At 39.4% G+C, this 119,835-nt stretch overlaps 2 protein-coding genes across 2 annotated transcripts; both read left to right on the forward strand.

Annotated features, from left to right (window-relative positions):
• The first annotated feature begins 36,250 nt into the window (after positions 1 to 36,250).
• Positions 36,251 to 40,270, forward strand: LOC119799030 (uncharacterized protein K02A2.6-like). The gene has a single exon (XM_038308712.1). It carries the CDS (start codon positions 36,251 to 36,253, stop codon positions 40,268 to 40,270), a length of 4,020 nt encoding a protein of 1,339 aa, XP_038164640.1.
• Positions 40,271 to 41,429: 1,159 nt separating this feature from the next.
• syt9b (synaptotagmin IXb) lies at positions 41,430 to 117,858 on the forward strand. The gene is made up of 8 exons (XM_038308702.1): positions 41,430 to 42,066; positions 79,126 to 79,301; positions 80,997 to 81,202; positions 81,936 to 82,476; positions 102,518 to 102,638; positions 108,738 to 108,909; positions 109,003 to 109,132; positions 116,996 to 117,858. Exons 1-8 carry the CDS (start codon positions 41,919 to 41,921, stop codon positions 117,077 to 117,079), a joined length of 1,578 nt encoding a protein of 525 aa, XP_038164630.1. The 5' UTR covers positions 41,430 to 41,918; the 3' UTR covers positions 117,080 to 117,858.
• Positions 117,859 to 119,835: the final 1,977 nt, after the last annotated feature.

A 119,835-nucleotide genomic window follows, 5' to 3' on the forward strand; every position in this document is an offset into this window, starting at 1 on the left:
CCCAACTCCACCAATTCCAGAATTTCAGCCAGCTCTTTTGTTTCCTGTTTTCCATTACTGGAAAAACTGATTAATCCAGGTGTGTCTGGCTAATGTTGTCATGGTTACTGAGGTCAAACACACCTGGATTAATCAGTTGGTCCAGTAATGAAAGACGGGTAACAAAGAAGCTGGCATATAGTCCATTAAAATGTCAATTCAATTTGGATATTCCAAATTAGAGTATTGTTTTACGTTCACATAGGAACAACAAAGCAAATGTAGAAGTGGCCACAGGTGTAGCCAACGAGTGGCTTAGGGAGGCCATGGCAGCACCTGTGCCCCCATCTAGCCATGCCCCTGATTAGCATTGGTTCAGAGCCCTCGTCATTATTTTTACCTCCAAGAGATTCCGTGTCCTAATGGATAAAACCAACATCATCTGCGGGTTTGCACAGACTTCAACCATCTTAACTGGCTTTTATTTGGTGTTGTTTAATAATTTAATGCTGCATGGCAGGCCAATAGCATTAATGCTCTATTAAACGTCAAGCAACTGAAGGGGGAGGGTGGCACATAACATCAGTGCATATGCACCACACAGCCAATGCTCTTATTGTGTTTCTACAAGAGGGGTCATATTCCTAATGAGTTCTGGTCTGGGAAATGTGTTTGTCAGCTCCAACGAGGAAGAGCTGAAGGATAATCTGCTTTTGTAACGTCTGCAAGGAATAAAAAAAAGTCAAAACAAGTCTGATAGAAGAAATGAGACAGACAGAAGGTTCATTTTTCTGTTGCGTTAGTGATTAAAAAGGAAGCTGAACTGGATAACACATGTCTGGTTAACAAGTTTTACAGTCAGACTCTTGTTTCTGAAGATGGGGAGCACATATGGAAAAAAACACTCCTTTACATACACTTGAGCAAATTTCACACTGGAAGCATCAAATTTATCTTTGTCAATAAAGTTTGTTTCATATTCAATACAAAAGTAAAAAGGAAAAAGTAAAATGAAGGGCAAACGTGTAAAACAATTTCAATTTAAATTGATTTGAAACAGGAACCACATCGATGTTCAGGGTCAGCATTTGAATGTTTGAAAAATTTCCCATATACATTCCAGCATGACAATTTGAGTACAGAGATCGAAAGCGAGAACCAGAAACACAAACAGGCAATTTAACTGTGACTGAAAAAAGGGGGTTTGTAGAACTTCATATCTTTTCAAATATATAATTAATTTAAACTTGACTGTGACATATGGAGCCTAGGCAGAAGTTCAACTGAAGAAACTTTCCTACATCCACCTGTGACACAGCCAATCAGCATCCAAAGTTCATCTCAAAAGACCTCCGATCCGCAGCTTGTCTGCTCCTAGTGCGCAAGTGGTGGTTGCGCCGTGTGACTTCTATTCAGATGACCCCGTTTTAACCCACCTCCGTCCCCTCCTCCACAATCATAGCTAGAGCTTCATCAGGGTTTCATTTCTCCCGGACTCTTACTGCATTTCGCTACTCATTTCAACCGGTCCAGCAGAAGACCAAATGATCCTGGTTCTGCCAGAGGTTTCTTCCCAACAGGGAGTTTTTCCTCTCCACTGTCACTTTATTCTTGCTCATCATGGACAGGTTCTCTCAACCTGTGTTATGCAAACTGGACTTCCCTCTTCCAGGACTCTGAGTGAAGCTCTAGTATCAGCTCACGCAGTTCACTGAATCTCCCCATAAAGCTCAGCAGACCGTCTCGCTAACCAGCAGTCTACAGACTGACCAACTTCATCTATCTCCACTCATCTATCTCCACTCCTCCACCAGTTTCAGGCCTGGGGGGGAAACAGCCCTGTTCTTTGCTCCTGTTCATGCATATCTATCAAAATTAAGGGCTATGTTTCCTGATGAGGTCTGAGCAATTCAATTCAATTCAATTCAGTTTATTTATATAGCGCCAAATTCACAACACATGTCATCTCAAGGCACTTTACAGTTCAACCAGATCAAATTGATACAAAGTTTTCTATCTAAGGAAAACCAGTTGATTGCATTGACTCATTGACTCAAATACAATCCCCCACACTAAGCATGCTTGTAGCGACAGTGGAGAGGAAAAACTCCCTTTTAACAGGAAGAAACCTCCAGCAGAACCAGGCTCAGTGTGAGCGGCCATCTGCCGAGGCCGACTGGGGTTCAAGGAGACAGAAGCAGAGATACAAAAAGCAGCTGTAAAAGGCGGCCCCGTCCAGGAAACACACAGCCAGGCAGACGAGCTCCAAGGCAGCTCCCATGCCAGAGGACGAAGAAAGCACATCCACTCAGTCACGGTCAGAGAAACAGGACCACACTGGAAAACAGGCCGATCTCCAACATCTATAAACAAGGGTGTTGATAGAAGCAGCACAGCTGATGTTTCTTTCCAGGATGACGTCACAGCCAAACAGGAACAGACGAGGCAAAGCTACTCTGAGGAAAAGCAGAGAGAGCAGAAGGTTAGAGATTGAACTAACAGATTCTGCAGAATAGGAGAACAGAGAGAGAATGAAGCAGAATGATGAAATGGGGGTCCCTATGTCCTCCAAAAGTCTAAGCCTATAGCAGCATAACTATAGAGATAGCTCAGGATAACCTGAGCCACTCTAACTATAAGCTTTATCAAAAAGGAAAGTTTTAAGCCTAGCCTTAAAAGTAGACAGGGTGTCTGCCTCACGGACTAAAACTGGTAGTTGGTTCCACAGGAGAGGAGCCTGATAACTAAAAGATCTGCCTCCCATTCTACTTTTAGAAATTCTAGGAACCACTAGTAAACCTGCAGATTGAGAGCGAAGTGCTCTGTTAGGAACATAAGGAACAATCAGATCTCTGATATAAGATGGAGCTTGGCCATTTAAGGCTTTATATGTGAGAAGGAGGATTTTAAATTCTATTCTTGATTTAACAGGAAGCCAATGAAGAGAAGCCAGGATAGGCGAGATATGATCTCTCTTTTTAATTTTCATTAGAACTCTGGCTGCAGCATTTTGGATCAGCTGAAGGCTTTTAACTACAGTTTGTGGACTTCCTGATAGTAAAGAATTACAATAGTCCAGCCTTGAAGTAACAAATGCATGGACTAGTTTCTCAGCATCACCCCTGGACAGGATATTTCTAATTTTTGCAATGTTCCTCAGATGAAAGAAGGAAATTCTAGAAACCTCCTTGATATGGGACCTAAATGACAGGTCCTGATCAAAAACAACACCAAGATTTTTTACTTTATTATCTGAAATCAGTTTAATCCCATCCAAATGAAGTGACTGGCTAATCAGTTTCTTTTTCAGAGACTCTGGTCCAAAGACTATAACTTCTGTTTTGTCTGCATTCAGAAGCAGAAAGTTAAGAGTCATCCAGGTTTTTATGTCTTCAAGACATGCCTGTAATCTATGTAATGGGTTAGCTTCATCTGGATTTATAGACAGATATAGCTGGGTATCATCAGCATAACAGTGGAAATTAATCCCATGCTGTCTAATAATTCTACCAATTGGGAGCATGTATAAAGTAAAGAGAATTGGTCCTAGCACTGATCCCTGTGGTACTCCACAGGTAACCTTTGAGCGTGTTGAAGATCTATCATTAACATGAACAAACTGAATTCGATCAGATAGATAAGATTTAAACCAGTCTAGTGCTGTTCCTTTAATTCCAACAAAATATTCAAGTCTTTCTAAAAGAATATTATGGTCAACTGTATCAAATGCAGCACTAAGATCCAACAGGACGAGCACAGATACAAGTCCATTATCTGAGGCCATGAGAATATCATTAGTGACTTTCACCAGAGCTGTTTCAGTGCTATGATGAGCTCTAAAGCCAGACTGAAACTCTTCAAAAAGTTCATTATGGTGGAAGTGATCGCAAACTTGTTTGGCAACTACTTTCTCAAGAATTTTGGATAAGAAAGGAAGATTGGATATAGGTCTATAATTGACCAAGTCATCTGGGTCAAGAGACGGTTTCTTAAGCAGAGGTTTAATTACAGCAACCTTAAAAGCTTTAGGTACATATCCCTGTAACAGAGATAGATTAATCACATCTAAAATGGAGGAGGAGATCAAAGGGAATACCTCCTTAAATAACCTGGTTGGAACTGGATCTAACATACAAGTTGAAGGCTTAGATGAAGACAATAATTTTGCTAATTCAGAGAGTTCAACTGGATCAAAGCAGTCTAAACCCAGTTCAGATTCCATGACTACCTCAGGTACAATCGCGGATAGAGGAGTGCTTATGATCTTATTTTTAATAAGATCAATCTTATTTATAAAGAATCCCATAAAGTCATTGCTGCTAAGAGCAGGTGGAATGGACGGTTCAACAGAGCTATGGCTCTGGGTGAGTTTGGCAACTGTATTAAAAAGAAATCTAGGATTATTCTTATTCTCCTCTATTAATGAGGAGAAGTATGCTGCTCTTGCTTTACAAAGGGTCCTCTTATACAGCAGTAAACCATTTTTCCAGACTAGGAAGGACTCTCGCAGGCCTGTGGAGCGATATTTTCTCTCCAGTTTCCTAGCATTTTGCTTCAAAGTACGCAGCTCTGCATTAAACCAAGGAGCAAGCTTTCTATTTTTAACGGTTTTCATTTTCAAAGGAGCTGCGTTGTCTAAGGCAATACGCAGAGAACTAGCAACCCCATCAACAAAATCATCAACCTGTGAAGGGGAATAAGCTAAACTTTTGCACTCTGCAGCACTGCTCAGTGACACAGAGGAGAGAGAAAGTGAAGCAGATTCTTTAAAATTTATAACTGCACTATCTGATAAAGATCTACTAAAATTGAACCTTCTTTTGGGGGAGGAGAACTCTGTTAAAGTAATCCTGAAGGTTATTAGAAAGTGGTCAGAGAGGAAAGGGTTGTGAGGAAATACTGTTATTTCTTCACATTCTATGCCGTATGTCAGCACAAGATCCAAAGTATGAAGATGAGAATGCGTGGGACTATTCACATTTTGAACAAAGCCAATAGTGTCTAAGATAGCATTAAAGGCTGCTCTTAAGCTATCGCCTTCAATGTCAGCATGGATGTTAAAATCTCCCACTATGATGACCCTGTCAGTATTTAATACCAAATCAGAAAGGAACTCTGAAAACTCATCTAAAAATTCAGAGTAAGGACCTGGTGGACGATACAAAGTTACAAAAAGAAGAGGTTTTCTTGCCTTGAAATTTGGATCAGGGAAATTAAGGGTTAAATGTTCAAAAGAGTTGTAGGTATTAACTGTTTTGGGAGTAATCAGTAAGTCAGACTGGAAGATTGTTGCTACTCCTCCTCCTCGCCCAGAACTTCTGGGGATGTGAAAATTTAAATAGCTTGAAGGAGTTGCCTCATTTATGCTCACATAATCCTCTTGCTGCAGCCAGGTTTCTGTAAGGCAAAACAAGTCAATGTGATTATCACAAATCAAGTCATTAACTAGTAGACTTTTAGAGGAAAGCGATCTTATGTTAAACAGACCGCATTTAATTGTTTTAACTTTTTCCCCAATTTGAGTTATTTTGATTTTAATTAGATTATCATGATTTACTCCTTTGGGAATCTTTGCTAATTTATTAGATTTTGGTCGTGGGCAAGACACTGTCTGGATGGAGTAAAGAGTGGGTAACAGTAGAGAAGCTGCAGAGATGTGTGTTAAACTACAACTCTGCTTCCTGGTCTGCACCCTGGGTGGTCAGGGTTTTGGAGGACTAATAAATGTGGCCAGATTCCTAGAAAGAAGAGCTGCACCATCCAAAGTGGGATGGATGCCGTCTCTCCGAATCAGACCAGGCTTTCCCCAAAAGGATTGCCAATTATTAATGTAGCCCACGTTGTTTTCAGGGCACCACCTAGACAACCAGCGGTTGAATGACGACATGCGGCTAAACATGTCATCACTGGTCAGATCAGGGAGGGGACCAGAGAAAATTACGGAGTCCGACATTTTTTTGGCAAACTTACACACCGAAGCAACACTAATTTTAGTGACCTCCGATCGGCGTAACCGGGTGTCATTACCACCAGCGTGAATAACAATCTTACTGTATTTAACCTTATCCTTAGCCAGTAGTTTCAGGTAGGATTTGATGTCGCCCGTTCTGGCCCCCGGCAAACATTTGACTATGGTCCCTGGTGTCTCTAATGCCACGTTTCTGACTATGGAGCTGCCAATCACCAGAGTGGGCTTCCCAGTGGGTGTGTCACTGAGTGGGGAAAACCGGTTAGAAACGTGAACGGGTTGGTGGTGACCAGTGGGCAGAGATCCACGACTACGCTTTCTGCGTACAGTTACCCAATCGCCTGGCTGCTCAGGCACTTTTGGAGGACAGCTACGTGGGGGGCCTACTTTAACTCCTGGATGTTCAACAGCCTGAAGCCTGGATTCTAACTCTGACACCCTCGCCTCCAAAGCTACAAAAATACTACACTTATTACACATCCCATTATCACTAAAGGAGGCAGAGGAATAACTGAACATCTGACACAGAGAGCAGGAGAGAGGAGAGGAAGAAGGAAGAGTTGGAAAAGAGTCAAGGGAGGGAGAGAGAGAAGCCATAGCAATGCTAAGCTAGCGCTAGCCTAGGCTAGCTACTTCTTGCTATCAGAAATAAAACCGTGTGAAACTGACAAGTGCTCAGTAGAAAAGTGCAGCAGAAGGTGCTATGTTTTAAAGTAGTCAGTTAGAGTTACTTAGATACAGAGATATCACAGAGAAAATAACTTAACTTCAGATGGAGATCCTCTGAACAGCTGCACACTCAGTTAATCCAAACAGGAAGTGAACAGGTCCAAACAGGAAGCAGGAAGCAAAAACCAATAGAGCACGAAAGACAAAGTAATTATATAAATAAATTTCTCCTAATTGTCTTTCCTCTTCATGTGAGTTTTTCAGATTGACAGTTATTTGTATATTTTCAGTATGTTGTAGACGTAGACAACCTTTTTTGTCATTTTGTATACATGGAGTGTATACAAAATGCTTTCAGAACATTTCCATTCCATAAAGTGCAGCAGTGATCAAATGTAAAAAATGTGGGAGAAAAAAAAAAACATGATGCAATAATGATATGGAAGTTCATGGATATGGAAGCTCAGAGCTTTAAATATATATCGTGCAAATATGCAGTAGTTTGGTTTGGTGTTATCAGTGTGATGTAGAGTCTGTGACTTTATTTAGGGTTTTCTCAACAGTTCAGCAGTCTGGTACTTGGGAAGAAGCTGTTGCAGAATCTGCTGGACCTGCAGTACTTTATAATAAGTGTGCTGTTTTTTAATCAGTGAAAAAAGAGTAAAAAAAAAAAGTTTCAAGGTTTTGTTTCATGTCAACTTCTTTGTACTAGACTCTCCTCTCATATTTTTAGATGTAAATATCCTCTCAAGCTGCAGATGCAAAACCTTTATACTTCAATTGAAACTTTAGTTGTATTTCAGTGACCGAATGCTTATAAACCTCCTGAAAGATGACCTTAGAAACATTTGCTCTCTACCTCTACAGTTGAGAGTGAACATTTTCAAGTAATTTATTTTTTCAGTTGTTATTACCATTAAGGTCAGCAAATGTTATTGCATTTAAATGTTGGCTCCAAAGCTCTTGACGGTGATTGTTGTGGTGCTTATAAAAGAATTAGTCCCTCCTGTCTGATAGTTGGCATAAACAGATAAGGAAGCTGCTTATTAGGCTTATTTTTCTGATTTGGTCAGGACATGAGAAAAAAAATATTGTCAGGCTAAATAGAATCAGGATATCTATAAATGAAAAAATGTACCTTTAATATCTATCTGTGTAAGTTAAACACACAAGAAGGACAACTTCTACCTTCTGTGAAATATACGTATTACTCTTATCTGCCTTCATAAGCTTGGTCTAAAAGCTTTTACAGCTTCCTGAAGCTGTTGCATGTGTTAAAAAAGTCCTTTGATGCGAGTCACACTTTAAACACTCAATTGCTAAGTGGGAAAAACGCCTTGTTCCAGATTTCACCAAAATATGTTATGTTATTCAGAAATATGCACTTATTTAAACATGCCCACTTTCCACAAGCCTTACTGCATCTACCTCACAGTTCATACAATTTTAACTTTATTCTGTTGAGGACGATGCATATAAATGAACATCTGCAAGAAATACAGCCAAACTTATACCAGATTATACCAATTCAATTCAATTGAGTTTATTTATAAAGCGCCGATTCACAACACATGTCATCTCAAGGCCCTTTACAGAGACAACTACGCAACTGCTGGTTTCTGTCATGATGGGTAATCTGAGCTAGCCCAAAATGCAGAACACACACGGAAAACGGAGTAAAAGTTCAACAGAGTTTATTAAGGTTCACAAGCACACGATAAAGAACAAGTTCTGGAACAGGTTCAGGGCTGGTTCACTAAAGTCTTAACTGGGACTGGAGACTGTTGGTTAGCAGAGTTCATGGGAAGCTAAGCGTCTAGCTTCAGGCTTAGCATGGCAGACCTTGATCTGAGCTCCCAGCTCACTGCAGAGAACAACAGGGAATATCCACATAGGATTCTTCAGGGTGATTCCACATAGGAACCCTCAGGTTGGCTCACCAGGGCAGATTAGCAGGTTAAGCTCTCCTAGAGCTTCAGGCTTGAGACAGGTTTCCTGTGATGCAGCTCTTCCAGAGCTTCAGACCAGAGACAGGGTTCCAGTGAGGCAGCTCCTCCTGAGCTTCAGACCAGAGACAGGTTTCCAGTGAGGCAGCTCCTCCTGAGCTTCAGACCAGAGACAGGTTTCCAGTGAGGCAGCTCCTCCTGAGCTTCAGACCAGAGACAGGTTTCAAGTGAGGCCGCTCCTCCTGAGCTTCAGACCAGAGACAGGGTTCCAGTGAGGCAGCTCCTCCTGAGCTTCAGACCAGAGACAGGTTTCAAGTGAGGCAGCTCCTCCTGAGCTTCAGACCAGAGACAGGTTTCAAGTGAGGCAGCTCTTCCTGAGCTTCAGACCAGAGACAGGTTTCAAGTGAGGCAGCTCTTCCTGAGCTTCAGACCAGAGACAGGTTTCAAGTGAGGCAGCTCCTCCTGAGCTTCAGACCAGAGACAGGGTTCCAGTGAGGCAGCTCCTCCTGAGCTTCAGACCAGAGACAGGGTTCCAGTGAGGCAGCTCTTCCTGAGCTTCAGACCAGAGACAGGTTTCAAGTGAGGCAGCTCTTCCTGAGCTTCAGACCAGAGACAGGTTTCAAGTGAGGCAGCTCTTCCTGAGCTTCAGACCAGAGACAGGTTTCAAGTGAGGCAGCTCCTCCTGAGCTTCAGACCAGAGACAGGTTTCAAGTGAGGCAGCTCTTCCTGAGCTTCAGACCAGAGACAGGTTTCAAGTGAGGCAGCTCCTCCTGAGCTTCAGACCAGAGACAGGTTTCAAGTGAGGCAGCTCCTCCTGAGCTTCAGACCAGAGACAGGTTTCAAGTGAGGCAGCTCCTCCTGAGCTTCAGACCAGAGACAGGTTTCAAGTGAGGCAGCTCCTCCTGAGCTTCAGACCAGAGACAGGTTTCAAGTGAGGCAGCTCTTCCTGAGCTTCAGACCAGAGACAGGTTTCCAGTGAGGCAGCTCCTCCTGAGCTTCAGACCAGAGACAGGGTTCCAGTGAGGCAGCTCTTCCTGAGCTTCAGACCAGAGACAGGTTTCCAGTGAGGCAGCTCCTCCTGAGCTTCAGACCAGAGACAGGTTTCAAGTGAGGCAGCTCCTCCTGAGCTTCAGACCAGAGACAGGTTTCAAGTGAGGCAGCTCTTCCTGAGCTTCAGACCAGAGACAGGTTTCAAGTGAGGCAGCTCTTCCTGAGCTTCAGACCAGAGACAGGTTTCAAGTGAGGCAGCTCCTCCTGAGCTTCAGACCAGAGACAGGGTTCCAGTGAGGCAGCTCCTCCTGAGCTTCAGACCAGAGACAGGGTTCCAGTGAGGCAGCTCTTCCTGAGCTTCAGACCAGAGACAGGTTTCAAGTGAGGCAGCTCTTCCTGAGCTTCAGACCAGAGACAGGTTTCAAGTGAGGCAGCTCTTCCTGAGCTTCAGACCAGAGACAGGTTTCAAGTGAGGCAGCTCCTCCTGAGCTTCAGACCAGAGACAGGGTTCCAGTGAGGCAGCTCTTCCTGAGCTTCAGACCAGAGACAGGTTTCAAGTGAGGCAGCTCCTCCTGAGCTTCAGACCAGAGACAGGTTTCAAGTGAGGCAGCTCCTCCTGAGCTTCAGACCAGAGACAGGTTTCAAGTGAGGCAGCTCCTCCTGAGCTTCAGACCAGAGACAGGTTTCAAGTGAGGCAGCTCCTCCTGAGCTTCAGACCAGAGACAGGTTTCAAGTGAGGCAGCTCTTCCTGAGCTTCAGACCAGAGACAGGTTTCAAGTGAGGCAGCTCCTCCTGAGCTTCAGACCAGAGACAGGTTTCAAGTGAGGCAGCTCCTCCTGAGCTTCAGACCAGAGACAGGTTTCAAGTGAGGCAGCTCCTCCTGAGCTTCAGACCAGAGACAGGTTTCAAGTGAGGCAGCTCCTCCTGAGCTTCAGACCAGAGACAGGGTTCCAGTGAGGCAGCTCTTCCTGAGCTTCAGACCAGAGACAGGGTTCCAGTGAGGCAGCTCCTCCTGAGCTTCAGACCAGAGACAGGTTTCAAGTGAGGCAGCTCTTCCTGAGCTTCAGACCAGAGACAGGTTTCCTGTGAGGCACAGACAAAGGAGAGATTAGAATCTGATCTCACTCTAGAGACTACCAAGATTCAATCTGTAACAGAGGCTTAGGAAGCTAACCAACTAAGATCAACACTGCAGCGTGGAAGCAAGGTCTGGCAGGAGCTTATAAAGGGGAGGTCTCCTGATGAGAGGATTAACAACAGGTGTGCAGGAAGACTCCAGCCCTAGGAGACCCACGGCGCACTCTGCTGGAGACAGAGGGTAATCTCCAGATCCCAGCAGTAACTCCAGTCCTAAAGGAAAGAAACACAGAACAGAAGAGGATCCTCTGCGCCCTCTGGTGGGCAAGCCTGAGGATCCTAATGCTACGTTCACACCGGGGGCAGCAAAAGCAGCAAAATCGCGTCTGCTGCTTCATTTTTGCTGCTTGTACCAGTGAATTCTGACGCGCGTCTGATGCAGCTTTGCTGCTCTCGCTGCGCGGTCCAAAAGTGGGTCTGACGCGCGTTGGGCGGAGCTTCCCTATCCTTTCTCTGCCTTGTAGCTATATTTGCTGTGATCAGTGGGAATAAAGTAGTTTTAATATGTTTTTAAGTGAGAAAATACACCTGAAAACTTCATCAGTGGAGTCAGTTCATCCAGATTACAATCCTGCCTCCCAATATTATTTCTGTCGGAGCCGCTCAGACCCCCACATACCGGCGGTGCTCCGACAGAAGGAAGCCGTTCATCAGCAGCCTCTGGCTGGGTCGCCTCTTCACGGTTTACCGCGGCGGCTGGTAGGTGTTTTTCATCTAAATAATCCGATCTGCAGGCATCAGGATAATAAAAGCGAACATATTCTGCCGGCAGATGTATATATTTTAAGTTAATTATGCGTTAATAAACTGTTTAAGAGGAGTAATCAGAGCGGTCTGTGTCATCAGCGCTGTGTCTCTCTCCCTGCCAGCTCCCAGATCAGCTTCTCTGATTGGTTGACGCGGCGCGTCGAGCAGCAAAAATTCAATTTTTCCATCTCGAGCAGCAACGCGTTTGCGGCGCGTCACGCGCGTCAGATGCCAAAACGCGCCCGACGCGCTGCTTCAGCTGCTCAGACGCGCTGCGCCTGGTGCTCAAAACGCGCCGCGGGACTTTTTGCTGCGCCTTGACGCGCGTCAACCATTGACTTTGCATGTAAACTCGCTGCTTCTGTCGCGCCAGCTGCGTCCGGTGTGAACGCAGCATAACAGTTTCCATCTGTAGCCCCCAGGCAGGAATTACCCACTAAAGACAGGCTGCACAATATAGCTTTCAAACATGACAAATATAAACATAAAAGAAAAAAAAAACATTATTTTATAATACCCTGTGACAGGTAAAGAGTTGGAGCTAGGAACAAAAGGTAGAAACTAAAATTTGAGGTATTTGGATCGAGCCTGAATTTGGCTGGACAGCCTAGGGGGTTTATGTATCTTACCAGAACTGTTGTATTCAAAAAGGATTTTACTATATTTGGATTTATTTCTTTGGAATCTTTTTTTTTTTTATCTGATCTGTTCATGTAAGTTGGATTCATATTTTCTCTTTTGGCTTTTTTATTTTTTTACAGACTCTTTGAATTTCAGTTTTCCTATCTTGTCTATCTTCTCCTGTTTTATATTCTACTCCTATTCTGGCCTGGGTTTTGTCAGCCTTTGGAGCTGTATATATAGTTCCATGTTTTTATTCTTCCTTTGGCTGCAGGTTTGTTCACCCTGTTCTTTACTGCCCGTCTGAGCCTCTCTTGTTTACTTTAATTCTGGTTTCCTGCCTCAGCATAGTTTTTTTTTTTTTTTTTTTTTGCTCTCCTTTGTTTGCATTTCAATCGTTACTTCCAAACCTACATAACACACATTCTTGCTTTGCAACCATTTACCAGTTATTTATTGAAGGCTATCTACATAAAACTACAAAACTAACTGGTAAAATCATATTGCTTATTTGCTGATCTACAATCAGTTTAAAATATCTTCATTTCAGTGTCTATTAAATGTAAATTTTCCCATCTACAGAGAAAGACAAATTTGATTTTAATCAAACAGCTAATTGAAATAATACTTTATCTCCTGAAAAGTGATTTAATTGAAAACAAATTTTCTTGTAAATTTTATATATAAAAAAACTGTTTTCTCACCCCTGGTGGGGTGGTATGTGTCATCCTCAAGCTCGGGTCCTCTACCAGAGACCTGGGAGTTTGAGGGTTCTGCGCAGTATCTTAGCTGTTCCTAGGACTGCGCTCTTCTGGACAGAGACCTCTGATGTTTTACCTGGAATCTGCTGTAGCCACTCTCCCAGTTTGGGGGTCACAGCCCCCAGTGCTCCAATTACCACTGGCACCACTGCTGCTCTCACTTTCCACATCTTTTCTAGCTCCTCCTTCAGTCCTTGGTATTTCTCAAGCTTCTCGTGTTCTTTCTTCTTGATGTTGCTGTCGCTTGGGATTGCCACATCTATCACTACTGCCTTCTTCTGCTGTTTGTCCATCAACACGATGTCTGGTTGGTTAGCCATCACCTGTTGGTCAGTCTGGATCTTGAAGTCCCATAGGATCTTAGCTCGGTCATTCTCAACTACCTTAGGAGGTGTCTTCCATTTTGACCTTGGGACTTCCAGCCCATACTCATGGCAGATGTTCCTGTACACTATGACAGCTACCTGGTTGTGGCGTTCCATGTATGCACTTCCTGCCTGCATTTTACACCCCGCTGTTATGTGCTGTATTGTTTCAGAGGCATCTTTGCACAGTCTGCATCGGGGGTCCTGCCTGGTGTGGTAGACCCTGACATCTATTGATCTTGTACTGAGTGCCTGTTCTTGTGCTGCCATGATTAGTGCCTCTGTGCTGTCCTTCAGTCCAGCCTTTTCCAGCCACTGGTAGGATTTTTTGATATCAGCCACTTCTTCTATTTGTCTGTGGTATACGCCGTGCAGCAGCTTGTCCCTCCATGATGGTTCTCCTTCCTCTTTCTTGTCCTCACTTTCGGTTTTCTCCTGCCTGAGGTACTCACCGAGCCATTTGTCTTTGGGGGCCATCTTTCTGATGTACTCCTGGATCTTAGTTGTTTCATCCTGGACAGTGGTCTTGATACTCACTAGCCCTCGGCCTCCCTCGCTACGCTTGGTGTACAGTCTCAGAGTGCTGGATTTGGGGTGGAACCCTCCATGCATTGTGAGGAGCTTTCTCGTCTTGATGTCAGTTGCCTCTATCTCCTCCTTTGGCCAGTTTATTATACCAGCGGGGTATCTGATGACTGGTAGGGCATACAGGTGCTGGTCATAAAATTAGAATATCATGAAAAAGTAGATTGATTTCAGTAATTCCATTTAAAAAGTGAAACTTGTATATTATATTCATACATTACATACAAACTAATATATTTCAGATGTTTATTTTGTTTAATTTTGATGATTACAAATGACAACAAATGAAAATCTCAAATTCATCATATCAGAAAATTAGAATATTGTGAAAAGGTTCAAAATTGATGGCCCCTGGTGCCACACTCTAATCAGCTAATTAACTCAAACCACCTGCAAAAGCCTTTAAATGGTCTTTCAGTCTAGTTCTATAGGCTACACAATCATGGGGAAGACTGCTGACTTGACAGTTGTCCAAAAGACGACCATCGACACCTTGCACAAGGAGGGCAAGACACAAAAGGTCATCGCTAAAGAGGCTGGCTGTTCACAGAGCTCAGTGTCCAAGCACATTAATAGAGAGGCGAAGGGAAGGAAAAGATGTGGTCGAAAAAAGTGTACAAGCAAGAGAGATAACCGCACCCTGGAGAGGATTGTGAAACAAAACCCATTCAAAAATGTGGGGGAGATTCACAAAGAGTGGACTGCAGCTGGAGTGAGTGCTTCAAGAACCACCACACACAGACGTATGAAAGACATGGGTTTCTGCTGTCGCATTCCTTGTGTCAAGCCACTCTTGAACCACAGACAGCGTCAGAAGCGTCTTGCCTGGGCTAAAGAGAAACAGGACTGGACTGCTGGTGAGTGGTCCAAAGTCATGTTCTCTGATGAAAGTAAATTTTGCATTTCCTTTGGAAATCAAGGTCCCAGAGTCTGGAGGAAAAGAAGAGAGGCACTTCATCCACGTTGCTTGAAGTCCAGTGTAAAGTTTCCACAGTCAGTGATGGTTTGGGATGCCATGTCATCTGCTGGTGTTGGTCCATTGTGTTTTCTGAGGTCCAGGGTCAACGCAGCCACATACCAGGAAGTTTTAGAGCACTTCATGCTTCCTGCAGCTGACCAACTTTTTGGAGATGCAGATTTCATTTTCCAACAGGTCTTGGCACCTGCACACAGTGCCAAAGCTACCAGTACCTGGTTGAAGGACCATGGTATCCCTGTTCTTAATTGGCCAGCAAACTCTCCTGACCTTAACCCCATAGAAAATCTATGGGGTATTGTGAAGAAGAAGATGCAATACACCAGACCCAACAATTCAGAAGAGCTAAAAGCCACTATTAGAGCAACCTGGGCTATCATAACACCTGAGCAGTGCCACAGACTGATCGACTCCATGCCACGCCGCATTGCTGCAGTAATACAGGCCAAAGGAGGCCCAACTAAATACTGAGTGCTGTACATGCTCATACTTTTCATGTTCATACTTTTCAGTTGGCCAACATTTCTATAAATCCTTTGTTTTTATTGGTCTTCAGTAATATTCTAATTTTCTGATATGATGAATTTGAGATTTTCATTTGTTGTCATTTGTAATCATCAAAATTAAACAAAATAAACATCTGAAATATATGAGTTTGTATGTAATGTATGAATATAATATACAAGTTTCAATTTTTAAATGGAATTACTGAAATCAATCTACTTTTTCATGATATTCTAATTTTATGACCAGCACCTGTATGTGTTGATTGCTTGGATCTTGTTTTTCCCATTCAGCTGGCTTTTCAGGACCTGCCTTACTCTTTGTAGGTATTTAGCTGTGGCAGTCTTTCTTGCCATCTCCTCGTGGTTTCCGTTAGCCTGTGGCACCCCAAGGTATTTGTAGCTGTCCTGAACATCTGTTATGTGGCCTTCTGGTAGTTCAACCCCCTCGGTTCTGATCATCTTCCCTCTCTTTGAGACCATGCGACCGCACTTGTCCAGTCCGAATGACATCCCAATGTCGTTGCTGTAGATCCTGGTAGTGTGGATCAGTGAGTCGATGTCTCGCTCACTCCTGGCATACAGCTTGATGTCATCCATGTAGAGGAGGTGACTGATGATTGTTCCGCTTCGGAATTGGTATCCGTAGCCAGTCTTTGTGATGATCTGAATGAGGGGGTTCAGGCCTATGCAGAACAGCAGCGGGGATAGTGCATCACCCTGGTATATGCCGCACTTGATGGTGACTTGTGCTATTGGCTTTGCATTGGCTTCCAGACTTGTTTTCCACAGCTTCATTGAGTTCTTGATGAAGGCTATTAGAGTCCTGTTGATCTTGTACATTTCCAGGCATTCCAGTATCCATGTATGTGGCATTGAGTCATAGGCTTTCTTATAGTCAATCCAGGCAGTGCACAGATTTGTCTGCCTGGTCTTACAGTCTTGGGTGACTGCTCTATCCACTAGTAGCTGGTGTTTGGCTCCTCTGGTGTTGCTGCCTATTCCCTTCTGGGAAGGGTGCGTGTATTGAGCCATGTGCCTATTCATCTTAGCCACTATGATGCCTGACAGGAGCTTCCATGTTGTACATAGGCAAGTTATTGGCCGGTAGTTGGATGGGGTTGTTCCCTTCTGCGGATCCTTCATGATCAGGATTGTCCGTCCTTGGGTTAACCATTCTGGGTGGGTCCCATCCATCAGCAGTTGGTTCATTTGTGCTGCGAGGCGTGCATGAAGTGCGGTTAGTTTTTTCAGCCAGTAGGTGTGGATCATGTCAGGGCCTGGTGCTGTCCAGCTCTTCATACCTGCAGCTCTTTCTTGGACATCTGCCGTTGTAACGGTTACTGGTTCTTGTTCTGGGAGATTGCTGTGATCTGTTCTTAGATCTTCCAGCCACTGAGCATTGGTGTTGTGGGATGCCTCCTTCTCCCATATGTTTCTCCAGTACTGTTCAGTCTCAGCCCTGGGTGGATCTGATCTTGAATTCCCCTGCCACTGTGAGGGTATATATATACCATCTTTTTGTACCATCTTTAAAGGCCGTTACTGGAGCTGTACACAACCTCCCAGAATATTGACAAAGCAAAATTCAACTCCAGATTGATGTTCATATTGTAAAAGTTTTTTTATTCAGACACATAGAAAACAAACAAACATAATGACACATTGTGTTTGCATAAACAATATATGGTGGCTTGAAGGCTTAGGGTGAAGCAAAAACATATGAATGACTGCCTTCTTACAGCAAATTAAGCTACACTTTACCTAATAACATAGAACTCGGTAATAATACAAGATAATATATTTCATTTACAATGATACAGTTTTAATTTAAACGTTTTGTACAGCTCCTTGATGTCTGATGTCTGATTGTGTCCCACGTGTACAGACAGAGGACTGAATTGACCAAACTGACTAAAGTGGGGCATCTTTAAATGTTAAACCAGGTGTACATAGATATCTAGAAATTTACTCTAATATTTACATAATCACTATAATTATTCTATTATGATTATACTATTGAGGTTTTTAGTAAACCTTCACCTTTTCTAAATGTATTTAAAAAGAAAATGCATTCCAGAATTAAAAAAAGTGTTTTGAGAGTAAATTTGCTGTTTTCTTGAAACATATTTTCCAATTTTTTTCAAATGTTATTTTTTTTTTTTATTTTACATTCATTTCATTTTTTTATTTTTATTTTCAAATTTCCCCTTTTCAGACTGAATTTTGTAAATTGCTTTCTTTTCAAATTACGTTATGGGGGGGGGTGCCACTTGTAAAAATGCCACTTGTAAAACTCAATGTAAAATTGGAAATTAGAAAAAAATAACACATGAGAAAACTGTGTGGATAGTCTTCAAATATTTTTTGAGTAAAATGTTTTTTAAAGGAAAAGTCTGGTCAGCAAGGAATAACCAATGGGACACTATTCATATGTCATGAAGAGCGGACAGATGGACCCAGTATTCAAGGAGAGACAGTTAGTAGGAAAGTTAAAAAAGGTTTATTAAATTTACAAAAACTAAAGTGGAGCTGTGGCTCACGGACACTGCAGGATGGTGAGCGGGGCACCGCCCAATCACAGAACTCTGCAGGAGAAACACAGGTAAGTGACCACGATCATCTGACAGAACATGATTATCTGAGTTGGCCACTTACCTGGTTTAACAGTCCAGTCCTAGAATGTCCCCAGTGCTACAGTCCCAGAGGACATGCTGGAAGCCGATCCTGGTCAGGGATCCAGAACAGACAGGAACAGACAGGGACAGAATCCAGATCAGGCAGGAACAGAAACAGGAGGCAGGATCCAGACTTCCAGGCATCCACAGGCTCCCAGGAAGGTTTAGAGTCTGACAAGATCCGAAAGCGTGACCAGGTGGTCACACACAGGAGCAGACAGGATCAGGTGCAGATGAGCAGACTCAGTGGAAGAGGGTAGCCGAGACAGGATGTGGAACCAGAACTTCATGCAGGACCTTTAAACTGGTCTCCACCTTGGAGCCAGGATTACTAGGATAAAAACTGAACCTCCCCGCATATAGAGCCAAAAACCCAGAGGACTCCGCGGGGGAGGAACAGTGGACGATTAGGAGACGAGACAGACACAAAACCCTCTTTCCACTGGCCCCCAGGATCCAGGACATGAACCATGAAATAAAAATAACAGACAGACTAACAGAAAGACAGTTAATGATCTGTCACTGAATGCTCAGGCTGAACTGAATATAAACTAGAGAAAACAGGTGAGAGGAATAAATTATAATTGAGGCAGGGAGGGAAAACGACAGGTGAAAGGAATGACTAATTAAGGGAGAGCAAACAGGCCAGATCATGACACCATACCGAAAACTAACATGTAAAAAACTAAAACTATATATAGCAATTCGAGGTGATTTCATGAATTTGGCGTTAATCTGTAAAAATAAAAACTATAATTTTCGTTGCGATCACTGAGTGTGGGAGCGGCCATGTTTGCCCAAATATACTAACACCTCACTCATGTCATTCTCCACGCTTTACAAGCAAAATCAATGCAATCATCTGCAATCAGCAACAATTATTTAAGATTTCCAGAGAAACAGCTGTAGTTAAGCTGACAATGCCCCTGTGCATGGCAGTTGGATGTTGTAAAGCATCATGAAAAAGTGTAAAAACAAAATTATTTCACCTTTCCAATTCATGATCCTCCACAGACGGGTTCATCGTTGGATTGCCAACTTGAAGAGGGAGGATTTGCCATTAAACCCTTGGCCACAGAAAAAACACGTACGTAACCAACATTTGGAAGAAGAATGTTTTCAAGATGACTTGTGATAAACAGCAGATACAGCACTCGGACTTGCTCAACAGCCGACACCGCTGTGACGTCACAAACCAGTAGGTGGCAGTAGTGTTCTTTGACAAACATGGATGCCTCCAGTAAAGCACATTCAAATGAAAATTACTCTTAATTAACAAAGCATTTATTGAACAGTATTAAATAATTTCATATTTAAAGTACTTTCAGAAGTTTGAAGTCTGAATATGATCAGACTTTTCCTTTAAATTATCATTTCTGGATTGCATTTTCTTTAATCTACATTTATAAAATTGTGTTATTTACTTGCAACAATAATGGAAATAAATTTCCACAAAAGCAGACAAACAAAAAAGTCTGGTCTCCTAGCCTCTCTCTCCTTTTTTGCTTTACAAAGGCGTATGCCAGATATTATATTGTTATGATCCTCCAAATAAGACATCAAAGCTAGAATTATATGTTTTCAAAAAAACCAAAAGAAGATAGTGGAAAAACAAGTCAAGGCTAGCGTCAAAAAACATTCATGCTCGAACCTTAATTTCTGATCACACCATTCATCCCATTTTAAATCACAATGTGTTCAATGAATGACAACACAGGAAGGGGTTTACTACTGACAGAAAACTCATGAAAGCAAGACAAAATGCATATTGAAAACCTCAAAGGGTATTCATTGAGAGACTAGTCTTTGAACTGATAACTAAAATTGAAGCATTTTGGCATGTCACGACAGCTTTTTGTAGATAAAAAAAGAGAAAACAAAAACAAAGAAAATAGCACCATACTTAATGTGAACCATGAAGGTGCCTGTTGTTTTTAAGGCTACCTGGGAAATGTTGAATCTTTCTGGTGAAGTCCAGGACATCTTAGAGTACAAAATACTTTTCAATAGAAGAAAACTCTGCCACAGTATAGAATAGAATAGAATAAAATAAAATATTCCTCTTTTTCTTTGGGGGGAAAGTTTCCTGTGTAAGCATCAAAATCACAAACAAACTTGAGAGTTTGGATGAACATAAGAAATAAGAGGTATACATAAATAAAAAAAATCATAAATCAAAAAGTTTTTAGAAAATAAATAACATTATATCAGCCACATATAAGTGCTTGTCAAAGAACAACACTCACTGTTTTAACTTTTAAGCCAAATTTAACAACCTATTTGAAGTTAATCTGTTAAAGGAATAGTACACCCAAAACATGATTAGCCTTCATTTTCTACTCACCCCCATGCGTCTACGTAAACCACGGCAGACCAAACCAGATGAAAGTGCGCATTCAGCTTGGCAAAGAACTCATGCTCTTCCTCAACACTGAAGTCCTCAGACATTTTTCTTTCGTTGTTTCTTTCTTTGCACAGGTAAACAGCACGTTTCTTCTTCTACGCTTGCATTATCGGCAGAGCAGACGCTGAATGCGCACTTTCATCTGGTTTGGTCTGCCACGGTTTCCGTAGACTCGTAAACGCGCTTTCAGGAAATCCTATACACTACTGTTTATGCTCTAAAAACATTCTAAATCACTTTGTTTCGAGTAAATTATGGACGCTACCCACTCAGGACACTTGGAATACATTGGACGAGCAGTATGGAGGAATATTGACACGTTTTTTGTGGACTTTTATGGACCTTTCTGCCTCGGGCGCCATAGACCTCCATTATTTGAATGTCAGCAGACAGCAAGAAGCCTCCCAGATCTCCAGATGCATTTGAGATATCAAAAAAAGTACTCCAGAGTGTTGTTCAGCATGGGGGTGAGTAGAAAATGAAGGCTAATCATGTTTTGGGTGTACTATTCCTTTAACTGAAGTATTATTATTTTAAAGTTGTGGACCAATTGTTTTATTTGTTTTACACATTTGTATTATATATCATTATCAAAATTATGTAAAGTCATTTGACTTTCTCATATACTGAATTATGCTATACAAATAAACTTGCCTTGCCTGCCTTGCCTTAATCATAATAAGAATAAGGAAAAGAATTCCCGTATTGCCCAGCATGGTGAAATGTGACACTGGAGTACAGACAATTATTAGCAATGAAAAAGAAGAGGAATAAAATTAACAAAAAACAAACTAGGCTAATTTAAAAGGGTAAATATAGTAGGTAAATAAATATAACACAATCAAAAGTGGAACTCCAGCCTTTTTCCAAAGCGTGGGAAATTAGGACATGCAAAACTGTTGGAACAAATTTTTTTTCAACAATCAGTACATGAACAACAATCTCTGTGAAGAATGTCAGGAACCCTTTCCTGGTTTCATTGGAAGCAGGGATGGTTGTTCACTCAAACAGCCCGGGGGAGCGATGACCTGTGATGCGGCTCCTTTCTGCATTGAGGTTGCATCAGCCTGTCACTAAAGCTCTCCAGCGCTTCGACGTTGTAATGGGGAGGGAGACATTGTCCAATAAAGATGTTATTATACCAAAGTTCTCCAGTCACCCCCCACCTGTTCTGGTTGGAGGGAGCATCCTAGGGCAGAGCTGGCTTTGATAAAGAGCTTAGCCATCCATTCCCTCTGACCCAAAACAGGCCGCTGAAAGCACTCAAGAAGAAAAAAAAAAATATTGGACGATTTACAAACTCCACCATCAAACATATCTTAATCCTGTTAAATCGCTACAGAAATACAAAAAAATAAATAAATAAAATAAAGGAGGAGATAAAAAATGTCAAACTCAAGACAGATTGAGATAGAATGTTGGAAAATGTGCATTTTATATTAAACTGTGAGGTGGTGGCACAGTGATGCAGTAGGTGGCATTTTTCCCTTGCAATAAAAAGGTTCCGGGTTTGATTCCTGGCCCGGGGTCTTTCTGTATGGAGTTAGCATTTTCTCCCGTGCATACATGCGTTCTCTCTGGGTAGTCCGGCTTCCTCCCACAGTCCAGGTTAATTGGCTTCTCTAAATTGTCCTTAGGTTTGTCTTTTTTGTGTCTTTGTTTTCTGTTTTTTGCCCTACCACAGACCAACGACCTCTCCATGGTGCACCCCGGCTCTCGCCCATACTGTAGACTGCTGGAGATAGTCACCGGTCAGACTGCAACCCTGACAAGGACTAAGTGGGAGAAGGATGATGGATGGAATAACTGCAAGGTACAGAGGGAAAATAGCAAAATTAGTATCCCGAAAATATTCACATACTGTATTATACCAGAATAGTGGGGAGTGGCAGTCTAGTGTTTAGGGCATTGTACTTGGAATCCACAGGTTGTGAGTTCAAGCCCCACTCCCACAGACTGCCACTCTGGCTCCCTGAGCAAGGTTAAATGCAGTGAGTTCATTTCATTCTCCTGTATTTCTGACAATGTTATGACACTAGAAAAAAAAACGCACTTAGGCCCCGTCCACACGAAGTCAAACCCTGGCCTAAACACACAAATTTTTCACCAAACCAGCCTCTCATCCACACGAAGCCGGCGTTTCGGGGGTCTGTAAACGATCTTTTTTTTATTCAGCCTTCAGAGTGGGAAGATTTCGAAACGCCGTTTTCGCGTTCCCATCTTTACGCTCTAACCGCATATTTTTTTTTACACGCATGCGTCATAGCGTCGCCTCTAAACACGCATGCGCGACCAGTATCACAACAACAATGGCGCCGTACTGTGTTGAATGGTTGCTGCTCATGCTACTCACCCTGCTGTCGGGCTTACAACAGAATCTTCTTCTTCTGGAATATCTCCAGGAAGAACAGAGCAATATCGACCACATAGTTCAGCACCTGAATTTGACTGAACCACGAAAATGGACCCGCAGGGCAACCATGTATAAATATTAGTGCGCATGCCCAACATTTCGTCGCTTATTTTTGCTTTGGCACCACAGCGCCACTTACAGGCCTGGCATACATTTTGCAGCGTTTTCATGCATTCGTGTGGACGCTCACATTTTTTTTACGTCTCCGTCTTTACGACAAACGTTCTGGAAAATATCAGCGTTTCGTGTTCGTTTTGACTTCGTGTGGACGGGGCCTTGGTCATGTTAAAATGATCACAGGTTAAAGTTCTTTCATAGAAAGTTGTGTTTTATTTACTCTGTAAAAGCATCTACAGACGTATCTGTCATTTTATATTTAATGAGAATAGGTTTGAGCTCAGCTGGGAGTTAATACTTTGCTGCTGCACTATGAGGAGCTTTTAGGAGGAGAAAGACTGGTGTGGAGACTGAACAGAAGCCTTCAGTTCCCCCTGAGCCAGCTGGGCTGCTGGCTACAAGACCTGGAAGTATCCTTACAAATTATGCTAAGTCAAACACATTCATGATCCCCGCCCCCCCCCCACCCCCACCCCCCCCCCCACCCACCCCCCCCCCCACACACACACACTACTGGACATCAACAGCCCATGCAGGTGCTGTGATGTGTATATCTGCATATCTGCTTGCTGATTGAAAACACCATCAAAAAACCTTTGAGCACATAATGTGTCCCACGATTCAAACAGAGGAGCAGAGGCTCCCACACAAACTCCCACAATATTTAAACTGCTGAATAGATTTAAAGAAAGCATCAGCAAGGCAAACTTTGCAAACATTTATGCAGTTTGATTGTTTTCTTATTGTATGGAGGTTTAAACGCCAGTGTATAGCTTCTTAAAGCTCATTAGTTGGATCAGCTAGTGGAGGTAAATGCAAGCAGAATGGTGCACATTAATTCATTTCTTAAAGAAGCCTACATGAATGTGGACTTACAAAGAACTAATGATCCCAGGGAATTTGCAGCATCTTTATCATATTTTTTACAAATTACATAATGATTTATCCCCACATTCAAGAAATGAAAATTTACAATTACTGTTTTATATGAGCGGTCCTCATCTTGGCCTCTTTATTTTCTGGAATCTATGACTGGTATAAAATCAAAGTATGAAGGGTCAAAATGGCAAAAAGTTTTGGCAGAAAATTTAAAAGAGGCAAATGAAACCAGATCTGTGATTCTCTAACCGTTGCTCAGAAATGCTATGCTGAGGAAATGAAAAGTTTGACTAATCCAGTGTTTAATCTAGTGTTTGATTTATAGTCATTTGTCTCAGATGTGCAATAGATCTATTAAACTAAATCATGTTACCAGTCATGCTGACAAAACTACAGCTGAAAATGTGACTGAGGTCAAGTGGCCGCTGCTTGAAGCTCTCATTAATGGCTTCAGGTGAAGTTAAGAACTGACAAGATTTTACCGATGACGTATGAGATCCATGTAGGCCAGACACATAAATATATTACTAAGCTTTTAACTCCCTATCCTCCAAGCCACAGCTTTAGATGCTCAGATAGCCATTCTGAAATATGGCCTGAATAGGTTTAATGGTGGCCTCTGTGGTCCCATCACTCTGTAAGATAACCTTCCAGTGTAGTTCAATGCTACAGTACCTCATCCTCTGTCAACATTTGATATAAAATGTGAACTCTAATCTGTCATTTTACAAAAGTCTATCACTTGACCTATTTTTAGATAGAAGCACATTTTCTATACATCTCTTTATTTTTATTTGAATTAATGCAGACAAAACAGAAGTTGTTGTCTTTGCACCAGAGTCTCTGAAAAGGAAGCTTATTAGTCATTCATGTCACCTGGATGGGATGAAGTTTTTCTCAGATTATAAAGTGAAAAACTTATCTCGTTGAAGCCCAGTTGGCCTCAGTGTATCACTGAGAATGGTTCTGCTGAAGGTCACTTCCCGTTAACAGGGAGTTTTTCTTCTCTACTGTTGCTGCATGCATGCTTGGTGTGACCGATTGCTGTAGAGCCAACAACACAATGCATACAATTGTCTACAGGAGCAAATCCTGCAAAGTTAATTACTGGATGCAATCAGCTGGTTTTCTTTATATAGAAAACTTTGAATCAGTCTGACTGTATGATCTGGTTGAATTGTCTCTGTAAAGTGTCTTGTGTAGAGATGTGTTTTTATTTTATGCTATATAAATAAACTGAGTTGCTGTAAAATCGCCTTTGTGAGGTAAAGACAAGACTGTAAAGCTAGGCATACACTGTACGATTTTTTTGCCCTTTTTTGAGCAAATTCACTAGTCGAGCGAAAGTTTCTTTGATCGAGTCGAGTTTCAGCCTCATCGTCCTGCATTGTTTACCATACAGTGGGGAAACGAAGAGTGATTAGCCTCTTATGACCACCTCCCGAACAGGAATCGGAAGATTTGGGAGAAAACCAAACATGTCTGAAATTTGGTCGAGGTGATGTGTTTTTTTGGGCAAATCCTGCTGTTAAACCTGAGCTACGAGCGTCTATGAGCCAATTTACCAGAACCTTCAGCACTACGCATGTGCAGACAAGCGACGCAGAGTCTGATGTGTGGTTTTTGGACGTAGATTGTATCAGAGAATCAGGCTGTACGTGTAAGAACATACATCGTGAGCTGTAAACTTTTAAACCCTGCAATTTCATTGTACAGTTTGAGCTGTAGATAAGTTTAATGATTGAAAATATCGTAGAGTGTATGCCCAGCCTAAGACACACAAAGGCATCTGATAGCAGAGAAGCTTGCAAGTTTCCGTACCACCGACCCAGTGGAAGTCCAGTAGCTGTAATGGTGCGCTGCATGCTGAGGGCAGTCAGTGTTCACAACAGTGCTTTTTTCAAAAGGGCCTCTAGGGGGAGCACTAGACAGCTACTTAGTGCTGCTTTAAAGGAATAGTACACCCAAAACATGATTAGCTTTCATTTTCTACTCACCCCCATGCTGAACAACACTCTGGAGTACTTTTTTGATATCTCAAATGCATCTGGAGATCTGGGAGGCTTCTTGCTGTCTGCTGACATTCAAATAACGGAGGTCTATGGTGACCGAGACAGAAAGGTCCATAAAAGTCCACAAAAAACGTGTCAATATTCCTCCATACTGCTCGTCCAATGTATTCCAAGTGTCCTGAGTGGGTAGCATCCAGAATTTACTCGAAACAAAGTCATTTAGAATGTTTTTAGAGCATAAACAGTAGTGTATAGGATTTCCTGAAAGCTCGCGTTCACGACGCTACGGAAGCCGGCAGACCAAACCAGATGAAAGTGCGCATTCAGCGTCTGCTCTTCCAATAATGCAAGCGTAGAAGAAGAAATGTGCTGTTTACCTGTGCAAAGAAAGAAACAACGAAAGAAAAATGTCTGAGGACTTCAGTGTTGAGGAAGAGCATGAGTTCTTTGCCGAGCTGAATGCGCTGGTTTGGTCTGCCGGCTTCCGTAGCGTCGTGATCGCGCATGTGCGCGCTTTCAGGAAATCCTATACACTACTGTTTATGCTCTAAAAACGTTCTAAATGACTTCGTTTCGAGTAAATTCTGGACGCTACCCACTCAGGACACTTGGAATACATTGGACGAGCAGTATGGAGGAATATTGACACGTTTTTTGTGGACTTTTATGGACCTTTCTGCCTCGGGCGCCATAGACCTCCATTATTTGAATGTCAGCAGACAGCAAGAAGCCTCCCAGATCTCCAGATGCATTTGAGATATCAAAAAAGTACTCCAGAGTGTTGTTCAGCATGGGGGTGAGTAGAAAATGAAGGCTAATCATGTTTTGGGTGTACTATTCCTTTAACCTTTAAGTTTCAACTTTAGCTAGGCTATTTTACTTCATAGAGGAATGTGGTAACATTTTAGATTACTTGAGAAATTGGGTACAGACTTTAGGGTAGCATTATGTTTTACGACTATTACAATAATCTCTTGTTAAAAAATGCATGCTGGTGGAGTTGAGTTTTTTCTTGGAACCCTTTAAAGAAGCTTGAAATCTAATGAAAAACGTATAGAAAAAACAAAATTGTTGCATATTTAATTATCTGTATGATAGTCAGAACTCGAGTTGAAAGGGGATGAGGGGGGATGGCATCCCCCTTCTTAAAAAATCCTCAAATATCATTTTCAATACATTTTAACATTTTAATATCATTATCAATGAATGTGTAAATTTCTATATACATTAACATAGGCAATAATATTGCCCTTTCAACATTTGGTAGTCTGTGCACTTACGAGTAGCCTGACCAAATTACGGTGGCCCAGAGGGCACACGCGATTTCATTTTCGACCTCAGTGGCGTAACCAGCGGAGCAGGTGACAGTGTTCTGAACAGCATCGCGGCCAATACGCAAAGACAACGCGATTTAAGGGAATATGAAAATAAGGAGGGGATGGAATCTTCCGCAGGTTCCAGCTTCTAAGTTGCTGAGATCTCCCTCCCCTGCTTAGTTTGAGAAATAATATGTTTACAATCATGAAAGTTTCTCCACATAATCATATCTGTTCTCTGTGATTGTGGCATGAATTTCATAAGTCTGGGACAATAAATGTGAAAACAAGGAGGGGAGGGAATCTTCCGCAGGTTCCAGGATTTAAGTCTAACAAATAAAGTGTCAGAAATTATTTAGAAAGGTGTTGATAGCAAAATCGGGATTTGGCATCCACTGAGCAGAGAATTTATTCATCGCACTTTGACTGTAGCACATCGACTGAAATGTGTTGTTAGATTCAAAATATCGTGAGATCATATTTCATATGGGACAAAAATGAATCTGAAGCACAAAAGGATTTTGAAACAGAGCTTTTTCCTGCAGGAATGAGAAAGGCTGCTGCTCACATCCCAGCACCAATCTGACCCCCAACAGAACAGCAGTCTTTTATTCACAGAGCAGAAACAAATGGGTGGGTCTTCAACAGAAAACCCTGTAATGATTATCTGGCAGGATGCAGGTCATAAGACAGTATGAAATGACCATCTGACTGAATGGAAGTCACACAACAGCGTGACTCTGCCTCATGACCTACTGGATGCAGTTCATAAAAGTTTATGACCCGCCTGATTGAATCACAGGACAGAAATGTAGCATCTTATTTCTTCAATGTTTCATATGCCCACACAATAATTTTATAATTATAACTCTAACATGTGTCTCCATACAAGTAAAATCCTATTAGTTTGAATTTATCTCTCCCCCAAAACTATCAATTTCAAGGCATCCATGTAAAAGAAATCTGAAAACATTAAGAATATGTTTAAAATTTCCCTTTTCGTATTTCGTAAATAATATTTCAATCCTCATCAATGGGCGTGAGTTTAGGCGGAGTTAAGCTTATGAACGGTCCTGCGACAGGGGAGGTAATTCTGGGCACAACAGATGAAACCCGGAGGAGAGAAATGAAGCAGGGGAGGATTTAGGAAATTTGGGGCTCTAGTCAAAAACGGGCATGGGGCCCTCTCAATTGAGAAGACAACTCATAATACAGACCCCTTATAGAGATACAGAAATGCGATGTTAATGTCTGGCCAATGGTCATAAATGAATTGAATGTTGACATCTGACTGCAAGGTCCCTCGTGTGACTGGCAGAATGCCTGTAAATATATATTAAATGTAGTTCAACCGACGTGTTAAATAGTTTTAACAGCTTCATTGCCATCATGTAGTCTAGATTACCTTAAATTAGCAAATAGAAGCAATAGTGATTTTCTGATAAAGAATTTATTTTATAAAATAAATACTCTAAATGAAAGGTTAGAAAAATTATTACATTTTATATAGGCTTATTTGATTTTCAGGCTAATTCTAATGTATTTGAATTTGTAAACAGGTTTTTTTTTCCAGATTTGTATACTTATTTCAGCTGTTTCAGTTTAATTAATTGAATTTGAATAGAATACTTCACTTGAAAGGATTCAGATATGCATTTTCAATGTTTTGTGAGGTTTTGTTCCAAATCTCAATGGATTCATTGCCAAAAGATTTTCCAAAGTAAAAACAAAGAAGTGCCCTACTATGAATATGAAGCTGATCCCAGTGGGAAATTAGTCCATAACTATGTAGGGGCAGTGATAGCCATGCCAGACTGACCGCAATTCTACTGAAAGATGCCTTTGTAAAGATCAATGACTGGCTTACCTGATATGTAACAACAATGCATATTGCTTTAGGTTAATAGAATATATTAATAATGCTAAGTATACTTTAAAAAAATAAATAAAATCCACCACATCCCCCTTCTTTTTTTTCACAACTCGACTACTGATGATACTCATGATAATGTGACAGTTCACTTTCCCTTTGGAATCTTTATAGGACATATTTAGAGCACAATAATCTGTTATTGTCCAGAGCAGCAAAGCAAATGTATAAAGCTGAGAAAAAAATTGTATGCCTAGACCAAATGAAATTCAAAAGGATAAATTGAAAAATGTAAAGCAGTTGCATTTAACAATGGTGTATAAAACGAGCAAGACTATTACCAGTATATCAGTAATCAGCAGTGAAAGTGTAAACAACTTAATGACTTTATTGGGTGCAGCAGAGCTTAGAAAAGACTAACAACTTGTAAGGAAAGATCTGTGATGACACTCCTTAGTGTACATAGGGTACAGCAGTCTTTCACTGCAGGAACTCTCCAGTCTCCACAGCAATAGCTACATACATGAGGTGGGATACATAGTGCCTTAGGGATGTGAGATGTAACAGTTCTCCCCCATCAACCTATCTAATGTCTTACCCTTAATAGCAGCTAACTTGCAGCTCCATAGAAAATGGTTGATTTGACCAAGAAATAAAAAAAAGGTCTTCGGGAGCACCTCCTGCACTTGAAAAGATCTCAGCCTTCTTGCATGCACACTCAAAACTGAAGTCAGTGGTTTTCTCCTCAAAAGACATATGCAAAGATCAGAATGTATCATAAAGCTTTATTGTTTGTTTGGCATTTTTGTTTGTTTAAAGGCCCGTTAATAACCTAAGGAGACCCACAGACCCACAGAAGAAGACTGAGATGGACGAGGATGGCCTTTCTTAGCTTCCTTCACTGCTGCTTTAAAGTGACATTTATCTGTCGTTCTTGCCCTTCATTACTTTGCTCTGTAAAGGTCAGGCTCAATCGTGCTCCTCTTCTTAGCTCTTTTGGCCCCCTACTACAATTTAACATGTGCTCCCCAGGAGTGCATACTGGAATAACGCTGTGTTTACGTTGACTTGAGATCATTGACCTGAAAAAAAAAAAAAAAAAAGATTCTTAATAAAATAGAATATAATTTAAAAGGTGATTTATTTCAGTAATTTAATTCAAACAGGAATACACATTTGTTTCACACAATGGTCATGAAACAAATGTGTACTAAAATGATTTTGGGTTATAGCTAAAGGAAACCCAAAATTAAATTACTCAGAAAATCCTTAGTATATAACATTATAAAAAAATATATCATCAGCCTCACCCGTAGTACTGTTCCAATTCACAATAACAGCAGACCAAGAACGGAAAAAGTCCCTTGATGTTGTTCTTGCCCCTCCCTATACCAAGCATGCATCAGAGCAGACTTGTCCATTCTTGAGATTTACAGCTGTCCCAGCATGCTTCCAATGGAGCGCTCACAGAGCTCAGAGTATTAAGTTAAAAGTTCTCTTTTCTGTAGCCGCTGTTCTATAAAAGTATGTTTTAAGATAATTTGAGGCAAGAAAATTATACTTTTAAGCCTCTCTATATGACTCATTGACTGATTTAGTTGAAAAGATTGCGGCAACCAGCGGAGTTCCGAGACTAACAGCAGCCCGTCTGCAGCAGCCTCTCTCAGCATAGCTGGGTGTGAAGTACAGTACCGTTGGCTCTAAAGGCAAGTTTTTTCTTTTATATGGCTCATTTGATTTGTGTTTATCCGACTTTGTTAATTATTATTCCCCCGAAAAATTAAAAAAGTAAGAATTTATTACTATCTAGAGACTACTAATAACAGGAGGTGTAATGCAGCTCCAGACGAGCCGAGCATATTGTGACATTACGAGTACACTTATGTTCCAATTGACCAATATTTATGCTCGCGTTCTCCCCGAGTCCATACTTTCCCGTTATCTTCTCAAGAAAATACTTGGCGAGGACACAAGTCTGTACTTGGGTTCTTGTCATGTTTGTCTTAAGGGATCTAACCCACATGCAGAACACTCAGAGGCTGGGAAAAAGTTCACAATGTTTATTGAACAATCACAATAACTGAATACTTATTCTGGGATTAATCGGGTCCGGGTCCGGTCACGACTGGTTAGCAGACTTCCAGGTAATCTTGCGGGTTGAGTGAGTGCAGGTCTATACCTGTTCAGAGGTTGTTTAGAGCGGTAGAAGGGGAGAACCGGGAGGGTCAAGAGGCTGTTGGCTGGCAGAGGGCTAGGCAGAGGCAGGGCTTAGTTAGTGATCTTACTGATCTGGATCTGAACTTCTCTCTCAGCTTCTTCTGAGGGCGGGCTGGCAGGTATCTGACGGATTTGGTTTTCCAGGGTTCTTCAGAGAACAGACAGATTGGTCACAAACTGAGAAACTCTTCCAGGTTTCAGGTTTCGGGCTGGTTCTTCCTGAGAAGCAGAGAGGACGAAAAACAGATTAGGTTCAAGTCAGGTTATCAGGGAGTCAGAGATTCAGACAGGCAGGTTGGCTCAGGCTTACTAACCATAACTGGCAAAACACTCTGGCGCTGGAGTGTTGCTCTGCCCCTCCTTAAATGCTTGTCTCCTGTTGAGCGAACGAGCCGCAGGTGTGGAAGTCAGCTTCAGCTCCAGGAGACCTAGAACGCCCTCTGCTGGAGAAAGGTGGACAGACCTCCAGATCCCAACAGTTCTTGTGAATTGAGAAAATAGCTGTTAGATCTGGACTGTCTCTCCTTCATCTTAAAAGGATCCATGTCTAGCTAAACATGTTGGCCTAAATATTTAGTAATTTACCTTTTAACTTAAAAATGTGTCTTGTATTTTGTGTAAATGTAGACAATGCCACACAATGTTGCTGCCTCAAAAGTTTTCATCAGCCATTATACATGAGATAGGTGTTGAAATAAACAAATGTGATCAGCTTGTATTTTACATGGTCTGGGGAATTTTCTTCACCCACATGCAGAAAACCACTAGTGAGACACAGCAAACAATTCAAATTGTTTATTTCAAAGAGTTATTTCTGGAGGGTGGGGAAAATCAGGTTCAGACTTATGGTTTGTAGAAATCTGAAATGGAGAAGAGAATAACAGCTGGGTTTGTACAGTGAAGAATCTTTCTGTAAAAAGCTACCAGTATGGCAAAGAGGGGAGTATTGAATGGCAATAACATGTTCTAGGGGTCTCCTTTTTTTTTTTAAATATCCTCTTAGGACCTTTGAAGTTTATAAAAAACTAAACACCCTTAATTGTTTTCACTATATAATCCTATTTACCAAAAAAATATAGAGTATATATTTCCCAACTTACACCTAATTTTGTTTAACAAGGTTAAACTTTTGTCTCAAGTATAATGTGAAATATATACTGTATATATATATATATATATATATATATATATATATATATATATATATATATATATATATAAATATATATATGTCATGATCGGTTTTGAGATAAACCCACATGCAGAACACCACTGGAGACTTGGTAAAAGATTTAACAGAGTTTATTAATGTTTCACAAATGATAAGAACAAGATTCAGGTTCTGGTCCGGGCAGGATTCTCTGGCGTCTGCAGAGACGGATAGTTGGTTAACTTGGTATGCAGATGAGTTTAATGGGTTATCAGATATTTCATTGAATACCTTGAAGAGGTCCAGGCAAGTTCTGAGAGAGGGAACCGGTTGGGTCCAGAGACTGTTGGTTCAGCAGAGTGCTTAGGCTGCAGCAGCGTCTAGCTTCTGACTTCCAGTGAAAAGACCTTGGTTGGAGTGATTAGCTCTTTCCTAAGAGCAGCTGGTGGATTCCTGAGTGAGGACTTCAGGTTTGGCTCTCTAGGGCAAGCAGGCAGGTTACAGGTTAAGCTCATCCAGAGCTTATCTCGAGAGACTGGTTTCCTAGGAGCGAGAAGACAGAGGCAATTAGAATTAGGTTTCTCTAAGAAGATAACGATTAGTAATTTCAGAGGCTCAGGTTCGCTAACCAAACTTGGCTAACACTGCGGCGTCGAAGGAAGGTCTGGCAGCTGCTTATAAATGCCGGTCTCCTGATGAGCTGATGAAGGTCAGCTGTGCTGGAGGGCTCCAGCCCAGGAGGATCCACAGCGCACTCTGCTGGAGAAGGTGGAGAATCTCCAGATCCCAACAATATATATATATATATATATATATATATATATATATATATATATATATATATATATATATATATATATATATATATATATATATATATATATATATAAATAGATATTTAGGTCAATATGCTGCACATAAATGGATCACTGAAAGTTACAATGATTCATCCTGTCTGTATTCTTTTTTTTAATCTAACAATATATCCTTATGCTCAACTTTCTATTGATATGTTCGGATACTGTTGGGATCTGGAGATCTGCCACCTGTCTCCAGCAGAAAGCGCTGTGGGTCTCCTGGGCTGGAGCCTCCTGCACACCTGAGGATCATCAGCCCATCAGGAGACCTCCTACTTAAGCAGCAGCCTGACCTGTCTTCTTCGCCGGAGTGTTGACCAGTTTCGGTTAGCGGAACCTGAGCCTCTGTTTCACATTGAGAATCTCAGTCTGCTCTTGAGAGAAACTAGATTCTAACCAGCCTCTGTCTTCTCTGCTCACAGGAAAGTCCGACTGAAGTCTGTAGCTCTGGAGGAGTTAGCTTGGAAACCTGCCTGCCTGCCCTAGGAAGCCAAACCTGAAGACAATCAGTCTGGATTCCCCAGTCAGCTCTCAAGGGAGAGCTAGGACTTCACTTCAAGGTCTGAAACTTTCCAGTCTGAAGCTAGACGCTGCTGCTGCTGAGCTCTCTGCTGAACCCACTGTCTCTGGACCCAATTGGTTCCCCCTCTCCAGTGATCTGTCTGAACCTCATCAAGGTATAAATCTGAATCAAACATCAATCAAATCTTCTCTGCTGCCTGGCTAACCAAACTATCCATCTCTGCAGATTCTCAGTGATTGCTGTCCCGGACCTGTACCAGAACCAGTTCTTGTTTATTCTGTGTGCTCAACCTTTAATAAACTGTTAAACTTTTACCCCGTTTCTGTGGTGTTCTGCATGTGGGTTTATACACTAGAGACCCATCATGACAGATACAGCCTTTAGTGAAAAGCCAGTTTACTTTTACAAAAATATTTGGTGGTGTGTAGATTTTTATTTGATGGCTTGGACCTATTACTTATCCACAGTAATATTTTTGCTATTAGGTAAGTTTTTACATGACTACAAGTTGCTCACACCAGAGAAACTTATTGGAAAACTTGCTGATTTTTTAAGCATATGGAAGTCCATCATCCAGATGGATTTACGTAAGTTAGATGCACACCAGTGAGCAACCTATAAATCTCCTTGGTTGTTGGAGTCTTGTTTAGTGTGAGTTGTGTAGTAGGTCATCTGAAACATGATGACACTGTTTATGTAATTTATTTAGAAGGAGTTTGAAGACTGAGTTATGTATGCTTTGGAGCTGAAACCCCAATCACCCCCGTCTGTTCAGTGTTGGCTTTTCACTTTTGAGAAACATAGCTTTCATTACAAAGATGGCAACCAGGAAAATGTTATTTTTTTTTATCATGTACAATGTACATTTCAGTAGCTTTTAGTTTAATAAAAAAAATAAAATAAATAAAATGTGGTGATTAGAAATACAAAATATTTGCACTGGATTTTCAAACCAATTGATTTTGAAACTACTGATATTCTTTTAGATCTGCTTACATTTAATTGGGTTGAAATTTTTTTGTATGCATTATTTTTGACTGATGTTGATATCATATAAAAGAAAATATATCCACCCAGCAAAGTATATATTTATACATTAATTTAATATTGATTCATCTAATGATAACTTTTCCATTGCAAAAAAAGTGACCTTTTTTCACCCAATGTAGCATTTTTAGCTCCAAACAATCCAAAAAAAAGAAAATTAAAAACAATCCACTGGACTTTGTTTCCAAGTTTGAAGACGTTTCGCTTCCCATCCAGGAAGCTTTTTCAATTCAAAATGTCAGGAACAGCATTGAGTTCGAGGTTTTATACAGTAGCCCATCAAAACCTTGTTTTTGTTTGAAAACATGCAAATAGAAAAGGATGAAGGGGTTCATGGTTGTCATTCCAAATGGGTGAACCATTTCGTCCTTGCTATTTGCATGTTTTCAAAACAAAAACAAGGTTTTGATGGGCTACTGTATAAAACCTCGAACTCAATGCTGTTCCTGACATTTTGAATTGAAAAAGCTTCCTAGATGGGAAGCGAAATGTCTTCAAACTTGGAACCAAAGTCCAGTAGATTATTTTTAATTTCCTTTTTTTTGGACTAAGACCTGGACTGGAATAAATAATGCTGTCATGATGGGTTTGAGTGATCCAAACCACATGCAGGAAACACACTCAGAGAGCTAGTAAAGGTTAACAGGTTTATTGGTGAGGGTTACAATGCATGGAGAGAGAGATAGATAGCAGGTATTTCTCAGCGGGGAACCCAGCGGTCTGGTGAACCGGAACCGGAAACTTTAATGGGGAGATCAAAGGATAAGTTCAAGGTCCGTAGGGAAACTGAACAAGGCTGATGAATAGTTTGAGTGGACTCACGTTTGGGGGTTTCTTGTTGATCCTTGGGTCCTGTTTGTGGAGAATAGTCCAGAGGTGCAGAAACTGTTGGAGGGCGGACAGGCAGACTAGAGTTGGGTCCAGAGGAGCAAATGAACGGTTTTCCAGAGGCGGGCTTGAACGGCTCAAATGAAGGTTTTCCTTTTCTCAGAGAGAGACGAAAGTTTTTCCTTCCAAGGGAGGAGAAGGACCAGGCTCATCCAGCAGATCAGGAGGGTTTCCTACTGGAGAACACAAAAAGAGACAAAGGTAAAGCTTAGGCTCAGAGAAACAAAGACTAGAATTAGACTCAGCTAATCTCAGGAGGCTACCAAAACTGGCAAACACTCTGGCGTCGAGGTGGTGTGTAGTATCCTGAGTTAGTTATAATATGCAGTACTACCCCCACGCCACAAGAGGGATTGTATTCCCATGTTAGTTATGGGCGAGCTAAGATATGCATAGGGAGGCAGAAAGAAGTTGGTTGTTGGTTCTGTGAGGGTGTGCAATAAAGACACCTAAAAAAAGGACATGCTTCGGCTGGACGTGGATTTTTCATAATTAGCCACGTTATCACATATTGGCGACGAGGATAATTCTGGAAAGCTGACGGAGGATTGAAAAGAGTGGTGGACTGAAGACGAAGCGGTGCAAAAAAAAAGACCGGGCGGACGCAGGACAAGAGCACACATAAAACGAAGATGAATATGACGGTAGGAAATCTGTCAGCATTTGACTCGAAGGAGCAGACTTGGGAAGAGTACTGCGAGATTCTGGATCAGTTCTTCGTTGCTAATGATATTGATGATGGAGATAAGCAACGAGCTATCCTCATTAGTGTGGTGGGACCAGCCACATACAAGCTCATAAGGAACCTGGTGAGTCCAGATAAGCCCAGCACGAAAACATATAACCAAATAGTGACTATCATGAAAGACCACTTCAATCCCAAACCAAGCGAGATCGTGCAGAGATACAAATTCGACTCTCGTGCCCGTCAGCCTAGTGAAACTGTGAGTGTATACGTAGCTGAGCTGAGACGACTCGCTCAGGATTGTAACTTCGGCACGACACTGGAGCAAATGTTAAGAGACCGCCTCGTTTGTGGCATCAATGATGATAGGATTCAAAGACGTTTGTTATCTGAAACCGATTTCACATTTGAGAAGGCATTTCAAATTGCCGTAGCAGCCGAAGCCGCCAGTAGGAATGTGCAGGACCTTCAAAATAAAGCTCCGTTAGCTTGTAACAGCATGAAGACGGAGGGAAAGGAGAGGAAGGGAGACTGGAAAAAGAAAGAGTGCTACAGATGCCACGGAAAGCAACACAGTGCAGCCGAGTGCAAGTTTAAAGAAGCAAAGTGTCACGCCTGTGGAAAAGTAGGACACATCGCCAAAGCCTGCCGAAATAAAAATAAAGGGAGCTCGCGGCCAGATGAAAGGAAACCAAACAGAGAGGAGCGGCGCGCGCGTCCACAGAAAGCACACAAGGTGTGTGAGGGGCAGGATGATAGTTCATCAGAGCAAGAAGAAGCCTTCACGTTAGCTTGCATTAAAACAGAAACCTCAATAAGGAGAATTAAGCCATTTGAAGTAAAGATGGAAGTGAATAGGAAGAAAGTAAACTTTGAGATTGACACTGGATGTAGTGTGAGTGTTATGAATGAGACAACATTTAATGAAATGTGGAAAGAGAACAAGCAGCCACAGCTCAAAGAAACTAAGCTCACACTGAGATCCTATACAGGGGAGAAAATTAAAATTGTGGGAGTAGCAGATGTGGAAGTAATCTATGGCCAGCAAGTGAAGACGTTACCCCTAGTGGTGGTGAAGGGTACTGGACCTAGTTTGCTGGGAAGAGCATGGCTGGAGACACTGAAGCTTAAGTGGGATGAAATAAAACATGTGAGAACAGAGACACAAGGGCTACAGCAGGTACTTTCAAAACATGAAGATGTTTTTAAAGAAGAGTTAGGCATGTTAAAAGGCATGAAAGCAACCATTCGAGTGTCAGCTGAAGCTTGTCCCAAGTTCTACAGACCCCGCTCAGTTCCGTATGCCATGAGAGCAAAAGTGGAAGAGGAGCTTGAGAGACTGCAGAGAGAGAGCATCATAACACCAGTAAAGTATGCTGAGTGGGCTGCACCCATCGTACCTGTCCTGAAGCCGGATGGTTCTGTCCGGATCTGTGGCGATTATAAATTAACAGTCAACAGCGCTTCATCTCTAGAGCAGTACCCCATTCCCAGAGTGGAAGATTTGTTTAATAGTCTAGCAGGAGGGAAACAGTTTTCAAAGCTAGATTTAAGTCATGCTTATCAGCAGATTGTAATGGATGAAGAGTCCAAGAAATACTTAACAATTAACACACATCGTGGCCTGTTTACCTACAATAGGCTTGCCTTCGGAGTGTCATCTGCTCCAGCAATTTTCCAGAGAACCATGGAAAGCTTGCTACAGGGTCTGCCTAGGGTAGCAGTGTATTTAGATGACATACTTTTGACAGGGGAAGATGAAGCTGAGCATCTAAGTACGCTGGACGAGGTACTGCGGAGACTGAAAGAAGCAGGCTTGCGCCTTCACAGACGCAAGTGTGCATTTCTGAGAAATGAGGTGGAGTACTTGGGTCACATTATTAATGCAGAAGGTCTGCACCCAGTGCAAAGCAAGATAAAAGCCATTGAAGAGGCTCCACAGCCGACCACCGTGACCGAGTTGAAGGCTTATCTTGGTCTATTGAACTACTATAACAAGTTTCTCCCTAACCTAGCTACACATTTAGCTCCTCTCCACCAGTTGCTGAAAAAAGGGGCCCAGTGGGCCTGGAATAAGGAGCAGGAAGATGCTTTTCGACTGTCAAAACAGATGCTGAAATCAGCTAAAGTCCTGAGTCACTACTCAGCGGATAGAGAGTTGGTGCTGGCGTGTGACGCCTCACCATACGGAGTGGGTGCCGTATTGTCCCATATCATGGAAGATGGCAGTGAAAAACCCTTAGGTTTCATGTCCCGCACGCTAACACCAGCTGAGAAGAGATACTCACAACTGGATAAAGAGGGCTTAGCTATCATGTTTGGAATAAAGAGATTCCATAAATACATCTATGGTCGAATGTTTACGATCAGCACGGACCACAAACCACTGATCTCACTTTTCCACGAGAAGAAGCCCGTTCCTCAGATGTGTTCACCAAGAGTGCAAAGATGGGCAACCCTACTCCGGGCATACGAGTACAAAATAATTTACAAACCAGGAAAAGAGCATGCAAATGCAGACGCACTGAGCAGGTTGCCGCTGCCACATACTGAAGAAGAAGAAGAGACAGCACAAGTCCTTCTGCTGGATCTGATGGAAGATCCGCCTATCACATCAGTTCAGGTGAAGCAGTGGACAGCCAAAGACGAAACACTGTCGCAAGTGTTACTCTGGTGCATGAAAGGTTGGCCAAAAGAAGTGGACACAGTGTTCAAACCCTACTCTAAAAAGAAACTAGAATTGAGTGTGAAAGATTGGTGTGTCCTCTGGGGGTCAAGAGTGGTCGTTCCGAAGAAAGGAAGGAGCGTCATACTGAAACAGCTGCACGCCACGCACCCAGGGATGTCCAGGATGAAAGGTTTAGCACGCTCATATGTGTGGTGGCCAGGAATGGATTCTGATGTCGAGAAGGAAGTTCAGTCCTGCCACACATGCCAAGAAAATAGGAAGTGTCCTGCAGGGGCGCCACTTCATCCATGGGAGTGGCCAGAAACACCCTGGAGCAGGCTGCATATTGATTATGCAGGTCCTTACCTTGGAAAGATGTTCCTGATAGTAGTGGATGCACATTCCAAATGGATTGATGCCTACCCAACAAACACTGCAACAAGTCAGGTGACTATTGAAAAGCTGAGACAGTGCTTTAGCATACATGGTCTTCCCCAGACAATAGTATCTGACAATGGAACATGCTTTACCAGTCAAGAGTTTGCAACATTCCTGAAGCAGAATGGAATACAGCATAAAACATCCGCACCTTTCCACCCCGCATCGAACGGACTAGCGGAAAGAGCTGTTCAGACATTCAAACAGGGAATTAAGAAAACAAAAGGAGATACACTGGAAACAAAAATAGCCAGGTTTCTGTTCAACTACAGAATTACACCACAAAGTACGACTGGCTTGTCACCCGCTGAAATGCTCATGTCCAGAAGACTGCGTTCTACACTGGATCTTTTGCTGCCAGATGTGAAGTCAAAGATTCGTAAGAAACAACTCAAACAAAAAGAACATCACGACATACACAGTAAGTGGAGAAGTTTTGCACCTGGAGATGATGTATATGTCCGTAACTACAGCTATGGACCAAAGTGGATACCAGCAGTAGTGGATGAGAACACTGGACCCGTATCCTATACAGTGCAGGCTGGAGATGGACGTGTGATGAGACGTCACGTCGACCAGATTCGTAAGCGTCAAGCATCATCAAACGAGATGTCCAGTCATGAGGTGGAAGGAGAGCCTGTCAGCCTGCAGTTGCCAGAGCAGGCAGTGGAGGTCGTGACTGCAGACCCAGGTGTTCCAACTTCAGTGGGAGGGGAAATGACTGAGCAGCCTGCTGAGTCAACCCAGGTTCATCCTCCAGCTGAACTTTCGCTAGGGACAGAAGCCCAAAAGACACCTGTGCTGCGAAGATCTGCACGCACCAGACAGACTCCTGCTTATCTGAGAGACTTTGTTAATTAGAATTCATATCCTTCAAGAAAGAGTCAGAACATGCTCTGGGACATGCATGGGAAGGTTTGGCAGTTTACCCAACCTTCCTAGTTTAAAAAAAAAAAAAAAATTGTCATGAGAGTTATTTGGTTTGATTGTTGGCATTTGACCTTTAATCTTGAAAGGAGTAGAGTAATATGGTTGAGTTATTTAAAAAAAAAAAAAAAAAGTCCTAGGTTGTGTTAAGATTGAGTATCTATGTAGTTTCACTGTTAAGCAAAAGTAAGGTTAATGTGAGGGTGACATAGTTAATAGATTTAAAGTTCATTTACAAGAGTACTTTAAACTTAAGAGGGGAGGGATGTAGTATCCTGAGTTAGTTATAATATGCAGTACTACCCCCACGCCACAAGAGGGATTGTATTCCCATGTTAGTTATGGGCGAGCTAAGATATGCATAGGGAGGCAGAAAGAAGTTGGTTGTTGGTTCTGTGAGGGTGTGCAATAAAGACACCTAAAAAAAGGACATGCTTCGGCTGGACGTGGATTTTTCATAATTAGCCACGTTATCACATGGTGACAGTCCGTTGCTCTTATAATCCTCTGGTAATGACCCAACAAGCTGCAGGTGAGAAGTAAAAACCCAGAAGCCGCCCTCCAAGCCAGAACAGGGAAAGAGCACCATCTGGAGGTGGAAACAAAACACAAAAAAACAAACCCCACAAACAGAAACCTAACAAATGCTACCACTTTTTGCATTTACTTAACCATATTTTAGTTACTTTAACACAGTTGTTTTATGTCCTACCCTGCTAACATGAAACAGTTGTATTAAAGTAACTAAATTAGATTGAATAAATGCCAAAAACGTTGCATCATTTTTTTCAATGATAGCTTTAAACACATTTTAGTTAGTAGGACTGATGGAAACATGATTTTAGAATTAAAAAGGCAACAGACACCTGGTCTTATTCAACAGACAAAAAAAGAATGCTTAAAATATGCTACATAATTAAATATGGAATTACATCTATAAAGAGGAATTAATACGTTTTTATTACACTGTTAAGGAAGAAGTGGTGTGTTTTCTGTCAGGGCTTCTCTCTGTGTAGAGGTGGCTGTGTTTGTGTGCGTGAAGGGGAGTTTGGATGCATTTGTGATGGTGTTGGTAAAGGAGGAGGAAGAGGAGGGAGTGTTGATGGAGGCTGAACTTCCTGTCCGTCTTTTGTATCTCTCAGTGCTCTGAGAAATAAGTGTGCGGGGTGAAAGAAATGCTTTCATTCAGAAGAGACCTTGACTGGCGCAGCTGAAGCCTGGAGACGGTAATTCAGAAAACAACCCTGAGAGAAGAACACGAAGAAGCATTGAGGAAGAAAAGAGGGCGCAGAACAGTGAGACCTACTTACTCTTTGGACTTTGAATAAAAAAAACAAGCAGATTTTATTTTATTTTTTTTTTACTTTAAACATATCACCGTAAACCTCCCGCTTTTATTTCCAAACCCTTCTCCAACTTCGCTCAAATCGACTTTCAGCAGTTGTAGCTGATGCGCCTGGCGCGCAGGAACCATCCCTGGCTCTTTCTGGCTGTCGCTCGTGCGTATTTACGCCGGTGGTGAGGCGGGCGCGCGCGTGTGCGTGGCAGAGAGGAGCAGTCGTTAGAAGGATGCTGGGAGGCAATGCCTGCAGAAAGAGAGGATGAGATTTGTCGAAAGGCGCTGGAATTGCTCTCCGACCTTTGTTCAAAGGGAGAGGTGCAGGACGACAACTGTCTGGATTTCATCTATTATTTCAGGGACCTGGCCAGACCGCGCTACACCGACTCAGGTAAGGAGGCGCAGCCTTTCGAGGTGGATGATATTTAGTCAGAATTAAATCTGAATTGTTCAATATAGTTCAAAGGTTTCGGATACATTTAAGATGTTCAAACTAAAATGAAGCAGTGGTGAACTGCCTCATAACAAGAGGGACCTTTTTAACACTTAAAAAAATGATTTTAGTCCATCTGGCACCTGTTGTCCCTCCCACTTTGACGTGTTATCATTAAAACTGAATCGTAGATACTTTACTGTTATAATTTATTTGAACATTTTTCACTAAGGAAAGAGGCAAAACTGGATTTCTTCATGTAAAAGTAGAAAAATGTGCACCAAACAAACATTTCAATGTACCAAGTTCATCATCCATACACAAGTGTCAGTTACTCAGATCTATTAGCAGCAAAGGTATCAAAAAGCATTTCTGATCAATGGTTTGTCTATTAGCCTTCCTCTGACTTTCTAAAGGATGGATGGGAGTGTGGGTTTGGTTTGTCACTCACTTAGAGTGGAAAAGAAAAGAGAGAGAGAGAGAGGAGCAGCCCCACCCATTTTTAATCAAAACTCCCAGCATTGTGTATCTGAGGCTCTGGAAAATAAAATGATACAAATCAGCCACTTAAATCCTTACAACAAACCAGGGGCTTTGCTTAATAAAGACATATGGGCTCTAAAAATCAATGAAGTCACAGTTTTCTGCCTATAGATTACGATTTTCTGTGAGGCTGCATGTCAGATTAAGAGAATGAAACCATTTAGAAATAGCAACCTTTAGGCAGATTCAAAATAATTTTCTTTAAACCCACAGTTTTTAACCATATTTTAATTGGTTTTGTCATATATTTCAATCCTAGATATCCTGTTTTTAAATGTACTGCACCGATCATCACATTTAGCAATACATTACAGTGAGTTTCAGCTGCTGTATTTTATGTTGCATTTTAAAATATCTGATTGCAGTGCGCTTTACAGGTTAGGGTTATTATTTTCTCTACTTTTGCTGCTAATATACTCTTTATTTGTTAACATAATGCATTATAAAACATATATAACCTCTAATAATGGCTAGAGATTTGTTTCTTTTTTTTATGTCATCCCATTACCTTGTTAATGTTTGCATCAATTTATCTGTATAGCACATAAAAACAACTGATGTTGAATGAAGTGCTGTAAATTTTGTGTAAACAAAACAAGATAACAACAATAATAACAAAACATTCAAAGAAAAAAAATTCTATTTAGAACTAAAACATAATATTCTCCATAACAATTGTTATGAGAGAATCTCAAACTCTGTTTTCAATGAAACCCCAAAGGATAGAAACGGATATTGAGAAACAATTTAGTCAGTCAATGAATGAAAAGGTAACCTGTTCCAAAGTTCAGGAGCAAAAGCTGCCAAAGCTCGATCACTTCTGAATTTCAAACTGGATCTGGGATTATCTAAGAGAAGCTGGTTTGTTGACTGAGGCGCTCTTGCTGGAGTGTAAAAATGAAGATGAGAATGAAGAGAACATCCTAAAACAAACTAACCTGGCGTTGCAAGTAGGGGTGAGTATCGGCATGGGTGTTTCGATATGATATGTATCGCGGGTACTTAGATCATGATATGATATTATCACGATATTGCAATGTCACTATATATAGCACTCTTTTTTTTTAATCAAAATTAAATGTATCGATAAAAAAGCCAGTCCTGTGTATGTTCATCAGAAGATATTGATGATTTATTTGTTTTGGTATCCATGTTTGGGGTCTGAGTCAGTCCATGTCTTCCACTGTGAGTGCCTACACTATGGATATGGTGCAGCTCCACAAAGCAAAAGGGCTACACAGTGTCATCTGACAGAGTGGCAGTGCAGAGGTAGCCCACTTCCCCTCAGTTTTAGGTGAAAATATTTAGTTTTTCAAAAAAATCGATACCAAGAACTGAAAGATTGATATTATATCAGGCAGCCAAAAATCACGACATATCGCCCATCGGCTATCATCTATCTTGAAAGACTCCTGCAAATATGTTTGTATCGTAACAACCAGCGAGTCGGACCAATGACATGCCAGCAGTGTTTTTTGGGAGCGGGACATGTAGGAATGACGACAGTCAGAAAGGCCTTGCTTGGGCATAACAAACATGTCTACGCTGGAGGACTTGCCTGTCCATACAGAAATTAACTTGGTTTTAGCTGAAATAGCGACAATTTCTAATTTGAAAAAGAAGCAAGAGGAAGCATGTTCCACACTTGTAGATGGGAAAGATGTTTGCGCTTTCCTTACGACAGAATTTGGAAAAAGTTTGATTTATCAGCTTACGAAATGTCATGATTCGCTGCTACGATTGGCTTAAAAAGCGTATTATGGAAGGCCAGTACTAGCTGGCACATCGCCCAATCACCTCGAAGTATTGTATTAAAAGTCCCTCCTTTTCACAGTCAGACTAAATGGCAGCCATCCCAGATTGATAAAGTAGAACTCAACTCAGTTCCTCACATGTCAATCTGGCTACTGCCAGGATGAAAACAAACAGGTCGCTCAAGAGAAGCCAGAAACAGAGATATGTGCTATAGATTTTCCGTCAAAAGACGAGCTGCATCATATCAGACCACTGATAAGAGGTGAAAAGATTATTTATCTTGTCCATCATATAATGCATTACAATAATCCAACTGAGAGAACTGTATATATTTGCCAGGTGTGTGACCAGATATCCAGTACATTCATTCAGCAATAGTATCCGACATGTATTGAGTTTCAGCCCAGGTATGGGTTAAAGTAAAAATGGATTGATGCATTTCTAGCTTTAAAAGTTTAAGAGTAAAATTGTCATGTTTAACAGAAGTAAATAATTGACTCTTATCTGTGCTATTAATCTAGATGATGTTTCATTAGTGAACTGAGTTATGGAAATGAATTAATATTTTTAAAATATTCTAATCCAAAGGTCACGGATGAGCGAACCAAGGTCCGGATCCGGACACCTGATTGAAAACATTTAGAAATTACTGCATGTTGTCCGACGACAGTGTGTAACTTCACTTGCTCCACTTCTGTTAATAAGGTAAAGCCGCCCAGAGCGCCCGGACTAGGCTACACGTGATACAAATCATCCAATGAGCTGCTGTCAGTCTGGGTTGCTGCTGCTGCTACTATTATACACAGCAGACAAACCTGTGGCAAGCCAGGCGATGAGAAAGAAGGAGAAGAACATGAGAAAAAGAGAGCAGAGAAAGTGTGGACTGCTGGAAGAATCGTGGTAAACTGGTGAAAGAAAAGTGAAATGGCGTGCTCAAAGATGACCCTGAACATTTTGCTATGTTTGGCTCAACCTGCTGCTGTGAAGCAGGATTCTCCACCTTGAACATAATCAAAATAAATATCAATCAAGGCTCAAAAATGAGTACCTTGATATTTTCTTTAGAATGGATTTATCGCCATTCAAACCCAGGTTTAAAGCCTTGCAGGTCAGCCTAAAGCCCACTGCTCTCATTAAGACAGAAAAAACAAAAAAACAAAACACAGTTCAGGTGTTTTATAAAATATGTGAATCAGGAAATTGTTTATATACCAAACTGAACGATTGTTGTTCTCTACTTCAAAAAACACTTTTTTTAAATAAAAAGGTCAATGTATTACACAGATATATTAAAACCTGCTTTTTATTTCAGTGTTAAATTCTGTTTAAAGTAACAGACTATAATTAAAAATGTCTCAGGACCTTCACTGGTTGATTATTTTCTGTATTCCGACCCCACTGATTTTTAATTGGTTACCCCTGTTCTAATCTATTAACTTTGGATGCAATATCCTGCATGATTCTTTCAACTTGACTTATTTCTTATACATTTTTCTTTCATTCAGTCAGACTTTTTTTTTTATACTTAGATGGATTTTTGGGTAATTTTTTGTTTGTGTTTGCAACCCTGTCCTTTAGCACTCAGGTGAGATATCCCTGGGCATGTTCTCCTGGAAAAAGGCTTTGTGATACAAATGCAGCTTCATCAACCATGCATATTTTATGTGACAAAAATAGAAATGTTCAAATTTTAATATGAAATTGTTCTGCAGCTTATAATTGAAAAAAAATCTATACAAAAATCTATAATCTCAGTTAGCCACCTTGATTCATGTAAAAAAGAAGTGGAAATACATGCATGGACATGCTTGTTTATATGTCCGCACTTTTGTTAATGTTGCTATTTTCTCTAATAAATTCTAGTAAGTACAGCCTTCAAAAATTTTACAATCCATTATTAAACATGTGTGCTGGAGAGAAGGTTAGTGGTACCAGATTGATTCCCCGGAGACACTGTGACCCATTTCCTCTTGTAGACTACTATAAATGTACGCACGCTCACGGTTTGATTCCCAACAACCAATTCCCTCTCTGATCATCATGGGAGAGAGAGGCTGGAGATTGTGGCTTCCTTAAGAGTCTCAATATGAAGCTCCTACAGCTGAGGCCCAAACAAGTGGTTTACAGAAGAAAAAAAGAGCCGCAGCAGGGAGCGGATTTCTGCTGGCATCTTGGGATGTATAAAGATTTGTATGTGAAGAGTGTTTATTGAACATTTTGGCTGCATGGATAATATATATATATTATATAGTATTAGAAAACCTACACGTAAATAATGAATTTATTCCTTTCTTAGAGGTATAGGTGTTGTAAATCAGTATTTACCGTACAGATGTTTTTCTCTGTGACTATATTCAAAACTAAAAGTTCTAGGTTATACAGCAAATAACAGAGATAATCGGAATGAACACTAAATGCATTTTGCAAACCAGTATTTCAGCTTTTAAGGAAGAAAGATATCAGAGTCTACTTGGGCTTTGTTTAAAAAGTAAATCAGCTAGGGCTCCTAGCTGATTTACTTATCATTATTATTGTGTTTTTTTTTGTTTTGTTTTTTGTGCGGCCTCGTACCAGATGACACACGGAGTGGTACCGGGCCGGGGCCTGGGGGTTGGGGATCACTGCTGTACATAATCACCTTACTAGCTGCACATATACATATATATATATATATATATATATATATATATATATATATATATATATATATATATATATATATATATATATATATATATATTGTTATGTGCTTCGGGCACATTATGATTTTTGTCTATTTCTTTTCTTTGTTTTCTTACAGACTTTAGTTGAAGGATCTTTTGTTAATATATTTTGGGAGTTGAATAATTCTTTTGCCCAGTTAATTATGTTAATTTGTGGTGCTGTTGTCCGCCTATAAATAGGCTGGCTTTCAGCATGTTGGGGCGTTCCTTTCCAGCTTCGCTTGGACGCCGCGTTTCCACCTGCTTCCACTTGTTCCATCGTGCGCGGTGCGCACTTGTCTTGTCGCTGCGGCCTGCAGCGGACGTTCCAGCCTGCCATGCGGTATTTTTGTTAGCCGTTGCTTACTTTTTTCTTGTGGTTTTTGGCCTGGCGGGACCGCTTGTCCTATTTTCGATTTTTCTTTTGCTTAGGTTATTTTTGGCCTTTAGTCCGGTACCAGTAGGGGCTTCGACGGCCCTGTATAGGGTTGGCCCCCTGCTGTACCGTTTTGTTCTGTTTGATCGGCCTGCCAGGTCCAACTTTCTTTTGTTACTTTTGGGTTTCATTTTTTGATTCCTTTGGGGCACGGGATCTGAGGGCCTCTAACCTTTTTTCTTCGCAGTAATCAGAAGAAGCCGAGCAAAGAAAGCTAAAGAGGAGAAAATTTATAAATAAAAAATCTTTTTTGAACCCTCATCTTTTGTCTCGTGTCCTCAAATATGTTGTGCCCTTGGTGGACGTAACATATTTATGGGGGCTTGTTTAAACAAAGTGTGCCTTTAGAAACAGGTCGTGTCCTACGGTTGATTCTTGTTTGTTGGCGGTTGTGCTGGGTTTGTGTGTGTTTTTGCGCAGCTGACGCGCGTTACGCTGGTTAATTAGAGCATTCGGTTCTGGTGGTGCTGTAGCTTTGTTTGTGCAGGTGTGTTCCTGATTTAGTGTGGCTTGATTCCAGGGGTAGACATGGAGTTTGACCTGGATGAGTTTGTTCGAGGGCCCACATTAGATGCTTTGCGTAAATGCACAAAGGATCTGTTGCTGTTAATAGCCGAGCATTTCGAGGTTACCGTAGATTAGACGATTTGGCTCTGGTGTTTTTGTGGCTTTGTGTGTGTGCTTGACAGTTTGTGTGGCGTGATTCCAGGGTTCGAACATGGTGTTTGACTTGGATGAGTTTGTTGAGAAGCCACATTAGATGTCTTTAGTAAGTGCACGAAGGATATTTTTCCTGCTGCAGTTTTAACACAGAGTCCTGATGAATCGCCGAAGAAAACCTCACTTGCAGCTGACCCGTTTCGTTTAAAGGACCTTCAGGTCGAATTAGGTCAGCTGGCTTTAATGGAGAAGGAGCTCGGTGGCGTTGAGAGCACATTGGATCATGTTTTGGATGTGAAAGCTAATGTAACGTGTTTTTATTGTAGAAAGAGAGGACTACGTAGTGGCCGACGCACTCTCACGACTCTAGTCCCGCTTTCCTTTTTCTCTGAATGGGTTGAGTTTTTTTTTCAAACCCCATTCAGAGTCTTTGGGTGGGGGTGTTATGTGCTTCGGGCACATTATGATTTTTGTCTATTTCTTTTCTTTGTTTTCTTACAGACTTTAGTTGAAGGATCGTTTGTTAATATATTTTGGGAGTTGAATAATTCTTTTGCCCAGTTAATTATGTTAATTTGTGGTGCTGTTGTCCGCCTATAAATAGGCTGGCTTTCAGCATGTTGGGGCGTTCCTTTCCAGCTTCGCTTGGACGCCGCGTTTCCACCTGCTTCCACTTGTTCCATCGTGCGCGGTGCGCACTTGTCTTGTCGCTGCGGCCTGCAGCGGACGTTCCAGCCTGCCATGCGGTATTTTTGTTAGCCGTTGCTTACTTTTTTCTTGTGGTTTTTGGCCTGGCGGGACCGGTGGTCCTATTTTCGATTTTTCTTTTGCTTAGGTATTTTTGGCCTTTAGTCCGGTACCAGTAGGGGCTTCGACGGCCCTGTATAGGGTTGGCCCCCTGCTGTACCGTTTTGTTCTGTTTGATCGGCCTGCCAGGTCCAACTTTCTTTTGTTACTTTTGGGTTTCATTTTTTGATTCCTTTGGGGCACGGGATCTGAGGGCCTCTAACCTTTTTTCTTCGCAGTAATCAGAAGAAGCCGAGCAAAGAAAGCTAAAGAGGAGAAAATTTATAAATAAAAAATCTTTTTTGAACCCTCATCTTTTGTCTCGTGTCCTCAAATATGTTGTGCCCTAGGTGGACGTAACAATATATATATATATATATATATATATATATATATATATATATACATACATCTATGGCACTACACGTATCAGCCTACAGGTGGCAAAACCAAATACAAAGCAGATGTTTGTCTAATGAGTGCACACTTTACTCGATCCGCACTGGAAGCACAATTCGTACCATCAGCCCATTTGTGCATGTGCAAGCACATATTCATCCTTGTCGCCTTAAAAATATAATCATAGTGCTAAAAGTACATATTTCTTTACTTAAATCGCAAAAGAATGCTAAATTAATTATGACTTTCTGAGACAATTTGATGTTTTTTACATTTTCTCAGTTAAACAGCTTGTTTGATATCATCAGACATATTTTTTTTTTTTTCAGCATTTTATTTGAGCAACCGATCCCCTTGGGGAGCAATGGGCTGCCGCAGCACCCAGGGAGCAGTTTGGAGTTAAGGGTCTTGCTCAGGGACCCAGAGTGGCAGTCCTTGGGAGTGAGGCTTGAACCAAGAACCTCAGAATTCTAAGTGCAATGCCGTAACCACTAGGCCGCTACTCCCCAAAGTAAGCAAGCACGTAGTAGTTCAGGAAAATATGATTAAACAATGTTTATCTGCATTTTACTTGTTTTTTTTTTTCTTAAGATTATGCACTATAAACCATAAGGTCACATAAAATGCAAACATAAAACTCAAAAAGACTACTGTAGATTTATGTTTTAATCCAAAGCCAAAAAGGTTAGCTCCCGGCAGTAGCGTAGGATGCAATTTCCGAAACAGATCAGGCACAGAGTGATAAAAACAGAAAGAATTTTAGAAAAATAATCCCATGCTGTCTAATAATTCTACCGATGGAAGCATATATAAAGTAAAGAGAATTGGTCCTAGCACTGATCCCTGTGGTACTCCACAGGTAACCTTTGAGCATGTTGAAGATCTGTCATTAACATGAACAAACTGAATTTGATCAGATAGATAAGATTTAAACCAGTCCACTGCTGTTCCTTTAATTCCAACAAAATATTCAAGTCTTTCTAAAAGAATATTATGGTCAACTGTATCAAATGCAGCACTAAGATCCAACAGGACGAGCACAGATACAAGTTCATTATCTGAGGCCATGAGAATATCATTAGTGACTTTCACCAGAGCTGTTTCAGTGCTATGATGAGCTCTAAAGCCAGACTGAAACTCTTCAAAAAGTTCATTATGGTGTAAGTGATCGCAAACTTGTTTGGCAACTACTTTCTCAAGAATTTTAGATAAGAAAGGAAGATTGGATATAGGTCTATAATTGACCAAGTCATCTGGGTCAAGAGACGGTTTCTTAAGCAGAGGTTTAATTACAGCAACCTTAAAAGCTTTAGGTACATATCCCTGTAACAGAGATAGATTAATCACATCTAAAATGGAGGAGGAGATCAAAGGGAATACCTCCTTAAATAACCTGGTTGGAACTGGATCTAACATACAGGTTGAAGGCTTAGATGAAGACAATAATTTTGCTAACTCAGAAAGTTCAGCTGGATCAAAGCAGGCAAAACCCGGTTCAGATTCCATGACTACCTCAGATACAATCGCGGATAGAGAAGTGCTAATGATCTCATTTTTAATAAGATCAATCTTATTTATAAAGAATCCCATATAATCATTGCTGCTATAAGAGCAGGTGGAATGGACGGTTCAACAGAGCTATGGCTCTGGGTGAGTTTGGCAACTGTATTAAAAAGAAATCTAGGATTATTCTTATTCTCCTCTTAATGAGGAGAAGTATGCTGCTCTTGCTTAACAAAGGGTCCTCTTATACAGGTGCTGGTCATAAAATTAGAATATCATGAAAAAGTAGATTGATTTCAGTAATTCCATTTAAAAAGTGAAACTTGTATATTATATTCATACATTACATACAAACTCATATATTTCAGATGTTTATTTTGTTTAATTTTGATGATTACAAATGACAACAAATGAAAATCTCAAATTCATCATATCAGAAAATTAGAATATTACTGAAGACCAATAAAAACAAAGGATTTATAGAAATGTTGGCCAACTGAAAAGTATGAACATGAAAAGTATGAGCATGTACAGCACTCAGTATTTAGTTGGGCCTCCTTTGGCCTGTATTACTGCAGCAATGCGGCGTGGCATGGAGTCGATCAGTCTGTGGCACTGCTCAGGTGTTATGATAGCCCAGGTTGCTCTAATAGTGGCTTTTAGCTCTTCTGAATTGTTGGGTCTGGTGTATTGCATCTTCTTCTTCACAATACCCCATAGATTTTCTATGGGGTTAAGGTCAGGAGAGTTTGCTGGCCAATTAAGAACAGGGATACCATGGTCCTTCAACCAGGTACTGGTAGCTTTGGCACTGTGTGCAGGTGCCAAGTCCTGTTGGAAAATGAAATCTGCATCTCCAAAAAGTTGGTCAGCTGCAGGAAGCATGAAGTGCTCTAAAACTTCCTGGTATGTGGCTGCGTTGACCCTGGACCTCAGAAAACACAATGGACCAACACCAGCAGATGACATGGCACCCCAAACCATCACTGACTGTGGAAACTTTACACTGGACTTCAAGCAACGTGGATGAAGTGCCTCTCTTCTTTTCCTCCAGACTCTGGGACCTTGATTTCCAAAGGAAATGCAAAATTTACTTTCATCAGAGAACATGACTTTGGACCACTCACCAGCAGTCCAGTCCTGTTTCTCTTTAGACGCTTCTGACGCTGTCTGTGGTTCAAGAGTGGCTTGACACAAGGAATGCGACAGCAGAAACCCATGTCTTTCATACGTCTGTGTGTGGTGGTTCTTGAAAGCACTCACTCCAGCTGCAGTCCACTCTTTGTGAATCTCCCCCACATTTTTGAAGGGGTTTTGTTTCACAATCCTCTCCAGGGTGCGGTTATCTCTCTTGCTTGTACACTTTTTTCGACCACATCTTTTCCTTCCCTTCGCCTCTCTATTAATGTGCTTGGACACTGAGCTCTGTGAACAGCCAGCCTCTTTAGCGATGACCTTTTGTGTCTTGCCCTCCTTGTGCAAGGTGTCGATGGTCGTCTTTTGGACAACTGTCAAGTCAGCAGTCTTCCCCATGATTGTGTAGCCTATAGAACTAGACTGAAAGACCATTTAAAGGCTTTTGCAGGTGGTTTGAGTTAATTAGCTGATTAGAGTGTGGCACCAGGGGCCATCAATTTTGAACCTTTTCACAATATTCTAATTTTCTGATATGATGAATTTGAGATTTTCATTTGTTGTCATTTGTAATCATCAAAATTAAACAAAATAAACATCTGAAATATATGAGTTTGTATGTAATGTATGAATATAATATAAAAGTTTCACTTTTTAAATGGAATTACTGAAATCAATCTACTTTTTCATGATATTCTAATTTTATGACCAGCACCTGTACAGCAGTAAACCATTTTTCCAGACTAGGTAGGACTCCCGCAGGCCTGTGGAGCGATATTTTCTCTCCAGTTAGCTAGAATTTTGCTTCAAAGTGTGCAGCTCTGCATTAAACCAAGGAGCCAGCTTTCTATTTTTAACGGTTTTCATTTTCAAAGGAGCTGCGTTGCCTAAGTCAGCACGCAGAGAACTAGCAACCCCATCAACAAAATCATCAACCTGTGAAGAGGAATAAGCTAAGCTTTTGCACTCTGCAGCACTGCTCAGCGACACAGAGGAGAGAGAAAGTGAAGCAGATTCTTTAAAATTTATAACTGCACTATCTGATAAAGATCTACTTAACAACAACACGGCTCTGCTTTATGGAACCGACCCATGTTTGAAACCTTATTTCATTGGCTACAAACCAACAACAGCAGGACTCTATGAGGCATATTATCACTCTACTTGTCGCATCATTGACTGAAAGGCAAGGAGTGCTTGTGAAACTTTAGTGACTGTCCCTGACTCAAATTGAGTCATACAAAGATGCGGACACTTTTGTCTTGCAGGTAAGAAGAAGATGTAAAGGAACATACCAAACATTGTGGGCTAACAAATAAGGAAGCAAGTCTTATTATAGGGGAAAAAAAACATGAATCGATACTCTTGCGGACGTGTCAATGAATCGGATTGTTGGATGTTGGATCGATGCATCAATACAAAAAGATTCTTATTTACACCCATACTGGATCCCCGCTCTTTTTCGCCCTCATGTCCCTCCGTCGTCACACAAATTACCCCCCACTTCCTCACCAGCTCAGACGTATCTAGAGCTAGTTCGTGATTGTCCGTCTTGCGTTGTGGCGTGGAGTAACATAGCGCAGACCATGCTTCAATATTGGATATAAATCAAAAATGTGGCGGACAAGCTCACTGCAACACACTGCTGCGGGAGTATAACCAGCCCTTAAAGCCTCCGTACATGAGTCGGGTGCACTAGCCGCTGTGCCACCAAAGCACACCCACTAGATCTTTAGCTGTGCCGCGCACCATCATATCTGTAGTTGAGGCAGTCAGAGTGGAAGATGTGGACTGACTCAAACCCCAAGGATACCAAAATAACTAAATTATCAATAGCTTCTTATGGAGATATACAGCACTTGCTTTTTATCTATACATTTAGTTTTGATAGCTGGGAATAATATTGCAATGCATACTGTAGTGATATTGCAATATCCCCTAATTGCCAAATGGAGACCAAAGGAGAGCATAAAAGATTATTTCAGGAACTGGGTCCCAGAAACATTTTAAAATACAGTGATATTACAGTGTGTACAGGGCATGTCTGTTTTTGTCAGTTGCTGCTGAAGTGTTTTTTAAGGCAGTGTCACTACGCCACCAAGGGCCATGGCATGCATAATACAACATCTTCAGTTGCGCTATGAGTACATAAGTGGAAGCATAGTTTTTTAAATCATTATTTTTAAAGATACTGTGTTCATCCTTATATGGAATATGCCTAAATTATTAGCATGTTTTAGCTTTTTAAAAATAATTCAAGCACTCAAAGTATGTAATAAAAGACCATTACCTCTGATGTTGTTCAGCTGAAAATTCTCCATGTTCTTACTAGAAGTTACCGTACCCTCCTTTCAGAGGCAAACTCCTTTTCTTATTAGAATCTGAACCTTTCAGGTTCCCTCCAGTTGTTTTTCATTGTTCTGCTGTCATTACTCTGCTGATGATATCCTTTTATCATCCTGTTACCAACTTGTGTTTTAAAATGATCCATATAAAATCCTTCTTCACCATCACGCACCACCCTATGTTCACTTATTGCTTCAATCCTTCACCTCCAAAAATCATTTCAAATAGGAACATTTCAGATAAGATGGAAGGCTGTCTGGAAGCATGAACATATTCTGCATGCTTCCAATATGCATTGCAGGCTGAGACGGATGACAGAGTGGGTACAGTGAATAACTGGCAGGAAGCTATTCATAAAGTAACTGTCAGGTTTTGGTTGGTGGTTGTGGACCCAAATGCAGAGGCAGAGAGGCTGGGGAGATTCCTTGTAGATTTAATCAAAGGAAACAGTTTAACAAAGGAAAGAAGCAAGCAACGACAGGACCAGCAACAACAAGGAACCGCCAAGGAGTGAGAGCAGAGGGAGAGTACATGTAGCTGACTGAGACAAAGGCAGGGCTAACGAGCTGACAAGGAGCAGGTGTGAGAGGGGACAACGAGGGAGCCAAAGAGAAAGGAACACCCAAGAGGGCAACGGAAGAAAACAGAAAAACCTGAGAACTAACATAAATCTAGAAACTACAACAAAATAGGAATGAAATCAATAAAACTAGGAAACATGGAGCAAAGTAAAGCACAACATAACCAAACCATGACAGTACCCATGTGTTGTGGGTTTGTGATGTGCTTTGTTTCAGTATATTCTTAAGCCTTTGGGTATTTCATTTTCTCTGCACCTTGTTTTAACACTCTTGTTTCAACCTCTTAACTTTCCATCAATGGGCTTGAATCAAACACTAGGCAGCCAGCTTCTCCAGCAGCAACTTTCTGTTGCTTCTTCTTCACTAGGTTTGCCATGACTACAGGTCCTCAGTCCAGCCAGAAGTCACAGTACGGCACTATAAAGGGGTTACACCATTTTAGATGAGTGAGTGAGCGAGTGAAAGCAGTGGACTCAAAATTTCCCAAAATGCACCTTGAAAAGTAGTAATCATACATGGGCTCTATTCGAAAACCTGGGCTGCATCCTCCAAGGACGCGGTCTACCTAGACTGGATCCTATGAAGTCCTTGAAAATAAGGAGACCGGAAGAGTTTACGCTGTGAATTAGAACAGGTCTACCCTGTGGCGGGTTTTACCGCCGTATGCTCTGTTGCTTAGCAACCGCTAAAGTTGACACAAAAAGCAGGAAAAGAATGAAAACCGAAGTTTTCAAAACTGTTTGTTTATTTATTTATTTTTTATTGTAAAGTGAACAAGGACTTCCAAGAATCCAGAGTGGAATAAAGATTCCAACCACCGGGAGCAGGAACAAATAAAATCAAATGTAATGATAGAAAAATTTTAGTCAGTTAAATAACCTGCTGTTGTCATTCTGCACATCTCTGATGTTGCTGCTATTTTCAAATATCCATCACTTTAAAAATGTCCATAGCTGCATATTGGTTATTAATTCTCCAGTTTTATATTGTTAAAACACTTTACAGTATTTTATTGTTTATATTTTAACTCTTCCCTATTATGTTATTCTTATACATTTTTCTAAGGTCCTCATTTGTGTGACCATTTTCAATTATCTTTCTGCTGCTGTAAATTTGCCCATTGTGGGACAATAAAGGGATTTTCTATTCTATTCTATAAAAGGGGTAGAAAGATATAAGTAAATCTAAACAATGTATTTATAAAAAATATATATGCAAAATCTCTAATATTCAACAACAAAAAAATACTTAGTTAAACATATTGTGCAAAACAGCAATAAAAAGATTAAACTCCTATCAGATTTATAGTCCCCCCCCTGCAGATCTATTAGAATCTGTCCTTAAATTACAGCCAAACTCATTTACACAGTAACAGATAAAAACCTTTAGATAAACCAAACATTACCGCCACATATCTGACTCTATAACCATTAAAACAACTAGTTTCATTAATCTCAGACGGAACTATTAAATGACTTGTATTATATTAAACTGAACTTCCACTTTTCACCACTGTTAGGCGCCAAGTAACCTTTCCTCTGATCACGGCTTGCTTGGTCTCGCAATGAATCCTGGGATATCCAAGGATAGCGAGGATACAAAGGACCCGTCCTTCAAATCGGGCAAAAAGAAGGTCGCACATTTTAAGGCCGCATAACGAGGACTCTTGGAATCCGACCAGACCTCGGCGCAGCGCTATGACGTAATCATCCTTCGAATCTGGCCTTCTTAGGATGCGTCCTAGGTTTTTTCGAACATAGCAATGGTCACTAGATAAACAGATATATCCCAGATTGCTTTGCGAGAGCTCTCCTCGCAAAGCATCATGGGATTTGTTGTGGCGGCGACAAATGACAAAGATGGCGCAGTGAACCATGCGGGGAGGCAGAGTTACGTAACCAACAGGGAGCAAAAAGTAGTGATCGTCTGTCCCAACTGTCAGTTAACTGAATTCACTATAAAGTCCACTATTTAGTCCCTGTTCTATATAGTAATTTAGGGGTTAGGGTGGACGTGTGGACACAGCAAAAGACATGGTTCTTTAGTTGCAACATTATTATTGCTGTCTAAGGCCTCAAACTCAGTGCTGTTTCTGACATTTTGAAATAAAAAAGGTTCCTGGATGGAAAGCAAAATGTCTCAAAACTTGGAAACAAAGTCCAGTGGATTTTTTATTAATTTTTTTTTTCTCTTACATTTTTTGGAATGACTATGACCTGGATGACCGATAATCTTCACCAGCAACATTGTTATATTCCTATGTGCACTGTGTAATTTTCAGAACATTGTGTTTCCATTAATTGAGCATTCTAGGTCGTGCTTTGGTGGTGCATTGGTTAGCGCACATGACCCATGTTCGAATCCGCTCTTTGGTTCTTTGCCGCATGTCTATCCCCGTCTCTCATAACCCCTTTCCTGTGAGCCTACTGTCCAAAAAACGAGCCACTAGTGCTGTAAACATCCACAAAAAAAAATAAAAAAATTTACCAATCTAATCATCAAAATGGAATTACATACTTCAAATATAGTTTCATGTACCTATAATAAATCTATGGAATAAAAGATGTATCCTTTTATGGTTAAATAACAATGTAAATGAATCCTTCAATTATATTCTAAGAACATGAGAACCTTGTGTTAGCATAGATAATGGATAAAAGAAAATGTTGGCATTTGTTTACATAGAGCTGCGAAAGACAGATAATTATTGCCTGCAGATTTTCAAATATCTTCACTGGTAATGAGAAGAAGTCTCTAGTTTAGTCTGTTATTGCATTGAACCCATTTATTGAAAAAAACTCAAACCTACAAAGAAACTACAGCATTATGGCTCCCATTGATTGCTTTGTGTGCTGGTGGCTTACAGATTACAGTCAGTCAATCAAGCAATCAGTCAATCAGGGTTTAATTTCCAACATGTGAGATAAATCTGTCCACAGAGTTCTTTTCCTTCATTCCTGTCCCTCAACCTGCAGTGTGGTGAACATAGCTAAGCAGTTTCATTAAGCCCAACTGTTTTTTTGAAACCCTTAAAATGCAAAAAGATTTCAAATCAATATGCTCGAAGTGGTCAATGAGTCTCTGCTGCATTCAGATTTCTAAAACTATTCCTAGTGTGTGACTATTTTAATGGAGCTGCCAGCTACACGATGGAGCCTGCTGTGGGAGCTCAGATTGGTAACACAATCATAAACCCTGATTTAAACTTTACTGTAATAGCACATTTTTAGGGTGCAATTAGGATAATTTGGGGGCATTTTTAGATAAGAATAGATCATTTATATTGAGGGTTCTCGATCATTACTGCTATACATATACTTAGATATGAAAAGTGGATTTTAAAATTATCCGACTGCTTTTATAAGCATTTCTATTCTTGTGCTGCAGATTGAAAATAAGATATATCGTAATTACATACAGAATAACATTAAGTTAAGACCTTCTAGTGCTTCCATTTATTCTCTGCTTTTTTCTTAAAATAACAGCCCTAAACTCAGACATGTAGATACTAATCTTTTACTCAGATAACTATTTCTCTCAGTCCATATGTCTGGTTATCATTGGTTTCTGATGCAGCTTTATTCAGGATAATATTCAAGCAAATTATATGGTGGTTTTCTCTCTGTGAAACGAAGTACAAAATCAAAGGAGAAAAACTTAAAGAGCCCAACTTGTTCTCTTTGAATAATTTGATCTGTTCTTTAACATTTCAGTGTAAAACTTCAAGTCCACAATTATCTCAGAAAACCGACCATTTCTGAGCTCAATCAGATACTTTTTCAAAGTCTAGTATTGCTTAGTTTTTTACTCAATCGGAACATTTTGAAAACCTGCAGCAGGTCAGTATTTCAATTAAGGTAGTAGAAAGAGCAGCGTGAGATGGTGTCTTAAACACCACTTAAAATATTTGATCACACTCAGACCCATAAGTGATATCTGGTGTATGTCCACCTAAATTGTGTATGGTCTATTAGTGTCAGGATGAAAATACCTTCTTCCAACGCATGCACGTCGAAAACATGCAAACTCTGTGCAGAAGGACCCGGGGCTGGGAATCAAACCCTGAACCACCAGCCCACAAATCAAAAATGAACACTGTCAAAATGAACACAGGGCTGTGAACATCTGGTCTGAAATCTAAAAGTCTGATTTCAATGTTAAAGAAGTAACTTGAAACTTTTTTTTTTTAACCCAAAGCACAGTTAACATTTATAGTAATACTTTGGCTAGAGATCAGACAATCTGTCCCTGTAAGCTGGAAAAGCCTCACCTTGAGATTTTTTTTTTGTGAAAGCAAAAGATAATTTAAGATGAAAGTGGATCTTTTGTATGATTTTTCATTACATTTTTTTACCTGCTATAATTACAGCATTTTTGAAAATAGATTTTGTATAAAGGATTTGATTTTTTTCCATTGGATGACTGGGTAAACATTAAGTATGTAAGAAAAAAATAGCATTACAGTAACTGTAATGTTTTTAATCCTGCTAATATATGACTTTATTAATCCTAACACACATATTGGGGCCCTTAAGGCTAGGGATGCACGATATAATCGGCCCCCTATCGGTATCAGCCTAGCCTGGGTGCCAGTCCGAACTTAGTCCCGCCCACAAGGTTTGAGTTCGGGGAAGTTCGGTCTGGCTCTGCTCCATAGTAGCGCGAGTATAAAAGCCCACTGTCAGGCGATCCAATCAAATTGTCAGGGCGGGCTTTATACGATGATGGACAGATGATCAGGAGTAACGTAATCAACCATGTGACCAAAGCGCGCTTGGGTGACAACAATAACGGCTGCCGCTGGAGAGTTTGGGTGAGTAGATTCTGCTATTAGGTCTGTTCTAGAAGATATCGACAGCAAATTAATTTTAAAAGAGGAACAGAGAAACGCGATCAAGGCTCATCTTCTTATTCTAGGCGTGAAACTGCACGCTTTGATTTTTGTGGACAACAACTATGCCTCGCTTAAGATACGTCACGCACTCCGTTGCTCTTATTGGTTGTAGGTCTATCCAATTGAGTGCAGAGGCATTTTTTTTCCTGGCTCGTTCAAAACACGCCCCATAATCACAGCTCTATGGAGCAGCATCAGACTCATTCTGACTAGAATTGAGTCGGACTATGTCAGGCTAGTATCAGCCTGTATCGGCCTTAAAACTGAATATCGGACATCGGCCACCCCACCAATATTTAACCCGATATTTGATCAGCTTCTGAGTTTCTAAAGTCTAAAAAAAAAATACTACTTCTTCTTCTTCCTCAAAAACTTCTTTTTTACAGAATTAAAAACTTCTAAAGACAAGGGAAAAAATATTGATACATTAAAATATCCCAATATCTTCATAGCTGATATATTGCCATTTAAAAACACCATATCAATCTCTTTTACTAATGAAATATTGCTATATGTCATCGTTATGCTACGAAATCCCCCGAAAATTCATGAAATGTTGCCATATTTTTATATGTTGATATATTGACGCGGTATCGATCTATTTTACTAACAAAATCTCACAAGAATTTGCAAAATATCACGAGAGTTTGTAACAGAACGATGAAATTTCACCAGATTTTGAAAGTAAAATAGATCGATACCGCGTTTTTAAAAATCAATTTGATATCAGCATATGAAAATATATTTGAGTATATTATTTTTGTGTCAGAAGTGTCAGAAATGGATAACAAAACTGCTATTTTCAATGACAACTTATTTTTGTCCAGCTTTAACATCGGTATCGATATCGGTTACCGGCTACATGAGTTTTAAAATATCGGCATATCGGATATCGGCCAAAATCCCAATATCGTGCATCCCTACTTAAGGCCTCATATACACTACTGGTATCAAGTTTTCCAAAACCCTTGTGTTAACACACAAGTCACAGTTTTTCTTTTTTTTTCCTGTCATTTCTATAAATATTTTTTTTTTCATTTGTATATTTACATTTTTCATTTACGAGGTATGCCAGTTGTAAAATGATGAGTTCCAGACTGTACAGTAAAAGTTAATTTTCCTCACTTTGTTTATTAAGCTTTGAGGAAAACAGTAATTACAAGTTAGAAATTATTTTTGTATCCAAAGTAAAATCTAAAGTTTTCTTTTTTTTGCTTATACATGTTTTTTGTTTTTTTATGCTCCAATTTACAACATTTGCTAGAATTGACCAGATCCCATTTCTATCTAGATACAGTATGCATAATCAAAGCAGTCCTTTGAGGATTGAAATTAACTTTTTTATACATTAATATTTAATATTAGTTAGAAAACATTGTGTTTATACTGCTAATAAATGCAAAAGTTTATATCTAAACCAATAGCTTTGAGTTATTGGCTTTGCAGTAATTTAGATAACAAACAGGTGCAAACTACTGTTTTATTAATTTATTGTCTTTAATAAGAACTGCTACATTTTAAGGCCCTTGAGGAAATTCAGTTTTTTTTTTGTTTTGTTTTTTTTAGAACTTACTGTAGCTTAGCAGCCTAAAATGTGAGTCTGAAAAGGTGGGAGAAACACTTTAAAAAGTTTAAATTAAATAAATGCTTTATCTGCCCTAACCTATTTGGAAGTATTATAGCTGTTTTTTATATTCTAAATGAGAATGGTCTGAAGTAAATTATACTCATGGAAGCAATGCTGATATTTTAATGTTAAAATAAAAAAAACAAAACAGAAATTTCTTAGTTTCCAAGTTGATTGATTAACAGTTTTGGTTTCATTACACCCTTGATTGCGTTTTGGAGGTATTGTTGCTCGGCAACATGACATTATTGGATATTTGGTTTAGAAATCTTTAAGCCTCTGGTGATGTTGAAGTAATGACTCTCCTCTCCTCTCCTCTCCTCTCCTCTCCTCTCCTCTCCTCTCCTCTCCTCTCCTCTCCTCTCCTCTCCTCTCCTCTCCTCTCCTCTCCTCTCCTCTCCTCTCCTCTCCTCTCCTCTCCTCTCCTCTCCTCTCCTCTCCTCTCCTCTCCTCTCCTCTCCTCTCCTCTGTAGCTCTTTATTGAACTGAATTGAGCGCAGAGAAAACTCAGCTGTATATAGGAGGTTTTGATGTAATAGCTACAGGCTGCAACTCGACCTCCAACTGTAGGGAGCACTAGACTCTGCAGAAAACATTCATTCTGTGATAACCATTGGTTTCCTCTGTCTTTTCTGTTCACAGTAACGTTATGACCTGAAGGTTGGATCATTTTGCAGGTATTAGAGGGTTTAAGGGAGTCAGAGTAGTCAATATGGCTGCCTCCAAGCAAGAAGGTGATGGTTTTATAATCTAGGCTCCTGATGGAGTTTATGTTTTGTCTCTGTGTTTATACGGGTTTCCTCCGATTACTCCACCTTCCTCCCACTGATTAATTGCTTGCTTTAAATTGCCCATAAGAGAGTAAATGTGATCATGTTTATCTTTACTGTGTGTCTGGCACTGCCCACCTTGTAGACACAGATGGATGGATTTATTTATGAAATAATCTTATTTTTAAACAACATAGTTTGCAATGGGGCAGACGGGGGATGGTTGCAACACTATTCTGAGACACCAACAATTTATATATATGATAAACATCCATCTGTCCACTCATTGCCCATAACATTTAAGTATGATTACATGGGACAGATTTATAGATTTTTCACATTCTGATTAAAAAAGAAAATACTCAGCTATTGCAACGGACATGTGCAATATGTCATAAATTCATTCAATTTCACCAATCAATTTCTGTTATTTGTATTTCGATGAGAATATTATTTGCATTTGCATTGCATTCTAAAACTTAATAAGCAACTAAGCTGAAACTTTTGACTCTCTGAGAAAATCACACACAGACAGCTCAAAATAAAACAATGAAACTAAACTTTTATGAAACATCCCAAATGAACAAGGCAAAAACAGCTTAAAGAGATCAGTGACTATATTAGCTAGAGCTACCATTAGCAGAGGCTAAAATTAAATTAAAATAAAATCAGAAGAATATAAAAAATTGTCTTAGGGATTTAAAGTTGGCCAAACATCACACAGCCCATACTCAGATAGGTTGTATAACTGATGCAGACTTGCTTATGATGTTGCTTTTAAGGGATGAGCGATCCAAAACTGGGTCCAGCCAACAGCTTAAATCATCCCCTAGGACCAGTGAGTATTTATTGAGGTCAGGTAATGAAGAGAATAGTTGCTAAAAAAGTTCAATTGAGTGACAGGGAAGCATCTTTCAGATGCAGGGCTGCAACCCTCAAACTGAGTGCAGTATCAGCGTGAATTATTAGGCAGGTTCTGATTGGAGGAAAAAGCGATCCTTCTTTATTTGCTGAGTTTTTTACATCCCTTACTCCGACACTGCTACTCATACAGAGGATGGCGAAATAGATCACACTGTCTACAACAGGTGTAAATTAAATGTTATCTGACCCAAGTGCATGAACATAAATGCATAAACTGGATAAAATCGACTGTCGCTGCTAAACCTGCCGATGGCACCACTGCTGCTTCAACCACATCAGCCTCTTCAACCCAGGGGGCTACCACCCTCACAGCATCGTCATCATCGTCCTCTTCCTCCCTTGAGCCAGAAGAGGCGAGTGCTTCAGGAGCTGGAGGCAGTAGAAGCAGCTCAACAACAACTGATGGGGTGAAGCCCAGGCAACAGGCCCCTAATGCTCCAGCATCAGATCCTCTTTTACCAGGGTAAAAAATCCCATATTGGATGCTAAGATCTTATCCAGATCAGTCTGACATCACTGCTGCCAAGCAAACATGAATGAGGCGCATTTCATAACTAGATATAGGGACTTAATATCACAATGTTTTTTTGTTTTTTTATCACTGCTGCTTACCTTATCAAGGCTGCACTTTAAAAATGAATTGTCTAGAGGGCTGTTCTCAACGAAGTTTCTTTTTGTTTATAGTTGTGTATACACAATGACAAAATAAATTTATCTAAGTCTAACTTTTGTTATAAAAGACAGTAACCTTGCTGTTTTTAAGCTTCCTTAAGAAGTTCTGTCTCTTCCTGTAGATGACTTCACAGTTGTACATCGGAAAAAATAACGCAACCGTTTTTGGCATTTACTTAATCATATTTAGTTACTTTAACACAATTGTTTCATGTTAGCAGGGTAGGACATAAAACAATTGTGTTACAGTGTTATGTGCTCCGGGCACATTATTATTTCTTTTGTTTATTTAATTACGTTAATTTGCGGCATTGTGGCCCGCCTATAAATAGGCCAGCGTTCAGAATGTGAGAACGCTCCAGGCCGCCCCACTCCGCCCTGCTGAGACGCCGTTTTTTTGGTAGCGGGCTGAAACTGAGACTCAAGACTGCCATGTGGTAATTTTTGTATTTTTTGTGGTTTGCCGATTTTGGCCTGGTGGGACCGGTGGTCTTGTTTTCGATCTTTTTTTTGAATGTAGGTTTTTTCCCTTTTTTTCTTTTGTGCTTAGTCCGGCTTCAGCTGAGGCTTCGACGGCCCTGTATAGGGTTGGCCCTCTGCTGTGCCGTTTTGTTATTTTTTGCCGGTTCCCCAGGTCCATCTTTCTGTTAATACTTTTTGGAAGGTTTTTTTTTTCTTTTTTCCTTTCTCTTTTTTTTCGATTCCTTTTTTTTATGGGACACAGGATTTGAGGGCCAACTGACCATCTTTTTTCTTTTTCCCTTTTAGGAAAGATCAGAAAAGTGGAGAAGTTAAAAATAAAAACTGATTGAACCCTCATCTTCTTTTGTCTCGTGTCCTTAAATATGTTGTGTCTTGTGTGGACGTAACATACAGTAACTAAATATGATTAAGTAAATGCCAAAAGCGGTTGAATTATTTTTCTCAGCGCATGTCCAGTCCTTTCTATTTTCCAGCTGAGGTATTTCTACTTCTCCACATCTGGAACAAGGGTCCGACTGTGTACTGTTCCCTCTGTAATGTGCAAACAGTTCTTTTTTTTTTATTTACAGGCAGGCTAAGATTAAATTTAAATGAAAGCATTAAGAATCAGTAATAATTGATTCTTCACAAGGAAAGATCCTCCATGATGTTTGCGCACCAGCAAAGTCATTGTTAGATTTGACTTATAAATACCAAATAGAGCCAAACTGCCTAAGTGTTTCAATGATGGAGATCTTCAATGTTTTTTTGTTGTTGTTAGAATTAGAAAGATATATCACGAGAATAATTGCAAGATTTGTTTATGTTTCATTTGTCCTAATTTTGAGTTGAAGCACTGGTATAACCAACTGGTTAATTATTTGAAGGCAGAAGAAAAAAACATTGATAATAATACTGAATATAAATAGGAATTAGACGTCTGGATTTTGCAGTAGTGTTAGACCATCAGGACAAGTGATGCCCCCCCCCTCTCTTTTTGGCTATAAATCACCATCTCTGTTCAAATAAACATCATCCGCCACCCGCAGCCTGCTGTTTGTGTACACAGCACCTCATCAAAGGGAGATTTAGTTGAATCGATAGAGGCGGCCATTCCTGTGTCAGTTCACTTTGAGGTTTTAAAGTTTTATTAGCTCCAGGGCCAGAAAAACACCTCTAGTGCAGCAGTCCATTTTATGGACTGGATAATAAAATTCTGTCTCAGATTTTATTTGGCGTGTTGGTGAGAAATTCTGTTTCACTTGAATGCATCATGGTTTAAAATATCCATTTTGTAAAATTTTCATACCATGTTTGATCTGTTACTCTAATACAGAAACATAAAATGATTCCCTAGGAAAGGTTTTAACTGAAAAAAAAAAAATAATAATAATTGGATGCTTCCATTATGGATTATTCCGTGTATTGATCACCATTATTGGTTCTCAGAAACCTATTTCCTGTTTCCAATATTTCTATATTTACTGTCACAGAAAAAGAAGTAACTCGACAGTCACTCCTCACACCTCTGACCTTTTTTTAATTATAATTGTTGACTTCCCTCAGAGAGGAGTGAGCTTTCTGATTAACAGAATCCAATTAACTCAATAGAGTGGAGGCCATGCTGCCTTGATTGCACCCTGCAAAAGGACTCGAAGGGAAGAGACACGCATGGGTTTCGAAAAGGCTTTACAAAGTTAATTTACTCAGACTAATGGGTTCTGTGAGAGCTTATACTTAAAATTAAGGTCAGAAATATCAAAGAGGCAGAAACAGTGATGTTTAGTGGGATATAGATAGGAACACAAGAGGAAAACAGAACTCACAGTGCTGACTATGCTGGGATTTGAATAAGGGTTTGTTTCAAAGCACCTGTGTTGTAAGCCCTCGGTTGGCCACAGGTGTATTGAACATGACACCATTCCTGAAAGAATGGATCATCCTAAGGAGCTCATGCATCTCAGAGTGCTACCATTATAGGAAGCCAGTAGTGCAAAAAGTCATGTAATTTTACAGCTGTTCAACTCCCAGTGGTATTTTACGAGATAGTGGAAAGAAATGAGAGAGAAAGCAACTCTGCAATGATGTCTTAGACCACATTAAAATCAAAAATCAGTTTTTTTCTGGGGATCCTGAGATTCACATTCCGAAGAATATAAATAATAGGTAATATGGTGTCCCACTGGGGAATACGTAGCTTTATGGAATGGGTTTCTGTTGCAAATTAGCATCTTCCAGCTCTAACATTACCAGATGCAATAGAAAGATACATCATCAAAGATCAGCAGTCATGCTTTGGCAGTTACCAGCAGGATGGGTTTTGTGTTGTAGTAGGCTTAGGCCAGGGGTCGGCAACCTAAACTGCTCAAAGAGCCATTTTGGACCAAAAAACAAAAAAAATAAAAACGTCTGGAGCCACAAACATTTAAAAGTCTTATATATCCCTTTTATGGCAACACAGGCTCTAAGTGTATTATCCCACTATAGAAAAGGACTATGTGGGCTTAAATATATAATAAGCATTCATGATTAAATGTTTATCCTGGAGCAAATGTCACATAGCAGCACGAGGTGATGGAGGAGCAGCTTCACTGCGCATCGCTTCACCACCCGTCACAACGTGGTTTACGTTTTGTTGCATTGATGAAATGATAGAAACACGATCAGATAAAGGAATCTTTCTTGGTGGAAGTGTTTCTGTTGGGAGGAGTTGATTGAGTCACGAGGAACCAAGCAGGAACTGAAATCCCACATCCTCTGTCACTATTGTTCCTTGGTGCGATTTATATTTTTAGGAATTGGGGAAAAAATGGAAGAGAGTACCCATCCCTGCATCAGAGCGCTACCTGTTTGATCTATGGATGATTCTCCATCTTTGCAACCAAAGTAACATCAGTATTTGAGATGAGATTCACTATCCATCCATCTATCTTTGCTCTCCTCTAATTTATCCAGAAGTTCTGCAATCACACTTTTTCTCTCACTCCCAGCTTGGTGATCGGCTGCATATTTAGCTCCCCTTCCCTGGAAATGCTTTTCCAAATTCTTATTTTTATTTTTTGACAACCTCTCATACAAGGCAAAAATGCAGGCAATTCTTCCACATTGGTAATGAAAGCAAATGATTCACTCTATTCTTCTTTGAATCCTCTTTTCTCATCAGCTATCTTCCTTTTTTTCCCCTTTGGGATCCGTGGTCCGACAAACACCTGCAGGTTTGTTTGTGTGGCACCGCACCAAGCTGGCTGCAAGTTATAACATTATACAAATGTGTACAGCATTGGAAAACATAATAATTTTTTTGCACACCATATTAAAAAACTAACAAACAAAAAAATTTGATTTTTATACATTTTTGTAAAAGTTCCAGGGAGCTGAAAGGGGGACACTAAAGAGCCGCAGGTTACATTAAAATAAAATCTTATTTGTGGAGTAGGGAGTCAATTTTGATATATTATTGTTGGAAGCAAAAAACACGTCTTATAAATTGAAATTTGACGAAGAAACCCAACATTTTTGTAAATTGAAAATAAAAAAAACTAAAATCCAGAAAACATACTTTAAAATGTTTTAATCAAAAAAAGGTTTGAGAGTACATTTAATTTAAAGTTCTTTCTTAATTAATTTTTTATATTTTAACTTTTCAAATGTTTTTTTTTTTTTTAAATGCTGTTTAAAAGTCTTTTTACAGATTTTATATTTTTCAAATTCAATCTTCAAATCTTTGTTTTTCAGATTGAGTTTTACAAAGTGCATTCTTTTCAAAATGCGTTTCAAATTCGCTTCAACTGCGAGCCTCATACACGCCCTCACTAATACAATGTTGTTGCTAACGTTCATGCTGACCAATAGAAATGCGTCTTTGCTTCCCACTCCAGAAGAAAACCCGCCCCAAGAAGTGAAATGAATGTGATCTGTAAAGCACGGTTTGAAAAGCATGCAAAAAACTCAATCTGATAAACACAAATTAACAAATAAAAAATAAACAAAGTTTGAAAAAAATAACATGTGTATTTAATTACATTTCAGAACAAAAAAGACAAAATTTGGAGAAAAAAGTTTGAAAAAAAACCCTCAGAAAACAGTAAAGTTGCTCTCATTCATTCTAGTGTGAAATAAACGGTCTTAGTCCTAACTTAATCCTAACACAACAGATTGTGGATAAATTACAGCAAAGACTTTGGGGTCAGTCTTCCTATCAATTATCAGTTTCTGAGCTCTGGCAGGATCTGTCTGTAAAAGCCTGCCCTCAAAGTTCGGAAAGGTTTTCTTGAAAAACCTGAAGCTCCAATGATTTCAAAGTAAGGGCACAGTTCATTTGAACCCTTGTGGATTATATCATAAAATTTATTAAAGCAGTTATTTATTCAAATGAATGTTTTTCTTTACTTGAACAGCAGACACAAATGGATTAAATGGCTGTGATTGTTATAAAACACACCCTTACAGGCAGTGTTGTGCCTGAACGCGTTCATTGAACGAAAGTTCATGAACTCGTTCATATTTTGGGCGAACGTGAACTGAACGTACTGCATTACTGCCTGATGAACGTTATTGTGAACTCGTTCATTCTGGTGTCTGTGAACGGCACGCTCTCTCAGTTCAGCTCCGTTTAATAGGTTGCCAGATTTCTATAGAGCCCTCCAGGCGAAACCCCGGCTAAATCACACCGTAAACAGGCCTTAATATGTAGCGGGAAAAACACCCAATCTGGCAACACCAGCTACCAGCGTCGTAGCCTACAGCCGCGTGCGTCATCAAAACAAAATGCAGCGTGGAAGCTACAGCAGCATGGAGGCGACCGTGGAGGCGACAAAGCAGCAGTATGATCACTTAAAACAGGTTTATGACCAGGTGGTCGGTGAGGATGATGGCAACAATCTAACATTTCTCTGCAAACTTTGCCCGCCGGCTTTCAGGAAAAAAATCCGCACTTCAGTAACATCCAAAGCAAATCAGAAACGGCATAAGTACTGAAATGGAATTTCAATTGGAAAAAAATATTACAATAAAAAAAAAACATTTGCACCTTAAAGACTACTTTCCTGTTTTTCTTTTAATAATTCCTCATAAAAAAGACCATTCAAGCAGCACATTTTTCCTGATGTTTTTGAGAATATACTGTAGGGGTGAAAGCTGCAGCTGCTACTAGTGTGAAGTGAATGGACAGCAACAAAGCGTTAAAGCAACAATGGGGAAATGCTGTCCCCTCAATGCTAATGTAAACCCTGGTTGGATAAGGATTCAAAACTGGATATGAAGATGAAATCTGACGCACAGTTTCAGAGTTACAACTGATAAAATAATTGCTGTCTGTGGTTCTACAGTAGGCTATGGTGTAATGGAGCAATACATGAAAAAAAAAAAAGAACTATGAACTAGTTCATTTTAAAATGTGTGAACTGAACTTTAAACTAGTTCACGTAGAAAGAGAACTTTCCCAACACTGCTTACAGGAGACCCCTCTTACATACAGCCATTAGCATCTTAACATATTTTAACTCAAGTAAAGATACAGTGGAAAGAACCACACTCGAGTAAGAGTTAAAAAACAAAATTGATAAAATGGCTACTAAAGTAAAGAGAACTTATTGGCTCATAAAATCTGATTTACTGTTATGTGAAAATGTTTTTTTTTTCCACAGCAAAATAAAAAAAGCAAAACAAATAAATGACATGATTGCAAAAAGAAAAAAAATCACACAAGAAACATCTTTTTAAGTCATTATTTTCAACATTAACTTACAAAACTATACACTTCAGAAAACACATGATATCTGACGAGGATAAATGAGGTACAGTGACAATATATACTGTTTACTGTATTTTTAAGTGATGCCTGAAAAGTCAGAATTTGTCTTGGTGGGTTCAGTAAGAGTAGTGATACACTAGCAAGAATATTACTTAAGTAAAAGTAAGAAGTACAGTAAAGTAAAATTTCTTCTAAAAGGAACTTTTCCTCCAAAAGTTACTCATCTACAGTATATCTAACTGAGTAAATGTAAATAGCTACAACCCATGTCTGGACATTAACTCTCACAATAACACGTTGAAGAAATCCCTATGAGTTAAAACCACATTTCCCTTTGGAATTTAAAAAAGGAGTTTTTTTATTGAACAAAATAAAATAGTTTAATTTGTTTATCGCATTTTTATTCTGTATACTTAAAGCAGTAATAGGTGGAGCTGAAAGTCACCATCACTGTTTGCTTTAACGTTGGAGGCTGAAAGGCTTAAGACATCCTGATTAAAGAGACTAATTCTTGAAAAAGTTGATTTTAATGTATTCTATTTTAATTCATAAATCAAGAGTCTGATGTCATCCTAATAATTAGTCAATTTTCAGGTGGGACGCCGTCCCTGCTTTCTGTTTAGCATCATCACAATAAGCTTGATGTGAGAAACATAAAGAAAATTGAGGCTAACAAGTAGGGATGCACGATATTGGTATTTTGGCCGATATCCGATATGCCAATATTTTAAAACTCATGTAGCCGATAACCGATATCGACACCGATGTTAAAGCTGGACAAAAATAAGTAGTCATTGAAAATAGCAGTTTTGTTATCCATTTCTGACACTTTGAAAAATAATATACTCAAATATATTTTCATATGCTGATATCAAATTGATTTTTAAAAACGCGGTATCGATCTATTTTACTTTCAAAATCTCGTGAAATTTCATCGTTCTGTTACAAACTCTCCTGATATTTTGTAAATTCTTGTGAGATTTTGTTAGTAAAATAGATCGATACCGCGTCGAAATATCAACATATAAAAATATGGCAACATTTTGTGAATTTTCGGGGGATTTCATTGCATAATGATGACATATAGCAATATTTCATTAGTAAAAGAGATTGATATGGTGTTTTTAAATGGCAATATATCAGCATATGAAGATATTGTGATATTAATGTATCAATATTTTTTCCCTCACCTTTAGAAGTTTTCAAGTCTGTAAAAAAAAAGTTTTTGAGGAAGAAGAAGAAGTAGTATTTTTTTTTTTTTTTTAGACTTTAGAAACTCAGAAGCTGATCAAATATCGGGTTAAATATCGGTGGGGTGGCCGATGTCCGATATTCAGTTTTAAGGCCGATACAGGCCGATACCGATAGGGGGCCGATTATATCGTGCATCCCTACTAACAAGTCATGATCTTGGCACTGATGGCTCGATTGTTCATTGCATTCACCTGCCTAGCTCTGCCCAGTTTCTCATTACCACTCATCTATGTCAGCTGCTCAAGTCTCTATTTATCCTGCCTGCTTCCAGTCATCAGTGCCAGGTTATTTGAGCCTTTGGTGAAAGTCTTCTTACCTGATCCTGACCTGTTCTGCATTTGGACCTCTGAGTCTGTCTTATGCTGTTCTTATCTGTTTGCCTGCCCGGTCTTCGAACTCCTGCTGTATGCTGCCTGTTGACTGAACATTGATATGCTTCTTGACACCAACCTGGATTTCCCTTCAGGACCTCTTCTGATCTCTGATCTTCTGGCCCAGACTCCTGTAAACCTCCTTGACACCGGCTCTGGCTTCAGCCTCTGGATTGTCCTGACTTCCTTCATCTGATCTCCGGCCAGTTCTGCAGTCTTGAAGGCTTCAACGTCTGGGACTCTATGGGCAGCGTTTGCTGCGTCGGCAGCTGTCCGGCTGGAATCCACCTCTTCCTCTGGGCACCGACTGAACTTTAAGACTAGGTTAATGACTCACATGTTTATAATCATCCTGTGTTTTACTATTGCAGAAGTTCCTGCCATCATTTTTAAATGATCGCTTTTTGAAAAATCTTAATTGTCTGTGTGCCTTGAATACCTGGTCTTCTGTTCTGAGCCTTGACACAGTCATTCAACTCCCCGGTAACATCACCTTGGAACCCCTGCTAAACTCCATCTTGAACCACCACTGCTGACAAAATTTCTTAAAGCAAGTTTATAGTTTTTAGTTTTTTTGTCAGTATTTTTTCATTGGACATATTGATTTAGATCAGGGGTCGGCAACCAAAGCGGCTCAAACAGCCATATTGAACCAAAAAAACAAAAACGAATCTGGAGCCGCAAAAAAGTAGAAGCCTTATATAAGCCTCATGTGGCAACACGGGCTCTAAGCGTATTAGCCCACTATAAAAAAGGACTATGTGGGCTTAAATGTATAGTAAGCATTCATAATTAAATGGTTATCCTGGAGCAGAAGTCACATCATGTGACTCTGCTGTATGATATTTGGTGCATTAAGTTTAAATTCCATGTGTTAGATTTTGTTGTATTGATGAAATTTACAAAAACACATACATTTTTTTTTAGATTTTTTGTCTTATTTTTAATCTTGAGGATTTTGGGGAAAATATGGAAGAAAGTTTGCATAAATCTTGTCAGGATCCCAGTTTTTGTGTTTGTCTGTTTGTCTTGTCTTTTGTGTTTCTCCCATCCACCACCAGGAGGCGCCTGGCTCCGGTTCACCTCCTCACACACCTGCAAACGGTTGCCTCATCACCGAACTGCTCTTAAGCTGCTGGTTGCCACTACTTCGACGCCAGAGTGTTTACCAGTTTGGGGTACTCTAAGCCAAGTCTTGTTTATTCCGAGTTAATCTGAGTTTTTGCATTTTGAGTTTTTGTTCTCTAGCCAAGCTGAGATCACATTGAGTTTTACTGAGCGCTTGTTTCTTCCTGAGATTCTACTTGTTTGTTCTTTGCCTTCCGGGAGGAAGCCTTCCTGCAAAATGGACCTTTTCGGACCGCCTTCTCCCAAGTGGGATCAACTGAGTCTTGCACTGAGCGACGGATTCCAAGCAGGAGGTTTGGATCCAGCCACCTTTGAGCACGCTGAGATCACTCTCTGAGTAAGGAAGTCATCTTCACCACGACCCGTTCAAGTACCACAGGAAAATTGAGTTGCAACCAGTGGCTACATCATTCCTCTCCGTCCGAGTTCTGGGTAAACCCTGTTCCGCCCTCCATCGAATCAAACAAACCCTGGAAGACCAACACACAGACTGGAGTCTACGTGTCTCTTCTTCTCTGGAAACGTGAGTGGCAACAAATCCTCTCCTTCAAGATTAAGAACTCCAATTTCCCACTGAGCCTGAATCTAACAGTCTGTCTTCCCCTCGTCTTCCAGTTCCCGGCCGAGCAGAGTTCGGAGGAACTCTGCACCGAACTCAGAATACTCTTCAATAAAACCCGTTGAACTTTTACTCTGTGTCTCTCCGTTTGGCTTCACTGCATGTGGGTCCAAGCCTTAGATAAAATCATGACAAATCTATCTTTGCACTCCTCTAATTTATCCAGAAGTTCTGCAAGGGCATGTTTTCTCTCACTCCCAACTTGGTGGTCGGCTGCATATTTAGCATGCCTTCCCTTCCTTGGAAATGCCTTTTCCAAATGGCTTTTTATTTTTTGACAACTTCTCATTACAAAGCAAACATGCAGGCAATCCTTCCGCATTGGTAGTGAGAGCAAATAATTCAGTCAATTATTATTATTTTTTATCCTATGTTCTCATCAGCTAGCTTCCTTTTTTCCCTTTGGGATTAATGGCCCAAGACAGAACCGCCAGATGATTTACAACAGCCACCTGCCTGGCACCGTGCCACCCTGAAACGTGTCGCAGGGTATGAAGCAAATCTACTTTGACAGAAATGGTTACATTCATTGTTTAAATGCATTTATTATACAAATTTTTAGAGCATTGCAAAACATAATGTTTGTTTGACCTCCTGCACACCATATTAAAACAAATAAACAAAAATAAAAATTCATCTTTTTCAATTTTTATACATTTTTAAAATGCTCCAGGGAGGGCATGTGGTTCTGGAGCATCACAATGCCGACCCCTAATTTCGATACACTGTTGTGTTTGATGTTTTAGAAGAAGCCATTTATTCTGAAAGCTCTTAACATCGTTCACAAATTGTACCCTACACTGTTTCAGACGTTTTAAAGCATCACGGGAACCCTTAATCACCCCAAGTTAAACACAGTGGATGTTCGGTGGATCCTGGATATTGATGCTGTTCAATGTTTCAAATGTTCCCTCAGTTTGTTGAATCTAAGCCGACATGACAAGCAGCAAAGAAAAGCATCCAGAGAGACAGAAGCAGGGTGCGCTCTCAACTCTAAAAAGCATCCTACCTCAGCAGTCCGCCCAGGCATGGTTTTTAGAAGACTTACAGAAAGGTTGCATCACAAAGATATACGACAATCTGTCTGACTCTACACTGTGCTATTACCCAGCTGTTAAAGAGGAAAAAAACCCTCTCTGCTAATGGAAGATAGAGCTCATGTCTGATGATCTCAAATATCCATCAATCATCATACATCTACTTCTGGCTGTGTTGAATAGCATCCCTAGCAAAAAGGATAAGCAGTAAGGCTAATGCTTTTTTTTTCTATAAAAACATTTTTTTTTTGCATGTGCAAACTGGAACCACCATTTTTCAACATGCAAACAGGCTCATGCTGTCTTTTTACTCTACTGCTTCTGCTTCTCTTGTCTTTTAAAGCTACATATGAATCCAAAAAAATGTCAGCCCACAATCCAAGTGAAGGATCATCAGAAATGGTTCTACTTAGATGCACACAGCGGAAGAGTTTGGGAGGGAGTGTTCGACCCAAAGTTTAAGTGAACTAAGCAACTGCTTAGGCCCCTAGGGCAGGTAGGACGGCTATAAAACAATTCATTAATTGGTCTTTTTTCAAGTATGATGTTTTTTTTTTATAATTTTTTTCAATCAAAATATCTTTACTCATGACTAAGTGATTAAAATTAGTATCTTTAATCCTATAAAATGCATGTAAAAACAATTATCTTGGAGTCACATTGACACACAGAGGAGGACATATTTCTCTAAAACAACCCTATCTTTGCCAAGCAAAGATAAATGATATTTCAATTCCTATTTTGATTTATCTGCTCTTGACTCTCTCCATAGCTGCCTTTTGGACAATTAAAAAATGCTTGAACAGAATTTTCTCCACCTGAATGAAAGTAAGCCAGACTTCTTAATTTTTGGTTCCAAGGATGTCCCTTAGATTCAGTCCAGGGTCGGGGGTCCAGTCAGCAATGCCGTCAGGAACCTGGGAGTTGTCTTCGACCGCAAACTGGACTTCAAACAACAAATAAATGCTTTTTTCAAAGCTAGCTTTTTCCAGCTGCGCCTTTTGACCAAGATGAAACCTTTTCTCTTACGCCAAGCCCCGGAGAAGGCGACCCACCCATTTATTAGTTCTCGGTTGGACTCTTGCAATACTCTCTACTCTGGCCTCCCACAGTTGTCACTCCAACGTTTACAGTTAGTACAGAACGCAGCAGCTTGTCTCCTCTCTGGCTAATCCAGGTAAAGCCACATCACTCCCATCCTCTCCTCCCTGCACTTGCTCCAGGTCCGTTTTCTGATTGAACAAGTTTCAACACTTGTTTTTAAAGCCCTTCATGGTCTCGCTCCCAGTGATGGGACTAATGGCGTTGAAAGTAACGGCGTTACTAACGCCGTTACCTTGTTTTAGTAACGAGTAATCTAACTAATTACTTTGGCTGTAACTATAACGCAGTTACCATTGCATACACCCCGTTACTGCGCGTTACTCAGGTTGCATAATTAACCTTTTTTCATGATAGGACCGTGTGCAGCTGCGTGAAGCTGACACCCCACCCACGTCAAAAAACTCTGCAAATAGACTAAATGGTTAGTGCAACGTTAGTGCAGATTTGTGCAGAAAAAAAATATTGTTTGTGCTACTTTTGTTTAAGAGATATTAAAGATAATTTTTTAGGTCATCCAGAGGTGCGCGCCTTGTCATGAGAGAGGGGAGGATGGCTGATGTATAGTGAGATTCCGTCTGTCAGTTGGGTAGGTGGGTGTTTCTGCTGGCGGGTGTTAACGTACAGCACACACAGAGAGATGGAGAGTGAGGAGGACTCCAGCAGCAAAACAGTGTTTTCCTGATGGAAATACCGGTGTTACGTCGAGCTGCGTTTCCCCACCACATACGGTTTCCTCTGCATCTCCGCACAGCGCAGGCGGCACGAGTCACCGCGCAAGTGACAGGAAACGCGCATGCTAGCTAAAGGCGCGCAACAGTCGCCCTGTGCTCGCGCCACAGGAGAACTATGGAGAGCGTGAACGATCAAATGAAAGCCTACATGGAGAAAGGGAGAAATCTGGATGGATGGATGGATGGATGGATGGATGGATGGATGGATGGATGGATGGATGGATGGATGGATGGATGGATGGATGGATGGATGGATGGATGGATGGATGGATGGATGGATGGATGGATGGATACTCTGCCTTTTCAACCTACTGTATTTTTTATTTTAAACATTATTTGATGGCCTTTGTGGCAGAGATGGAGATCCATATTTTATGTCACACACAGAGTATAGATCTAGATAGATAGATGATAGATAGATTTTGCAGTATCTATAACAACCCAAACACACAGCATTTCAGAATTAGACATCCCCAGTTATTAATTTCACCAGATCTGAATGTCCTGTTAAAAAACGTCACATGGCGTTCCCCCCTGATGTCATTTACGTTGAGTTGAAATAAATGCTAAACTCTCTGCAGGTTCTTGTCTTTGTCGTCCGCTCTATTCAGCTGGCTTTGGAAACACATGGCGAGAAGGTGGGGGCCGGGTGGTGAGGGTTACGGGGGCGAGATAGCAAAAGTAACGCAATAGTTACTTTTACTAGTAACTAGCTACTTTTATTGTGGAGTAACTCAGTTAGTAACTCAGTTACTTTTTGGGAGAAGTAACTAGTAACTATAACTAATTACTTTTTCAAAGTAACGTGCCCAACACTGCTCGCTCCGTTATGTTTAACTGGGATGTTGCCCATACATCACACCAGCAGAGCTTTCCAGTCTGCTGATCAAATGGTTCTGGATGTTCCTAGGTCCCGGTATAAACAGTGGGGCGATTGTTCCTTTGTGGTTACAGCACCTAAACTGTGGAACAACCTGCTCCTTGGCCTGCAGGTTCTCACAGATCTACCAATTTTTTAAGTCCAGATTAAAGACTTATTTTTTCAAACTGGCTTTTAATACTTAGTAAACATTGTTTAATACTCATGATTTTAGTTTATTTTTGTTTTTGCAAAGTTTTTATCTTTCTGTGAAGCACTTTGGTCTTCCTGGTGTTGTTGTTTGACTGTATGATCTGGTTGAACTGTAAAGTGCCTTGAGATGACTTGTGTTGTGAATTGGCTATAGAAATAAACTGAATTGAATTGTAAAGTGCTATTTGTTTTTATTTTTTTCTGTTTTTTACTATTTAATATATTTAGTTTTATTTATCAAAGCTATTTTATTTATTTATTGTTGTTCTTGCATTACAGTTTTTTTTCCCCATTACCTTTGGAGCTACTGTAGATCCAAAACGTTTAAACCACAAACACTTTTACTGTAAATAAACTTTAGAATTGTTTACACTATCATTTTAAGCACCACTAGATGATGTAAACTAGTAGAAGATTGTAAACAGCACAGCGAGATCTGCAAGAGGTGTATAGTACATGTGTGACTAAGCTGATCATCAGATATTATTTACAGAAAAAAAGAATTAGATGACCCCAACATCCAATGTTGCTGAGAGCCACGCTTGGGTCGGCCCTGTCTTTAAGCCCTATAGCCTAAATGCTATATTAAATTATATGTGCTATATTAAACTTGTGTGACTGACTGAAGAAAGAACATGAGATAAGCCTCAATTCTCAGCAAATAAAAAAATCAATACAGTAAGTTCACTATGCAAAGTATGTCTGTCTGTCTGTCCAAACCCGTATTTTGTTATATGATAAGATTTATTTCAAAGCTTATGCATTAGTACCTGAAAATGTAGAATATAGTAAACATTTTCATGTCATAGAGTAATGAATAATAAAGCCATGCCGGAGGAAAAGTCACACTTCCTGAATTCTTAATTTGATTAGACCAGTTCTCAGGACAGGCGGGTGACATTTCAAGTTCTCCACATTAGCAGTGCTTCTAGATATAGAGAGAGACTTATCCAAACTGGTGAATGATTAAAGAGGATAAGCAGGATTTTTTCTCAGCATTTCTGAAGCTGCACATTTATGCAAGAACAAAAAAGGAAAGCAAATCACTGCTGACTTTAGAAGTAGGTGAGACAATAATTATAAGAACCCTACTATGAAGATACATGTCGAATTAACACATTTTCTTGTATTCAATATATTTTCTTAAAGAAAGACGTTCAGATGTTCATAGAACTACCCCTTGAAAATCTCCTATCTGTAATTGTGGCCATATTAGATCATCTGCTCTAAAGGTTTGTGGAGATTGGAAGCTGAGGCAAAGGCAATTTTTGCAAAAATACAGGCTTATTTTACGTCCGTAGACAGAGAGAAAAGCTCTGACTGGGGCAAGCCCAGCACACACATTTATACCTTACAAAATCCCAACACTCTCCGTCCCATGGAACCACCCCACCCCCTGCATAAAGAACTTTCTCACACACAGGAAAAACAACTTCAGTTCATTAAGAAAATTTAATATATCTTTCACTGACCAGATAAACATTTCTCAATAGCTGCCTTCCTTGATGGCACAAAGGAAGATGAGGAAACTTTAAACATTTATCTTTTATCACTCACAGCTGATCTTCCACTGGGCCGAGGAAAAAACATGCTTTGATAAGTTGTTAATAAAATAAGCTTTGCTCTTGTGTTTTCATTTCTGAGTAAATACAGCGTGCCCTCTCTGTGGCAACGCTGTACTTCTGTCTTTGCCAGGTCTTTTCACCAGCAGAGCCGTTGCTGCCTGTTTACTGAACACCTGTCCTTTCTCTGCAGATGTATCGGTGAGTCTGCTGTCGCTGCTGGTGACCACCTGTGGTCTGGCGCTCTTTAGCGTCTCCCTCTTTGTCTCATGGAAGCTGTGCTGGGTGCCACTCAGTGGCCGTTTCCTCCCAGATGTCCTCAAGGGCGCACACTTCTTGGGAGGAGATCAACAACCCGTCCTGACAGAGGTGAGGAAAGTTACAGTTTGTGCAGCTTACAATGGATCCAGACACAAATAAAAATACATAAATGAAATTAAAAAGAAAAGTGAGAAATAGACTCTTTTTGATTAACAGAATCTGTTTATTTAGCCTTATAGATATGACTAGAAAAAATACCACAAAGTTGTAAGTCAACCTATCAGCATGTATCAAAAATAGCCATCCTAAAGTACTCATATTGCTTTCATCATACTGCTTCCTGCCACAACAATTGTATCCCTTGAATATGTTTTCATTTTTTTGACATGTTCTCAGTGAATTCTTTGTTATGTGATAGAACTCTACAAAAATAGATAACAGTAAATATTAACTTATTTTGCCTTATATTTTGTATTGAATGTATTCAAAAGATATTGGATTATTCTAGATTTATAACAATTACAAATGTTAAATATCTATTGCATGTATATATTAATTTGCTAATGTTTAATCAATACACTATATTGAATTAAAAATTACTGAGAGCAATGATGCAGTAGGATAATAAAGCACCGATTGACTTAGCGCCCAAATTTCGGTCTTTACATGCATTTGTTGCCTAAAATGCGATCTGTCTGAACGCAGCATAAAATATAGAGTGATGAGATTGGTCATTTGCTAAACTCAGAAATTGTTAGAGGCTGAGGTTAGTTATGCAGCTGATATCATCTGTTATGAAACTGAAAATTCTTTGTAGGAAAGAACTACTTATAGAATGTGGTTATGATTCAGGGTAGGATGACATTCTTTCTAAAATGGGGCCCAGGACAGAATTTTTTGTTTTTTTGGTGGTTGAAGTCATGACATTGATGGAAGATGTATACCCTATGCATTAACATAATTAGTTTGTTAATATCTAGCATGTATGACGGAGTATTAAGGCCAGGCTAGAGATTTTTTTACTTTTTTATTATTTGGAGAATAAAGTTGTTATATTACGAGAATAAAGTCATAAAATTACGAAAATAAAGTTGTAATATTATGAGAATAAAGTCGGGAAGATAGTGCTTCTTGTAAGAGGTGTCATAAAATCCAACTTTATTCTCGTAATTTTATGACTTTATTTTTGTAATTCTATGACTTTATTCTCGTAATTCTATTACTTTATTGTCATAATTTTATGACTTTATTCTCGTAATTTTATGACTTTATTCTCATAATTTTATGACTTTATTCTCGTAATTTTATGACTTTATTCTCATAATTTTATGACTTTATTCTCATAATTTTATGACTTTATTCTCGTAATTTTATGACTTTATTCTCATAATTTTATGACTTTATTCTCGTAGTGTTATGACTTTATTCTCATAATGTTACAACTTTATTCTCGTAATTTTATGACTTTTTTCTCATAATTTTATGATTTTATTCTCGTAGCGTTATGACTTTATTCTCGTAATTTTATGGCTGTATTCTCGTAATTTTATTACTATTCTCGTTGCGAATTTATTCTTGTAATATTACGACTTTATCCTCATATTTTTATGACTTTATTCACGTAATGTTACGACATTATTCTGTACGAATTTATTTGTATGTGTAAAGTCCAGCTAATCTAAAATCTTACATATCTTGTATCATTATGATGTGGCTTTCTATCATTCTATCAAAGAAGACAATAATAAGACAAAATTTTGTCTTATTATTGTGGTAACATCAATATTCCTTGGTTCTGTTTAGGTTGACGGGGAGGAAAGGGAGTACAGCGAGGATGGTTGTGTGAAGGAGCTGTCAGCCATGACTGTGCCTGAGTCTGCTTTGAAGATTAGCCACACATCACCTGACATCCCGCTGGAGACCCAAACTAAAGTGGAGAAAAACCAGGTCCACACGCTGACCAGGGACAGAGTTCAGAGGCAGATTACTGAACCCACATCATCTGTACGGTTAGTGCTAATCAGTCCTTGAAAATTTCCCTCAGAACTTGTTGCTGCTGAGGGGTCGTTTCAGCCAAATTAGTTTCCTTAAAAACACTCATTGGAAAATGATTGTCCATCATTTGAAGTTTAGAAAAAAAAATAAAATTAAGTCTGATTTTATGAGGTGAAAAACACATTTGGTACAGCTGTGGCTCATTTGGCTAAACTGAGCCAAAATAACAGCTCCTCCTGGCACACGTCTCATCTAAACATTTATATGGGCAGTTTAGATTTCATTAAGTCTTTTGTTTTTTAATACAATAGATGTTTCTTGTGGGATGTCAGAAGGATTTTCATACTTAACATAAATAGTTAAAAGAAAAGTTAATATTTAGAATACACTGTTACTGAAAAGGCTGGTTACTCCCTTATCAATTCTCTTTTACACCCTTATAATTTTTATATGTAGTCATTATATGTTTTATGTTTTGGATATAATCATCACATCCTTTTTCCACTCTGATTCCAAACACAAATTTACAGAAAAGGAAAAATATTAACTGGCGTTGTCATTTGATGTTTGTAATTGCTATGTAATTACATAGAATTAAACAGAGTAACTGCCTCATAAAATGGGGGAAATGTTTACCACAACTGTGTCACAAGGTTATTTTAAGATTTCATATTCACTGGTTGATTTGGGAATTCACTGTTAAATGATAGATCTGAAGTACCATATGACTAACATACCTTTTTATAGGCACAACTCCATTCGCCGTCAGTTGAATCTGTCCAATCCCGACTTCAACCCAGCTCAGTTTCAACGCCAAGACTCCCTCTCTGGTTTGGGTCGAATAAAACCAGAGCTGTACAAACAGCGGTCGATAGATGCCGAAGACGGACGTCGGACCGACAGCTGTGGGCGTCTTCACTTCATCCTGAAGTTTGACTTTGACCTGGAGCAGCTTATTGTGAAGATCCACAAGGCCCAGGACTTGCCTGCCAAGGACTTCTCAGGGACCTCGGACCCTTATGTCAAGATCTACCTTCTGCCTGATCGCAAAACGAAGCACCAGACCAAGGTGCACCGCAAGACTCTCAACCCAGTGTTTGATGAGGTGTTTTTGTTTCCTGTGGCATATGCTGAGCTGCCGAGCCGCAAGCTGCACTTTAGTGTCTATGACTTTGACAGGTTCTCACGGCACGATCTGATTGGCCAAGTGGTGGTGGACAACTTTCTGGAACTGGCTGACTTTCCTCGGGAAACAAAACTGTGCCGGGATGTACAATACGTGACCTCGGTGAGAACCCCTCTTTCTTTCTCTATATTTTTTTCATTTTTGTCTGCTGTTAAATTGATCTCAGCAGTTTTATTTTTGGCATATACTCCATTAAAATAACAAATTTATGGTCATTAGGTTTGACATACGTTGTTAGCTTAAAATGGTATAACCCAATTAGTTTTTATGCCCAGAAAAATTTGCTGAAACTATTCAAAAGATAAAAAAATCTCCCATACATTTTACAGGAACAGATGGGGAAATACATCAGCTGCCCTGCATCTTATTTTCACTCCGAGCGGAGCTCATCTGTGGTTTTCAGAGGCGAGGACAGAGAAATATACTTAGACACAGTTAATGTTTAATGAAAGCAGTGGGAAACACATGAGGCGGTAGTGACCCAGATCTTAGACTGGGGTTGAGATACAGGAACACCGTCTATATTACATTATCCACTTTAAAAAAACTGTTGGAAGAGAAATAAGATTTCCTGTTAATTTAACTTAGCATGATTGGGATTGTTTAATTTCTTTTAAGCAGCATCTGATAATAATACTCAATGACTCTGAACATTGAAAACAACTTCCATTTATTGGAACATTTTAGGACGATCAAAGCCGATTGATGTGCATATTTAGGTATTATTGTGCAAATATAAGTAGGCAGCATAATGGGTCATTTTGGAAGAGGATCCAGCTGTAACATTATACAAAAAAACATTATACAGAAAGATAAGAAGCACTACTAAATAAGTCAGTGTTTCTGTTTCTTTGCTCTTTGTACATTGTTAAAAAAATGCAGCATTATTTCTTAATATGAGGCTAATTTCAGACTACCTGCAGGCCACATTGGACAATTGTTTTTCAACCGGATGTAACATATTTATATTTGCAGTGGCTGTTTCCTATTGAACAATAAAATAAGATTAAAAACTAAATTGGTTTGTAGTCGAAAACAAATCTAAAGTATTTAGTTTTACATTGATTTTTTTTTCTGGCAAAGTGCTTTCAGTACTCTTTTTTTCTACTACAGGTGTTTTTGGTTAAGGACCCTAACACAATAATGATATCACTTGTATTTTAAATTTTAAATCCCTCAGAGAAATCCTGTTCCACAGTAAACCTTTAGCGCATAAGATTCTGCTTCATCTATATTTTAATCCAGCTCCAAAAATATCCGGCAGGGCTTGCTTTTTTATTTGTTTGACATAAATGTTTACACATAACATTTAAACAAGTAACCAATTCTAGTACAAATATCCTATAAATATTAGCTATTTTATGAAATTTGATCATTTCAAAAACGGTATTATCTGAACACTCATAACAGTTTGGGATTTTCGCATATTTTCATCTTGTTTTGATATCTCAAATCAAGAAAGTGGACCTAATGTTTAGCTGGCACAAAAGCTGATACAACCCAGAGAAGAAAGTTAAGAGGCCAAAGAAAAGAAACATTGGAAAAATAAGATGAAAGAGTAAAGACAGAGAAAAGCCACCATTACAGGGGGTAAGCATGCCGTAAATTTGATTTTTATTTTCATAACTTTTGGATTACCACTCAAAAAAGTGGGTAAGAAGAGGTAGAGAACAAGAAAAAAAGCTCAGTGCATGGAAACACAGAGGTAATAGACAGGTAAAAAGCAATTTTACATATTCCTCACCTTCAAATCAACACTCAGAACAATATTTTCAGGACTGCAATAAACAATACATTTTGATTCATACAAAAATGCAACAATCTAAAAAATAATATGCAATATAAAAAGTATGCTATAGAGAGAAGCAAAATAAGAATAATCCGTAATGACGACCATGCATACCCTACAATTACAATCCCTGAATTAAATATCATGAAATTTCTAATCAAATGATTGGACCGTTTGTACTGCAGGTGATGCACAAATATAATGTTGCTAGGAAACAGCCATTGTAGATAAGATCTGGCCCTTTCCGAATGTGAGAGTCTTCCAAATCCATTCCTCATCCTATTTAAAAGAGAATGAAAAGCATACCACACACAGTTACTAAAGGCAAATATGTTTGGGGAATGAATTATCCATGGCAACAGCTTATTAGTCAAACCACACCTGGAGAATTAGAAAGAATATTTTTAGTCACTAACAGCACATGTAGCATGCTTTCCACCAGTACTCTGCTTTTAGGTGCCTTAAATATGAAAGAAATATATGGTTTTAATAATTGCACATACGAAACATAAAAAAACATGTAGAGATTTTCAGATTTGTTGTTTGTAACCATGCAAGCCTTAGACCAGATTAAATAAACTACACAGACATAAAAACATAGTTTTTTTTCGAATGGGGCTTTGTGGAAGTGTAGTACAAACACCATACCATGCCATGTTAATTTATACGCCAATTTAAAAACATCTCATGGTTGACCAAACAAAAAAACAAAAGAACTTTAAAATGAATCTTGACATGAATGGATAATGTCAGTATATATCTCATACCTAAGTGTATTTCTTTGTATCTGTGAAAATCCCACTGCTGAATAAGTGCCCTGGGTGATTCCTGTTAAAAGAGAGGTGCAAAATTCAACCGAGGTGCTATAAAGCATGGATTACTGATTTCAAATAATGTCTAAAAGCAAAAATCTTAATCTAAGTATTACATTAAACATGAAATAATGATGAGCTTAACACAGAGTAGAGCAGTGTTTTAAAGTGAGCTAGTCCCAGGTATGATGCAGACATTTTTCCTTTATGCCCAATATTGAAGCATGGTCTGCGCTATGTTATTACACGCCACAAAGCAAGAGGGACAATCAGGAACTAGCTGTGGGTCTAGATACGACCGAGGTAGTGAGGAGGTGGGGGCAAGTTTGTCTGACAGTGGAGGGACATGAGGGTGAAAAAGAGCGGGGATCCAGGTGGAAAAAGGGTCCCAGAGTGATCAGGCACCTTGCTCAAAACAAGCCAGTAAGGTACCAGACAGGAAATACCCATGAGAAGAGTGGATGTAGATTTGACCAATCAGAGGCCTCCTGTCTACGGTCACCTACAATTTGGGAGAGGTGCAGCAGAGTATCTACTCTCTTCTTTTCACAGCATGAAAAACACCTAAAACACCTAAATATATTAGGGATGCAGGATATAATCGGCCCCCTATCGGTATCGGCCTTAAAACTGAATATCGGACATCGGACACCCCACCGATATTTAACCCGATATTTGATCAGCTTCTGAGTTTCTAAAGTCAAAACAAAAAAAAAATACTACTTCCTCTTCTTCCTCAAAAACTTCTTTTTTACAGACTTAAAAACTTCTAAAGACGAGGGAAAAAATATTGATACATTAAAATATCCCAATATCTTCATATGCTGATATATTGCCATTTAAAAACACCATATCAATCTCTTTTACTAATGAAATATTGCTATATGTCATCGTTATGCTACGAAATCCCCCAAAAATTCACAAAATGTTGCCATATTTTTATATGTTGATATATTGACGCGGTATCGATCTATTTTACTAACAAAATCTCACAAGAATTTGCAAAATACCACGAGAGTTTGTAACAGAACGATTAAATTTCACAAGATGTTGAAAGTAAAATAGATCGATACCGCGTTTTTAAAAATCAATTTGATATCAGCATATGAAAATATATTTGAGTATATTATTTTTCAAAGTGTCAGAAATGGATAACAAAACTGCTATTTTCAATGACTACTTATTTTTGTCCAGCTTTAACATCGGTATCGATATCGGTTATCGGCTACATGAGTTTTAAAATATCGGCATATCGGATATCGGCCAAAATCCCAATATCGTGCATCCCTAAAATATATACATTTTCTTGTAAAAACAATTGTGGTTATTTTGCTTGTTTAAAGGTACCGTTCAGTGACATTGCTATAGGCAACTATTGGAAATGCAGCAAAGTAGAAAAATATTTGAATGACCAAATACTTCCACTACTGCAGTGAAATTTTGTCTAAGCATCAGCTGAGTTGATGACATCAAACACAGCAGATGGTGGAAAGCCAGCGGTTGCCAAAATAACACAGTTAAACATTGGTTTACCTCGGTTGTTTTTCTATGGAAGAAATAGTTGGAGGTTTTTCTTTTTGTATTATCAGAATGGTTGGCAGAGAGAGCGGCTAGAGTTTAGGATATGATCGACAGCCATGTCCCAATGAAACACAACAATACTGCATTCCCAATACTCTGGTCCGGTCCTTGTTAGTAATACAACTAGTTTCCAATGACCTCACATTTCTCCTAAAGATCGAAGTAAAAGATTCCCCTATTCTCTCACTCCTCTTTGCTTCTGCTCTGTATCCACAACATTTCATTTTCAACTAATCTGCTCATCTAGAAATATGACATTGGTTAGAGCATTAATTGAGCTTTTAGGACAAAAAACAGTGTTGCTCCTGTTACGCATTATAACAATTGTCCTTTCAACTAAACAGCATCCAGCACCTTCTCCAATTATTCCTCCTTTAGGTTTTGGTTTAAAACTTTGAATTTCCCCAATAAATGAGGAATTAAAGGTTCCTGCCTAGTTACCACAACTTTTTATAAAGTAAACTTTTATTAAGAACACACGAAATACCCTACTGTCAGCACTTCCGTTATTGCATTTAGTAGAAACAATGCACATTGTGCGTGGGTGTATTTGATTTGTGTCACTGAGCTTGTGCCACTAAATGTGTTACATTAAATCACAAGTAATTATAGATTCAGGCAAAACTGATTAGCCCATAAAAACCGGGACAGAAAAGGACTGTCATTAATGCGGCTGGGAGGGACAAGCACTTGGCAGTTTCCTATTATTCTGTCTTGATTGTTGGGCTTTCCATTTGTTATCTTTTTAATGGCAGAATTGACACCATCAAACCAAGCTTGTAATTTTCTCCACTTCTTCCATAAGTAGTTTGGCTTTGTGTTCAGTAAAATTACGTTTCATATTTGCTGGTGTTTAAACTCCCACAACTAATCTGTTCATGCTTCTACACAAGAATTCCCTGCAGTCCCTTATAAACAAAGGGAATACTCATGGATGCATAGTTTCAGGGCATCCATCATGCTCATCTCTGCTGGGATCTGCTATCTCCAGCTAACAATGGGGCAGGTACACCCTGGACAGGTCACCAGTCCATCGCAGGGCAACACAGAGGCAAACAAACATTAACACACACACACACACTTAACCTAACAGTCAAAGTTTTGGGACTGTGGGAGGAAGCTGGAGCACTCTGGGAGAACCCACACATTGCTCAGGGAGAACATGCAAACTCCATGCAGAAAGGCCCTGGGCTGGGATTCGAACCAAGACCTTTCTTGCTGCAAGGCAGCACTGCTACCTAATGCTCCACTGTGCAGTACCTGGTTTCAGGGCATATCTATATAAAAAAAAAGACTCCTGGCTCCGTATTGCTGAGGCCAATTGTTAGCCAGAAATTTGTTGATGAGTATTTCCACAGACAGCGCAGCTGCTTCCTCATCAACTAATTAAGTTCAAAGCAACACAATGATCATTAGCTGGGTCAGGACTAAACAAGCCCCAACCTGTCTGTGCCTTGGTAACTAAAGCCCAGTGTGTATACACCCCCAGCTCCAAGCTTTTAGAGACATCTTGTTTGTTCACAAATTAAGTTTTCACCCAGACTCAAACAGACTCAAACAGAATCCATAACTAAATTAGGTCAGTATAAATGGGTTAGGTTTTCTTTTGAGGCATTGAACATTTTAAATATGGAGATTCTGTCTCCTGTGAGAAATGCTAAGGATTCAAACCCGACAAATATAATCTCTTATTAATTATGAATGTAACCATCACATATTTCAACGTCGGTCGGATGTAAAGCTTTTTTTTTTCTTTACGGAAGCCAATAGGCACTATTGTGATTATCCAGATGACATTAGGATCACAAGGAAATGTTTTAGTAATTATCAATCATTATGTGCTGTAAAAAGGATTTGATTGTCATCATGATCACAACGGAGGGTTAATTGAAATCATGTAATTTCTTAAAATAGAGCAGGTCATTAAGCGCACACACACATATATATATATATATATATATATATATATATATATATATATAAATGCCAGAAATACCAGACTATGTTGCTGCCTGTATTTTAACATGGTATTAGTGCTTCAGTCAACCAAATTGATACCTCAGCAACAAAATTGGTTTTTAGAAAATTGAAAAGATGATGTCAGGGGGGAGTGCTTTGGTGGCGCAGTGGTTAGCTCACACGACCCATGTATGGAGGCCTTAGACCTCGACGTGGGTGACCCGGGTTTAAATCTGGCCTGTAGTCCTTTGCTGCAAGTCTCTCTCCTTCTCTCCTACCCCCTTTCCTGTCAGCCTACCTTTCATAAAACGAGCCCCTAGTGCCATAAAAACAAACAAAAAAAGATTATGTTGGGGCTTCTTGTTTATTTCTGTAAAGAAAGGCTGAGTACATGTACAACTATGAACCTGGTCCTCAAAAAAAAAAGAGGGTCCAGGACCGGGTGTCACCGTAGGAAGAAGAGCAACAATGTATCCCAGTGCTAGCTTCAAACACAACCCCAGGGCCAACACAATGGGGGAGAACCATGGACCAGACACCCCCCCAGCATCACCCTATCTGACTGCTGGCATAAGCCGTGCGCAGGCAGCAAGGCAGACCCACACCACAAGTTGAGATGCATCCGGGCATGTGATAGTATCCTACCTGCTGTCAGCTGGCTCCCCCCTGCAAAACCCTCTAATGTCCCAGACCCCCACTCAATGTTAGGAACCGGCATCCCACTGTCCCAACGGTAGGACAAGACATCAAAGCCCTGGGATGGGAACCAGAGTACGGAGAGTCCAAGGAGAGCCAGAAACCCCAGCAAAGCCATGACCAACCCCAAGGGCCCAGTCTCATCCCAAAGCAAGAATGAAACATTATCATAAATTCAGCTTTCATTATATTTTATGTTTTACTCTGATCAAGTAAGATTATTACGGATACATCACATGGTCCCAGCATTATCCTTTTCTGATCTTTTATTATTGAGTGTATCACTGTGGACTTTTTTTTTTTTTTTTTCTCTCTTAGTATAAAATGGATACATTTCAGAGACACTGCATAATGCAGTATTCCGTAATTCTTGTGGAAAATGTTTAATTATTTTAATATATAAAGAATATATTAAATGTGTTTAGGTAATTGTTAGGACCTTTAGATTGACTAGTAACATCAAGAACTAACATCTTGCCAGCTTTTCAAGCCAGTTATTTTTTTCTTTTTTGTACAAGCAGAATTAAGAGCACCATATTACTGCCGGACAGGTCCTTTCAAATGACCTTGATAATTTAGCCAGCGCGATCATTTAGTATTTTAAGAGGAGAAATAGTCCTTTTTTTAAACTACAGCCTTAAGCACTACTTGGTCTTTTATTTGCACTCACTGAAAAGTGAAGAACACAATCACCTAAATGAATAGAGTTGGTGGATTCATTGATAAGGGTTTATAAAATTGGCACATATAAATGAAAAGTAGTGTGCCTGTTGTTGCTGCTTTATCTTAATAGCATTTTAGAATTAAGCAGCAATCTTTGTTTGGGATAAGCAAATTATTTCTAAATTTTGACCAAAACATACATAGACTATAGGCCTATGGTAACACTTATTAAACGTGTGTAAGAGCATGCACAAGCCCATTTCTCCTTGTGTACGCTCTGTTTAAAAGTTGCTGTTTGCATTCACAATTTTTCCACTATGTCAGACTAACCAGTAAGTGAAAATGGCGATGAGCACGTAGGACGGCCTTAGGTAAACATATCAATAAAATGAATAACAATTCTGAGGACAACTTATTGTCATGATTGGCTTAAGAGACTTAACCCAAATGCAGAACACCAGAGGAAGCTGAGTAAAAGTTTAACAGAGTTTATTGAGAAACACACAGAGTAATAATGAACTGGTTCTGGTACAGGTCCGGGACTGGAATCACTGATTTCTGCAGAGACGGATAGTTTGATTAGCCAGGCAGTTTAGATTGCTTGTCGAGTGTGTTAATTCTGAATGTACCTTGAAGAGGTTCTGACAGGTCCTTTGAGAGGGGGGAACCGGTTGGGTCAAGAGACTGTAGGTTCAGCAGGGAGCTCAGCAGCAGCAGCGTCTAGCTTCTGACTTGTGAGTTTCTGACCTTGACTTGGTTTCCTAGCTCTTCCTTGAGAGCTGTTGGAGGAATCCAGACTGATATCTTCTGGTTTGGCTCCCTTGGGCAGGCTGGCAGGCTTCCAGGCAAAGCTCATCCAGAGCTTCAGACTTCAGTTGGGTTTTCAAACTTGGTCAACACTGTGGCGTTGAAGGAAGGTCTGACTGCTGCAGGTCTCCTGATGGGCTGATGATCCTCAGGTGTGCTGAGGGCTCCAGCCCAGGAGACCCACAGCGCTCTCTGCTGGAGACAGGTGGCAGATCTCCAGATCCCAACACTTAGGTTATAACTATATCACTATACCTTTGCGGTATTGTCTCCGTCTTAAAATATTATAGCCTTTTGGTTTTTTTTTCCTACGACTGTTTTGCTGCAGCGTTTCAACATGCCGTAAAGATAAGCACTTTGCCAGCAGATTTGCTCAACATAAAGGATTTCTCAAAAAGGTATCCTTGAAATCCTAATAGATGTTAATTAAAAACAAAACTAAATATATGTTCTACTTTAAATGTCAGAAAATATAACAGTTCTCTGGATTCATTCTAGTAAGTCTGTGAGTCCTTGATGTATTTTGCATGATGTCCCCAGAAGAAGCAGTTATGCATTTGATGCCTAAAAATATATCTGAAAATGCTCCAACATTTCAGCTAAATGTAAAACGGAGATAATTGGTGACACATGATTATTATTGTCATCCGTCATGGTTTGCTCTGTTTTTGTACTGTACAGCTCTTGAATTAAATATTTTTTATGTTCTTATATATAACATAAATGTTGATAAACCAGAAGCTTACAGAGCCACAGTGTCATCATTTTCGCTTTTCTTAATGCTTATAGGCACAGATCTCAAAGTCTAACCATATGTCTATCCTTGCTTTAAGGGAATAAATAATTATATATTTTGGTAACTGTATCATGACCCACAGGTGTTTGTGTTTTTCTATTTCAGTGGAGTATTTTTTCCTAATTATTTCTGGGTTTATTTATGTAAATATATTAATGTTTATTTTTGTTTAAGGCTCTTACGACAAAGGTTGATTTCCTTGAGTTTAGCTCTTAATTACTTACTGTGATATTCCCTCAGTGCATTTTGGTTTATTACCTTACTTTGTATATTAGTGGAGGCTTTTTCCCTTTGATTCATAGGTCGGTTTTTATCTTGCACAGATCCTTGTGTGTCACCTCTGTTTAGTGTCTGCTTTGTCATCAGTTGCAAATGTGCTGTGCAGTAGAGGAGAGCATATCGATCCTAGGAACGATACTATCGATACCAACGGTAGTATTGATATTGAACGATATTCTTTTAAGAAGATCGATACTTTTTATTCTCTCCCACATGCATTAACTGCAGCAGATTCACCAGTCTCCCTTTCTGTGTTACAGCACTTTGCAACTCACCCCTCCCCTCTCGTCACCGGCTCAGCTCGCAGGCTCAGCCTGGCCCGCCCACTTAGCTCTCTCTCCACTTGACACAAACAACCACGCTGCTGTTCCTTAGATGCCAGAGCAGAAAGACCTGGTTAAATGCAGTGGAAACACAACAAATTTATATAAGCACATGAAAAACCATTGCTCTTGCTCATTGCCCCAACAGACCCGTCACTGACAGAGGCGTTTCAGATCTCCAGAGCATATCCAGGTAGATAAGAGTGATCACCTTCATATAAACTTTCAAAGTAGATATTAGATGTCTTATGTTCCTGAAGCCCACTCGAAAGTGGAATTAAGACCAAAAAAAACAGTACATTTATCTCATTAAAACATGTTGCCTAATTGGGCTAACATTAACTAATCCTTTATTTATCCCACCATGGGGACATTTATAGAATTAAAACAACAAGCAAGTACACACAATAGAAACAAAATTACATAAGGTTTGAAAGATATTATATAAGAGGTAGATTAGGGGGAAAAAACACTATGAACAGACTATTATTAATATTAAATTAGAACAATAAAACAAAAATCACAAAAAAAAGAAAGCTCAACATTTCCATGATACTTCATCAGTATTGCAAAAAAGTATCGGTATTGCATCAACATTGGAAATACTGACCCTTTATTCACTTGGTATCATATGGATAAAAAATTCCCTGTATTCCCACCCATACTGTGCAGCAATCTGCCCTCATTGCGTGCATGATGCTGTCATGCATCAAGACAGCGCCGCTCTATTTTGAAATGTCTCTTTTCCCTTTCTTGTGTCTGGCTTCCTGTCTGAAGAATGACAAAGGCTGTTTGTCTGTCATGCCAAGGCACCTCAGACTTTGTGAGAATTACAATGGCCAATAAATGCAATATGAGGAAAACTCACTGTTAGAAGACAGTGTAACAAATGTAATAAACGGTTGAGTTTGATAATTGCTACGCTTTTTATACGGTATATTAGTAATCATGAAAGCTAAGTATGTTTCACATAATGAGATCACTTTACTATCACCTACTTTCAACTTGTGTACACTTAATAATTAAGAATTTTGCATGAGAGAAAGGCTTTTTGCATAATATATAAAACTGGGCTGTTAAATGTTTAAAAAAAAAATGACTACTCAATCTCTATACTACAAAAAAACTGGCAGTGTGATCAAAATGACAGTCTAACTATTCTTCACAGGCAGTTGTAACGGGTACTTTAGTTTAGCCTGATTCTGCCATGGTGTATTTATTAAAGCTAAAGTGCAGTCAAGGCAGTGATTTATTTATTTCAAGCATGCTCACTCAGGCAGATATATCTACTGTATTGTTGACATGCTCAGAGAGAAAAGGATCTGTAGTTTAAACCCAGTTAAAGTTTCAACAAATGACCTCAGGCACTGCAGTAGTCAGAATCTTGTGACATCAACTTTTGATTTTAGCATGTATCCTACAGAGCAAACGACACAAATAGACAAATAGTGTATATTTTTTGGAAACCTCACATGTTACTGATTTCTTCTGGCTGAATGATCTTTAGGAGAACTTCATTTAACTGAATAAGTAGATATATAATTGATTACAAAAAAATATCTTAAATCACTACAACTAAATGTAGCATTTTACCATCATATTAAGTCTTAGGGCCGGATCTATCAAAGGTTTGCGTGTATTAAAACGTGAGCTATTTCACTGCGCACGCTAAAAAATGTACAAACTGATCTATCAACAGCGTGCTAAAAGGATTTGGTCTTTAAAACGTGCTAAATAGCGCCTCTGATCCATTTAGTACTTTTTCTGCAATGAATATGCAATATGGGGCGTTTACACGCTAAAGTGCGTCTTGTGGGAGGAGAACATGTAAATATATTAATTTAGCACTCGCAAAGTGATTTATCAAACTTGAACGCAATTTTGCTAACGGTATCTGACTCTATATTTAACACGTTTCAAAAGAAGGTGCAAATGGTCTGTATGCGTAATTGCGCACACATGGCAGCGGTTATTGTCGCAAGAAGGAGACATGGAAATGAAGCAAGGAGACGCAGAGAACGCATTTTTTCACTCCGTGTGAATATTTTTGCAATGAACGAGGAAACGATCATCAAAACATATAGTTTATCCAGCATTGCCATTTTGGAGCTGTTGGGGGAACTCCGAATGGATTTGGAGCCAGCCACAAGGAGGACCCACGCAATACCAGATATCGCAAAACTCCTTGCAACATTGCACTTTTTTGCATCTGGGTCATTCTAGCGTACAGTTGCAGCGAAAGCTGGGATCTCCCAATCTCGTTTTTTCAGAAGTGCTGTCCGACGGGGTCGGGGTTCTCCACCTGCGCCTGTGGAGCAACGTGCCAAATGCTGCGGGGATCTCATCCACAGTCACAGGCCAATACAAAACACCTGTTTTTTTTTTTGTTTTTTTTTTTACTGCAGCACATACCACCTTAGGGAATAAAGGTTGCCAATTTATAAATATAAATATATATATATATATTTACTTATTTATTTTTTTTGTTGGGGGTCACTGTAAGATTTAAATTTCTTAATGCACTAGTTTGTACAGACTACAAACTACTTTGCCGCAAACCACAAAACGCGCAAAACAATCATTTAAATAGGGCGTCTCCAACAGTTTTGCACCTTCCACCAGTTACGCAATCACTCTTGTTAAATCACCCGCAAACCATGGTTCAGCCCCTCGCGCAAAATTCCAGTTTGCGAGCGCAAATTACTGCACGCAAAATTGGATCTTGATAAATCCGGCCCTTAGTGCCTTATCGTCACAAGGTTTGCGACCAGAGCAAATCTTCCGACAAGGCACTGTCTACGATGCAAATGCATCGTAGACAGGTGCAAACACTTTTCTGCATGTGTACCTTCTTCAATATGCAGATCATTTTCTAATGACCAAACTGTGCAGATTTGTTGACAGAGAATATACAAACGTTAAATTTTTTTTCCAAATCTGAACCTCAACTGCACAGCCGGAGTCTTAGCAGCTCTGAAAGTCCGATGTAAACTCACACTCATGTACAAAATTGTCTACAGTCATGTTGCAACAAACAAGGTAATTGTGCAATGAATGTAGAGAGATCATGTGTGCATTTAAACATATCGTGTATTTGGGTACAAGATAATGCGTTAAGATGACAGACAATACCACCCTATACAATCAAACCAAAATAAAAAACGAGACTTAAATATTGTGGCATCTTTTCTGAGCTGCTTTCTGAGCTGCTTTTTTCACCCTTTAATGTTCTTTAAAAAGGCTTTGCATGAACCAGTTATGTTTTATGTTATGTTTAAATTATTTGCTATTATGCAGTATATAGGGTTAGGGCTACTGAGATAAATCTAGCTGCCTGGAGCATAATCTGCTGTGAATCTGACTTTTAGAGGAAGGTGGAGTGGGGTCAATAAGCAGACAAAGACATCTACCTCAATTTTACCTTCGGTTTCCCATTCTTTTATTTTACTTTTTGCATTTTGAGGTAAGCTACCCATAGGAAGTGCACAATAGTAATATTTTTTTAATCATAATTACTGCTATTTCAATAACTATTATTATGATTACTTCCAACAACATGGCTTATAACCTCACATTTCTTTTATAGCCACTCTTAGACTGCCTGCAGCAAATGCAATTTTCTCATTTTAATGGTTTGGACCCAAACCGATATTTGCTCAACAATTTTTGTAAATCACCCACAACATGCCCACAAAATGCACATGCAAAAGAATACATGTACAATTTAGCACCTCTGCAATCTTTGAAGATCAGACCTTCAGATGGTAATCCTAGCTTATTATTAATTGTTCAAATCCTGATCTTGCCAGAAGACAACAGATGCGTTAGCCTTGATACAGAAATGTTTAGGACCAATGAAATGCAGTGATGTGAATAACATCATTGCATCTATCAGAGGCTAACCCCAAATGTAACCATTTTAGAGCCATTGCTTTCCATTGTAAATAAACACTGACATTATTCAACCTGAAAAATAGATCGGTGGTAAATTGGAATTACCAGTGATATCAGTTTTGGTCCTCCAAATTTGCGCTCACGTTTTGCTTGTAATTACTGAAATGAAATACTACATAGAGAAGTTAAACTGAGGCTTAGCCAGAAATTTTCAGTGCCTTTTAGCCACTTAGCCATCCCTCTGCTTGCTTATTCAAAATCATCATTCTGTAAAACGGGTATTCTGAAATTGAACCATCTGTCTTAGGATATAATACCGAACCTGTGAGCTCATAAATCAAATCAAGTGTTTAAAGTGATTTTCTGTTATCGGATGATAAGAAAATGTGGTTATGTGAATCTAATAAATATCCACCTATGGGAGGTTGCTCTTAGATGTTAGGGTTTGATCAGGTGTTATAACACACTTATAAAATGAGAATTGGTCCACCTTAATGTGTGTTGTAAAATTTTAAGTATAAAAAAAATTATAAGATAGTAAAAAAAGATCTGGAACAAATACATTTGTTGTATTCGAACATTGTGATGACAAAATTACCTCTAATGAAGTGTTTACTTCATTAGAAAGATAGAAAATAATTAACTGACAGTTAAGTAGCTGTAAATGTGTTGGTGTGAGTTTTTTTATTGATTATGCACTAATAAGAAGAGAAGAAATGTTCCATCTGGAAAACAATTTTATTAAGTTACTGTAGCATTAATCAGCTGACAGCAAATGTAGAAATCCATTACTCCATTACTAATCAATGTACAAAGTAGTATGTGATGGCTCAATCTACAAGATTTCCCAACTATAGAAGATGTTTATATGTGTTCTAATGTCCAACAATTAACTTTTTTGCAATGTTCAAATTTTTTGCGGCTCTACTGGTAATATTAGCCCATTGGAGTTGACTCGACAAAGCCTGGCTTAAAGTGTAAAGTAAATTTCTCAAGTTTGATAAAGATAGGGGGATGGCAAAAAATGCTATAACCCGCAAGACTTTTTGCTCGCCACCAAATAGAAACCTGCTAAAAATAACAGCCAAAATACACTTGACTTTTATCCCTAGTGAAACATATTTATCTTCTTTTTTAGCTTTTTGTTTTAAATATTTTTTTTCTTTAGCTACAGCCCTATGTTTCAATCTCTTGGATATCTCTTAACGTTTTAGGAATTAAAGGTGTCTGGTGTGGTCTGGTCTGGTCTTCTCAGTCTAGTCTAGTCTAGTCTAGTCTTATTTGGTCTGGTCTGGTGTGGTCTGACCTGGTGTGGTCTGGTCTAATCTGGTCTAGTCTGATCTGGTCTGGTCTGATGTGTTCTGATCTAGTCTGGTCTGGTGTGGTCTGATCTGATCTGGTGTGGTCTGGTCTAGTCCAATCTGTCTAGTCTGATCTGGTCTGGTCTAGTCTAGTCTAATCAGGTCTAGTCTGATCTGGTGTTGTCTGGTCTAGTCTGATCTGGTCTGGTCTGGTGTGTTCTGATCTGGTGTGGTCTGGTCTAGTCTGATCTGGTCTGGTCTAGTCTAATCAGGTCTAGTCTGATCTGGTGTGGTCTGGTCTAGTCTAATCTGGTCTAGTCTGATCTGGTCTGGTCTAGTCTAATCAGGTCTAGTCTGATCTGATGTGGTCTGGTCTAGTCTAATGAGGTCTCGTCTGATCTGGTGTTGTCTGGTCTGGTCTAGTCTAATCTGATCTAGTCTGGTCGGGTGTGGTCTGATCTGATCTGGTGTGGTCTGGTCTAGTCTAATGAGGTCTCGTCTGATCTGGTGTTGTCTGGTCTGGTCTGGTCTGGTCTGGTCTGGTCTAGTCTAATCTGATCTAGTCTGGTCTGGTGTGGTCTGATCTGGTGTGGTCTGGTCTTGTCTAATCTGGTCTGGTCTGGTCTAGTCTAGTCTAATCAGGTCTAGTCTGATCTGGTGTTGTCTGGTCTGGTCTAGTCTGATCTGGTCTGGTCTGATCTGGTCTGGTGTGGTCTGGTCAGCTGTGGTATTGGTTGGTATGGTATGGTGCCGGCATTTAGTCTTACTTTGTTTTAGAGATACCCAACTTAGCCTTTCCTTTAAAAGAAATAGATAATCTTTTTAATATGAATCTGTTTTTTTCTAGTACATGTAGCAAACATATTTAGTACAAGGTATTAAACATGTATGGGGCTGGTCTTTAAGTGGTTTCTATTCACATTAGAAATAGGAAAATGAAGTTTCCGTAGAACACACAGGTTTGTATCCATCTATGTTGCTTTGATTACATGTGCACTTTTTGTCAGTCAGAGAGCCACTCAAATCTTGAAATCACAAAATCGCTGGTTCATTATTGTAACTAAAATAAATAATGTTTCAGCTTAGTCGACCCTCGGCGCAATGTATGAAAAAATAAACAGTGAAATGGCTAGACTTCTACTGCAAGATGGAATTTCTATTTTTTGTTGTTGTACTAGTTGTACTAGAAATAAGGGAAAGCTCATTACTTCTCCTACTTTAACTCTGTGTAGTCTCCCTCCTGTCCTATTAGGTTTCTTGAGAACCTTTTTTGATAATACCTTGGTTTTTTTTAACAAACAATTCCTTTGCTATCTTGTCGCCTTTGTCTGCAAGCATCCACCTTTATAGAGCAAAAATCGGAAATAGCCTTATATTACAAAAAAGGAAAAAAAAATATTTTATGGGAACTTTTTCTCTCTGCAGGGGTTGAAAGACACTTTTGGCATCAAACTCATTTGTAAGAAAGTTGCAGGTAAAGATAAAATTTTAATAAGAACCTTATTGTAAAGGAGGAGGGATAGGATTAATGAAACCAGACTCAGAACAATGATTGAGTTTCTGTAAGTTTGAAGCTTGTATATTAAACCTGCTAGATCCTGAGGGAAGGGAGATGTTTGATAATTAGAGAAGATGGACTGCCCCTACTCTCTCTTCTTTATTGGGGTGCTTTGGAGATGCAGGCTAATTTCATTGGAAGAATAAGAGTGACCATAATTCTAACCGCAGGCTTGATTTGAGTGCTCATAATAGTAGTGACCAACACTCTATATCCTGTAAACCTAACTCTATAGTCTGTATGTGTAAGAGAATGATGGAAGAAGGCGATCACATTATCAGTGGAGAGCATAAGGGCTTATTTATCCTGCATCTCTTTGCTTGCCTGCCCGTGTGTATCTGGTTGCAAATTCTTGTGCCTCTGCCAGGATGCATGTGTGCTACACCTCTGAGGCATCATAAGCCAGGAGTTTATGATTACCAGTAGATGCTCAAAGCAACAGTGATGACAGAACATCAGAGGTGCATTCCTCCTCAGTAACACTTATAATGAATCGGCTCATCACTCAGTGTCAGAGATCTTGGCTGATGATTGTTTACGTGTATGCATGTCAGTGTGAGCATATTCTGTGTTCCCAGGCGTGCTAATGCTGTCATCCTTGATGAATTAACTCATTTCAATCCATTTGATTTTCAGCTGTATTGAGCAGAAGACTCAGGGTAGCAGTTTTGTTTTTTTTACGTGCTTCTGTTAGAGGGTTTGTGTCTCTCAAATAACGGCAATTTATCTTAATCAGGCCAAGACAGAGAACTCTATCTCTAAACCAATTCAGTAGTTTTGTTGTTCTGCTTCACGCCGATACAAGGCTCAGCCTTGTACCCTATGTAGAGGGTGCCTCAGGAGCACCATGAGGTGAATCAAGGGGAATGCGACCATATTGCCTCTTTACCTGCGAAATTTGTTGAAAATTGAAAAACTCTGCTGTATTTTCACATCATGACAGCCAATCAGGAACTAAATATGATTGTGATATATGGTGAAGAAACTCAGCAAGATTTGTTTCAATAAAAATGGAAGATAGCAAAATTAATGTTGATAAAGGATGAAGAAAGGAAAGCTCTTGAGAGGTGTCTTTTGAAAAATAAGTTTTAATTTATCTCCATAAGGACTGTTAAATCATTCATTATTTGTCTTCCTCCATTAGCTCTAGCAGAGGCACCATCAGCCGCTGTCATCAATCCCCCCCACCACCACCTTAATGCCCTCTGCTGGTGACTCTGTGATGTACAGCTGTGCTCCTTTTATCTTCCCCTGTTATTCTCCAGAACTAGCCACGGTTAGCCACCACCTCTTCTCCTCTCTTGAGTTCTCACTGCCCGACTGACTTCTCGAAGTCACTGCTCTCCTCCTCTATTCTCTAGCTGAAGTTCTTTAGCTCCAGTGGAGGGCATGGCTTGCCACAGTGGCTCGGCTCAGGTGCTCTCCCTGCAGAGGTTCTTACTTACCTGCTGAGAATGCCTTCGCATTTGCATGATTCTCCATGGAGGGTGGCCATGATCAATCCATTACTCCTGGATCTGCTGGAACCAGGGATATCAGGGGCTTATTTTGGCTTTCCAAAGTATATAATAACCTGACTCCGCCAGATGGATTTGCTCCGCATATCCATCTGGAAACCTTCCGTTGAAGTAATTTTGGGAAGGGGCGAAAAAACTGGTTAGCTGATTGGCCTATGTTGGTGATAGACGGGCCAAATAAACCAATTAGATCAACAAAGCATATGACGTACTAACAGAGCGACGACAAAAACACAACCGCAAGTCAGGCTACTCTTGCCGAAACCAGTCGGGAGAAGAGCAAAAACATCTTTTCCTCTCAGAAAAGCCTCCAGAGCAGTGTTTTGCTCTTCTTTCAGTGAAGAAATACTCTGTAATTCCGATAAAACTTGCTCGATAGCCATGCTAACGCCAGTTTCATCGGCTGAAGCCTACATGTTCTTTAGACTTTAGCTTCTCGTTGCGTCACACCTCAACCCGCCTCAAAGCCAACGCTGATTGGACGTTCGTTTGGTGAACGGCTCCAAATTTTCTTTAACTGAGAGTCTCCAGACTGATCTGCGAGTGAAACCTTGAAAGCTCACGAGATCAGGATGGTCTCACGAGGCTAACTATATAAAGCACTGCAACTTTTTTCTTAAAAACCATGTAATTTACCTGACAGGCAAACTGCTGTTGCTTGCCAGGGACATTTCTGGCATAATGTCAGGTGAGAAAAAATAACATTTTTTTTTTCTTGTTGTTCCTGGTTCAGCCCATGCAGGGATGGATGGATAGATTGATTGATAGGTAGATAGATAGATATATTGGTTTGTTGATTGATTGACTTATTGATTGATTGTTTGTTTGTTGGTTGATTTGCTGGTTTGTTGGCTGGTTGGTTGTTAGTTAGTTTGTTTTTTGGTTGATTTGTTGGTTGGTTGGTTGGTTGGTGTGAATGCACCTTAAGACTTGAAATGCCCCATAATGGATCAAAAGTAGTTATTTTTACATTTTATATTTATGTAATTCAAATATGTTTGAATTACATAAAAAAACTAATCAGTTTGCTCCACTTATTTGGATATGAGTAATAGGGATCCAAAGACGATTAGACTTCCTCCATTTACTCTAGCACAGACACTTTCAGCCGCTGTCATCAACCCAATCCAGTCGTATTATTCTGACAGAAATTTTTACAATACAAATTTTGTTAGCATTTTGTTAACAGTTTATTCCAATTACTTATGCCCATGAAAACATTGCTACAGCACAGTTTGAATTGAATTGCCTATTGTACACATTTTATTGGATAATTGTTTTTTTTTTTGCAGAATAGGTGATTTGTTACTCTAAAAAAGCCACAATAAACCATTCAGAAAATGTTTTTGCTATTTCTGTTAGCAGTAACTGGTGTAAAAGTATATAAATGGATGCAAAAATATCTTCAGTGGGAATCTGGGAGTGGTAACAAGATCTGAAAAAGCCTCTTGGAAAATATAAGCAGCTCTGTGTGAAACCTATATGTCTATGAAAGTGTAAATAAAACCTGGCAGTACTTGTGCGTTTTGAATGCACGAATCACCTTCACAGCATCACACGTTATTTTCAGAAGTGCTAATTGGGAAGAAAAGGCTTAGCATGCGTGTGAATGTAAATTAGTTGTGAACCCTCTCATAGGAAAATAGTAGCTTGTGATGAAGGAGTCCACAAGTTTGAGCATAGGCTCATTTAGAGATGCAACAACTTCAGTAATGAAAGGGTAATTCACTTTTATTAAAACATCAAAGAGGAACAGTGTCACATGAGACAGGGGTGTAACAAGACTATATGGTTTTTCAAGGTTTTCAGTCTGAGGTATATTAGATGTGAACAGTACTTGAGGTGTAAACACTTCTTAATACGTCATCCTGTTAGAATTAACTTTCTATTGAATCCATGTGAATCTTTATTTAGTTCACAGTTTTATTGATATATAACAATATTTAAGTTTTTCCGTTTAATATTCTATACAGCTTATCTGTATCTTTCAGCATTCAAGGCCCTAAATTTCCATCTGCAAAACTAAATCTACACAAATGAAACCATGCACCATCTGTGTGTGCAGTAATGACGTTAAAAATTAAATGTAACTTTTATGCAGAGATATAGCCCCTGTATGGGCGGAGAGAAAGTTGTGCTTATATAAAATCTTATCTGTTTTTTTATAGGATAACGTAGATCTTGGAGAGCTGATGTTCTCTCTGTGTTATCTTCCTACGGCTGGTAGACTCACCATCACCATAATCAAAGCCAGAAACCTAAAAGCCATGGACATCACCGGGGCCTCAGGTGGGTGCTGGTTAACATTGCTTGATGTTCCCATTATAAAGTGATGCTTTATGGTGGATTTTTTATCAAAAGTACACAGATATGTATACACATGTATAATTGTGATCTATCTATCTATCTATCTATCTATCTATCTATCTATCTATCTATCTATCTATCTATCTATCTATCTATCTATCTATCTATCTATCTATCTATCTATCTATCTATCTATCTACCTATCTATCTATCTATCTATCTATCTATCTATTCACTGGTTTTCCACGTGATTCTGCATGCGGGTAAATAAAAACCCAAACTAACATGACAGAATCATCCAGCCAGCCTGACCCAGCAGATGAAGCAATTTACAGAAATGTTTCAGGAATTACTTAAGAAAACGACTCCCACGGGGTATACCCCTTCTACAACCAGTGCAACTGCAGCTCCTGAATGAACTACTCCTCCAACTGTTCATTTTCATTGTGTCAATTTTCCACTCCCGAGTCTTATGCAGGTGAAATTGGAAGGTGTCGTGGATTTCTGTTACCACGTTCAGTAGTTTTCAGGTGATTCCTCAGGTCTTTGTTGTTTTATATAACCTCATTTGTGTTTGGATTGTTTAGAAGCAAGATTTAGATGGGAGTTGGGATGCCAAATTTCCTTTGACCAGTTTCTCTGAGTTCAAACAGACATTCAGATATACTATGTCAGTTTCTGATATTTCTCGTAAGATATGGAAATGAAAACCACCAGTGTAAGACTTTGCCACTGAGTTTCAAACTCTAGTAGAATCTTCAGTGTGGAATCCTGAAGCTTTAAAGGGAGCTGTTTGTCAAAACTTGGATGAAGGAATTAAGGATGAGCGTGCAGAGAGGAACTAATCTCATGAGCTATTTGCATTGACATCAGATTTCGAGAGAGAACATGGGCAAAACAACGGAATAATTTACCTCTTCCAAAATCTCTTCATCCAGATCAGTCAAAAGCTTCTGACGATTTCTTGCCAGATCTGGTGGAACTGATGCAGATTGGGCCGCCTTTTACAGCTGCTTTTTGTATCTCTGCTTCTGTCTCCTTGAACCCCAGTCGGCCTCGGCAGATGGCCGCTCACACTGAGCCTGGTTCTGCTGGAGGTTTCTTCCTGTTAAAAGGGAGTTTTTCCTCTCCACTGTCGCTACAAGCATGCTTAGTGTGGGGGATTGTATTTGAGTCAATGCAATCAACTGGTTTTCCTTAGATAGAAAACTTTGTATCAATTTGACTGTATGATCTGGTTGAACTGTAAAGTGCCTTGAGATGACATGTGTTGTGAATTTGGCGCTATATAAATAAACTGAATTGAATTGAATTGGTTGTAGGACCAACAATGCCGGATGAAAACTTGACTCTACCCAAAGCAGCTTAAAGGGTCCTTTCCCTGGTCCCTTCCTTACCCACTGTAAAGAAGGCTGTTTAAGAACAGATCATTCCACATGAAATTACCCTGATGTCTCCTGCTGACCCAACCATTTTTCTGCTCTTGTTTTACCCTCTCAAAACCCACCGTTTTACAGCGTTTACAAATAATAACTCAAAATGCATGAAAATTACACTGGTAAAATGTTTACCAATATAGACATTTAGACATCGTTGGAAAGCTTAGATTCTCCACAATTCAACCACCTAGTTCATTTTATGGACATAGCAAGCACCAAAGCACAATGAACACAGATATAGCAGCATGTCAAAATGCACCTTGACAAAGCAGCCACAACAAGCAAGCATGTCTTTATAACCGCTGTTCAAAAAAGGCCTATTATTTTCGAGGATTAAAAAAACAACAACTTTGAGTCATGTTTGATCTGATGCAGTTTGGGCTTAATGCAGCTTGGGTGTTTTACTCACCCAATTAATTTTCATGTATATATTCAGAAACTGGAAAGGTGTTAGCTTTCAAATAATGTATCACACATGTAATCTGGGCTGACAGTTTCTAAATCATTAGCTTTTCCATTTGGGTATGCAAAATAGGGGAGAATTCCCCAAAATGAGGTGGATATTAAGAGATTAATCGATTGTGGTTGAGAACAAAGCCTTGTCGATAATACATTTTGCTGAACAATAAATTCTTCCTGTTACGTCTACCTGAACCACTGAACCACACTGGCTCTAGATGGAAGTCCTATGCATGCATTCACGTACCGAAAAGAACCATTAAGACTTCTGGTGTTAGGTAATTATATTGAAGAATTTTTTTGTTTCCTTTTTTTTACCCAATCTCGGAAATTAGAGTTGAGTCATGGAGTAACCACTGTCTGTCAAACTGTCTACAGTGTTCTGTCTTATATTCTCAAGAACAGGAAACTGCAGTATACCTGAGTATCAAGACCTTCTCCTGGTTTTCAGTGACTCTAAGGCTCTCTCTTTCCTGCCACATTGTCTATATGACTGTAATATTGAGCTACTTACTGGAGCCCCTATCCCTTCCAGTAGGTGGTATAACCTGTCCAAGCCTGAGAGAGTACTATGAAGAACATAAACGAGTCATTAGCTGCTGGAATTATCTGCACCTCTACCTCACCTGCTGGAGAAAGATTTTTCTTGAAAAGGATGGATCATTAGGAACTTCAGTTGATTACAGGGACGCCCCCAAGGTGATTTTGAATATCTGGTAATGCCTATCGTTTTCACAAATGCCCCTGCAGTTTCCCAGTCCATTGTGAATTATGTCCTTAAAAATATTTTAAATCAGTGTATATTCTATAGCCTTATGAAATTCTGACATTCTCCAGGCCCTTATACGAACAAGATTCATGTGTTAAGTTCTCCAAGTTTTCTAGAGTACAAACTCTTTGCCAAAGCTGAGAAGTATACGTTTCATGCCACATCAATAACCATTCTGGGAATCCTTCTTAATTGCAGGCAGGTGAAGACAGATCCAGGAAAGTTTCAAGTCATCCTCAATTGGCCTACTCCCTCAACTCACAAGCAGCTACAACATTTTTTAATCTTCTACCACAGATTCATTAAAAGCTAGAGTCAAACAGCTCAAGCCCTAGCCTTATCTCCTTCAAAAGACCTTTAATTTGGTCCCCTAAAGCCAACGAGCTTTACCAATGCCCAAGTTGATGCCTCTGATTTAGGGGTGGGTGAAGTCCTTTCAATAATTTTGTCTAAGGATAATAAACTTCACTTTTTTACCCCCTTAAGTGGGGGTAATAATTCAGAGTGCATACAATTCCACCTGTACAATTCCTACCAGCAGATGGAGCCATTGTGCGCAGCTCCAAGCTGATACCAAAAATTCAAGCCCTACAGCTCTGGAACTGTTATAGCTAGAGGCATTTGTGGTTGAAATGAGATAGAACATATATAATACAATAAAACCTGCATTTTCTCAAGAATGTCTTTATTACTGCTGTTCAAAAAGGACCTATGCTTTGCGAGATAAAAAAACAACAACTTTGAGTCATTTTTGAAGTAATGCAGGTTGGTCTGTGTTCTAGTCACCAAATTTTAATTAATATATTAGGGAACTAGATGGTGTTAGCTTTCAAATAATGTATTGCACATGTAATTTGGGCTTACAGTTCCTAAGTTATTTGCTTTTTCTTTTGGTTATGCAAAATAGGCGAGGATTACCAAAAATGAGGTGGATGTTAAGAGGTTAACTTTATCATCTTCTTCCAGACTCAAACCTGATGCCTGTGTAGGCAACACTCCAGTGACAATAAACCCAATTTCTCAACCGTCATTCAGGGTTCCTGCGTGACGGTTCCTGCTGGAGGCCTTATCGTGGGAAATAAAGGATCAAGTCCTGGATGCTGAGTTTATGTTCCTGCTTCAATTAGGTGCTGCTTCATTCACTGGGCCCACACAGAAAAAAAATCTCCTTCCTTCCTCAAATCAACTGAACTCTTATCATCCTTAAGCTAATTTGCTGGTGGCCAACAATATGAAATGATGTTAAAAGTTATTTTCTACCCTGTCCAGTGTGTGCCTGCAACAAAGCTAGTCACCAGCCTCCCAGTGGTCTTCTTTAACAGTTGCCTATCCCTTAATGTCCGTTGTTTCATATTGCTTTGGATTTCGTTACTTGACTGCCACTATCTAAAGGTTTCACCACTTTACTCAATATAATCGACCGCTTCTCCAAAGCCTGCCATGTCATCCCTGCTTTGTCGACTTCAATCCTCATTGACACAGCTCAGCTCCTGAGGTATGTTTTTCACCTTCATGGAATCCCTCATGAAGTCCTGAAAACAAATCCATGCTTGGATAATTGGAGAAGGATTCCTGCTTCCCAGTACTCACCCAGACAAAGGGTTTAGCTATCAACTCGCGACATAAACCTAAAGGCTTCTAATCACAAACTGTCTCCCAGATCTGCTGGTCCATTTAAAATCAAGGGAGTGCTCAGTCACCTGCTGTTTGCCTCAAGCTGAAAATAATTGAAAGATTCATCCTGTTTTCATGTCTCTCTTATCAAGCCTGTCCTGTCTAGTTCTATTTACCCTCTTCCAGTCCCCCTCCAATCGCCCGAGACATTTGCAAGCACCCGGCCTTCCTTCTGCGTGGGATTTTGGATGCTCATTGCTGAGGAAGGGATTTTCAGTATCTGGTCAAATGGGAGTGTTATGGACCCGTGGAATGGTCTTGGATCAGTTGTTCTTTTATTTTGGGTTTTGACCTTGTTCAAAACTTTTGGGCTTTGCACAATTCCTCCTCTGGACCGCAAGGGTACGGTCCATGAAGGCTTGGTAATGTTAGGGTCTCTTGGGTGTTTCTAGTTTTCTGGTGTGAATGAAGTTCCTGTCACAAAGAGGATTTTTGCTACTGGTTGAGCCAATCCGTGTTGCTGCACACCTAAGGACATTTCTCAATCAAGGTCATTAGCGTTTGTAAAAGATCACCTCTTTGCCAGATGATCACACCTGATGGTTTGCCAGTCAAAACTAACCTGACAACAGCCAGATGCATGTCTAGCTCCGCCTAGCTCCACTCACCTACCTATGGGACACCGCTCATTGAAAGTGATTTCCACAACCAAATTTATGGTCTGGCCAATCAGGATGCAGGGCGGGTGTTTCCTGGATGTGACGTAGTGGAGAAGCGAGTTCTGTAAGTCGTTCGTCTATACTTTTTTGGTTGGCTTCTTTTTTTAAAATAAGTCTGCTGTGCACAATGTTGCCTTTTATCCGCACATTTTCATGGCACAAACGACATTGATCATTTACCGACATTGCGCTGATTCCACTGTTGCTATATCCAAGATGTCGGCTGTTCTGTTTTGCTTTTTTCCTGCGTAGCTCTCACAGCGTCACGGGTTAGCTTCGGTGTGAGTGGTTGAAATAGCATGTCGATAAAGATGACAGACAAGTGGCTTATCCAATCATATGCAAGGAGTTTTGATAAGGCCCAGCGTTCAGTAAAGGCAATTCCTATGGCGGGTTCCCAGATGTATGTGAGTGGAGCTAGGCGGAGCGAGACATGCATCTGGCTGTTGTCAGGTTAAGTCAAAACACCCAGAAACCAGGAATATCTATCTTGTTGAAATTTTTCTTCATGTAAATCTCTTTAATGTAGACTCTGTTATTGTTCCAGTAAACCAATGAACCTCTGTTTGTTTCTGATCTTCATGGCAAAGGTCTTATCTGTGTGTATCAGATCTCAGTCTTCATCGCATTCCTGCCCACTCTCCAGCACAATGTCTCTTGCAACTAGCAAAGCTCTCTGATCTCCTGGACCTATAGGGTACAGTCTGCAAAGTCTGATGAATCAAACCCCTCCAGATCCATGCTATCTTCCCTTCACCACTCAAGTAAACAAATCAATCAATCATCAGTTGTCATCAACCAACTCCATCCTGATTAGTCAAACTAAAAACCAATATGTGGCATTTTTTTGCTTTTCATACCTGTTTCCGTCAATTAAGCTAGAAACTGCCGAAAGACACAAAACAGATACAAAGTGTTCATGGGATGTGAACATGTATTATTATTATTAGAAAAACCCTTTCGCAGTGTTTATTGAATTACTTTGTAAAAATATATATAATATGCAGCTCATATTTTTTTTTGTATTTAAGAGTCATTTATCCCTTCAGATAACATTAATTTATGATCTCTTTTTTTTTAGATCCATATGTGAAAGTGTCCTTGATGTGTGAAGGAAGGAGGCTAAAGAAAAGAAAGACTTCAACCAAGCGCAACACACTGAACCCTGTCTACAATGAAGCAATTGTGTTTGATGTTCCTCCCGAGAATATCGATCAAATCAGCCTCCTCATTGCAGTTATGGATTATGATCGGTTTGTACATTTAGAGCTCCCTTTCAGGCCTAATCACAAGATAAAAGATAACAGATCCAAGAAATGGCACCGTTTTCCCTCTCTGTCCTACAGGGTTGGACACAATGAAGTGATTGGAGTGTGCAGGGTGGGTAATGAAGCTGAAAGCCTTGGGCGAGACCATTGGAATGAGATGTTAACATATCCCAGAAAACCCATCGCACACTGGCACCCTCTCATCGAGGTACGGCTTCTTACAGACCTTTGGTGTAAAACTTATCTTTGCATATTCTAATACTCATAATCTTAAGTTATTATCCCTACAATATAGCCTTTTGCTGTATCATTTCAATAATAAAATAGCAGAATTGTTAAATGTTTTGGCAAACTAACATTCTAATCATTGCTTAACAATCATCAGGGGTTCCTTACATAGAAAACTTTTATCCAATTCATGAGAATATGATAGAATTGTCTCTATAAAGGGCCTTGAGATAATATGCTGTGAAGTGGTGCTGAAGAAAAAAATGGAAATGAATTAAACAGGAAGCAAGCTGGTATAAACGGTGATCAACAGTAGAAGATTACATGCCAGATGGATGAAAATAGATGTAAAATTTGCACTGCTGGGTTTATTTTTTCTCAAAACAAACCCCCAAACGGCCAAATTGACACAATATCATGGTCTGTTGTGTTTCGCAAAACCATTTTTTCTCTTGTTTTCCACCAACTACCTCTTGCTTTTTCAAAACTTTTCCTTTTTTTTCTTTAACTACATATTTCTTTATGTCATGAAATCCTTAGTGAGTAATTAAAACTTAACGGTGTCAGAACTAACTGTGCACCAGGAAGCTATTCTCCCTCGCACGTTCGCATCATACACACCATGTTTTATGATTAGCAGTTAATGTAAAATATTTTGGATATTTTTTTCCAGGTGTTGTAATCACATATTGTCTTTAGCATGGCCGACGGTCAGCAAAAGTCAATAGTTTAAAGGCAGACAGCCTGTGTCCCACTGTTTGTTGCATATATTGTGACATACACCATTATCAAAACAAAATCCTGTTTGTTACAGTAAAGCCAAAGTCCATTTGCATCCGAGCTTAAAATCATCTGAGCACTAAATTTTACATTAAAGGAGACATTCTTAATGATTAATTCAGCCTCTTATGGGAACTGAGACATTTATTCCTGATGATACAAGAAGATATATCTACAGGCAATTATAAGCTGTTCATCCATTCAGTGCTTTAATTGACAACTTTATTTCTATGGAGGTGTAGCGGTATACATATTCTATATATTTTCTTTGCTAAGTCATATTTCTTCTTAGATGTGATCTGAGATGTTAAAAGACTGAAACTTAGGGAAAGGAAATTAATCTGAATATCATTTGTATACTTTCTACTCCTTTCATTAATGCTGTTATTGTCCTGTGATCGCTTTAATATCAGACACCTCACTGCGGAAGTGACTTTGATGAATACTTTCCAAATTAATGCATCTGTTATCCAATGTTAATGTGTTTTCCAATCTGAAGTTCAGATATAAAAAAAAAACAAATAGGGCAAAACCAATTACATAACAACGATACTGCATAACCCTCATGTTTACTTCGCTTGTTTTGCTGTTATTACCACAAACAAGCCTGTGTTATCAAAACCAGAGAGAGAGAGAGAGGTGGCTACATTCATGCAGCGTTTTCTATTTTTGACTTCCCATCCCACACTCATTTTTAAAAAACAGGGCATGCTAAAACAGATGCTAGACTGATTCATGTAAATTCAAAAAGACTCGTCAACACTTATTTTACTGGTATTCAACTGAAGGGTTCGGAAGCTAAAAACATCCCATGGTGGGTCACTGTACCATTGAGAAACATCTTTAGAATTCTTCTAAAGCCTAAGCTTAATAGTCAAGGTTCCCTGGGTTGTTTGACTTGCTGTTGCTTTAATACAATGTGCCTTGTTATCTTGATAACTTCTGGGCAATTTTGCTTATTCTTTTCAAAGTGTGTAGATCCAAACCCTTTCTCAGATAAATCGTTTTTTTACTCATCAACGGCGTCTGCTGCTCAATATTACAAAGGAAAGAGAATTCTGAAATGTTATTCTGCTCCTAATGAAGATCCAGATTTTATTGGCAACAATTATAGCATTCTTTTCTGAAAGGCCGCATTTAAAAAGAAATAATCAGTTGGTACCAACACTACCACTATCTATGTATTTTATGTGGCAGGCCTTGACAGCTTCTTCCAGTTAGAGCACTCGAAATTATTGTGCCCACTTAAAATATTTAAAACATTTACTTTAGCAGCATTTTAACATAAATATTTGAAATCCTTCTTGCAAGAATAAACCATTTAAAGTTACATTGCTTTTTCATCCCAAATTATCTTAATGCTGTAGCACCAAAGAAAGCAAAAGGTTTTTTTAGGATTTGAAGGTTGTTTATGTAGAAAGAGCATTACGTTGTAGGAAGGTACTTCTCATTAACCCGTTCCTAATCCTATAAGGACACATTAAGTGACAAAAGCTGGCCAACAAGATCCTGACATTTCTCACACCACACAAATATTTACCTAAAACTTCTCTTTTGATTGTATGCACTGCATGAACAATGTTATTTTGGCAGAGGTGTTGAGTATCAATACTTGGTTACTGTTCTAAAATGTGCAGTTGGTAACTTTATAAAATAATATTTGTTTTGCATATCAGCTAATAATGTCACCAGATTCTGACAGTCTCTGAAACTAGATAAATCTCCTCTACCTCCTCCCAGTGTTCTCACCGCCTTTGGCAGAACCACACCACCCTAATACCCAATTTACACTACCCTTGAAAAACCGATCCATGCCGAGACCGGTTTGAGCTCGGATCACTTAACCAGGCCGAGCTTGGTTCTGACGACCGTTTACACATCACGCTATCTCGGTTCCTCGACTCCTCGCCCCCTAGTGACAATCTGCGGTATTACTGCCAATATTGAAGGAGGAAATCAAGCAGCTGGTTATGGTAATGCACCAAAAGTTGTTTACCAACCGCCATAAAACACAAGAAGAAGAAGACGAAGGTGTCATGATTGGTTTAGGGATCAAACCCACATGCAGAACACCACTTGGAGACTGAATAAAAAGTTCAACAGAGTTTATTAAAGGTTTGTACAAGTAAACATGAACTGGATTCAGGAAACAGGTCCGGGCAGGATTCTCAGGCGTCTGCAGAGATGGATAGTTTGATTAGCCAGGTTAACTGATGAGTTGTTGAGTTTTCTGATATTTCTAAAAATACCTTGACAAGGTTCAGGCTTTCTTCTCTGAGAGAGGGAACCGGTTGGGTCCAGAGACTGTTGGTTCAGCAGAGTGCTCAGCAGCAGCAGCAGCAGCAGCGTCTAGCTTCTGACTGTTTAGTGTCAGACCTTGGTTTGAGTGATAAGCTCTCTCCCTGAGAGCAGCAGGTGGATTCCAGAGTGAGATCTTCAGGTTTGGCTCTCTAGAGCAGGCAGGCAGGTAACAGGCTAAGCTCTTCCAGAGCTTCACACGAGAGACAGGTTTCCTAGGAGCGAAAAGACAGAGGCAGGTTAGAATTAGGTTTCTCTTTAGAGACAAAGGTTCTAGAAGTAACAGAGGCTCAGGTTCGCTAACCAAACTTGGTCAACACTGCGGCTTCGAAGGAAGGTCTGACTGCTGCTTATGTAGGAAGGTCTCCTGATGGGCTGATGAGCTTCAGGTGTGCTAGAGGCTCCAGCCCAGGAGACCCACAGCGCTCTCTGCTGGAGACAGATGGTAGATCTCCAGATCCCAACAGTAACCCCAGTCCCTAACAGAAAACATATAACAGAAGAGGATCCTCGGCGCCCTCTGGTGGGCAAGCCTCAGGATCCCAACATTATCTTTGTTTTATATATTTTTTTTCTTATTTAATTATTTTTTTTTTTTTGCTCTGAGGTATGACAGGAAGTGATGTGGATCAGTCCACTTTCTATAAGCGTAGGGGCCTGGGAAAGGACAAGCAGGCATTTTTGGTTTGGGGCCTATGATTTTTACCAGAGCAAGAGAGGTAGGACAAAGGAAAAGTTTAAACTCTTTAATTGTTGGCTGAAATAGAAAATAAACCATCCAGAACCATCATGAAGACTGGATATTGAAACTTCTTTTTTGCCTGCGTATAGAAACTTGACCCCAGTGCCTTAGTAGTGGCTTAATTGGAACTTTAATTGGATGTTTGGACTGGCAAACAATCGCCACTACAGTTGCTATTGTTGCTTAAACTGAGTCAGTTGTGGTATCGACAGGTGAGTCCGCCAGCATAGCCACGTTTGTTATGCCCCAGGAAGGCCCTTCTGACTGTCGTCATTCCTACATGTCCCGCCCCAAAAAACAATGCTGATATGTCATGAGTCACACAACACTGCAAGATTTCAATATAATAGCCTCCCATTGCCACTGTAAAAAGAATCTATTGACATAATAATAGGGAAAAGACTGATTTAACAATTGTTACAAGACGGACGTATTAGCTGGAGTCTTTCAAGATGGATTTGTTGTGAGACTGAAAACTCAGATGTCGTGACAATCCAGCTTACAGCGCAATGTTAACCCTTACAGCCCCTGTAAATTTTACCTGTTAACACAGGGAAATTCACCTCACAGAATTTTCCTCTGTTAAGCTTCATTCCAGAAGCACAATCTGATAAGCTTCAATGTTTTTGCTGGAATAGGCCAACTGCACAAGTCAATGTTATGTTTAGGGTAACTTTTCTGTGATGATTAGTTTTCTGCCATATAAAGTTGAAAGCTTTTTACCAATGAGGGGGCTTTTTGAGAAAATTGGCTGCACTGGATTTTAAGTGTTACCTTAATAAATTAGGCTGAGTACAGATAAATGCAACACACTTTTGATTTTATGTATGATACATATTCAGTTTTTTATATACTTCACAAATGTGTTGTACTTTGTGTTGGTTGATGACATAATATCCTCAAAAAATGTTGAAGTTTGTTCTTGTGATTTGGCAAAATCCAAGAAAATGTAAATCGTAAATACTTTTTCATGGCACTCTTTTGTGTTTATACCATTACCTACAGTATGTAACATATAATGCACTGAGCAAAGCACACACAACTACAAACACACACAGACACTAAAGGCCTGTTAGACCATTAAGAGCAGCTTTGAACTTCTGACTGAAAACATGAATAATTCATCAGTTCAATCTCTTCAGCCACAGATGTAAACATGCACTCACAACCAAAAACAGCAGAGATGCCCTCAGTAATTCCAACAGGTTCTCATGCTGTTAGGTGAAATAAAATTATATAGAAGAAGCTAAGACGCTTGGTTTCCTTTGCTCTGCCACATGAATTAGATACTGAATCACAAAGGGGTTCAGTTCAGGGGATGTCTGCTAAAAGAGAGAGATGCTCACAAGCCAACTATGAGATACAGTCTGGCTTTGCTGTCTCAGGGGGCTGGCTCAGGTTTGAATATATCTACAGGGAATGATGCCTTTTACTGGGATGGTTGAATTCAGATCAAACAGGAACATAACTAAAGATTTACAGTAAGATACACTGAAATTAAACCAGAGAAAACTGTTTCACAGCAAAGAGGGTTAAAAATGCTTCTTGTTGACAATCCTCAGTGGTTACTGAGAACAATATGACCAAATTTATCAAAACTTTGCTTTAACTTCACAACCTGCTTGCAGCTGGAAATTATATTAATGAAAGCAAAGACAGAAACCAAAAGGTTAGTGGCTGACCAATATCAGAATCAGTCAATATAAAACGTGTAATGAGGTAAATGATTATTAAAGTATAGATTCTAGCATTTTTCATGAAAAAACAATTGATTATTTATGTAAATGAGACATTTATTCAACTAATTAAGGAAAATCTAATAATGATGATGGTGATGATGACGTGCAGGAAATTATTATACTTTATTTGATTTGGAACTGGAAATTGTACACTCATTGTCCAATTTGTATACAAATATGGAAATATTTTACTGCTACATATGTATCTCTGTAATGCCCACAAATAGACCAGAATTTCAAATTATGCAAGAGAACCTCAAATGTTTATTTTTTACAGTAACATTACAAAATCTTTCACTATTTGCAGAGGGTCCCTTCATATGCTCAACTATATTTCATATTTCATCACCATTTGAAAAGGAAAAATGTATTAACTGTAAAGTCTGTGTATCTAATTGTTAAATAACTATTATGTTTTAGGGCAAAGAGGGACCAGCTTTCCAAATGAGGTAGTGACATGATATGAAATCCTATCGCAGAAGAATTAAAATATTGAATCCAATTACTTTAGGGTCATTGGAAAACTAAAATGTTTCTCAGCCATTCAACTTTTTCACAGTTTGTCACATTAAGACTTCAGACTTCAGTGTACTACATACAAATATAATACAATGAGACCTGCCTTTCTTAATAATGTCTTTATTACTGTTGTTCAAAAAGACCTATCATTTCCGAGAATAAAAAAGACAGCTTTGAGTCATGTTGGAACTCATGCAGCTTGGTCTGTGTTCTACTCACCCAATTTTAATTTATATATATATATATATATATATTATATATATATTCACAAACTACAGGGTGTTAGCTTTCAAATAATGTATGACACATGTAATTTGAGCTTACAGTTCCAAAGTTATTTGCTTTTCCATTTGGGGATGCAAAATAGGTGAGAATGTTACCAAATGAGATGGATGTTAAGAGGTTAACTGGGATTTTCTTTGCTGAAAATGTGGTAAAAGTAAAAAAAAAAAAAAAAAAAAACCTGGAAGAATTCAATAAAAAGCAATTTTTATATTTTACCCGCATGTATCTATTAATTGAAAGTAATTTTAGGGTTGAGGAGTGGCCCATGCAGAGTCCTAAGGAAAACCTGATAGAAAATCAATAGAGGGAGCGAGCAATTGGGGTGATATATATATATATATATATATATATATATATATATACACATATATATATATATATATATATATATTAGGGGTGGAACGGTTCACAAAATCCACGGTTCGGTTCGATTCACGGTTTCTGGTCACGGTTTTCGGTTCGATTCGGTATATGTTGATTGTTACACCGAAATCCCATAAAAATTTGCCATAATGAAAAAATCCCCCAAAAATAATGGATTGTAATTATTTTAAATGATCCGCGGAAACCCTGAATCATTTCCGTATGTTTTGCTGCTTTGAATTTAATCATCTGGCGCATGCCCTCTACCTTCTCCAAGGGACTCAGAGCGGAGCGGACGGGAGCCACAGTGGGGGCTGTAGGCTTTGCTTTGTACAGCCGGTTTGGAGCGCAGCGGGGCGGAGCGCTGACGGAGTATGAGGGATTTCGGGGTTAGCATGACATGTTGGTCATGTTGCTGTTAGCATAAACTAAACGTGTTGCACAATGCTTGCACACTGTTGCACTTTAATCCACAGCTTTCTCTCCGCCGTCATAGTAGGTCACTCTAAATGCAAAGTGGTCCCATACAGCAGACCTATAAAGTGCTGCTGGCGCGTCTTCCAACTCCTGTTCTTTCCCAGTCGCCATTCCGACACAATTCTCCACAACTACTGATTTTTTCCCCTGCTACACCCGGCTAAGCTGCTTCGCTTCTTCTTCTTTTTTACTACTGGTGGTTGGCTTTGGTCGCAGTACTGCCACCTTCTGCTCTGGAGTGTAAACGCTTCGCCTATGAGAAAAAGGAGCAGCGCATGAACCGAACGAAACACACGCGAATCGAACTGAGACAGTCGAACCAAACGGTTCGTACTGTTTTCATAAATTGTCCCATCCCTAATATATATATAAGCATGTATAAGGTTTTAAGACTTGTTAGGACTCCTCCTGACCTGCACATAGAGCAACTCTTTCTTCAATCTAGTGTGCAGATTACAGGAAGTCAGATCTTAATTATAATCAGTGACATAAAGTTGTTAAAATAAAAAGGAATGATATTTTAATTCTATCATACTCAAGAAAGTGGTCTGACTTCATACTGGTTGTGTCACTTCAAACACTTTCTTGTTTTTTTTGTTCAACATTAGTCAAACTCCTGTTTTTCTGTCTTGCACTCCAGTGGGTCGGACAGGGAGCGACAATGAGTGGAAGCCAAGGAGGATCCACCAACTCCCTCAAGACGCCACCGCCACCGTCACCATGATCACAAGCACGAAAACCATTCATCCTATCAGGATGGGAAAATGTTGGAAAAGGGATCAACTAATGATTCAAATTAGATGTTAAGGCTTTCGAGTGACTAACAGTAGCATTATCAGGTGTAGGCCAGTACTAAAACTGATTTATTAGATTGAACTAAGTTTTAATGTGCTAAGATGACTGAAAGTCCCTCTCCTATTCATCCTTGTGTGTCCTCACAAACCTAAAAACTACTTAACATTCCAGTTGAACCACCACTTTGCTCTTATTTGTCCTAACAATCTGTTACTGATAAGCATTAACAAGATAATGTTATCTGATTAATTTAATGTTTTGTTTTACTTATTTTTTCAAGCTTATTGATGTTTGTAGATTATAATCTCTTTGTTTTTTTTTTAAGGCAATTGTGTTTGAGCTTTAAATGTTGATTTCTGTGAGTGGCCCGTTGTTACAACATGTTTGCTTTATAAGAAGAGAAAAGGTAGAATTCAAGAAGAGGTTTTGTATTTCTTCATCTTTCTTTATCTGTGGTTAGGAGTTGTCAAACTTTAACGTGCACTGTATGTTATCTGTACTGTGCAACAGCCTAAAAAACAAAGGGGATTTTACTGGAAAGTTAGATTTTACCTCAGTGGAACAGAGATTATTGTGAAGATGTTTTGCTAAAAGACTGTTTAAAGTGGAAGAGGATAATATTAGTGTTTTATTTTGTGCATGTTGAATTGCCATTCTTTGTTACCGGATGTTGTCAAAATAAATATAAAAAAGACATTTTAAAAATAACCCTCAGCCTTTGAGATCTTTTTTGTGTTATGATCTTTGGCTGTTCTGTTTTGAGGTTTTTTTCCCCTCAGGAGTTTTTTTTGTCTTTCTCCTTTTGCTCTAATTAGTTTCATTGTCATTTGTGAAATCTTGCATTATGCGATTATTTTGTTGTGTTTAGGTTTAAAGGGTATTTCCTTGTGTTCTGCTGCAGTCATGTAAATGTTTCTCCTCCCCTCAGTTTATCTGAAATATAAATAAGAAATAAGACACTCTGTCAATGAGACAAGACATTTTACATTTTAAATAAGAAAGAAATTATTGCAATGTCTTATATCAAGTGAATATTATAGAATTATCTTATTTTAAAGTCGTATGGAAGTCATTTTTAAATTTCAAATCTTAAACAGGTATATAAATGTACTCTTTATCAAACCATATTGTCCCAAAAGTTAGAAAATTTATATTTAAAAAAAAATCCTGCCTTAAAATCTGTGGGGGTTTTTCGTTATTTTATGCAGGCCAGTCATATGTCAGCTTCTACACCTAAATTCGGCCAAACAAATATCAACGGTCATCTGTCAATCACATTTTTTTGGTCATAGCATCTTGATTCATATGTCGCAGCTAGTAGACGGTTGAAATAAGAAAATTAGAATAATTTACCACTGAGTTACATCCCAGTGTTCACGGGGATGGACGTCTGTGTCCTAATACACCAAATTTGAATTTTTTTTACTTTCTAGGTAGTTTTTGCAGTGCATCTTCCTTTCCTACTTCAGTAGTTAAACAGTTCTCTTCGGTCACTCTGGGATTCTTCTGCTCCATTCCTTTTTTTCCACAAAATCTTACCAGTGTTCTGTTCATCTTCCACAGTTTTTATTATTAGATATTCTACACCTCTGGTTCCATCTGTACTTGGGTCCTGTTAACCAAAATTTACATTTTGCCGTTTTCTGCTGTACATAAGGCCAACTTTTCACTGCATAGATATTTCTCCCACAATTTTCAGCTTTAACTGTGTTAATAGCACCAAATTTGGTAAAACTTGGTTTAATGTCAAGACATCCCATATGGAAAAGAAACATAAAAAACTTATAAAATATTTGTGTCACCGTTAGTTTGCTTCATGTATTGTGCATCATATAAGACTTATATGATTTACTCTTGAAAGCGGCCACTTTTGCATTTCTTTCATACATGATAATAAAAAGGATAAGATAAGGATCACATCAAAACTATTTATGTGGTATATAAGGAAAGTACATTTCAATATATATTTTCCATAGATGTCCCATATAATTTATTCACTTTTTCACTGTATGACTGAAAAAAACATAGACTTTACATATATGAACAACTGCTGTTGTATATAGGTTTTCTGTATGTAAAATAAATGCACTTTGCAGGTTCATTATCCCTTTTTTGTATGTTTTTTATAAGTATATTATATGTAATTTAACAAAAACATATAGGAATACATGTCTTTTTTTTTGTATGTTAAGGCAATACAATATCATGGTCAACTATTTTTTATTTATATTTTTCCTGTAAGTATTTTTAAAACTTAACTTGTAAAAACACATATGATTCATAATTGATTCATAATTTTATACAGATTCAAATTACTACTTTAAGAAACAAATTAACACATAAATTTGTCCCTCTCCAACTGTAGATGTACTAAAGTGAATTACACACTAGCAGTTCATAGACTACCCAGTTTGCTTACAGAACAACTACTTCATAGCATTATTTACAGCTCTGCAGTCTATAAATGCCTCCCAACAACTTCATCTGTAATACTGAAGAAAACATGAATGCCGATCAAACTTTAAATTTTATTACCTCCATTTGCAGTGAACTGACATTACAGTGGAATACTGATCTCAAAACATTTTGCCTTATCTTAACTCTTTCGTGAAAACAGCAAACAAGATGGCATAGTTTTTGGCTGCAATAGCTACCATACAGAACTTTCAAGTATTAACTTGGCAA

Source organism: Cyprinodon tularosa, unplaced genomic scaffold (genome assembly GCF_016077235.1).
Source record: "Cyprinodon tularosa strain WSP-4 unplaced genomic scaffold, ASM1607723v1 ctg644, whole genome shotgun sequence".
In the NCBI taxonomy this organism is placed as follows: Eukaryota; Metazoa; Chordata; class Actinopteri; order Cyprinodontiformes; family Cyprinodontidae; genus Cyprinodon; species Cyprinodon tularosa.

Coding starts and splice junctions, on each gene's coding strand:
- LOC119799030 (XM_038308712.1), top strand. CDS start 36,251: ATGAATATGACGGTAGGAAATCTGTCAGCATTTGACTCGAAGGAGCAG.
- syt9b (XM_038308702.1), top strand. CDS start 41,919: ATGCCTGCAGAAAGAGAGGATGAGATTTGTCGAAAGGCGCTGGAATTG. Junction 42,067..79,125: donor ACCGCGCTACACCGACTCAG/GTAAGGAGGCGC, acceptor CTTTCTCTGCAG/ATGTATCGGTGAGTCTGCTG. Junction 108,910..109,002: donor GCAGTTATGGATTATGATCG/GTTTGTACATTT, acceptor TCTGTCCTACAG/GGTTGGACACAATGAAGTGA.